Source organism: Dermochelys coriacea, chromosome 3 (assembly GCF_009764565.3).
Source record: "Dermochelys coriacea isolate rDerCor1 chromosome 3, rDerCor1.pri.v4, whole genome shotgun sequence".
NCBI classification, from domain to species: Eukaryota; Metazoa; Chordata; order Testudines; family Dermochelyidae; genus Dermochelys; species Dermochelys coriacea.
The window spans coordinates 13692750-13836928 of NC_050070.1; the positions used below are offsets into that span (position 1 = coordinate 13692750).

The 144179-nt window shown below is 43.2% G+C and overlaps 2 protein-coding genes across 3 annotated transcripts; both read left to right on the plus strand.

Annotated features, from left to right (window-relative positions):
• Window positions 1-7067: 7067 nt before the first annotated feature.
• LOC119853837 (zinc finger protein 107-like) lies at window positions 7068-17215 on the plus strand. 2 transcript variants are annotated; one of them, XM_043510127.1, is made up of 4 exons: window positions 7068-7212; window positions 11291-11941; window positions 13011-15588; window positions 17011-17215. In XM_043510127.1, exons 1-4 carry the CDS (start codon window positions 7170-7172, stop codon window positions 17012-17014), a joined length of 3276 nt encoding a protein of 1091 aa, XP_043366062.1. In that variant the 5' UTR covers window positions 7068-7169; the 3' UTR covers window positions 17015-17215. The 2 variants fall into 2 exon arrangements, with proteins under 2 accessions (XP_043366062.1, XP_043366063.1); XM_043510128.1 differs by having other exon boundaries at window positions 13011-13727.
• A 2450-nt stretch (window positions 17216-19665) lies between these two features.
• CDC5L (cell division cycle 5 like) lies at window positions 19666-67357 on the plus strand. Its single transcript, XM_038397340.1, has 16 exons — window positions 19666-20114; window positions 23394-23497; window positions 24444-24605; window positions 25234-25361; window positions 28675-28774; window positions 29499-29717; window positions 30601-30745; window positions 31235-31423; window positions 33070-33218; window positions 34994-35156; window positions 36856-37020; window positions 39480-39560; window positions 39984-40229; window positions 44279-44476; window positions 63180-63392; window positions 66860-67357. Exons 1-16 carry the CDS (start codon window positions 20070-20072, stop codon window positions 66962-66964), a joined length of 2412 nt encoding a protein of 803 aa, XP_038253268.1. The 5' UTR covers window positions 19666-20069; the 3' UTR covers window positions 66965-67357.
• Window positions 67358-144179: the final 76822 nt, after the last annotated feature.

The window sequence follows — 144179 nt, forward strand, 5'->3', positions numbered from 1 at the left end:
TTTGTAAACTGAGCTGAGGTTTCCCAAGCACTTCAACCAAAATACACTGTTTTAGGTAAAATATGAAACAGATTTGTTAACTGATTAAAAAGATTGATTTTAAGTGATAGGCACAAAAGATCAGAGATTGTTATCATAGAAAATAAAAGGTAAGCGCATAGTCTAAATCTTAAACTCTATTAGACTAGGCAGAATTTGGATCAAGCAGTTTTCTCATGCCACTAGATGTTACAGTTCTTAATACACAGGCTTCCCATTTAAGCCCGGGACCAGTGTCCTCAGTTCAAGTCTGTGCCACTGCACTGTTGTAAGGTGCGCAGTGTAGCCACTTTGTCGCCAAGAGAGAGAGCTCTCCCTGTGACAAAATAAAACCACCCCGAATGAGGGGTGGCAGCTTCGTTGCTGGGATAGCATCTCCTGCTGATGAAGCACTGTCCACACTGGTGCTTTTTGTCATTCAAACTTTTGTCGTTTAGAGCTGTGTTTTTTTTCACACCCCTGAGCAACAAAAATTTGAATGACGAAAGTGCAGTGTAGACATAGCCTTGCTCTTCCCATCGTTCTTGTTGCTTCCAGCGTAGGTGGGGGAGGAGAAAGGCAAAAGCATGATGCCACTGTCACCCATTATATGTCCTTAGTCCATGTGCCTGGAAAACACTAGCCCAGACCCAGACATGTCCTGGTGGGCTTTGCTGAGTCACAGAGTTGAGCAATCCCCTCCTCCTTCCCCCCCCTCCCCCCGCCACATTGTGTGATGCTTGTGCAGCCTTCTTACAGTATTGTAAATCCCTTGTTTACAACTCCCCTACTGATTAATAGTCACTTACCACCCTCCTGGGCAGGGATCACCACCCCTGTTGTCACTGGGGGACTAGCAGTAGAGACTCTCAAACTTACAACATATTTCAGTAACAACCATACAGCAAAATTCATAACTTCGTATACGCTAACGAGATACATATTTTGATAGAACAATGGGTTTCAAGCAGATCATGACTTGTCATATGATATCTTACATGGCATGCTTAGTATGAAATATATCATAATTATATATATGGGGGTTCCAGGGTGCTGCTTTGAGGTACAGAGTGCCAAACCTACACACCACCTTCCCAGATAGCTGGCTTATCAATCCTCTCTCTCCTGGGCTAAGGCACACTCAAAAGTTTAGGACTCCTCACAGAATATGCCCTGACCGCAACATTTTAAAACCTATGATCACAACAGCAACAGCAGGACACAAGCAGGCAGGCAGTGGGTTAGTTAACCAGATCCCTTAGGGTTTTTAGATTCAAATCAATTCTTTGAAATTTGCCTGGAAATATACTGACAGCCAATGTAGACTACAGAGCACTGATGTAATGTAGGGATTTGCATTCTGCACAAGCTTCAGCTTTTGTCTGGTTTCAGCGTGTAGCGGACATGGAGTATGTCACAGCAGTCCAGGTACAAATATGTGATCCAGTGAAGTAGCCAATGTTCTAATATAGTAGGTTTTTTACTGAAACACCCCGCATCCTCTATTAAATGTAAAGTGTATATTTAGCAAGTTGTACGTATGTTCTGTTTGTATTGCTCATCTATCCAGGTTCACAAACTCCCTCTCAAGACAAGGAACTTCCATCCACATCAGTAGGTAAGTTTATACAGTCTTTCATACAGGATATGTCTTCTGTAACTAACAGTAATGCCTTTTAATTCACACCAACAGGTGAGAGGCCCTTTGTGAATTAGAGAATAAATTGGGATCAATGCATGAAATGAAACATGGTTCTCTTGAGTAGCTAACCAGGCAATGTGATGCACAATTACCCTGACTCAGAGACAGTATCTGAATCATTGCTTCCTGATTACCATTCTGGAAGTAGGCCACATCCTACCCACCTGTCTGTTTGAACAAATATAGAAGCTGGATTGAAATCTGGGCCAAATTGTTGTTAAGGATTTCACCGTTAGGGAGGAGATTTAAATCTTTTTCTGGTCTGTGGTTGGTTTAAGCACCAGCTATAGAGATTATGAAGTTTGTAACCTGTACAACCTGAATTGCTCTAGATACTTTTTTTTTATATCTACTCCATAAGCACATTTGTGTTCTTGTTGAAAACACACTAAGAAAAGAAATGCAGAAAACTCTGTTAATGCGGTATCAGTATTGCACAAAGGACTTGATCCAGCTCCCATTCAATTCAGGGATTATGCCAGACCTCAGTGAATGAAGGATCAGGCCTAAAATCACCAGGAAACAAAAAACAAATGCCCTCTGAATTCTGCATTCAGAGCAACATTTTTTATGGTATGCAGTACGTGAAGTATAGGGCCACACAATGAACGATGAGGAGAAAACAAAATACTGAATAACAGTAAGCACTGTCCAGTCTGTGCCCTGAAGAAGTCAGAAAGCTTGTAGAAAAAATAATATGAGACGATGTAATTAAACACTATCATAATGCATATGCATGAGTGAACTTAATTCTGGAATTACCTAACTTTTCAATACTTGGCATTGCAATCTTAATGGTCTTTTTTAACAGTTTGAATCCGTTATTTAGTTGGACAACCATTTTTAGTGGTGAGGAAAGGGTTCATTTCCAAGATGTGAAGGATGGTTACTTTTCCTGCTTTTGACAAACAGATAAACACAAGGGGGTGAAGAGACAAGATAGGAAGGGAAGCAGAAACATGGCTTTTGTTAATGTTCTTGAGATTCTGGGCAGCAGGTCAGTCATAGATAGATATTCTGCTATCATGGCTAGCCTGCCAACCCAGTGCTCTGGGTTCCATCTCATCTCTGGGTCTGCGACATCATCTGATTGCTCTGGTCCCTCTCCTTTATCAGTCTTTCTCAGGTTGGGCAGAACTGGGTAGAGCTGATGGGGTGCCTTGTCTCGTTGTGCTGGTGCTGTGCAATACAACTGACCTCAGGATCAGCTCAGACAGAAAGCTGAGAAAGAGAGAAGGGAAAATAGTGGGGCAGAAAGGAGTACACAAGGGAAAGGGAGACAAAGCAGTATCTCCGGTGTCCCCAGTTGGAGTCTCTGCTCGTGTATCAAGGTCTGGATTTCACAATGATGCTTCGAGATCCCCAAGCAAAGGATGAAGTCACTGGAGTGGAGACACAGGCCTGAAAGCCTTCACACTCTTTCAGGAATTCCCACTGTCAGTTCATCAGTCCTGCGCCAAATGTCTCTTTTTAAGGGCCCAAGAGAGAGATATTGGGTGGAATAATCCATCTTTTCATTATTTTGTTCACCAATTAGGCCTAATTTCCGACATGCCAATTCTGGTTCCCTGATTTCCAGCTCCACACTTTTCTTATTTATAAAGCATGATTTTTAATACATTCCTTGTGTTATGTTGCTAAAAGCCCTTTTGTTTAGACTAACTCACTTTAGTTTTTTCACTTTTACTGATTTTTATAAACAACCTTATATAACAGTCTGATTTGGACGTTTGTGACCTTTTCCCCCATCAACATTTTCTAACATTTGTTATTACAGATGACAAAACCATTTTACAGACTTCCATCCACTTTCCCACAGGTAGGCTCAGAGTTAGGATCACAACTGATGTGGGCCTTCTAAGGCCCCAGTTATTACGACAGTACCCATGTGATATTTGTATGAATATTTTAATTTCATTTATCACATTTAGTTGTCAGAAAACTGATTTGTAGAAAATGTACTTTAAGTAGAGTTTAAAACAATGGATTGTGTACTTTTCTGGAGGGTGGGTTTCATTCATAATTTGAGTAAAATATATAATTGACATGATTTGAGCACAGCTGCTTATTTCCCCTGAATGGTTTGTTTAGTCTTCTGTTGGCTGCAATACTCTAGTCCAGCGGTGGCCAACCTGTGGCTCCAGAGCCACATGCGGCTCTTCAGAAGTTAATATGTGGCTCCTTGTATAGGCACCGACTCCGGGGATGGAGCCACAAGTGCCAACTTTCCAATGTGCCGGGGGGTGCTCACAGCTCAACTCCTGGCTCTGCCATAGGCCCTACCCACACTCCACCCCTTCTCACCCCCACCCCTGAGATGCTGTGCCCTCCCCCCCCCCCGAGCCTCCTGCACACCATGAAACAGCTGATCGGGAGGGAGGGGGAGGCGCTGATCTGCAGGGCTGCCGGTGGGTGGGAGGCACTGGGAGCAGGGCGGGGCGGGGGGGAGCAGATGTGGGGCTGCTGGCGTATTATTGTGGCTCTTTGGCAATGTACATTGGTAAATTCTGGTTCCGCTCAGGCTGGCCACCCCTGCTCTAGATTAATTTCAGTTGTTGGGTTTAGTGTGAGGGTGCTGGGTGGCTTTGGTGGACTGTGATGTACCAGAGGTCACAGTAGATGATCCAGTGGTCCCTCTGGCCTTAAAATCTATTTGCTTTTTCAAATCGTGACATTTCTCTCTCTCCTGGCTACAGGTATAATTCTTTTTATATTATTGATTGAATCTATCACACTGTTTATTTTCCTTTCAGGCATTTATCCCATACCATGTCCACCTTGTGCTTCTTCAGCAACAGTAGTTGACCCAGAAACATCACAAGGTTTAGCTGACAAACATGATGAATTCCAGATCAGGACAGGAAAACATGTGTTGGACCTGTTTTGTGATAACTAAAGGATTACATTCTGAATGGTTCCATGAAGATGATCTGAGAGTTAAAGCAAATTCAGGATTTCACTATCACTGATTCAGGATAACTGGGTCCTATGTCTGCCTCTTGTAGACCTCCTCTGGGACCTTGGGCAAGTCGCAATCTTTGCCTGCCAGAGTTTCCTCTTAAGTAAAATGGGAAGACTATCAGAGATTTCAAAAGTATTATCATTATTAATTATTATTATTATAGCTGCTTTCTTCCTGAACACGGAAATCATATGAAAAACAGTTATAAAAATATTCTCAGCAGTTGCTCAATGGCAGAGGCTCAAAGATGAAGTACTGTAATTCAGCCAGGCCAAATATGTAATTAGACACATCAGATGGCACTAAGTTCCTACCAGTCAGTTTCTGTGTCTTGCTACTTTCAGTGGAAGATACCAAATGCTGTTTATATCCAGAGGCCACTTTCTACATGTCTTCCAGTTTGCAATTTCCTTCCAATTCTTAAGAACCAAAACATTCTGGACTAATAATACCTATAAAAGTCATCTTGATTTTTTTTAAAGCTGCAATCAAAAGCATAAGATACCTATAAAATGCATGAGGCAGGTAATGATATTTCCAGAGCAAGTCACTGGCGTACTGATTTCACCCCCAACTAACGGACCTAATTATTTTTTTAAGGCTTGTTGCATCTGCCACCATATTGAAATTTCATTTTTCAGAAGAGAAATGCACTTTCTGTGAATCTGAACATTTTGATGTGATTTATATTTTAAAAAAAATTGTAGGAGACGTCAAGTCTTGCTACTTTTAGAATCCAACAGCCTCAGCAACGCAGCTACTTGGCTGTTTCTGTATGCAAATATCCATTTGTAGGCATAATCACACGAACAGTGCAGGCAAATTAGGCCTACTCTTGCACTTGATTTTTGAAAACCATACCCTAAGAGCCCCAATAACTACTTCCCAAAAGTCCAAGGCTGCAGCTCGTTTGTATATGAATTTACAAATATTTCATCAGTGCAAATAACTAACATTTGCTTATACTTTCCAGATCAATATATAAAAATTGCTTATGGCTGAGACTACCAGCAAAACAAGCAAAAAATCCCCAAGGCATTCACAGATGTGTTAGGCATAGCTCGCTTAGATTCTAGCTTCTTAGAATCCTAACTCATGGAATAATTATTCTGTTGGTCAAATTCAGGTCTGCATATCTTACTTATATGGAGAAACAAGAGTTAAGACACATTTGGGGCAACATTGTGCAAATTGATGGGTAAAAAGTACTGTTTTACCAAAGTAGTGAAGAAAAAGGCTGCCCCCTTTCCTGGTCCTCCCTATTCCCTACTGTGTCCAGTCTCCTTCTCCAGTGTCCTGCCTCATCTGCCCATTTTATTAGCCTTCCATCTGCTCCCTGCGTCCTAGCCCCTTCCACCTCCTTGTCCCCAACTGTGCCCTGCACCCCACCCCATCTGTCCCGTATCCTGGTCTCTCCCAGGGGTCCTGGCCTACATGCCCACTCCATTGAGACTCCAGTCCCTCTGTATTAGAGGGGTAGCCGTATTAGTCTGTATCCACAAAAATAACGAGGAGTCCGGTGGTACCCACTAAAGCTTATGCCCAAATTAATCTGTTAGTCTTTAAGGTGCCACCAGTCCCTCTGTGATTACTTCCCCCCCCCCCCATTTCCACACATGTATTGCATGGTCACTCCCTCCCCTCAGGCTGGGGACTCACCTACCCTAGTGCAGCTACCCCTACCCCTCCCCTGGGTGCCCTTTAGATCGTTGACCAGAAGGGTTTGCTCAGGGTTTGGGGGGCGGGGGTAGAGTCCAGCTGGGAGGGCATATATAGCCCCGTGGCTTGAGTATGTCAGCACCTTCTTGGAAAGATTTCTAATGCAGGGGTGGGCAAGGCTGCTAGCGCCTTGGGGTGGAGTGGGGACCCCAATGGGTGTCCTTCCAGGAAAGTCTGTTTATGGAGACCCCTACGGCTATAATTGCGGCTCTGTCACCCCAAAAGGGGAAACGTATGGGGGGGGGGGAGCCACAGGGGGCCCCTTTGAAATGCGGTGCTGTTTTCAAGGAGTCACTTAGGTTCCATGAATCTTTTCACCAGACCCTGCCTGGGGAAGGGGGGCTCACCCAGGGGGGGCTGTGGTCAGGTTTAGTGCCCTTATTTTTAACTTTTTCTCCTCCTTGGGGGGATGCCTCGCCCTCCAGACTCCCAAGTATAGGGGGCTCTGCCCCTTGCATCCCCGCTGGGGGCTCTGCCCCCGGGCCGGCCCCTACGTTGAGCCCCTGTTAATGTGCGCAGGGCCGCGCGCCCGGCGGCTCCAGCGGCCGCCGCGTTCTCCAGCAGGGCGCGCGCCCAGGCTGGCCTCTGCCAGCAGGCTCCGGCCCCGCGCCTGCGCACAGGCCACCCAGCCTGGGCCCTCCCCCGCGCCTGCGCCCGCAAAGCTCTCCCTGGCAAGGGGCAGGCTGAGGCGTCGCTCCGATAACGCGCCTGCGCGCGGGACGCTCAGCGCACGCGTCGTGGCGCGTTTCCAAGGCAGTTGTTTGAGCCATGTCGGCGGGGCTGCTGAGTCCGGAGCCGGCAGGGAGCGGCGGTAGGTGCCTGGTGGCCGGGAGCCGCCGGTTTCCGGGCCGGATTTGGAAGCGGGAGGAGTCCGGCTGGCTCCACCTGAGGCGGGGGCCGGGCCGGGTGAGGCGCTGGCTGGCTGAGCTGCGGGGCGCCCCAACCCCCACTGGGACGAGAGGACGAAGGCGGGGGCCCCTGGGCTGCTCCGGGCCTGGCGGGAGGCACGTTCAGAACGAGGCTCCCCTCCGTCCACCGGAGAGTTGGCGGGGAACTCGAGCCAGCGGGGGCCTGCGAGCTCCGCTTGCCCGGCCGGGTGGGGGCGGCGTGGTCCTGCCGCCGGCTGTTCTGCCCGTGCAGTAGCGGTGGAGCCATTTGAGCCACGGCTGCCTGAGCGCCTGGGCGAAGCGAGCGCCGCTGGCAGCTGCGACACCCCAAATCCTGGCGCTTGTAATCGGGAAATGCGGTTTGTAACCTGGAACAAAATCCAGAGAAGCTATTGCGTTAAATTACTTGATTGATTTTTGTCACCTGAAGTCCTACCTAATAAACCTCCACCGACTGCATCCGATGGAGTGAGCTGTAGCTCACGAAATAATAAATTTGTTAGTCTCTAAGGGGTCACAAGTCCTCCTTTTCTTTTTGTAATAAACCTGGGATGTTCTGTCCCAGACAACAGGGGAGTGCTGCCAAATGACCCCCAAAGTCCTGCGGGGGCGACAGTGATGAAGCTGTACGACGTGACAGACTTGGTTCTGCAAGCTAAGGGATCCACTGAAATTTTCGTAGTACTAATTACAGTAACACCTTGCTTAACGAGGTAGTTATATTCCTGAAAAATGCGACTTTAAGTGAAATGATGTTAAGCGAATCCAATTTCCCCATAAGAATTAATGTAAATGGGGGTGGGGCGGGGTGTTAGGTTTCAGGGAAATTTTTTTCACCAGACAAAAGTCTATACGTCGTATACATTTTAAAGAAACCATTTAATACTGGTACACAGCGATGATGATTGTGACCTCTTGGTTGAGGTGAAGTCAGAAGGGTGGGATATTTTCCCAGGGAATGATGAACTAGCACTCGGCTGAGCCCCCAAGGGTGAACACAGTTGTTAATGTAGCCTCACGCTCTCCAAGGCAGCAGGAATGGAGGGAGGGGAGACAGCATGGCAGAGAAAGACAGAGCTGTGTGTGTGTGTGTGTGAGAGAGAGAGAGACTTGCATTGCCCTTTTAAGTACGCTGACTCCAGTCTAAGTGCATTGCCTTTTTAAGTAGATCAACAAGTTGAGACAGCAGCTGCTGCTGGCAAGCTCCCTGACCCCTGTCATGTCCCGCCCCTGCTCTATGGAGATGGGGTAAGTGGAGTGCAGGAGGACACCCTGACATTAGCCCGCCTCTTCTTCTCCCCCCCCCCCCCCCCATGCACAGCAAGCAGGAGGCTCCCCGGAGCAGCTCCAAGGCAGAGGGCAGGAGCAGCACATGGCAATAGGGGGAGGGACAGCTGAACTACCTGGCAATTGATAGCCTGTTGGGCAGCTGCCATGCAGGGAACTTAGGGGAATGGGGAGCTGATAGGGGGGTTGCTGGTCCACCCTGGTTCCAAGTCCCCATCAGCTAGCTCCAATGGGTTGCTCTCCCTGCAAGCAGTGGACAAAGCAGGTGGCTGCCAAACAACGTTATAAGGGAGCATTGCATAACTTTAAATGAGCATGTTCTCTAACTGATTAGCAACGAAACAAGGTTAACTGGGACGACTTTTAAGTGAGGAGTTACTGTACTGTGTCCAGATGTGTTTGCAGTAAGCAGTCCTAACACAGAACAAAGATCAATAACAAATTCATTGTTGATAAGTACAAAGTAACGTACATGGGAAAACATCCCAACTATACATACAAAATGATATCACTCAAGAAAGAGATTGTTGAGTCATTGTGGATAGTTCTCTGAAAACATCCATTCAATGTGCAGCAGCAGTCCAAAAAAAAAAAAGCTAAAAATGTTTGAAACCATTAAGAAAGGGATAAATAAGACCAAAATGATGTAATACCACTATATAAATCTATAGTATATCCACACCTTGAATACTGCATGCAGTTCTGGTGGCCCCATCTCAAAAAAGATGCATTAGAATTTGAAAAAGTACAAAGAAGGGTAACAAAAATTATTAGGGATATGGAACAGCTTCCATAGGAGGAGAGAGTAAAAAGACTGGGAATGTTCATGGAAAAGACTAGGGTGTATGATAGAGGTCTATAAAATCTTGAATGGTGTAAAGAAAGTGAATAGGGAAGTATTATTTACTCCGTCACATAACATAAGAACCAGGAATCTTCTGATGAAATTAAGGGGCTGCAGGTTTAAAACAAACACAAGGAAGTACTTCTTCACAATATGCCTGGGAATGTTGTAAAGGCCAAAAGTATAAGATAATTTCACAGAGGATAGGTCCATCAATGGCTATTAGGGACACTAGATGGGGAAGGTTCTGAGTTACTAGAGAGAATTCTTTCCCAGGTGTCTGGGTGGTGGGTCTTGCCCATATGCTCAGTCTAACTGATTGCTATATTTGGGGTTGGGAAAGAATTTTCCCTCAAGCAAGATTAGCAGAGACCCCCGTGGTGTGGTTTTTTTTTTGCCTTCCTCTGCAGCATGGGTCACTTGTAGGTTTAACTAGTGTAAATAGTGGATTCTCTGTAACTTGAAGTCTTTAAACCATGATTTGAGGACTTCAGTAACCAGCCAGAGGTTAGGTGTCTATTACAGAAGTGAGTTGGTGAGATTCTGTGGTCTGGAATGTGCAGGAGGTCAGACTAGATGATCATGATGGTCCTTCTGACCTTAAAGTCTATGAGATGATGAAGAATGTAACCCCATGCTCTGAGTGTCCCTTAGCCTCTGACTGCCAAGATGCTGGGACTGGGTGACAAGCGATGGCTCACTAGATTAATTGCCCTTGTCTGTTCATTCCCTCTGAAGCACTGGTCACTGTCGGAAGATAGGATACTGGGCTAGATGGACCATTGGTTGGATCCAGTATGGCTATTCTTACATTGTGACAGTACTGTAGCTGAGCATGGTGCTCTGCAGACAAATAGGAACACACAATTCCTGTTCCCTAAAGAGTTAAGAATGTAAGTTAGATAAGATGACCCCTGATCCCTCTTCTCACCTTCCTGTCCCCACCACTCCTCCCCAAAAGGAAATTAAAAAAACAACTGTGTGAGAAAAGACAGAAGTGTGTAGGTGGGATTTTTTTTTTTAGATTTTGTATTTGTAAAAGAACATATGACACAGAGCTCTTCATGTAGATGCTTGTAAAATAGACTTTTTAATTTACAAAAGAAGAAAAATTTCTTTTTTTATATTTATTAAAGCTTATGTTTAATAATTTATTTTTCATATTCTCTCCAGACATTTCTTTAGCAGAGCCAAGACCAGTGAGAGCCTTGGTGGCATGAGGCAGTGTGGCCTACTGGATAGGGCACTGGACGGGCAGTCAGGAGACTTGGATTCTATTCCTGCCTATGTCACTGCCCTCTTGCGTGACTTTGGGCAAATCGCTTTCCCTCTCTGTGCCTATTTTCCTTCCTACCCTTTGTCTATGTTGTACATTTAGATTGTAAACTACCTTTGGGGCAGACGTTCGTAGTATGTGCACGTGTGAGTAAATGAGTACAGTGCCTAGCATAATGGGATCCTGATCTCAGTTGTGGCCTCTACACTCTATTGTAATACAAATAATAGTAATCGTTCTTATGCCTGCTGATGGGGATTGCGTTGTTGAGTGGAGCTGGGAGACGTAGCTGTAACATTGCATACTATGTAGATTACTGGTGTGGACTGCATTGACGCAGCTACAGGGTGGGCTGAGATGTGCTCAGAGATTTGTGTTTTCTGCTGGTGGTTGCTATGCCTGTGAAGCCTTGGTATGGAAACAAGGTGTATTAGAAATGTTGTGGGCAGTAGATTTGGAACTGCCAAGTAACAATGCAATTTTTGGTTATGTAGATGGGCCTCTATCTTGCTCTACACTGAAGAGAATTAGTTGCCTTGGGTTTTTTTGTTTTGTTTTGTTTAAAAGCACTAATACAGTTTTTATTTGTTTTCAGAGTCTGATGTCTTTGAAATTGACCTTCCCATCACAATCTTTGTGCTGAGTGATGATGATTTTCTAGAAAGTGAAGATGAAGAGGAGGCAATTTTGAGTGATGGTGATATTTTGAAGAGTGAAGAAGAAGAGATGGCCACTTCGAATGATGGTGATCTCCCAAAAAAAGGCAAAGAGGAAAAGCAGGTGCCTTCAAGTGGTGGTGATGTTCTAAGGAGTCAGGTGCAGCCCCACTTGAATGAAGATGATGATCTAAAATATCCAGAGGAAGAGCAGGTTACTCTGAGTGTGTTTGAGAAATCAGATTCAGCCCAAATTTCTTTAAGTGATCAATATGCTCCGGGCAGTAGCAAACCCAGCCAAAATGATGTGTCATGCCTGTCAGCTCCCAGAATGGACCCTGGAGAGGTAAATGAATGTGTCAAAAGCAAGGATGACATCGATTGCCAAAAGGTTCCTGTTCCTCTCTCCTGTGGTGACAATAAGGATAAAGATGGTCTGACTATTGAGACAAATAGGCAGCTGATTCCAGGAACAATATTTAAAGATGGAAAAGAACGTGAGACTTCTGCAATCAATTCCTCTGACAGCAATCAAGAGTGCCAGCCAGCACTCCATTGTAAAGAAGCAGAGAGATGTGTTGAGACTGAAGGTGAGAGAGAGAAAAGGACAAGGGCGTAGTCATGAGCTAATGTTAAAAAAAAAAAAAAAAAGAGGTATGGTATTGAGAGAGATTTGGGGAAGAAGTGAGAAAAGAAAGAGGTACAAAACACAGGAGTGGGAAAGGGGGAAGAGAAAGGAAGTACACTGAAGACAACTCGGGACAAAGTTACACCATATTGTATTATAGGAAAGAAAAATTAATTGGTGGAATTTGATATACCCAGTGACTTTTTTTCTGCTACTTGACCACCCCTAGTAGAGGCACGCGCACACAGTACATTTATGAAATAGAAAGATGATTGCCGGTTATAATGGTACACAGCTGTTCTGCTCCTTTAATTTGGAATGGAGGGGTACGATGGTGGCACAGGCATTTTTCCACCCTGGCTAGTAAACTGAGTCGTCAGACTAGTAGGCATTAGGTACATTTTCAAGACCTGTCCACAGAAGTGTTCATTATATGATGGTATGGAGAAACGTGGTACATGATTTACTGGTGTGAATGAAAATGAACTTGGTCTCATTCTCATGCCCAGCACAAAATTTCTGCACAGACTTGGTCCAACCAGCAGTTTGTGCTCACAAGTAAGCCAGGATTAAAATAAGAGGTGTATTGCAGGTTGGGAGTTCTGTCCATATTGTTGGGGGAAGCTTGCCCTGCATCTCCCCTATGTTATTTATACCTCTAGTCAGTGGTCTCGGTCCCTAATTTATCACTTAACTTTGCTCACCAATAAGGATGAGGTAAGGGCTATGAAGATATGGCTGTTGGTGAATACTCTTGGAGAACCAGTAGTTATGTTGTGGTGGTCCACTTCTACTACAGCTGAGTGAAATTATATAAGGAAATAATTTTACCTTTTTTAGCATCAATGAGTGACATTCCCTACTCTGAATACAAATTCTGCTGGCAGTCAGTAATTCTCCAGTTTTATCACTAGAGTGCTCTTTGTTTTCTACATTTAGCCTTTCATAACTTGGATGGGAGTTACTGAGATCATGCCAGGCTGTAGAAGATTACTGGATGACATGTCACATGTATTTTCTTACATTTTTAGGTACTGTCCCTTTAGAGAAGGCAAAGAATAGAACTGATGACAGAACAAGAAAGAGAAATGGCTCTACAAATGAAACTCTGAATTGTGGAATGGATAGCAACTTTGAAGATCTGAATGCTGTAGAAGAAATAGACCAAGTCCAAAGTATTTTTTTTACTTCTATTAATGGTGACTTTTCTACAGCAGGAGAGTTGCTGGAAGATGTAGGGGACTTGGCAATGAATGCTTGTGATAATCCTGGATTAAATATTTCTGAAGAGCTTATTCATCAGTCTGTAATTCATTCTCCCAGGGAGATGGAGAAGCGAGAAGATTGTGATTTTTCTCATGGGATTATAAAACACCCAAATGTAAAGCATCAAGAAGAGACATTCCTCCTAGGTAATGAGCATAACAATGAAGCTGTTTCTATGGGATTTTGTTCTACCTACAAGAATGAGAAGACACTGAATGTGAAATGCAGGTTTTGTAGCTCTGTGTATACAAGTAAAAATATTCTAAAGAAACATGTTCATTCAGCACATCAGGATAAAAAAATTCACAAATGCTGCTTTTGCCAAAGAAGCTTTTTCTTTTCTGTCAATGCTAAACGCCATCTTAAATGTCATAAGAAAATGACCAGGTTGAAAAAGACAAGAAAAGGTAGAAGTATGAACACTGAAAAAGCCAGGAAGGAGAACCCAGCAAAAACACAATCTGCGAATAAAAAAAGGGAAAGTAAGTATGAGAAATTTTTCATCAAAATTGAAAGGGACTGTAAAACTGCAGATGCGCCAGTTACTTTTTCCTGTAAAATTTGTCTCTTTGCTTCACCAGATCCTAAACTTTTTGTTTATCATATGAAGGGACATAAAGGCAGACAGCCTTATCAGTGTCCCCAGTGTGACTATTCTTGTGTTAGCTTGTCCTATATGCTAAATCACATGTACTGGCATGCTGGCTATAGACTGTACAAATGCAGGTTCTGTACATTTTTTTCACTGTATTTTGCAAGCATGGTGAAACACAGTTACATTCATACAGGGGCTAAGCCGTATTCCTGTGAATTCTGCCAGTCATCATTCACAAGCACAAGTGGCTTAAAGAGACACACAAATATACATGTTGCCAAAGAACTGTGCCAAGGGCAGCAACACTTTGGCTTGCCTGTCAAGGGGAAGAGAACTAAAAGTCCTCCAAAGAGTTATACATGTGATCAATGTAACTTAGTATTTTACACTAAAGGACTACTCTGCTTTCATGAGAAATTTCATAGCCAAGTTAAAGGCTGTGATGAGATGTTTGCAAATGAGAGTAATGAATACAATAAAAGCAAAGCATGTACAGATGACAATGATTACCAAAAGGATTGGGTTTCTTCTGGTTCTGACAATAAATGGGATGATCACCTGCTTAATGAGACACATGAAATGCTGGCTTCAGGAGCAGAATTTGAACAGGAGAATGAATTTGAGAGGGATATGAATATATGCTCTGGCAAAAAAATGTGCCAAAGCAGCCAGGGAACCAACAATTTGCCTGTTGTGAGGACTGGATCAGAAACTCTTTTCAGTATTTACAAGAGCGAGCAGTGTGATTTAGTGTTTTGCAAAGAGAAGCATCTGTTTTTTCAGAAGGTCACTCATTCACAAGTTCAAGAATGTAATGAGATTGTTACAAAGGCTCCCAAGGCTGAAGAAAAGGCTAAGTGTATTGATGTACAGCCTCACAAACTGTTCAAGTGTCAACAATGTGATTATGCCACTTACATTTTTAGCAACCTTAAGCTGCATTTTAGAATACACACTGGTGAAAAACCATTTGAGTGTAAAGAGTGCAACAAGATGTTTCGCACCTCCAGCCATTTGCGGAGACATAGTCTTATGCATATAAAGAAAAGTCATGAATGTGACTATTGCCATTATTTGGGCAGCACTTCAGACAATCTTAAACTGCACTGTGAAATACATAAGGGCACCTGCCCTAAAAGGGAAGATCTTAGTTTTTCAAAAGACTTAAAGTGTGTCCGTTCCATATTCAGCTCAGAAAACTTTCAGAAACAAATGGATGTTCATGAGGGCAAAGAAAATGAACATGTTCTACCATCACAAAGTCTTACACAACTTTACAAGTGTGAACAGTGTAATTACATCACTTATGTTTTAAGCAACCTCAAGCTACACACAAAGATTCATACATGTGAAAAACCCCACAGCTGTGACACTTGTCAGAAGAAGTTTCGTACTTCAGGTCATCTAAATCGACACAAGCTTGTGCATTTAAAGATGGAACGCCTCAAGTGTAGGAACTGTGACTATTCAACGGACAAATGGCAATCCCTTAAGTGGCATTTGGCTTCACACTTGGATGAAAAAAACATGGCTGGTAGCAAAGTCAAAGAGCAATCGCTGCTACCTGTCAAAATATACAAGTGTGAAGACTGTGGCTATGCTACTGCCCATAGTGGAAATTTTAAGCAGCATTTGAGAATTCATACAGGTGAAAAGCCATACAAATGTGATCAGTGTGCTCTCGCTTTCCGCACTTCTAGCCACCTGAAGCGCCATTTACTAACTCATTTAAAGTTACACTGCAACAAGTGTGAGTTTTCCACCATAGATAATTGTGCTCTAGAGAAACATGTAAAAACACACAAGGATAAAAAAATGTACAAATGCCAAAAGTGCAATGTAACACTTTCCACCATACATCTCTTAGAGAAACATGAGAAACAGCATTTGAAAACTGGAAAATAAAACTGGAATTTAAAATTCCTGAGTTACAAGCTTGGGTCTAGGAAGTTTTGCAGTAGTTTGAACTTGTACCTTGGCAGAAGAGCACAATTTCTTCCTCCTTTGCCCTGTAACCCACGTATATGAAATGCCTTCACCTGGCACTAGGTAAAATTGACATGGTAATGATTATGGACCAGACTCTTGGGTATTCCCACGGTGTATAGAGTGGAAGTCTGGGGATGGTGTGGAATGCTGACATAAAACACTGCCGTACTGCTATGAGTATTACTTCCACTACTGTGTTAAAGAAGCCTCAGAGCTGTTTCTAAATTATGCTGGCCTATAAAAGTCACAAGGGGCTGTTTAAACTAGCTCAGATTGGAACGTTCAGATAAACTTCTGCTAATGTTCACCTATTTAGTAAGCGCATGTCATACCACTGTCCTGTCAGCAAGGAGAGGGTTTGATGTCAGCGCTCCCAGCAGTGGAGTACAGCCAATGTAGGTCACCCTTACACTAAGATCTTCCCTGTCCCACTTACTTGGGTTTTACAACCAAAATATGCTATGTCTTTCTGAAAAGAATTGAAATCAAATTCTTCTCTATTACAAATCAGTAACCTGTAGATCAAAAATCTAGTTAAAAATTAGTCCTTCTGCAACTACTGATATTGCCACGCCTACCTAATACTATAAGAGGACTGAATCAAGAGGATGACTTACAAAACCACTAGTTAGAATAATTGATTATAGAAACAGAGTGGGCATGTTTCTGTGTGTGTGTATATATAAACGCCCTAGAAGACAGGTTACTATATGGATTCAGCATTGATGAGTGCTGCTGCATCAGTAGCTTTTGAGGCTTAACTCTTGATTTGGACTCTTGAGTAGAAATGTTCTTAAAGTTTTGTATTGCCGTTCTTCAAAGGCCTAATCCTGTAAAATACTGTGCCCCCTCAAAGTACTTTGCAAGATAAGTTACAAACTGTTTGCAAGAAATGAAGTAGGAAGCAGAAGATACAAATAATGGATACCTCCAACCTACCATTTGATGGCTGCTTTCCAAGTGTTCTGTTACATATCAGAAAATCTCCTTCATTAAGAGGATTTGATGGAAAAGCTGTGGATCTATTAAGATTTCTAAAGTTTAAACTGTCTCCTTAAAGGAAACTTTACTAGAGCCGCTTGTTTGCTCATGTTCTTTCTTGTTACAGGTCGTTATCAATGAAATGTTTATTCCAGATGTCTGTCTATGATTGTGGGTCAAACTTTTTGTCTTTATTTTAGATGAAGGAAATGACTTAGTTGATTTAAATACATTTGGCAAAATGCTGGTATATTTTTTCAGAAATATTCAAGTTTATACTTTTCAGTGCTGCTTGTATCTTTTGAAGATTTTTCTGTTAGCCCTATACAAAGGACAAATAACAGAAATATGTAGTATGTATATTTCAGCAATTTGTATTAAACAGTTTGTTTAATGTTTGTAAAATGTTTTCATAGTTTTGATGCACTTTCCTAACAGTAGTTTCAAATGTTAAAATAATTTCCCTTATGTCAAAGGTGGGTAAAATTCAGTGTTTGCTGTTAAAATATTTAATTTTGCCCTTGTAGGGAGATAACAACATTACTATGGTTCCTTCAAATATAAGGAACACCATGGTAATGTTAAAGATGTTAACAGAAAAGATTAATTTACCAATTTTTCAACACTTCGATATACTGCCTCAAAGGAATTTCATTAAATTATGTTATACTGTCTCTTTAAAATTGCATGTGCAAGGTCCACTCAAGCAAAGAGCTAGGTCAATAAAGTATCTAACTACAACTTAGTAGAAAATACAGCAAGTGGGAGAGCCAAGAATGGAATTGGGCTTTTTCTTTCATGCTGTAAGAATAGGTGTTACTTGAGCATCTGCAATGTATGATGCTAAGATTTCCCCAGAACTACTTGCACCAGGGGATTTGTAATGGCAGAACTTTGTGCCTAGCATCTGTTACAATTACTGAAAAGGATTAAGAGACTGGGAAATTAAAAGAAAAACTCTAAAGTAGGGGATTCTTGGTATCCCTTTCTTTAATCTATTTGAAGCCACAAGACAGGAAAGTTGCATTGCAGAACAAATAAAGCTAGAAAACGAGAGCATGAAGTATAGGTACCTAAGGTACATTTGGTCCCCAGATCTTACCTTGTCTTCCTTATTAATATGGAGGTGTAGTATAGAAACTACAGGTTTCCAGCACTAGCTGCTCTCTTGATCTGAGGAGAGGGTGGTGGTCTCTCAGCTGCATCTCCATATTACCAAAGAGTGTGGCTGCAGTGTGCTCCATTTTATGGAATTAGGAGCAGCCCTCAGGCTCCCATCAAATTACTTCTGTAGTCTCTGAATAGGGCACACTTTGGCCTGAAAGAGATTTTAGCTCTTTTTTTTTTCCCCCCCTTCAAAATGTGCCTGGTTTTCTGTTGAGTTTTTCTTATTACCAATGCTTAATGCTGTAGTATTTTGGCTCCTACCAGACTGTGAAAACCTCTATGAAAGATGGCCTATCTCCTATCTTTCCTGATATTTCAATATAACACAGAAGTGCATTATGCTGTAGAGTCTACATTTGAAACATAAAAAGCTTTCTTAATTTGATTTATAATTGAAGCCACAAATTCTGAAGAAAGCAGCAAAAAGTACTTTAAAATGGCAGGTTTCAGAGTAGCAGCTGTGTTAGTCTGTATTCGCAAAAAGAAAAGGAGTACTTGTGGCACCTTAAATAAATTTGTTAGTCTCTAAGGTGCCACAAGTACTCCTTTTCTTTTTAAAAGGGCAAGTTATGTACTATACGAGTGAGGCCCCCTAGTGCTCTATAGGTGTAACTGCACGTGCTCAACTTTTGATCTTACCTAGCTAAACCTTGTTGAAACAGCAGAAGAGTGAATAGCCTCACCAATGGGAAAATGGGGTAATGACAGATTTTTACACTTTAGTCCTGTTTTTGTATGCAGTGCACCACAACTCTTATTGCCTTGCATTTTGCCTTTTCCAGAGTATAGAGTATTATAAAATTCATCTTTGTGAAAAGTAAATGGGTGTAGGTGAATTACATCATTTCATGTAATAAGTTATACTACTTCATTTATCTGTTAATGGAGGCATTTGGCTTAAAAAAAAATTAAAAAATTACAATGAGGTGAAGGCTGTCCTATGTTGTTTCTTGGTATTAGAGCTCAGTGTTCAAGAGGAATCTTAATATATGTTACTTGGAAGTTGGTGTGTGCTATGTAGTAAGAGCAAGGAAAAGATCGTGAATTTATATAAAAATGATGGTCCTTTTTGGAATAAAGTACCCTTGGAAGTCTCTGGAACAAATGAAGTAGATACCTTTACATTTTCTTGCATATAAAAGGCCTTCAGGGTACATGAATGTTGATGTACGTGAAGAAAATGTTCCTGATCCGTGTCACTTGTTTCTTACCAATAAAGATGGTCTTTTGTAAACAACCATTAATCAGCCGAACTTAAATGTAGGGTCTGTTTAGTAACTGATTCTAAAACAGGCTCTATTCAACTCAAGTAATATTTAGAGGACCAAATTTTTGTCTCAGTCAAGCAAATAATCCCATTGATTTCACTAGACCACATACACTCCGCCTCCAGTGCCCCCCTCCCCGCATCATTGGAGGCTCTCTCACGTCCAGGGTCAGACCCAGCCCTACTCCCCCAGTCTCGCTCGTACTGGATCGGGTCTCCTTCCCCGCTCCTGGGTCCCGCAGGTTGTTTCCAGCTGGCAGAAAGAAAAGGAGTACTTGTGGCACCTTAGAGACCACTAACAAATTTATTAGAGCATAAGCTTTCGTGAGCTACAGTGAGCTGTAGCTGATGAAAGCTTATGCTCTAATAAATTTGTTAGTCTCTAAGGTGCCACAAGTACTCCTTTTCTTTTTGCGAATACAGACTAACGGCTGCTACTCTGAATCCAGCTGGCAGGGTTCCGTGCCCGGAGCACCGCCGGGCGCCAGATGGCGCTATGGCAGTGCTTCCCAGGCAGGCCGGCTGCCCCTGAGCAGCCCTGCACACCAGCCCGGCTCGTCCCCTCCCTCCACCTTCACAGCTGCGCACGCGCAGCTTCTATAATTTGACTGGCGGGAGCCTCTCCCCTCTCAATGCGCATGCGTACGGCTCTGACACACGGACTAACTGTGCGTCGGCTCGGAGTTTTGACACATTCCCCGCGCCCTCGTCCGAACTGCGCCTGCGCAGAATCTCAACCGCCCGTAGCGCGGAGAGACTAGTGGTGTCTCTCGTGCGCCGCCATCGTCTCTTTTTTTTCGCAGCCCGCTCGCCTTCGCTGCCAAGATGCCGCGGATTATGATCAAAGGGGGCGTGTGGCGAAACACCGAGGTAGGGGCCGCTTCCGCTCCTGGGGCCCAGCCATAGGGTCGCCCGCTGATCCTCCGCTTGGCAGCGAGAAGGGGTAGCGGAGCGCATGCGCTGCAACGGGGGCTGGAGGGGGTCTTGCGCATGCGCAGAGGGTGTCTCTAGCGTGGTCACACTTTTATGTGCCTCGGGTTCTCTAGACCCCGTCGTCCTCTCCCCCCCCCCCCCCCGCTTAATGCTTGAGGGTCCCCAGTGTGAAGCGCGGGAAGGGCCCTGTGTGCTGGGAGCTGTCCCCTTTGCAATCTGCGGTTCCTAGTATAGCGTGAGCAGGGAGCCCAGATCTACGTGGGCCCTGTGTGCTGGGAGCTGGCCCCTCTGCAGTTTGGGGTTACCAAGTGTGTAGCATCAGCAGAGAGCACAGACCCGCCTGGGCCCTGTGTCCTGGGAGCTGGCTCTGCTGCAGGCTGGGGTTCACAGTGTACAGGATTGCTAGGGGTCTCAGAGCCACATGAGCACCTGTGTGCTGGCAGTGGTCCCCAGTGTGCAGAAATGGGCAGGGGCCCCTTGTGCACTGAGAGCCGGTTCCTCTGCAGGCTTGGGTCGCCAGTGTGCAGTATGAGCACATGTCCACATGTGCCCTGTGTGCTGGGAGCTGTTCTCTCTGCTGAGGTTCAGAGTGTTCCGCATGGCCAGGGGGTCAGAGCCACATGGGTCCCTGTGTGCTGGAAAGTGTTTCTTTCTGTAGAATGCTTTATTTCTCCCTATGAGGAAGGGTGAGGAAAAGTATAGGCTGCTCTACTGTGGTAAGAAGCATTTCTGACAAAGTAATTATATGGTCCTTCAATTAGCTAAAGTTGGGTCATATCCTGACCTAACAAGCACAAACGTTTCCCTCCATCTGGCAAGGCCTTTATTCTCCTACCTTCTCAGACTTCAGAGATATTCTCTCCCCTTTGTCCTTATCCTCTCAAAGGATGATGACCTCAAAAATGGATCTCCTCTGAGGGCTCTACGGAGGCTAGAGTCTTACCAGGTTGACACCAAAGCAAGTGCTTGTATTTGGTGTTGTACTGTGGTGATTGCTTCACAATAAACATATGTGTGGCTACATGATGGTCATGCAAAAAATTACCAGTGATTATTTGTACATCTTATCAATGTTATTGATGTGGTGCTAACTTGTAGCAAATGGACTCTTGCAGCAAGAGATGGAAGTATGATAAATACAGAGAGAAGATTTTTTCATTTAAAAATATATATCTATTCCTCAGTAGTATCCCAAATCAAAACTCAGCAGCCTACGGTTAAAGCCACAATGCACTCTGAAGACTTGTGTACATGAGGAAAAACAACTTTGTGCAGTTAAACTGGCACGGAACATAGTTTAACTGCAAATGTCTATGGTTGGCAATGGATACTCTTCTTGTATAGACTAGGCTATAATGAGCATTTGTGGAGCACTTGGTAGATCACTTATTTGATCACTTTGTGTGCTTTTCTCTACACTGCCACTTAAGTCAGTGTAACTTAGGTTGCTCAGGGGTGTGAAAACAACACCCCGTGAGCGACATAAATTACATCGACTTAAAGAAATGTCTACACCGTGCTATGTTGGAGGGAGATGCTCTCCCGCCAATATAGCTTCCGCCTCTCACGGAGGTGGAGTAATTATCCTGACGGAAGAGCGGTCTCCTGTCACCATTACGCATCTTCACCAGATGCACTACAGCGATGCAGTTGCATCGGTGCAGCTGTGCCAATGTAGTGTAGTAATGTAGTAATGCTTTCTCTTAGAAAAAGATGCCATCTGATCCCAGGAAAACTTCAAAGGGTAACTGAGCTTTTCAGCTTTTGTTCACATCTCTGGTCACAGTACCAGTGCATGCACTTTATGGTTTCCATGCTAGAATAGTCTGCAACAGGTCCATAACTTTCTTTCCATATTCTCCTAAATTTGGGGGTTCTACCTTTATTCTAATAAAAGTGAAATTTAAGGCTTCTGTGGAAGAGGGGAAGTTTGGGTTTGGGGGCATGTAGCTCTTTCTCTTTCATGGGATTGATGCTTCTATAACTTTGTCTTCTGGGACAAAACTGTTCTATCTCAACACAGGTTTGCATTCCAGTCTTGAAGTTATCTTCACTATGTCACCTGCCATCAGGAAGTCATGGTGCACACCTTGTCTTGTGATGTAGTGTCAGCCCTGATGTAGTGTAGTGATGTAGTGTCAGCCCTAATGGACACTTTATTGTGAGGTAACCCTGTGAAAAATGGAGCTGATGTTTACTGAATTCTTGTGGTGAAGATTTCATGACACTTGGAGATCATATCCTCTTTCCTTTGTTTGAAGTCTTCTCAGGATCTGCAGCTGTTTCAGTTGAAACACCTGCAAATGGGATATTTCATATGCCATTGGTTGTTTGGTACAAAAACTTTTAGCATTCCTAAGTAATATATTTGCCATTAAACTGTAAAATTAAGTGTGCCTACAGTTGCCTTGTCACAAAACAAGTGTTCCTAACAACACTTTGTTCACATCATGTGTGCTACATCATGTATTTCATCATGATCACTATCCCCAAACAAAGTTGAGAATAGGAAATGGCTGTTAACCTGCCATATATTGTATTAAATGATTGTACAAGAACAGAAACTTACTTAGGTTTAGGATGCAAATATCAAAAAATAAACAGTTCTAGCTGTGACCAGATCTGCAACCAAGTGCTTGTCTTGATATTGACTTCTTTTTAGGACTTTCAAAGTTTGCTGTTCTTTAACCAGTTGGCTCAATTTCTATTGCAAACTTGAAACTTCCAATTAAAGGAACATCATCAACTTGAAATCTGCTCAATTTAAAAAAAGTTGAAAGTGGTTTTAGGTGCCATATATGTCCCAATTTTCATGCTTTTACAATGTCCTATTGTTAAAAAATATTTTCTCACCACTCTTGTTGTGTGAAGGATCCACACAACCCTGGAAACTTACTGTATAGGAGAAACAATGAAACTGGCCATTCACCAAGTGCTGTCAAATACCCAAAGTAAATGGTAATAATTTTCTTTGGATAACCTTTTTCAGCTAAAGTAATTTTAAACGTCAGCTGTAACATTAATGACATTGGTGAAACAGACCTACATCTTTACTCACCTTCGATGAGAGCAATATTTTGGGGAAAAGAGTGTTACTTTGCCCTTCCCACCTGGCCACCACCCTTATCAAACCCTCTCCTCCATCTCTCCTCACTCATTCATCTCTGCTAAAGTTTTCTAATGACCCATTGTAATAAGAATTATTTTTGTTTTAAGGATGAAATTCTTAAAGCAGCTGTGATGAAATATGGCAAAAACCAGTGGTCTCGTATTGCGTCCTTGTTGCACAGAAAATCAGCAAAACAATGCAAAGCCAGATGGTAAGTAGGGAACACAATAAGTGGGAAAGCGAGATCCATAGTTAGTGTGAATTTAAAGGTTATTATAGAGTTTGTCAGTGGTTCAGGTCCAGGGGAGAGAGAGATGATTCTTATTTGATGTCATCTTCTGCAGATATCAAACTTGTTTTCCTTGAAAGTAACATGAGCAAAAATAGAAAGCCATTCACTTTACGGATGACATCAGTGATGTCACATAAACTGAAGATACAGGATCATTATGAAAATTCAGTTCATAATAATCACGCTGTAGTCTGACTTACATATTTTAACGAGATAATTGTCAGAAAGAAACTGCACAAAGAAAATTCACTTTAAATAAGCTCTTTGTATTAATATAAAGAGGCTTTCAGATCATTCAGTTTAGCCTCCCCTTTTTTTATTTTCCAGTAGTAGATTTGAATATGTACCAAAAAACCCCAAACCCTTAAAATTAACACACATGTACTAACAAATCCATATGAGATTTAGACCCCAATCCTGCAGATACTGAAGCGCACATGCTAAACTTAGTGGAAGCATAATCTAACGGAACTACATGCATACTTAAATTAAGTGTGTGTTTAAGTATTTGCAGTATCGGGGCCTTAATTCTTCTCCACCATTTCTTGTAACCATTTGAAAATGGTATGTAAAACCACATTACTAGTAAAGTCTAGTTTTGTGAATCCTGTCTTGTGGCAAAAAAAAGTGAGGATGAGGAGAGATGGGAAGATCTGTATGACAAATGAGAACAAAACATAAAGCTTTATATGTATAAAAGTGCTACCTATAATGCATATTTTTAAATACCATAGATTAGATAAATCCAGGATGAGATTCTAAATCCTATCATAATGGTGTGTGGAAGCAATATGACTTCCTCACAATTGAATTGTCATGAACTGTCTCAGAAATGCCCTCCTTTAATTTTACGACTGTGTAACAGGTATGAATGGCTGGACCCAAGTATCAAAAAAACAGAATGGTCACGGGAAGAAGAGGAGAAACTATTACACTTGGCCAAGCTAATGCCAACCCAGTGGAGGACCATTGCTCCAATCATTGGAAGAACAGCTGCGCAGTGCTTGGAACACTATGAATTTCTGTTGTAAGTGACTCTATTTTGCTAAACATAAATAGCATGAAAATGTTTGTAGTTTGTTACATAGACATCAGGAAGTTGCTGCTGTGTGGATGTATTCTCTTCTCCCTCCTTGCTGCTGCAGCTGGAAGGGCTTCCAGTTGGCTTGGGCCTTCTGTAGGCTGCTTTGTTGGGCTACCTAGCTTGATGGGAAAGGCTCCTGGTCCCTGGTGGCCTGGAGGAAGGCAGAGAGAGAAATGACTGTCCCATTTCCTGGCAGGGGTTGCTGGCAGGCCTGTCTTGCAGCAGTTCTCTATTATCAATATCTTTCCATGTACAGCTGATAGCCACAACAGGTGAGTTCACTCTTGTCACCCTCATTACTGCTGACTTGTCCACTTTGCATGTTTCATTGCCTCTCTTTCGGTTGTTTTTATTAATTTGTGATGCTTTTGTTCAGATAGCTTAAATATTAGTGTTCAATAATTCATAATTATTCTCTGCAGTTAGTAAATGTCTGTAATATTTACTGTGAGCTACCAGTTTACATTTCTTGGGCTGTTTTGGGGGTTGGGATTTCAGGAGATAGTTGCACATTTTCCCCAGATTCATAAAATGGGTCATATCACCTGAATGTGCTGGTACATCTTTGCAGGGATAAAGCTGCTCAGAGAGACAATGAGGAAGAAACTGCAGATGATCCTCGAAAACTGAAACCAGGAGAAATTGATCCAAATCCAGAAACCAAACCAGCCCGGCCTGATCCTATTGACATGGATGAAGGTAAATTAAGAATATGTTGCATGTATCAGTATTTTTTAACAATTCAGTCTCTTACAGTTCCTTTGGCCTTTGTTTGATTCATCCTGTCTCTTCTGTTCTCTCTGTTTTTTCAGGCTCCTATCTCTGTTCCTAATACAGTCTTTATCTTGTATTCTGCCTCAGGCCCTCTATTTCACTCTCGTCTTTCAGGTTTCCTCTTTCTTTTCTTCAGTTTCATAGAATCATAGAATATCAGGGTTGGAAGGGACCTCAGGAGATCATCTAGTCCACACCCCTGCTCAAAGCAGGACCAATCCCCAATTTTTGCCCCAGATCCCTAAATGGCCCCCTCAAGGATTGAACTCAGAACCCTGGGTTTAGCAGGCCAATGCTCAAATCACTGAGCTATCCCTCTTCCCCAATTTCATATGGTCCCCTTCCTCTTTTGGATCTGCTCCCCTCCTTCTCTTCTGTCTCTTTATCACCTGTTTCCTTGGATGGTTGTTTTTTTTTTTAATTTCACTGCCTGGCTTTCTACTTATAGGTTTCAGAGTAGCAGCCGTGTTAGTCTATATTTGCAAAAAGAAAAGGAGTACTTGTGGCACCTTAGAGACTAACAAATTTATTTGAGCATAAGCTTTCGTGAGCTACAGCTCATTAGCTCACGAAAGCTTATGCTCAAATAAATTTGTTAGTCTCTAAGGTGCCACAAGTACTCCTTTTCTTTTTGCGAATACAGACTAACATGGCTGCTACTCTGAAACTGTAAGGAGAGTGATCACTTAAGATGAGCCATCACCAGCAGCGGGGGGGTGAAGGAGGAAAACCTTTCATGGTGACAAGCAAGGTAGGCTATTTCCAGCAGTTAACAAGAACATCAGAGGAACAGTGGGGGGTGGGGTGGGGGAGAGAAATAACATGGGGAAATAGTTTTACTTTGTGTAATGACTCATCCATTCCCAGTCTCTATTCAAACCTAAGTTAATTGTATCCAGTTTGCAAATTAATTCCAATTCAGCAGTGTCTTGTCGGAGTCTGTTTTTGAAGTTTTTTTGTTGAAGGATGGACTACAAGCCGTCAGGAACAGTATCCCCCATAATGTCACGGCTAACCTGGTGGCTGAACTTTGACTTTGTCCTCACCCATAATTATTTCACATTTGGGGACAATGTATACCTTCAAATCAGCGGCACTGCGATGGGTACCCGCATGGCCCCACAGTATGCCAACATTTTTATGGCTGACTTAGAACAACGCTTCCTCAGCTCTCGTCTCCTAATGCCCCTACTCTGCTTGCACTACATTGATGACATCTTCATTATCTGGACCCATGGAAAAGAAGCCCTTGAGGAATTCCACCAGGATTTCAACAATTTCCATCCCACCATCAACCTCAGCCTGGATCAGTCCACACAAGAGATCTACTTCCTGGACACTACGGTGCTAATAAGCGATGGTCACAAAAACACCACCCTATATCGGAAACCTACTGACCGCTATTCCTACCTACATGCCTCTAGCTTTCATCCAGATCATACCACACGATCCATTGTCTACAGCCAAACTCTACGATATAACCGCATTTGCTCCAACTCCTCAGACAGAGACAAATATCTACAAGATCTCTATCATGCATTCCTACAACTACAATACCCACCTGCTGAAGTGAAGAAACAGATTGACAAAGCCAGAAGAGTACCCAGAAGTCACCTACTACAGGACAGGCCCAACAAAAAAAATAACAGAACGCCACTAGCCATCACCTTCAGCCACCAACTAAAACCTCTCCAACGCATCATCAAGGATCTACAACCTATCCTGAAGGACGACCCATCACTCTCACAGATCTTGGGAGACAGGCCAGTCCTTGCTTACAGACAGCCCCCCAAGCTGAAGCAAATACTCACCAGCAACCACACACCATACATCAGAACCACTAACTCAGGAACCTATCCTTGCAACAAAGCCCGTTGTCAACTCTGTCCACATATCTATTCAGGGGACACCATCATACGTCCTAATCACATCAGCCACACTATCAGAGGCTCGTTCACCTGCGCATCTACCAATGTGATATATGCCATCATGTGCCAGCAATGCCCCTCTGCCATGTACATTGGTCAAACTGGACAGTCTCTACGTAAAAGAATAAATGGATACAAATCAGACGTCAAGAATTATAACATTCAAAAACCAGTTGGAGAACACTTCAATCTCTCTGGTCACTCGATTACAGACCTGAGGGTGGCTATCCTTCAACAAAAAAACTTCAGAAACAGACTCCAACGAGAGACTGCTGAATTGGAATTAATTTGCATACTGGATACAATTAACTTAGGCTTGAATAGAGACTGGGAATGGATGAGTCATTACACAAAGTAAAACTATTTCCCCATATTATTTCTCCCCCCACCCCACCCCCAACTGTTCCTCAGATGTTCTTGTTAACTGCTGGAAATAGCCTACCTTGCTTGTCACCATGAAAGGTTTTCCTCCTTTCCCCCCCCCCCCCCCCCCCCCCGCTGCTGGTGATGGCTCATCTTAAGTGATCACTCTCCTTACAGTGTGTATGATAAAACCCAGTGTTTCGTGTTCTCTGTGTGTGTATATCAATCTCCCCACTGTATTTTCCACCAAATGCATCCGATGAAGTGAGCTGTAGCTCACGAAAGCTTATGCTGAAATAAATTTGTTAGTCTCTAAGGTGCCACAAGTACTCCTTTTCTTTTTGGCTTTCTACTATTTACTGCCTTTCCACTGGCAATGCTCCTCTCTGTGTCTTCACACCAGCTAATGTCTCCTAGATGAATCATTACTGAAATGTACCAGTAAAAATTCTTCTGTGTGTTACACCAATGATATTTGAGACTAACTGTTTAGGAGGGGTAGGAGTCCATGAAGGTGCCCAGGGTGAAGATTGAATAAGGACTGTTCTTGAATAGTAATAGTTTCTCAAGTGTCATGTTCCTGTCATCATAATAATAGGTCAGTCATCATTATTGTGTAGGCCTAAATATAAATGAAATTGTTTTTTATTATTGTGCTCAATCTCCCTTTTACTAGGCATATTCTGATTTCAGTTTAAACAGCCTTGTACATCAGTGAAATATTGCCAACATTATGAATGTTCTTGTGATCTGTTTGGTTCATTTGGTTGGTGGCTTGATCTCTTGTGTTCATTGTAAAGAGAGAATGTAGAGGGCATGGGGAATCCATGCTGACACTCCGATCCTGGCAGCTTTCTAAAGGTTTTCTTCTGATCTTAATATTTACCCCCCAGCTCCCCATTATAATGTGAAAAATTGGTAACCTTCTTTCTCTATACTTTTTGCAGATGAACTTGAAATGCTATCTGAAGCTAGAGCACGTCTGGCTAATACTCAGGGAAAGAAGGCCAAGAGAAAAGCAAGAGAGAAGCAGCTGGAAGAAGCTAGGTAGACACATCCCATTCCTTCCACTTGTCTGCTCTGTTGTCTCTTAAGTTTTTAGTTTCTCCCTCTGTCCCTTTCACATGGAATCCCTTTCCTGAACCGATCTATGAAGCCACTGCTCTCTCCTCTTTTAGCTTCTCCAAGACCCACCTCTATTGAGATGCCAAAAAGAAATGAGCAAGTTGATGATGCTTGAAAGAAAGATGGGATTAGTTGCCACTTTGCTTTATCTAGTTAGAATGCTTTAAAAAATAATAATTTGCAAATGTGTATATAACAGCAGTGTACCGTGTACTCTTCTCCCCTATCCTTAATATGCCGCTCGTCTTCTTGGGCCCCACTCCTGTAAAGACTTGCATGTGCTTACACTGATGCAATAGACTTACTCACATGGACTTCACTGGGACTACATGCAATGTACAAATTAAAGCACTTACTTAAGTCTTTGCAGGATCAGGGGTTTAGATTGTAATCTTTTCAGGGCATCAGGGGCTGTGTCATCGTATCTTTGGATGTGTTTGCACAGCACCTAGCACAATGAGTCTGCAGCCTGACTGGGGCATCTGGTTGCTCCTGGAATATAAACATTTAATAATGTCAGTGCTATTATGGTCCAGCATATTTTATAAATAATATCTCATCCCTAAGTAATATCTGATGTTAGCAGGTGACTATTGTACAGGACGCATTAACTTTGAATTAAGTAGCATTTTCTGTGTTTCCTCAGACGTCTTGCTGCTCTCCAGAAGAGGAGAGAACTTAGAGCTGCGGGTATAGAGATCCAGAAGAAAAGGAAAAAGAAGAGAGGAGTGGATTACAATGCAGAAATCCCATTTGAAAAGAAGCCTGCTCCTGGCTTTTATGATACATTGGAGGAAAACTACCAGGCACTGGATGCGGACTTCAGGAAGCTACGTCAGCAAGACCTGGATGGAGAATTAAGATCGTAAGTTTGTTTTAAATTTTTTGAGTAATTTTTAGTGCTCATGTAACAGAGGCCTGGTATGGGCAAGTGTGTTCCTCACTGGGCATATGCCAGTGCACCTTGTTTCTCACATGCAGGCCGCTTCTCTTCTGTTCTAGGTCTCTTATGATTGCTTGTCTTGGTGAATTTTGTGTCAGTTTAATAATGTGGAAAAATGTTGACTGGACACAAGAATGAGGCTCCCAAACTCTTTTTTTTACTCTTTTGAACCGAAGAATTTCAAGGCTTTAAAGAATTTAAACCATTGCATCACCTAGCTCTGTCATATTTTTACATCAGTAAGATAATTGCATTTTAGTTTTCATCAGAGAAATGACTGATTTTTCTTCCTACAAAACATGGATTTATTAAATTGTTTGTAAAAGCAGCTCTGACATGTGATGGCAATACTTTGTTAGTTTGTTTTATTGCCATTTTGCCACATGTGATTATATTATTATTAGAATCTGCTCAAGTACTTTTTTTTAATTTAACAAAATTGTCTCTGAAAATGTTTGCTGGAGAAGCGACAAACGTCAAATGGAACAGCAGAGCTAGCCAGCATGCTGTTGTTTGTACTTCCACAATTCGCTTCCAGTTACTTCTGCCAACTGTTCCCTATTGAGTGGGGAGATCCAACAATCCATCCAACTTGATTTACTAGCTCTAATCTAATTCATTTTTCTTTTAATATTTCCTAGTTTAGGCATTCCATTGTATACAGCATAAATAGCAGACAGCTGTGAATTACAGAGCTGCAATTCCAGCAAGAGCGTCATGTGATTGTGAACCATGAGGAGTTGCCAGTTTTGCTTTGCTGATCAGTTCTGAGCGTTTTAAATGACTTTCTTGTCCATTGTGACAGGGAGAAGGAAGGAAGAGAGCGCAAAAAAGACAAACAGCATATGAAACGGAAGAAAGAATCTGACTTGCCTTCAGCTATTCTTCAGACCAGTGGAGTGTCAGAGTTTACTAAAAAAAGAAGCAAACTAGTGCTTCCAGCACCTCAGGTAAATTGTCGATCAGATGCAAACTGTTACATCTGTCTGATGTTTGGTGGCCTGTGTGAAATGAGTCTAATGGTCACAGTTCTGTTCCTAGCGCACCACAGTTGTTGCAGAGACCAAGGTTCAAACGGGCATAGAGGGAACTTTTGTCTCGTCCATAGAGCACGTCCATAGAGGTGCTTTTCCTAGGTTAGAGCTGACATACGTTGGCAGCATTGCACTGCCATTGCACATACCGTACCTTTCGACCTCTCAGTCTTACACCTTTTTATCGTCATACATGTCAGACAGGTTGTTTATTTTTTAAAATGCATTGAATAAGCAACTAGCCAGTGCATTAAGTAGGAGTAGAGTATCTGTTTGAGCAGGGTGAGAGGAGAGTATTCTTAAAGTGTTACCTTTTTCCTTTGGTATATAATTCTTGATACCTGCAAGTGTGAACTTTATTCTCCCAAATGTAACTTGTTGTTTGATACTGGTTTCCTTTGAAAGATTTCAGATACAGAACTTGAGGAAGTAGTGAAAGTAGGCCAGGCGAGTGAGATTGCACGTCAAACAGCGGAAGAATCTGGAATTACTAACTCTGCTTCCAGCACCCTTTTGTCTGAATACAATGTCACCAACAACAGCATTGCCCTTAGAACGCCCAAAACTCCAGCGGCACAGGACAGGATCCTGCAGGTAAAGTATAAATGTATAGAGCAAGCTCTGTGTTATACTAGAGCGAGGGTACTCATGCTTTGTCATAGCAAGCCTCCCTAAGCGAAGGAAAAAAAATTATGCCACTCCATAGTTTAGTAAGACAACACAAAGAGGTGAAAATCCTATAGTTTATAAGAATACAAGTAATGAAGTACAAGGGTTTTGATCAATATAGTTATAATAAGAGTCTGAGTATCAAAAGGAGTAATTTGATTTCCTAGAGCACCTTTCGTATTATCTCGCAGTTCTGCTCAAAAAGAGTATAAATCATAGCAGCTAAAATAAAACTTGCAAACATTTTAGGGAATTGTAACACCCATTGACACTGCAACACCCCCTACCATGACCTGAGGGGCCCTGGAATGAAGAGAGCAGGACTCATAGGTGCTAGGGTCACAGGCAGAGAGAATGGATACCTCTTTTAGTGCGAGCAGGGGCAGTGTGGGCTTTGGGTAGGGGGTCTGGGTGCAGGGGGCACATCTTGGCACTCCTAGGTCCACCGGTACCATGAGCACTGTGGAGATATGCTGCTACAGGAAGTCAAGGGTGCTGAGCCAGTAGCTGGGACTGAGGCCAGGGCCAAGGTGGTGCTGCTGTCAGCTAGGACCAACGGATTACTCTCCAGCTGCACCAGCGCTATGTGGGAGGCAGTACGTCACCCAAGGCAGGAACCGTGTGGGGCCCCCGCTTCTCCCAGGAACTGACCCGACCAGCCATCCGTTCCTGCAGCATCTCCCCCCAAGTGATTAGGTACTTCAACGTGGGGTGGAAGTGACCATCTGCCTCAAACCTGACATATAAGGCACTTTTGGAGGCAAGGTACTAGAATAGAGGGATTATCATTGTGTTGTAGTTAGAGTTCTTGTGTGACTCTGTTTAGTCCACTGTGTTAACCTTTAGAGTTGTCTGATTTCTTTAAGACGAAAGGACAAAATCTTTGTGAGAAGAAAATGTTCTTGACTCATTTCAGGCATATACCAAGATTTTCAAAAGTGACTAAGGCCTGGTCTACCCTAAGAAGTTAAGTCGACCTAACTACATCGCATCAGACTGTGAAAAATTTCACCCCCTGTGCAACATAATTAGGCTGAACTAAGCCCTGGTGTAGATACTTCTAGGTCAATGGGAGAATTCTTCCTTCAGCGTAGCTACTGCCTTTTGGAGAAGTGGATTTATTACATCTAGACATGGCCTTATGATCTTGATGATTTTTGGATGAACTTGGACACCTTAAAAGACTCTGATTTTTCAGAGCGCGGGAGAACAGGACTTTCTGAAAATCAGAGCCTTTAAAGTGTCTTTAATTACATGTTAGAGATCACTGATAACTTTTGAAAATCTTAGTGGTGATATCTACCCAGATGGAAGAAAATTGAAATATTAAGCAACTCCCTCATTGTAGCAACTAAGGAAGATTAAAATACTCAGCTGTGTTGCAAGATATGTAAGAAGCCAGTGTATTCTTATTAAAATTAGGAAATTTTTAGCAATTTCAACAGAATACTTTGACATTTAAATGACTGTTCAGCATTCATACCTATTTTTTAACACTAGGTCTATTAAACTCGCACAACAGAGGTTGATTTTGGAAATCCTGGTAACGTGCTCTGTATATTGTCACACAGGAAGCCCAGAACTTGATGGCTTTGACGAACGTAGACACCCCCCTGAAAGGTGGTCTTAATACCCCCCTCCATGAGAGTGACTTCTCTGGAGTGACACCCCAGAGACAAGTTGTTCAGACTCCGAATACAGTGCTTTCCACACCCTTCAGGTAAAGCAAACTATTCAGAGATGGTGGGTTGAGTGGAAGTTCTTAACATATTTTAAATAATAGGATTTGATTATTGGCCTACAGCAAATGCTAGCTTGATTTTTTTAGCCCTTTATTATACCACTTTCTTTTTCTTCTTATCATCTTTGTCAAGTTGAGTCTCACATCTTTTAGTACAGTGTCTAGCACAATGGGGTACCGGTCCATGGGCCTGGCATAGGGCTCCTGGCTGCTATGGCAATACAAATTAACTGGTATATTTAAAATGGACAGTGGCATTCTATAATGTCTGATCCTAACATTTCCAAAGTATCGCATCTGAGTGTCAGCAGTTGAGAGACACTTGATTAAAACTTCTGTGAACCTTTGAAAAGCCGAGGTGAATATTTTATAGGCCGTGTTTATGTGTGTGTGTGTCTATGTAATATAATTCTTGTACAGCCAATCCAAACATTGTGGAATTGTTAGTTTGACTCTTACAGTAGGTCCCGAATAAACATATATCCCACAAATGCCATATTCCGTAAAACTGGAAAATTCCATAGACTCGGTATATTTTGTGGCTGAAGTTTTTCAACTCAAGTTTTAATTTTACTTCCGTTCATTGTACTCGAGTAAGCAAAGGCAAATGAAGTAAATAGGTATACTTGTGGCAACTTTTCAAAAATAACCTCAGTCTGTTCCCTAAAATTTTTTATCCAGAAGCCGCAATTGGATCCACTCAGGCAGGTCTTTATTTTATACAGAGTCCTGTTGAAGTCAGCGCAGCTTAACACAAGTGCAAAGGTCAGCTTGTGCTGATCCAGTTGCCAGGGGGTGGGTGGGTGGGTGTGTGTGTGTGTGTGTGTGTGAGTGAGTAATCTAATTTTGCATTCAAGTTTTTCATTCACTGAAGATCAGATCTGCACGTGCAAATAGGGTTGTTTTCTAGCCACCTAACTTTCATGCATTGTGGGTGTTCATATCCAAAATCTTGGATGGAAAATGTGTGTTATGTTAGAAACAGTATTCTACGTCTCTTTTATTTAAAAGAAGCAGTATAACAAAGCAGAACCTTCATGTTAAGAGTTTTAAGATGGGTTAGATGTTTTTATTATTTATTCTCTCAACAGAGCAAGTTTAAACATCTAAGAGCCTTTTTAACTGAAATGTTTCCTGTACTTCAGTGTTACTCTGTGCTAATCTGTGAAATTTGTAACATTTTGCTGTGACTAACCCATGCAGAATACATGGGGGCTTTAGTTGTAACAATACTTCTGAAAAATCTAAGTTAAAAAATATGTTACTTTAATAAATTCAAGCCTGTAATAATTTTTTTGGCACCTATGGAAAGCTGTGTTTTTCATGCAGCCAGACAAAGCTTTCTCTGGGCTAAATAAAATCAATAGGCTAAGTTAAATGGGCTTTGCCATTCTGACATGTGAAGTGTTTTAAGAAATCCCTATCCTTTCAAGCCAAAAAGAGCTGCAGTATCTTTCTAAATACATTTATGTAAGGCTATAGCATTTTTAACATCTTAGCATTGTATCTTAAATACGGTGCTTTGGATCAGTAATAGATTTTCTCTGTGTGTGCATGCGCGTTCTCCATTATTGTTTGTTCTATGAAAGAAACCGCTTTTATTAAGCTAACATCACAGATTGCATTGTCTTACAAAAAGTTCTGAAAATTGGCTCAATTTAGCTGTATCTTACTATGTAAAAAAGCATTCAAACTTTTTCAGAGCTGATGCCCTTTGATTAAAAGTTCAAATGTGCCTTTACTTAACTCTGTAGGACTCCATCTCATGGAGCAGAAGGTTTGACCCCTCGTGGTGGAATAACTCCTAAACCAGTGGTTGGAGCAACTCCAGGTAGGACTCCCCTGCGAGATAAATTGAACATCAATCCAGAAGAGGGAATGGCAGATTACAATGATCCGTCTTATGCAAAACAACTGGTAAGTAGTACATCTGAGGAAGAGAAGAATGTTCTTTTAACTTCCTGGGATTTGAAATTCATGTTGATCTCCAGTACAGAACTTGTATTACCAGTTACATATAAATATTCCTTCATGACCTAATAAAATTACATCTCTGCATTTTCATCACATCAAGAATACACTTTAAAAGCAAAAATCTCACCACACATGAAAAAGAAAAACAGCTTTGAGTATGCCCAGTCAAAGAGCTCCAACACTCCACCACATAAAGACATTTGGATATAACTAGACCTCAGTCTCACTTGTGTCTTTGAAGTGGAACAGGAAATACTTAGTCCCAAGAAAAGATTCGTTTATCCTGTAATCCCATTCCACCCTCAGATCCCTCATATTTTGGCCGCCAATTCTAGATACAGGACTTTCTCATCAGTGTATCCCGTTGACAAAATTGAAGTAGAGCGGTTTTAAGGTTTACCCATTAGGAGCTGTAGCCCTTGAGATGCCCAATAATGTAGCAATCTGGTCCAGATTCTTTCATCACCTTTGTCAACAGATGTTTCCATTCCTGGATATTCTGCCAGATGAATCTTGCCAAATAGATGTGGTGTAAGAGGGCACAGAATTATATAGGAATTGCCTTGGGAGCTCCTTTTATGTGGCAAATTCTGCAGCCTGTACTGTGGTTTTGGATATCTCCCGGTGTTTCTTTTTCAGGCTAACAAAGGATTTCCAGTCCAAAGTGCTTGGCATGTTCTTTTGAAGGAAATAGCTCTTTTAGTCCAGAATCAGAAGTTTTCTCTTAGCTTAAAGGACAAATCTATTTGGAGGTCTTTGCAAGTGTCTCAGTGCCATCTCATCCTTTAGAAGGGTAAGCTTGGCTCTTGACTTCGGAAGTTCAACAAGAGACTTCAGCTTCCGAACAGTTTTCTGAGATGCTTGTGCTTTTGCCATTACCCTACTGGCATAATTGCCATATCTGTGAGCCACTGCATTGAAATTCTAGAGTAGTGATATATCTGAAGAGAAATGTTCCCGTTAGACAGCTCTCCACAGATAGCCCTATATCCAGGCTGTGCAACAACTCTCTAGATGGGTAACTTCATAAAGTGCAAAAAGAAAAGGAGTACTTGTGGCACCTTAGAGACTAACAAATTTATTAGAGCATAAGCTTCGTGAGCTACAGCTCACTTCATCAGCTTATGCTCTAATAAATTTGTTAGTCTCTAAGGTGCCACAAGTACTCCTTTTCTTTTTGCGAATACAGACTAACACGGCTGCTACTCTGAAACCATTCATAAAGTGCATGTCATCTTGAACTTCTAGTGTCATGTTGAAACTGACAGTGAGAAAAGAGGAGCCATTCCTGTGCTATACTCGTACACTAAATAGCTGTTTCTCTGGATACCTTTCCTTGCATCTTTCACAAGCTGTTTTCAGGGAAGCTGCACATCTTCCTTCCACAGGCCTCAGGAGAGTGTATTCGTAGAGCATGAATTCTGGAGTCATTGTCTTTTTTATAATGTGGATTAATAACCTTGCTTTTAAGTTTTTACTTATATTTTCTGTTAAGTTGACTGCATAGCTAGCTAAAATCACCAGATGAAGTCTGTGTACTTTTTCTCTGTATTTATTAGTACCCTAGGAAAATGGAAAATCTACCAGATAATATAAACGTCTGTGCATTCAGAATGATTAAAACTTGATTAACTTTCAACAGGAAAGAGAGTCTCGTGAGCATCTGCGACTAGGGCTTATGGGTCTTCCTGCCCCAAAGAATGACTTTGAGATTGTTTTACCGGAAAATGCAGAGAAGGAACTTGAGGAACATGAAACAGATGATTCCTATATAGAAGATGCTGCTGATGTGGATGCTCGCAAACAGGTGGGAGTATGTTGTGAAATTAGTAAAAGTTCTCTACTCTGTATGTTATTTCCTGTAGCTCAAGGTACATACTTAATTAAAGCAATGGGTTATATGAGGAAAATCAGAAAAAACTTGCATGTTACCTGCGTTAGGGTAACGTTAAAATATTTAAAGGAACACACTCAAGATAAAAATCACACTTCTGTTGAAAATTTTTTTAATTTACTAGTATCATAAGTCACACCTAATCTTAACACAAGGAAAGAGATAATAAATATAAATTTTTCCTGAAGTATTTTTTTTCGTAGTCACAGTTTTAGGTCCCGATTCTGTAAAGACTTAAACGTGCTTAACTTTATGCACATCAATTAAATTAAAAACTGTCTATTCAGGTTTTCTTTCAGAATCTAATGAGATAACCACAGAATATCATGTGAAATATAGTAAGGATGTGCGCCTTTATTGGGCACCTTGTTTTTATTTATTGTTTTTTCTAAGCTCTTTGGAGTATTAATTTTAGGAACATAATCAGAAATTTACTTTCAGTGTGTACCTTTAAAACAGTATTTTAATAATTCTCTTTGCCCTTCACTAAATGTTGGCAAGTGAACAAAAGATGGAAACGAAGCCTGAATCTTTATTCATGTGTGACGAACGTTTTCCATGTTTTTTAATGCTAGGCTGTCCCACTGAAATCAAGTGTATACAATTCATATTCCATTCCATAAGGTGCTATAGCCTATTAATATTACATTCTGCGTACTCCTCCTTAATGTAAAAATGATCACAAGGAAATGAGGATTGATATTCAAAATATAGTTGGGTGCAAAATTCCCACTTGCCTACTGCTTTACAACTTCAAAGAGCTACACAAGTAACAGTCAGGAATCTGGTGGCACCTTAAAGACTAACAGATTTATTTGGGCATAAGCTTTTGTGGGTAAAACACCACTTCTTCAGATGCATGGAGTGAAAATTATAGATGCAGGCATTATATAATGATACATGAAGAGAAGGGAGTTACCTCACAAGTGGAGAACCAGTGTTGACAGGGCCAGTTCGGTCAGGGTGGATGTAGTCCACTCCCAATAATAGATGAGGAGGTGTCAATTCCTGAAGAGGCAAAGCTGCTTTAGTCCCTATGCAAGCCCAAATTAATGGTGTTAAATTTGCAAATGAATTTTAGTTCTGCTGTTTCTGTTAATCTTTAAGGTGCCACCAGACTCCTTGTGGTTTTTGTGGGTACGGACTAACACGGCTACCCCCTGGTACTTAACACAAGTAACAGTCACAACTCTCCGTGAGAAGCAGGTGTTCAGATACAGTGGTGGTGAATGTGGTGTAAATGCTGGGATAAATAGCACTATGTTCATTTTGTAGGTGAGGAAACAGAGTCCAGGGTCAGGTGCACTGCCCAAGACCTGGTGCTTGGAGGCATTGTGCTTTTAAAGAAACAATACTTCTATTGGCACTGGAGGGAAGGTGCTCGGAGGAGACAGCTCTTATACTTTTGGAAAGGTGTTGCTAATGCTTTTCGCCTGCATGCATGCACATCCCTCCTCAGGCTAGTGTTTGCAGGAGAAGGGGACATTATTATTCAATAATAATGAATAAATGGCCATTGGTCCCCAAGGCAGCAGGCAAGGCCTGCTATCCTCCTCAACTTTTCTAGTATCCTGCAGCCACCTGCACAAGTACATTAAGCAAAGTCGCTTTGTTGTCTTTTGTTCCTCTTGCACATCCATGTGGGGCCAGCTGGTGTCCTGTTTTAAGAGGCAAGGTAGTGGCAGAGCTGGGATTAAAATTTAGGAGATCTTGGCTACCAATCCTGAGCTTTTAGACAGTGCTACCTCTCCATTTTATTTGTACCCTGTGTGTTGGAAAGTGTGAGAATCCCCCTATTATTTTCTTAAACTTCCAATATTGAAATTCAGGTGGAGGCTTAGTTCCCTGATTTACTAGAAGGGAGAAGTGGGGGCCTGCCAGCGGAATGAAAGGAAGTGGTAAGGAGCCTACCCTGGATGAGCCAGGACCACGTGGGATTGTGGAGCAGGTGTCTCATGAGGTTGAAACCAAAGGGCAGGAGGAATTTCTAAAGAACAAAGAGTATGGAAAAGGATGTCCCCATGGGAGAATATTAAGGTTGGGTAAAGCTTCATTGGGGTATCTTTTCTAAGGGCCTGATCCAAAGTCCAGGAAAACCAATGAGAGTCTTTCCATTGAATTCTGTGAGCTTTGTCTGAGGCCCTAATTCTGTCTAGTACAGAGGATGGGAGGTAAGCTGTCAGTTGGCCATAATACGCTCTCCTCCATTCTCTTACAGTCTCTTGCTGTAGCCTTTATTCCTACCAAAAAGCCCCACAACTAATAATACCACCTCTACTGAAGTAGTCTAGTGGCATTCATCTTTCTTGTATGACTGGGAAGCATCAGACTGTATTGTGGTGGTTGGACTAACATTTGAAATATCTGTTTAGGCTATTAGAGATGCAGAGCGTGTAAAGGAGCTAAAGCGGATGCACAAAGCTGTTCAGAAGGATCTGCCAAGGCCCGCAGAAGTAAGTAAGAGAAGTTTCTTCATGATGGTGTAAGATCAAAATGGCATTTAAAGGAAAAATTGGAAAAAAGGAGACATTTATAATAGTTGTTTGGCTTGCTTTTAAACAATAGCTACTGTGAGGCATAATACAACTAAGCTGGATCATGAAAGAATAAAATCATTCCTTCAGTATGCTAACTTCATCATCTTGGGGCCAATTTCTGCCTTCATATGGATGTAATCAGTGGGTGTTACATACACATAACTGAAAACAAAATTTGGTTTTTAGATTATTGTGCTGGTACAAAGTTCTTTAATCATCTGTTACATACAGCTCAGTTTTAAATACCAATATTATAGTGTGTGCATTATACAAATATATTTTGGATAACATGACATTAATAACGCATAATGTTTCTGAACATATTTTATTTCTGGCTAGGTAAATGAAACGATTCTGAGACCTTTGAATGTAGAGCCTCCTCTAACAGACTTGCAGAAAAGTGAAGAGCTAATAAAGAAAGAGATGATCACCATGCTTCATTTTGATCTTCTGCATCACCCATATGGAGAGCAGCCTGGGGGTAAAAAGGGGAAAGGCCCAGGATTTGGAACGAACAGTGCGGAGCATATTACGTACCTTGAACAAAATTCTTATGAGAAGCACTCCAAAGAGGAACTCAAGAAGGTAAGAGTCTTTCCATTGAAAGTGTGTGTCACAGGATTACTGACATATGTGCTTCAGGTACTATGATCCTTGTCATCTTGCAAGGAAAACAAGCTCAAGCCTGGATTAAATTTAGTGGGAGACCTCCAAGCAACATGTAGGTGCTACAGGAAGTGTTACTGATGATGCAGCAGGTGGCACTCTCCCCTGGGGGTTATAACTGAGGCAGTGCTCCAGCATGGTGTTGGGAGGCAGTGTGCGGTTGGAGGTGCTGTCCTTGGGATGAAACGTAGAACTGTGGTCCTGATCACCTGTCTTTTAGTAAGAATAGGAGCTCTATAGGCACTCCTGTTGCCAAATTACATCTTGATAACAGTCCGTTCCATGAAATTAAATGACCCCGAAGTTTGAATTGGATCTGATATTATTCACTTCCCATCTGCTAGTGGCTGTGTAGTGTTCCTGTGCGCTGTTAGATAACTGTGTTTCTTTTTGTCACTGCTGAGGTGGAAGCAAATCTATGTATTATAAAAATAATAATAATACATAACACTCTGTATGACACTTTACATATTCAAAACACTGTACAGACATGAACTAAAGTTCACAAAATTCCTGAGAGCATTACCCATTTTGCACATGGGAAGACATGAGACTGAAAGATGAAGTGAATTTCCCAAGCTGTGCAGTGAGTCAGTGGCAGAGCCAGGATTAGAATTTGGAGCCTTCTGACTCATGCCGACCTCACCGTCTTCCAGTATCCATTGCCTATGTCACAGGGTGTTTAGTTTGTTTTGTAACATTTGGAAAGTGCTTAGAGATCCTCACGTGAAAGAGGCTATAGAAGATTGAACTATCATTTGGAAAATAATAATAAAGCATTTTTGATCCCCTTTCCCATCTAGTCACTCATCTTCTAAATAGACTCTAGCTGTAGCCAGCTATAGGCCTACAGCATTTAATTTATCCATTGCCAAGTCTGCTGCTCTACATCAATATGATCCTCAGTTATAGCAACTGAACTTAAACCATAGCTGGCTGGACATGGCTATGAAGGCAGAATTGGCTACAAATGGAACAAAGCAGCAGGCCTCAGAGCTCCATTCTCACTTGCATTGTATGCCCAAAGTTATATATCAAGATCTCTGGTTCTGGTAGTTCATTTATTAAGTAGCTACAGATGTTTCACTTCACAGCCAAGTGACTGACTGACAGGTCAGAAGTAAAGCAGTGAAGTTGGCTCCTTGAGGGGGTATCTACTGTGAATGTGTCAGTAACTTTTAAATAAGGTTATGTCTACACTAGCACTTCTGTCGGTAAAACTTATGTCACTCAGGGCTGTGGAAAAAACACACCCCTGACCGACATAAGTTATACCGACAGAAGCAACGGTGTGGCCAGCACTGTGTTGGTGGGAGACACTCTCCCACGACATAACTACTGCCACTTGTTGGGGGTAGTTTAATTATGCTGCTTTCTCCCATCAGTATAGAGCAGCTACACAGGAGACAATCTGTTTATGGCAATCAAAATGGATGAAAAGGACAACTGCTGTACTACTGTGTATAAGCCTTGTTCATTGGTAGATTCTGTACAAAATCTGTCTAGATTCTATGACCATGCATCACTGTGGTATTTTAGCACTTGTTTCCAAGTAACCAGGGATCTATCTTTAAAGATGTATAAATATGAAATACCTTTCCCTGCCCATATCTGACCCATCATTCAAGAGCTATACTTTGTCCAACTCCAACAATGCTGAACAGAATGCACTTCCAATTTGTTATTAAATTAAAAATTACACTTGAAGATTTCTTCATAGTAGAAATTAAGTAGATGCAAAATATAGTTCACATAGTTCGCCACTCTGCCAATATCCGTTTGTTTCCTAGGCTACATTATCTTAGCTCTTTGTCCAGAATCTTTTTAAGTATAACGAGTTGAGGCTGCTATCACTTCCCTTAGAGAATATTCCACAATTTAATAGAGCTCCTGGTCTGGAAATTTTCCATATATTCACTAGACATTTTCTTAACTTTAGACAGAATTTGTTTCCCATTCTGTCCGGCTTAATCTCTCTGCACATGTGAGCAGTATCCTCTGTACATCCAAATTGCACTTTCACATGGAGGTATGATGGACAGTAAGAATGGTCCCTTGTGAGGTGGTGATCCTCAAGATCCTGATAGTTTTTCTGATTTTTTTTTTTTTTTCACTTCCTCCTCCAGAAGGTACCGCATTTTTTCAGTGATTGCCCTTCCCTGGAAAGGGCTACTAATGATACTCAACGTGATATCTGAGCTAATAAAGCTGGGAAAGCCAAGTAGCTTTCACAGCCACATAGGCTAATTCTTCAAGGGGTGAAAATTGATACTAGCAAAAACATTACCCTTTGTGGGATTTAGCTACATTAATAGCACTAGGGCTACTCCTTTTCTTTCTTTCTGAGCTACAGGCTTGTGTGGTTAATTAGCTATTTGTTAGATTCACCAGATAAGATGATTTCAGAGTACCCAAGTAGCCTTCTTGATGGTGTGTTGCTATAAAGTATAGTTGAAGTTCAGTGATTTATCTAGTGAATCACTACATTTGAAAACTCAGAGTTTGCCTTTTACATCTGTGTGTAATATTATAAGAAAGAAGATGTAGTTATGACTCTGTCAATAGTATGTGTCACATGGCGGTTTTTGTTTCCCTTATGTGTTTGTTATGTATACCAGACCTGATACTAATGCCAGCGGTTGGTTTTACCACTCTGTTACACCAGCTTTCTGTCAGTGTAAAGACATTTGAAGTCAAAGGATTTACACTGGTATAACAGATCAATGAATTGAGCTCCAGATCTTTGATAGTCTTGGCGCCTTAGGGTTCTGTCTTTTGTGCAGGGGGTTCCTGTCCCACAGTAAATGCTATCAAATTATGTTGAGTTACTTGTTGAGAGCTTTTCCTGAAACTGGAGTGCTGGAGCTCTGGATTTCTTACTTTCTCGTAATGTTCTGTTTTAATATTTACTTCGAAATAGGCCAAGATTTTCAAAATGACTAGTGAGTTTAGTGCCACAGTTTTGTCACGTCCAACTTGATATGCCTTAAAGGGGTCTAATTGTCCGAAGACAGGTACTTGGCACTTTCTGAAAATCAGTCCCTTGTAAGATGTCTCAAGGTGCACACCACAGAATTAAAGTACCCCAGTTTACTAGTCACTCTCTTGAAAACCTTGGCAGTAATCTTTATTTCTCAAACTTCGTGTTGTCACAAGAACAGTCACACCACTCTGTGGGTGTGAGAAGAGCTCTTGAAATCTACTTGTCAGTTTGATCTTAATGTCTAAATGACTCTTGTTGGTGTAATTTCAACAGACTGGGACTTGTGCCGTAGGTCTCTTTTGGAGGCATATGCGCTCCAGATGGATTGTCTCATGTTTTTGATTGTGGGGGAGCAGCATGAGTCCTTTCCTCTTCTCTGTTCCTTCCTCATTGTTAAGATGCTTCATAAACTGGATTGGAAATGGTAGAACATTCAAATCCTTCTACAAGGTCAAGTTGTATCTTCTTCAGCTGTAATCAAAGTAGTCTTTCTTGCATTGTAGCCCTATTGTATGGAGCACAGATCATCCATTCCGGCTAGAATAGATTTTCTAAGCTGTGCTAAGGAGAGCAAGAAAAAGAAACTAGAAGGTGATGGTGTTTTACATTCCTTAGTCATGTGCTGAAGCAGCTGTTCTTTCTCCCTCTCTTAAGATATTAACTTTTAACTCTTTTTTTTCCCCCCTGTTGCATCAGTGCTAGTCACCTCAACCTGTCTCTGCTTTATTAGATACCTCAGATTGTTGGGTTTGGTCAAATTACGTGAAATGAGGAATAGCTGCAGTGTAAGTAGCCCCATTGCCTAGGTTTCATTTATAATTTAACACATTTGTGTTGAATTTCATATTTAGCTTAATCTAAAGTGGGCTTTTTGTATGGAGAGAGAAATTGCCCCTGAAAATGCACTCTAAAGGATTGAAAACAATAAGAGGAGTTTTCTTGTCGTCTGTACTTTGTGATTGTAATTTCTCATCGTTTTCAACAGGCCCAGGATCTACTGGCACAAGAGATGGAAGTGGTAAAGCAAGGAATGGGGCATGGAGAGCTCTCAAGTGAGGCTTATAACCAGGTGTGGGAAGAATGTTATAGCCAGGTGTTATACCTACCAGGACAGAACCGCTACACACGAGCTAACTTGGCCAGCAAAAAAGACAGAATAGAATCACTTGAAAAAAGGCTTGAGGTGAGTATCATTTTTCCGCTTTTTCACTTGATGTTTTCTTTAATGCCAGCTTTCATTGTTTTGACTGATTTACAGATGACTAGATCATTGATTCAGCTATCACAGATGGGATTGCAGGGAAAAGAGCATCAAGGAGCTCTCCTGGAGTATCAAAAGATGCTCTGCTGTCCTCTTTTCTCCCCTAATAGTAGAGGATGGATTTATAAAACCTCTAGCTTCAGGTTCACTTCCACAAGTTTTTTTAGCATTAACTCTTATAAGCCTGGTTATTCTCTTGTTATCCCTGTAAACATCCAATCCCTCTTTGAGGCCAAGAGCTTCACAAGATTCAGTGACAGCCTGGGGCAAAGGAGGAAAGAGAGTGGATCCCAATGACTACAGTCCATTTAAACAGGAATCTTCAGACTTTTTTATGCATATTGGGTCCTCTGGACCTGGTATGTAGGTTAGGTTTTATGTGCAAGTGTAAAATAAAAATGAAACACCTCTTCAGCAAGTTCAGCATAAAATAAAGGAGAGAGGAAAAAAAACAGTTCAATGAAAATAATTTGATTGGATTTCAATATTTCCCTGGCGTGTCTGGAGCCTGAATATCACAGCATTGTGCTAGAGCAGGGGTGGGCAAACTTTTTGGCCTGAGGGCCACATCGGGTTTCGGAAATTGCATGGAGGGCTGGTTAAGGGAGGCTGGTACCAAGAAAGCAGCATGCAAGGTAGGTCAGAAGGCTGGATTTGAACTTTGCAAGGTTGACTCAGTGAATTTAAGTAAGTGTGCCTTGCGTCTGTGTGTAGTGTGCAAACCAAGAAACTAATCCCAAGGACAGTTCTGCTTCAGTAAGAGGTAGATGTTTGGGCTGCAAATTGTTCAGCTCCAGGTAACTCTTACTATTTACTTACTATTTAGGCCTGGTCTCCACTAAAACATTAGGTCGACCCTGCTACATCGCTCAGGGGTGTGAAAAATCCATGCTTCTGAACAATGTAGTTAAGCCAACCTAACCCCCGGTTTAGACAGCACTAGGTCAACTGAAGAATTCTTATTTCAACCTAGCTACCGCCTCTCGGGGAGGTGGATTACTTAAGCCGGGTGGGAGAATCCCTTCCATTGGCGTAGGTAGTGTCCACACTGAAGCACTACAGCAGTGCAGCTGAGTTGTGCTGCAGTAGTATTTCAAGTGTAGACAATCCCTTAATTCCCTTCATGTCCCATTAATACATGAATGTTGGTTATGTTCAGTGTCTTCCAGCAGAGTGCACTATTGCTCTGCATAATGCTTTATGCTGTGATGCAATGACAGTAAAGAATTTTTTGTTTATAAAAGGTATATCTTAGTTCAGGAGCACCCAGCCTTTGTGGTGACAAGGGCTGTGTTGGCATCTTGCCTGGAGCCTGAGGACTGTATCTGATTTATGTAATAAATCTTTGGAATTAAAATTAAGTATTACACACACAAAACTACAACTTTAAGGTAAAGTCAAACACTGAAAAGTTAGGAAGTGCTAGAATAAAGGATGCCTGTTCTAACTTAGTTCGGCCCCTGGTGCCTATGCATGCATTACAATACAGTCTTTAATTACATGATTACTTATTTATTTTTCTGCATGCTCATCAGGATGGATGGTGTTCACTTAATGAACAGCCATTCAATATTTTTTTCTCCTTGTTGATCAATGTGTAGCCCCATGCTTTATTTACTACATGCTATTCAAACCCTGCTCTGAAGACAGACGTATTGTTTTCATCATGTGCTTTTCTGAGGTGCTATAGTATCTGAGTGCAAAACAAATATTTATTAATTTATGTTCACAACACCCCTATGAGATGAGCGGCTGCTATTATCCCCATTTGTAAAATGGGACTGAAGTCTAGAGATTAAGGGCAAAAGTCTCAGCTAATTTGGGGGCCCAGTTTGAAATGACTAGGACCTGATTTTTATTTTTGAGTACTTAGCATTATATAGTACTTCACATGTTGAAAGTACAGCTCTCATTGCTTCAATTGCAGCTGTGAGTGTTCAGCACTTTGCAAATCAGACCTCAGGGTCTCAAGTCATGCACCCGGAAAATGAGTAATACACAACTAGTGACCACTTGTGAAAAGTATGATTTAAGTGACAGGAACTCTGTGGCAGAGGCAGGGATAAAATCCAGTTCTCCAGGGCAGCATTCAGCTACCTTAACCATAAGACCATCCTATCGATTCCTGCAATCCTGTCTCATTCCCGATGTTCCTTCTAAATTCTGCAACAACAGATGAGGCAGGGGCCCTACTGACAACCGCCTCCTTCACTATGCAACCCTGATTCATCCCCAGAGCAGGTTCCAGAACGAGGCAGGGGCCCGTGGAAAAAAAATAGTATGTGATTATATAATTAAGAACTGTATTATAATGCATACGCACAAGGAGTTGAATTAAGGCACAGGAAACCTTAGTTCCAGCATTTCCTAATTTTTGAGTGCTTGACTTTGCAACCTTTTAACATCTTTTTGTGTGTGTAATTTCCTAGTCTTTCAAAAAAAACAAAAACAAAAAAACCCCAAATCCTCAAATTCCATTATGTGGCATTATACTGACCTCTTGATGTGTCGTCCCAGGGTTGGACCTTTAAATCCACCTCACTGATCTCCATCGCTTGTTCCTAGTAACTCATAACAGTAGGTGGTTATCCTTTATATGAACTAGCTTTAGAGGGGGATGGGACACTTTGCCAGTGAGTTTCACAGATTATTGGTGAGACTCAGGAATCTTGGGTTCCATTCCAGGTTCTGGAGGGGAGTGTACTCTAGTGGGCACTCACTCTTCTGCCCCATCATCTCTAACCCATCCATGTCTCAGTCCTGTCTTTTCCTCACCCATAACTCCTTTTTCTGAGTCCCATTCTCCTTAACCAGTCCGTCTTCACTCCTCAGGCTTCTCATCCCAGGCTCCTTACCCAGCAAGTCCTTGTCTTTCCCCAGTCCCACTCTGTGCCCAGTCGTTCCCTGTTGTCACCCGCCCCCAACTGCTTTGTTCTTTTCAGTCTCCTTACCAAGTCAGTCCCAGTTTCATTTCCCCCCTTCTGGTTCTTCATCTGGATCTGTGTCTCTTACATTGCTACCGTCCAGCTTGTTTCCTGACCCCGCTGGCTCCCAGTCACAATTTCACTCCGGTTTCCAGTCACAAAGTCACTCCCTGAGCTCCTTGTCCAATCTGAGTGACACTCCTTTTCCCTACCTTGCAGATCCTTGTCTAACTAGGGCCAATCTTCTCTCACCTAGTCCAATCTCAGACCTCTACCCCCATCCTGCCACTTCCCTGAAACTTATTGGCTCCTACCTTCACCCTCTCCACCTGTTTTTTCCTCCCTGGCTCCCATTATCCCTGCCCAGTCAGTCCTAGTCTTCAACCCCCCAGCTTCTTGTCCCAATCTATTCCTCTCCATCCCCATGCAGGTCTGGTTCTTGTCCCCTCTGTATTCATATTAGGCAGCTTCCTCTAGTCTGCCTGAGTCCAGAGGTAGGGAGCATTGACAGCACAGGAGAGACAGTTTCCCTGCTCTTAGTTCAGGTTCCAAACCCAGATGCAGATCCACCATGGCCTGCAACACAGATCGGCAATTGCAGAGAGAGTCTTGCTCAGCCTCAGACTGGGGCATGTTCCATGCAGATGGAAGTCTCAACAGAGAATGTGGGAACTGGTGGGTTTTTTCAAAGGTTTATAACTTGGCCAAATTTGGATGGATTTTAACAGGTATGGCAAAAGGCACATCCCTGACACAAAGGCCAACTCCCTGCCAAATCTCAAGTCTCAGCTCCAAAGCATGGAGGTGCTAGAGCTTTGTGAAGAAAACCTTGCCAGAATTTTTTAACAGGGGCAAAACAACATATTTTTCCCTTGCCTCGTTTTCTGAAATGGCAGAAATTTTACAACAAAAATTCAGCCTGAGGCAGAGACCCACCGTGGAAAATATCAGACCGAGCAGTTTACATTTTTCAAAAGATATAATCAACTGAAAACAGAGTCTTATAATGGGACATGTCAGGAAACCTGTATAGGTGGAGTTACCAGCCTCGCTTTTAATACAGCAAAATATTTGCTAGTACTTTTCTCTTCCTTGAGAGATGAGTAAACATTGTATGTTGTTTGAGTTTGCCAGCAGCAAAAACTGTAGATGGTCAGCTTTTGGGGCTGCCATTAAACCCTAGGATTGAACTAAAAACTCACGCAAAGAAAATGTAGGCGTAGCAGTACTGGCTAGAGGCAGCTGTACGTTAGGTGGTGATTGTGTGACATTTCCATCTGGGCCTGTTAATACACCACAGTTCTAATATAACAAAGCCCAGTTATTCCTAGCTCTGTCTTCGCTGCACAGAAATTACCAGTTAGATTTGTGGTGTGGATAAATAGTCATCTTCTTATAATCTGCCTGGTTCCACTGCCTGCCTGATGGAGTGACAATAGTCAAGTGTATTTTGAGGTGACATTTACCTCTGTGAAATTGATTGTGCAATTACCAACAGCAGATTGTGCCATTGGTGATTTAACTCTGCAGGAGGAGCAGGTTAATTATGGAAAGCCTTTTGCTTATGCCTGGATACATATCTTGCTGTTCAGCAATAATGAGAAATAAGAAGAACTGCCTGATGATGATGATAGTTTGAATGCTGGAATGTTTGGTTTAATAATACTTTTCACTTCAGTGATGTGAAACTTTAGTCTGGGGATTTTAGAGCAGTTGACAAGCATTAACGAAGAAAGCCTCTCAACATCCCTTTGAGGTAAATAAGTACTACTTGCATGTTATAAATGGGGAAAACGAGGCACACAGACATTAATAGACCAAGGTGTCACTTGAAGTCAGCAACAGCATTTGAGACTCCTGATCCACAGTCCTGCTCTTTTTCACTATAAGGTTACTCGCCCTCCCTCCCTTCTTTCTAGAATATTGGTATATTGGCTAGTGGCACCAGGAACTGGAATTTTCTGATATGACAGGTACGTGACACTGGTATTCGGCAAGCAGTACAGACAAAATAATACCACACCTTGTCCCCCTCCTTTTTTAAGCAGAATATTTTTGGACTTAATGCATCGATTGTAACTTTCTGGTGAAAAGTATACCACTTCAGGTGCAATGAGAGATGGCAGGAGCATCTTTTTAACAAGTTAGCTTCTTTCCTCCTTAGTTCAGAACTAAGTTACTCTTTCTGTCAGCATTACTTTGTCTTGGAAGAAAGAGTTCATAATGCTGGCTTGCAGCACATAAATATTTTATTTCCATTGTGGTAGTTATGTCATCATTTCAATTAATTGCTAAATTATATAAATGTTATTCAAAGTCTGTAGGGGAGGAAACTCTTGTTGCATTGTATCCACAAAGTACAGTAAGTTATACTTTCCACACAATCAGAATTGCAATGTATCTTTTGCTGAGTAAGCACAATGCCCTGAGGCTACATTAGCTAGTTCTTTGTTGGTTGTTCCTTTGAACTTGGTAGGAATGAGAGAGATGGTAACTTTCCGGACCAGGCGGACATTTCTGCTCCTCTACGCAGCCAAGTTTGACTGAATTCAGTTTCACTGGAAAACTCTAGTTTCACTTTATGGATTACGCGCTATGCTCTGTGCTAGTGGATGCTTCAATTACTCTTATTTTATTGGACATACACAAAATACTATCTCTGGTTTGTCTTCCCTAAAGCTTAAAACTTCAAGTGGGTTTTCAGATCTGGTATTGTTATGTTGGTTAGGGTAGAAAGGGGAAAAGGACACTTTTTAAATAGGAATGACCCTTCATTGTCCAAGTACAAATAGGGAAAAATTACACGATCTTTCAATCTCATCTGGTTTATCAGGTGGCTAAAATATGGTGATACCCAAGAGGGAAAGGCTGAGAAATAGCTAATAGTGTGGTAACAGCCATAAACGCTTGTACTCAAATGTTTGTCTTAGGTATCACTGCAACAGGTATAGAGTTGCCTAGGTGTGCAGAGTGTCTGCATACCTGTAGAGAATGAAATCTACTGAGGTATAGTTGGGGGGCAGAAAATCACACCTCTCTTCAGGCCACAGGTTCATTAAAGGCCTGAGCCTCCAGATATCTTGTCTATACACCTAGTTACCTATCAGGCAAACTAAGGAAGAACTGGCACATTTTCCATGTTCTCTGATGATGGTTATGCATTGACAATAATATTTAACATGATAGCTGCTGAAGGCATATGCCAATCATGGGTATCCCAAATGGTTAGACTAATCCCAGAGGTACCATCTCTCCCAGTAATATAAACACATTTTCAAGAAAAAGGAACCATAGCTGAATGGACAAACATCTTGTACTAATATATCTGAAATGTTTGCCATATAGGCTGGATAGGAGCCTGGCTCCTCTTTCTCTTGCCCTTCCAGGAACGGAACAAAGCAAACACCCTCAACATAGGTGGAGAGGAGGCAATAAAGGGGTCAGAAGAAGTGATAATGTTCCTCAGCAGCAGATACACCCACAATAAGAAGATATTTTCTCTTGGGAGGGAGGAGACTCTTGTGGTTAGAGGCAGGAGTCCTGCGTTTTGGGTCCAGTGCTGCCAAAAATTCACTTCATGGCTTTGAGCAAGTCACTTAACTTCTCCATGCCTCAGTTTTTCAGTCTTTAAAATGGGCATAACACCTACCTGGCAGGAGTATTATACAACTCCATGTTTGCAAAGTATTCGCAGAGCTCTGGCTGGAAGTTGCTACAGAACAGCCAAGTTTTATTAATCCTGTTTATAATACATTCAGTGTAACATCCTTTCCATTCAAAATGTGAACATGTGAAACCTGGAGCACTGAGTAGTTATGGAACTCAGCTTCCTTTTATGCTACAAGCAAGGACGTTGGTAAATTGGAGAGGGTTGAGAGAAGAACCACAGGAATGATTAAAGGATTGGAAAATGTGCCTTCTCAAGGAGCACAAACTAGTTAGCTTAGCAAAGAGAAGGTTAAGGAGTGACTTGATCAGTCTGTAAGTACCTACATGGGAAACTCTTTAATGGGCTCTTTAATCTAGCGGACAAAGGTATAAGACGAGCCCATGGCTAGGCGTTGAAGCTAGACAAATTCAGACTGGAAATAAGGTGTATATTTTAACAGAGAGGATAACTAACCATTGGAACAATGACAGGTTTCAGAGTAGCAGCCGTGTTAGTCTGTATTCGCAAAAAGAAAAGGAGTACTTGTGGCACCTTAGAGACTAACAAATTTATTAGAGCATAAGCTTTCATGAGCTACAGCTCACTTCATCGGATGCAGCCGATGAAGTGAGCTGTAGCTCACGAAAGCTTATGCTCTCATAAATTTGTTAGTCTCTAAGGTGCCACAAGTACTCCTTTTCTTTTTTCATTGGAACAATGTTTCAAGGGTTGTGGTGGATTGGTCATTAGCAATTTTAAAATCAAGATTGGATGTTTTTCTAAAAGATCTGTTCTAGTTCACACAGGAATTATTTCAGGGAAGTTCTATGGTCTGTGTTATGCAGGAAGTCAGATAGATGATCACAGTGCTCCCTTCTGGCCTTAGAATCTATCTGAGCTTTCCCAGGAGTCTAGAATAAAATCAGTTGCCCTCCACATTCAGATGAAGTCACAGATTTGAGACTTGGTTTTGTTTTTGCCATTCCCCGTAGCTTCTGCCTTGCAATCACAAGGTCCCCACTCCACAAGCATGTTCTGGGTTAGGATGTCTGTTAAAGAACTGATCAAAACTGGACCATGGAGTCTGCCTATGAGGGAGAAATTTGGTTTTATTTAGAAGTGAGCAGTTCTCTATGACTTTAACCTTTGGGACACTGGTGTTAGACAAATGAGTTTGTTGGAAACTAGCTAAGAATATTGTCCCTTGAGGGAGAATGACTTGCAATAGCACCTGCAAAGTGCTTTTACAAACTCCATGCACTACGTGAACTTTAATTAATCCTCAGCACCTTTGTGAGGAAGATACTACCTTATATATTATGAAGGGGCAAATGAGTTCACAGAGAGGTGGTTTTGCAGGGATCACACAGTGGATCACTGGCAGAGCAAGGAATGTAGATGTCCTGAATTTCCATCTTCTAATTAGTCCACTAGGCCATAGCCATATTGCCTGTCACGCATTTAAGGGTTAATATTTTGAGAGGCTATAATGTGTGAATGGTTTGAGAATTGCTCTATATTGCACCAGACTTTTACCCAGTTGGTGGACTCATTTGTGTCAGTGCTCAGCAAGGGCATTGTCAAGAATCCAAATAGAACTGGAAGTTGGCAGTCAAAAAAATATAAAATGTGAGGTAAAATGGCTAGCAGTTACAGGTTGCTTAATCAGCTACTATTAGTGAGCTGGGGACTCTTTGCTCAAACCATTGCAGCTGGTATGGTTTTGGTAAACAGAACTTACATATTTGAAAAGGTGATTTGTAGTAGGAATCTGTGATTAGGAATTCAGATAACCCTTCTTAGCACTGACATAGCTCTCTATCATTAAAGGATTTCACGAACACTAGCCATTAAACATTAGCGTATTTTTTAGTCTGTCAAAAATCAGAATGATCAATGGTTTGAGGCCACCTATTTGCCTCAATTCTTCAGATGCAAGAAGTGGGTTTTTTACCCATGAAAGTTTATGCCCAAATAAATGTGTTAGTCTTTAAGGTGCCACCAGACTCCTTGTTGTTTTCATGTTCAGAAAGAATGGTTTGATTTCTGTTTGTTTGGCAGACCAGTGCGCTGTAGCATATGTACTGTGTTCTGGCAGAGTGGTGAAATTTTTCTTTCCAGTCAGAGTAGTGCTGTTCTCTAGAAAAGTGTTGACTGTGAATTTGAATGCCAAAGCATGGAGTCCCCAGACACCTTTTGTTTGTCCTGAAAGGCTCATAAACAGATGTTGCCTACAGCAGGGGTTCTCAACCTTTTTTTTTTCCTGAGGCTCTCCCTCAACATGGTAGAAAAACTCCAGGGCCCAGCCAGTGGGCGGCGAACTCGGGGCTCTGGACCAGCAGGGGGAACCCTTGGGCATAGGCGTAGTTTGACTTCTATTTTGGGGGGCGAGGACCAGGGCCAGCGGGGCTATGGCCAGCTCTGCACAGCAGGCTCCAGGCAGGGAGTGCCACCTCCGCAGGCCACCCACCTGTCTGGGGCTGTGTGCTGGCGGTTACTCCCTGAGGGCTCTCCTGGGCCTGGAGCCACCTCGGCAGCTCTGATCGACTGCGTGAGCAGTCAAAGGGGGCTGGGAGCTGAGGAGCAGCCACAACCCCAGGCACCAGCAGCAGATGGGGTGGGGAGCTCAGGGTTTCAGCCCTGCACTGCTCCTGGTTTCAGCAGGAGGAGGAGGGGAGCTTGGGGTTTCAGCCCTGCGCCATTCCCAACAGCAGCGGGGAAGTGGGGAGCTCAGAGTTTCAGCCCCATGCTGCTCCCAGCTGGGCGGGAGGGGGGCGGGGAGCTCAGGGTTTCATCCCTGTGCCGCTCCTGGCTGCAGTCGGGGAGGGGCGGGGGAGAGCTCAGGGCTTCAGCCCTGCTCCACTCCCAGCTTCAGCCCAGTGAGGGGGCGCCGGGGCTCGGCGAACCAGGTTTCAGTGGCGGGGCTCCATGGACCTTGCAGACCTCCAGGAGGCCACACCCCTGATTGAGAACCGCTGGCCTACAGTATGGTATTGAGCTGTGGGTAGAATGAGAGAATTTAAATACTAAAGAGGGGAAAGACTTCAAGAAAGTTTAAAAAAGAGAGAGAGAATCCAAGGCAACACCTCTTTATTAAAATCACACTTCTCTAGGTTTATTTATATTGGGATCAATCATTATGATGGGTCGGGTTATTCAGTGTACTGCAATTATAGCAGGTAATTTCCAAATAGGGATGTTAAAAGGAGATGTGAGCTAAATGAATCTAGTGTTTATAAAGATTAACTTAGATCTGGCTCCTACAAATTTTCTCTGTTTATAAAATAAATCCAGTATTTAGCCAATTGGATCACCATTTTCAGAGAAAGTTATGAGCATGTGTGTTGGTAACAGCCAGGGCACCATATTGTTAAGGGTGTAACATTATATAAATCTCTTGTATTGGCTTTATTTTTAAAAAAAATCCTATCAAAATGTATTATGAAACTTGAAGGAGCCTCATAACAATCCACACCTCCAGCAACATATTTCACTCATAGACTGCTGTTGAGTTATTAGTTGTGATCTTGTAGAAGACTGTCTCCTGAACAATTTAGCCAAGTGTTAATAAACAGTAGTGGCATGTAATCTATATAATAAAGTGAAAAATAGTGGTTCACCCGTACACCTCCTGATTGTTGGATTAAATAGGAACATAAAATGTTAGGTGGCCTTTTCTCATTTGAGTTATGCACATCTGGTCTGTTTTCAGTTCTGGGATATAATTATATACAGTAATAATACAAGTAATATCTCACTTGATTGAATTTTTATTGAGTAATTTTTCTATGAAAAATCAAGATGCCTGAGTAAATCAGGTTTAAATCTCACTTTACATAATTTTTGAGAGATGTCAAACTCAATGCCTTTATTGAATACAGTACAGGTGAGTCGCATCATACACGCATTTAACTTGCACAAATTCAACTATATGCGCCCGGCAAAAAAAAAGAAAAATAACAAGATACCTGTAAATAGTGCGGGCGATTCTGCCCACCATTCCACTCAATGAGCATATGCCCCAGAGTGAGTGTGAGATGGGAGATGTGAATCTGCTGTTCCCTCAGTCAGTCTCAGTTCCCACGTGCTTCTCATAGTGAGCATCTCGCCGCTCTAAGTGTGATTCTAGTGTTTAAAGATACTGTACGTATTTTTCGTAAAACATGGCCCCTAAACGCAAGCTAACTACTTCATCTGGTGCTCAACTGAAGAAACAGTGATCTGTTCCAATGCTGGAGGAAAAACTGGCTGTGTTGGACTTATTGAGAGACGATATGTCGGTCTCCAACGTGGTGCATAAATATGGCCACACTGAATCTAGCATCCATGACATCAAGATTCGAGAGAGAGAAATTTGTCTAGCCGTGGCATCAAGTGCTCAAATAACTGCTAAGGTGACGAGCCAGGTGTGTGATAAGACTTTAGTGAAGACTGAAAAAGCATTAAACTTATGGCTGGAAGACATGAACTGTAAACTATCGATGGCAACACGTTGCGAGACAAGGCTCTTAGCCTCTATGCGCTGTTCAAGCCTCCCGCCGAAGAGGGACAGCCTTATGATGAGAAGGAATTCAAAGCCAGCCAAGGTTGGTTTAACAGTTTTAGGAACCTCTTCAACCTCCAAAATGTGCAGACTACCAGTGAAGCTGCATCTGCCAATGAAGAGGCAGCAAAAGCCAACCCCGAACAATTAAAGAAAATCATAGAAGACAAGTTTTTAATGCTGACGAGACTGGGCTCTTCTGGAAAAAAATGCCCAACTGCACTTACACTTCGAAATCAGAAAGACAAGCCCCTGGCTTCAAAGCAGCTAAAGATCATGTGACTGTGTTGTTTTGTGGCAATGCGGCTAGTCATTTAATAAAGCCAGGCTTGCTCTACAGGGCTGCAAATCCCCATGCCCTAAAAGGCAAGAACAAAAATCTCCTGCCTGTGTTCTGGCAATCAAATAAAAAGGCTTGGGTGACGGCGGCATTATTTCTGGATTGGTTCCACAAGTGTTTCATTCTGGAGGTCAAACGTTACCTCGAAGAGAAAGGACTTGACTTTAAAGTGTTGCTGATCGTAGACAATGCTCCTGACCACCCTGCGGCACTCCGGTTTGTGCATAATGACGCTGAAGTCGTCTTTTCCCCCCCCCCCATAACACCTCCAACCTCTCGACCAAGGCGTGATTCGCTGTTTCAAGGCTACATACACGAGGCTTGTGTTCTCACAGATACATAACGCTATGGATGCTGATCTCAGTCTTAATCTGATGGAGTGTTGGAAGCCCTTCAACATTGCCGATTGCATCACTTACATTAAACAGGCAGTGGATGCAATCAAGCCTGAAACAGTCAATGCATGTTGGCAAAACCTATGGAAAGAATGTGTGAATGATTTTAAGGGTTTCCCGACCATTGACAAAGAAGTGAAATGCATTGTTCAGGTGGCCAGGCAAGTGGGTGGTGATGGCTTCATCAACATCCGTTAGGAAGAAATTGAATAATTAATTGAGAGCCATAGAGAAACATTGACTAACGAAGAGTTAGAGGAACTGATAAAATTGTCTACAGAAGACGAAGATGATGGTGATGAACAGGAAGAGCCAGCAAGTTGGAATCTTCATAAATTTTCTGAAGTGTTCTAAATGAATGATTTAATTTCTGAATATGATCCCTCTATGGAACGAAGCCTCAAAATCTCACATAATATTATGGACAATTTGAGACCATATAAAGAAATGTTTGAGCAGCTCAAGAGACAACAGCGACAGTTGCCAATCACCATGTTTTTCAAGGAAAAACAACCAGCAGCAGATGAGCCTACGCAATCAACTTCTTGAGCTGAACCAGAGCCAACCACTTTGTCTACAACTCGCTTTCCGTCACCAAAGCTCTCCGTCACCTCTGTCTCCTGGATTGACATCAAGCCCTGACGACCCCTGTAATTACCCCCTGTAATTAAAAGTACAGTACTGTAAAATATTTTGCATATGTACTCTTTATATACTGTACATTATACATTTATACATATTACTGTACAGGGTTGTATACACAAAACCATGTACAGTATACTGTACTTTATGGGCAATTTAAGGGATTTTCAAGGGTAATTTTGACTTTATGCTATTTTCGCCTTCCGTGCTGACTTTAGAACCTAACCCCCGTGTAAGATGCGACTCCACTGTACACAGGTAGTACCCTGATCCTTGCATCCAAGCTACATTAAGAAATGTTCCTCTTTAGTATAATAGTGAAGTGCTAAGTTTATAGTGTGTTGAACCATATGGACTGATAGTGTTGATTAGATGAGTTTGTGCTAAAGTTGATTAGTTAACTTTTGAAGATGGTAGCCTTTACTGTCTGACCAGGAAGGCTATTTAAAACCATTATTACAGTAGACCTTAGAGCAGTGGTGGGCAACCTGCGGCACGTGGCCCGCACGCAGCCTGTCAGGGTAATCTGCTGGCGAGACAGTTTGTTTACATTGACTATCCACAGGCACGGCTGCCCGCAGCTCCCAGTGGCCGCGGTTTGCTGTTCCCATCCAATGGGAGCTGTGGAAGGTGGTGGCCAGCCTGCACCGTTTCCCACAGCTCCCATTGGCCAGGAATGGCGAACTCTGGCTACTGGGAGCTGCGGGTGGCAGTGCCTGCGGATGGTCAATGTAAACAAATTGTCTCGCAGCCCGCCAGTGGATTACCCTGACGGGCCGTAGGTTGTCCACCACTGCCCTAGAGTCTTCAGCTGAGATTAGGGCCCCACTATGCTAGCAAGGTAGTGAGAGATGGGCCCTACCCCAAGAGCTTCCAATCTGAATAGGCAAAACAGACAAAAAGATGCTTGAAGGAAAGATGATGAGGAACTAAGGCCTGGAGCTATTGGCGAGTTGCCTAAGGTCACACACGGAGTGTGTGGAGGAGGTAAGAAATGAATCCAGAACTCCTCAGTCCCAGTCCTGTACCTTAACCACAAGACTATCCTTCCCCTCATCCTTGCACAGCGTACGTCCAGTCAAGAAATCCTTGGACTCTGCTTTGTTTTGTTAAAGTGGGAATTGGCACAGAAATCTAAGGTTGCATAATCCTCCCTCTTTCCCAATCACTTCATGAAGTTTTCATATATTGGACTGAAACTTTCCATACTTGGCCTTTGCTCAAAACTGATTTATTGCAGAAAAAAATAACAGTCATTTGTGAATACGAGGAGTGTGGAAGAAAAAAACACTTTATTTTAAAAAATAAATTCTTGTGACCTTTCGTTTGGTCTACAGCTGAAACAAGTGACTGCTGACACTGGTCCCAGCAGCAGAGGACCCTGAGATGCTGGAGGTCTTGGTCCACGTGGGTCTGTTTGAAATATCGGTGTAATTTAACTCATGTTCCAGTGGTACGGGGTTATAAACTGCTTCATACTGGTAGATTCTAAAAGATATGCTCTAGGAGTTATTTTGGGGAAGTTCTATGGCTTGTGATATACAGGAGATTAGATGATCACAATGGTCCCTTCTGGCCTTGGAATCTATTAATCTAGGAATATATGATTGCAGCCCTGTCTGGAGCACATAGCAATTTTCCCTCCTCCTACTTTACAGGAAATCTCCATTCCCCTAACTTCCCTAACACTTACTAATTCTAGATACCTTCCTATTCCCTACCTTTGTCACACAGAACTGACCCTTGTCTCTCCTTCCCTGAACCATGCACTAGGAGTTTGGGGTAGAGGGAAAAGTTGCATATTGATATTTAGTGATTGCAGCTGAAGGCCTCCCTGATAATTGCTTTTGTATGTGGCTCCAGGTTTGCTATCAAAGGATCCACTGCACATCTGTAGAGAGAAATATAGTACACAGGGGCTGGAAAGGGAAGGTTCCTGTGTCTTTTTAAGATATACAAAGGTCTTGCCCTGATCCAATGATATTGCATCACTTTGCCCATGTCTGTGCACATTGTTCTGTTCCAGGATAGAGGGTGCATCAGGCATCATGACAAAAATTGGCCCAGAAGCAGTAGGAAATAAGTAACTAAACAGAGAAATTCTTTAAGTGTTTTTAATTTTCCTGTTATTTTCACGAGGAAAACAGTTGTCAGACTTTACTGAAATCCATTCGTCAGCTTTAAGGAAAAAATGCATTTAAATACACCTCTCCTTAACAGCTTTGAATTGTAGCCAGGTATCTGAGTCTTAACACATTTTATGAAGCTTGAACTAAAATTATATGCAGTTCTTGGCATTAATGCAGCAGTCAGCAATTTTTAATACACAGAATTTGTTACAAAATGTTGAGAGACACACACCCCCTCGCCCCTGACCCATCCACCGGGTCCTTAAATCTTTCAGTTTGAGTGAAAGAGGGAAAGGTGAGGAATGCTCCAGTTTCTTGGTTACAGGCTAGGAAGGAAGGAATATATGTTTCTGTTTTTAAACATTTAGGAGGCACCAGATATTACAGTGAGTGTGTGTGGGGGAGTGTCTATGATTACCTAAATAAGCAGGAAGCAATGCAGAAAAGCATGCGGTAAATGGCAGCTTGAGAATCTATACGTAGGTGAGAATGAGAATCTGTATCCAGAAGGAAGTAGAGACTATGAATTCAATTCTGATCTTCTGAAGATCTCAAAGTATTGGATTATGGGTGACTGAGATCTAACTTGTATTTTCAGTAAGAATCTCATTTGAATCCCTTTTTTTATTTTGTACCCTGGGCCCTTTGTCAACTTCAGCCTTTATCAAGTGTTAGAATTAGGAGGATTTGTTTGTGTGGGGTCAGCCTATGTCATTGCTGGGACTGTGGTCTTCAGCATTTTAGTGGGAAGTTGTATAAAGCACAGATTATACACTTGGTCCTGCTATACAATCCTCCTCTTTTATAGTGAAGTCATTTCCAACCTCTTCCTGTGAGCAACTTCATTGTAAGTGGAGGTTGGCTTTTGTGCACTGCAGTACAATGAAACAATGTAGTACTCTCTTCTCCTTTGCTATAAGTAGAGTGTCATTATATCGGAGTTCTCTGCCTACCTATGCATCTATCCATGCTGTGGCATCCAAGCATAAATTATTCCAGACTTGTTTTTCAGTAGTAGTAATCAGAAAAATGATCCATTTATTATGTCGCTGTATTTGTTGATGAAGTAACAATATATTTAACCATCTGCACATAGTTTTTTAGTCATAAAGTAACCTCAGGAAGATTAGGGACTCATTTATTTATTTATGTGATTTTTTTTCTTTAGATCTTTACAAATGTTGAGAAAGGAGCACCTCTTCATATACTCTTGATCAGAGGTTTTCAAACCGGGGGGTGTGCCCGCTAGGGTGGGTGGGCAAGTGTTGATGCCAGGCAGCTTGGGGAGGGAGCCCCTGCTATCCCCGACTCACCTCAGTGGGTCACCAAGCCTGTGGGTCAGTGTCAGCATCTGCAGTGGCTGTGCTGATTTCTGCTCCCAGCATCCTCCGTGCCCAGCGCAGGCTCCACCCCCAGAGACCATCGTACATGAGGAGGGGCAGGTATTGTGTCTATTTTTGTCTGGATTGGGGGAGGAGAGTGCAACTAAAAATTGTAACTCAAAGTGGGGGCTCAGCTGAAAAAGTTTGAAAACTGCTGCTCTTGATACCCTGAACATACATGGGAAAAAGCCACAGTCCAGTTCAGTCTAACCCCTACCAGCAAGCCAGGCAGCTCAGAAGTGCAAATCTCTCTCCCTTGTCCCATTAACAGTTTCCCACCCTTATAATCCCCTTGTTTTTCTGTATTTTGCCAATTAAAATACTGGTATGTTAAAGGCTCTAATTCTCACGTTTGGTTCTAGAGTAAATCTCATTAATAAGCTGAGTTCTACAGGAGTTGGCATTAATATCTGCTTTGTCCTAACATAGATCATGTGACTATAATGGTTGTGATTGATTGGTGTGGATGTGTCTATTTGACACACTACGGAAAGCTTAGAAAAATGGTCCTTGCCCAGTGTGCTTACAGTCTTCCTACACAGTAAACTGCATCATGCACTGGGAGAACAGAGGGTAGACTTAGCACAAAGCAATGCAGTGTTCTGCATTTTTGTTAATCAGGGTTAATCGTGACTTTGTGATATTTACCAACACAGCACTTGATTTCTAAAAGAAAATAGACCACACTGACTACTGCTGCTTGAGTTGGGAACTTGTAATTTAGCATTTACAGATCTCATTGCCAGCTTAAAAGAAGCATTTATTCCCATCTCCTGCACTGTTTGATACACCGTTAGTACTGGGAAGCCAAATTTTGAGAAGATGGACTTTTATTCTTTATTAAATTTAGAATCGTTTGCACAACGCTTTCTGCAAAAAAACGTATTCCATGAAAATAGCCTAAAACAAGTAAATCCATATGTCTGTAAATAGAGATGTGAAATGCTAAACCTCTCCCAGACTCTGTTCAGTGATATTTCATAGTGCTAATAGATTGCTGATTCAACACAGAGCATTTCTTTGATACTGTCAGTTGGAGCTGGACTAGGAGTGTAAGCACTAACAAACCTTCAAAACTTTGACAGTCCAATTAAAATTGCCCAGATAAGCAAGGTGCCTCTCTCTCTTTCTCTCTCAGCACTATCTATGGCTGGCTGACACATATCTCACAATACATGACAGGTTATGATGCCTTTCATTTCCAGTGGTAAAAGTTGTCATTACTGTGCTTGCTCCTCTGCATTTATAATGTCCTAGGTGGCAGGTGTTTGGATTTCATCTTTTTCATTAGCATTTGTCATTTGAAAACCCTAATTCTGAACTGTGGCTACCATCCGAATAGCTTAGAGGCCTGGGCAGGACTCTCTTGGGGCAAGGTGTTACCATGGAGCAATGTAAAGTGCTCACTGCAAGACCCTAGGAATAAGAATCCAATTCTGGTAACTTGCAGGCCTCTACCATGGTGCAGATTTGTTTCTCTCATTTTAGTGCATCATTGAGCCACAACTGGAGTGGGGGGTGCTGTGGTGCATGCTGTTAAAATATAAAATTTCGTTAGAATAGCTTTAAAGTCCAGCTTGGGCAGGGGATTAGGCAGGATATCTTTCCACTAAACAAAGAGGAAATGAAAGCGTAGGGAAAATGGGTATAAACAGTCTCTTCTCTGCTGCTTTGATATATTTAGGGTTACAATATTTTTAACTCTTTCTCCCCATTTACATTTCTCATGACCCAGAGCCCTGCTGTTGGCACTCACCAAAATGATGCTTCAAAGAGAAATCACCACTTCTTTCTAATGTACCAGTGGCCCCATGTGTTGGTACCACCCTTTTAGTATCCCCCCGCCCTTTATTTGCTGCATGTGGTCCTGGATTGCGAATTAGGAGATTTGAGTCCTATTCCTGCTCTGCCACTGACCTGCTGTGTGATCTTGGACAAATCATTTTCTCTCTCTTTTCTTATTTGTAAATAGGGGATAATGTTACTTTCCCACTTTTCTACACTGCTTTGAGATCCACAGATGAGAAGCACTGCAGCAGGGTGGTGGTGTTATTGCAAAGGCAACTGTGGTTTTTTTAACTGTGCTTTTATTACAGAAATACGAACTGGGAGTTGCTCTAAGGCTCCTCATTCAGTTTTTTTTAATGCAAAAGAGCAAGTTAAATGGGACATAGTGGGGGTAGGGAGGTAAGGGGAGCCAGATTGAAGGTTTTGGCTGCCTTTGCAGGTAAAGTATGTAATATTTTAAAAGAGGAAAATATTAATCTCTTGTATTTTATTTTCTATAGCAGGGGTAGGGATTTCTCTCCCATCTATTCCCTTGGGAGTTGGTATGTAGCCATGATACACATGTACAGTGGCCTTGCTGCCCACTCAGCACAGTGCTTTTAATAATCTTTGTCTAAAGCTGTACTCTGATAGACTGTAATGATGCTTCTGTTTTCTAGGGGTTGTTACAGTAGGAAAATCTGCTCCTTGCTTTGAGGTTTTAGTACAATTATGTCTCATCTGTCTTGGGTTGTTGCACTATAGAAGGTACTTATCCTACAGTGCACTTCAGAAATAAAAAGATTTAGCATTGTTCTGCATGAATAATGCACACACTGGTTTCTTCTCTACAGATAAACAGAGGTCACATGACAACAGAAGCTAAGAGGGCTGCCAAGATGGAAAAAAAGATGAAGATTTTGCTTGGTGGTTACCAGTCTCGGGCAATGGGACTCATGAAACAGTTAAATGATTTGTGGGACCAGATTGAACAGGCTTACCTGGAGTTACGTACTTTTGAGGAGTTAAAGAAACATGAAGACGCTGCTATTCCCAGGAGACTGGAGGTAGGATTCCTAAACACCACTTCAGTGGATCGTCTAGGAGCACAGAAACAGAGAACCGTTTGTTTAACAGTGTTAAATTTGCATGGGCTGCTGCTGCTCGTTGGCTACATTAAGTTTTTAATACTGCATTTTTTTAAATTAATGTCAAGTTCTTTTCTTCTGCGTAACTATTCAGGTTCTTACACTGTTTCCCATCACTGTAGTATCTGAGATCCTGTGCCATGTTAAAGCTGAGGCTGATCTTTTTATTGTTGCTTCTTCCTACCCTTGTTTGTTTTATTGTGTTTTGGTTTTTTAATCTCATACAACACAAACTGTTTGATTTAGCAGAAGTTATGTTACCTAGTTATTTTTAGTTGACTTCTAATATATTGAGATGGATCCATTGCTGAAGTCAATGGGATTTATGACCGTTTACGCAAGCTGTAGATAGGCCTGTTATCTCTTCATATGTTAGTCTTAACAAAGAGTATTAAGGCTATGGTCATCTTTAAATAAGAAAAAGTAGTAGAGGAACCATATCAGGATGGGCATATAACTGTGTAGTATGCCTGCTTTCCTCACCTATTTCTACACAATGAAAAAGGTCCAGTTTGGATAAGGTTGTTTTCACATGAAAAGGCATGCTTACTACAAGCAGCATAACTTTAGAAGTTTGAAAAGAGGATATTTTTATAAGAGGTTGAAGACACTTGACCTTCACATTTGTGTGTCATTTAAAAGCACCAAGGCCACGTAGATATCTGGAATGTAGATACATTAATTTGCCTCTGTAAATGAGTATGATAACGCTGTATTGGGATTTTTTTCAATGTTGACATCCAGCATCACCGGTCTGTTTCAAAAACTAAACTATTGAATGACTTAAATTGATAGTGTATATAATGCATTGTTTTCAAATTAATCATCTGATTTCTTATGCATATAACTGGAAAAATAGGAAATAGGGATAAGAAGATATGGGCTTCATATAGGATCTGAGATGGTCAAGGTGACTACAGAACAGCAGCTGTATTCTCTTCTCCCTCTTGTATTTAAAAAAAAAAAATACAGCTAGGTTTAATTCCAAGTGCTTATGGTAGGAGAAGATATATGAAGTGGGAAGAAGCCACTTTCATTTTCAGATACCAAGCCGTGTGTGCAGTGTTGGCAATTAGAAAGACCTTGTTTTTATTTTACAACAAAGCAAACTATCTGGAAGTCATTCAGGGGAAGGAAATGTGGAACAGCACCCATACATCACCCTTCTATGCAGTTACTTTTCTATAGCATGCTTTAAAAACCTGGTGCTGATTGTTCACTAATTGTCCCCATTTTGTTAAGTATCATCAGCAGTCTCACTTAAGGCAATTTATGAGAACTGGATGTATTTACATACCTACGTAGGGAATTTCATGTAAGAAACTGAAAACTCCCTGCACTTTTTCCCATATTATTTTATCCAAAATCTTTGGAGTACACTGCCTTGCCGTCCTAAATGCATCACTGTTTTATTGAACAGTGTATGCCCTGTGGTTCAAAAGTATCACTTATTTTTCTGCTGCTCCTAACTGGCCAGATTTTGATTTCTAAGAGACATTGTTACATATATTAGTAGGTCAGGTGACTAGTGCTCTGTGTACCCCTCCTTGAATGAATCTGCTCTGAACCCAAAGCTGGTCATAGTCATTCAGTAGTGAATACTCTAGTGCATGGGTTCTCACAACAAAATTTTTGGTGGCCTCAGAGTCCAGCCACCAACTCTTGCTGGTGGCTCCTCTGACAAACCCATCTCTCTGTCCCTGCCTCCCATGGCCCTTCATCGAGAGCCCTCCCCAGGGAAGGTGGGTCAGGGACTCACTGGCAACCTATGGAGTCCCAGCCTCCACATGCCCTGACGAACGAACACTGCAGCCGCCTCCACTGGCAAGATCTGCCTCCGATGCCAAGCATATTGGCCCCACTCGTCTCCAAGGAGGCTGCACCATGCAGGGCGCTGATCCCTGCTGGCGGTGCCACTGTAAACACCAAGGCAGCACATCTCACTGTCCTTGGTAACAGCTATTCAGGAGCAACAGCTGGGCACTGCAGGGAGGGGCTGCTGCTTTGCTCCCCACTCTCAGTCCCTGCCGCTGCTTTAGAAGCTGTCGTGGCTGCAAAAAAATCCACTAGTGGCCACATTTTAGAAACACTGCTCTAGGCAGTAGCATGTGCTAGAGTTTGCAGCAGCTCCGCTCTTATTGTGGACTGCAGTGTACACAAGCAAATAGGAAATGGCAGCCATAAGACATTATAGCCAGGATCTTAATCAGGTAAACCAATGTAGTATGCCAATAGGTTGGGAGCCACTGGTATTAAATTATCATTTGAGTTGGAAACTAATTAATAGTGCACACAGGAAAATTGTGAAGAGTTTTTGTTAATCAGAATAAGAATGGCTGGTCTTTAAAATTGTGTCATTAGGTTAATACAAGAGCTAGTCAGTCAGGAATCTGCTATTTTGTCAAAGCCAAAACATATCAGTTTTGATGAAGCTTTAGAGAGAGACGGGCAATCTCTATAGCTTAGTGGTTCTGGCACAGGTCTGGGATGCAGAAGACCTTGCTGTGCCTGTTTCAAAGCTGTTTTTCACCCCAGGGCTGGTCTACACTGAAAATTTACATCAGCGTTGTTACGTCTCTCAGGTGTGTGGAAAAAATCCACGCCCTTGAGGGATGTAGCTATGCTGATCTAACTCCCAATATAGACCCTACCCTTAGGTCAATAGAAGAATTCTTCTGCCCACCTATCTACTGCCTTTTGGGGAGGTGGATTAATTACAGCAATGGGAGAAGCCCTCCAGTCACTAGTGAGTGCCTCCACTGAAGGGCTACAGCATCGTAGCATTTTAAGTGTACACGTAGCCTGATCACTCTGAACTTGCTCCAGTGCGGAGTGAAAGCAAACTTTGTTACCTTGAAAGTTGCCGCAAAATAAAATTGTCGGCATCCTCCGGTCGGCTCTAGTTATAACTGGCAAAAGCAATAAAATGAAATCCTTTTTCACGCAATGTAACTGAACTGTGGAACTCCTTTGGCACAGGATGTCATTGAGGCCAAAAACTTGGCAAGAGTTAAAAAGCTAAAAATAACTAATACAAACAGTTTTTGGAAGAGACATTAAATCTAAGACATGGGATTTTAAACTAATTTAACCAGGGATTAGGAAGAGACCTAATGTGGGGAGCACATCTTCCCATACCTGCGTAAGGCTTCTTGCATTCCGCTGCAGCAGCTGGGACTGGCCACTCTGAGACAGGACACTGGACTAGATGGACCACAGCTCTGATCCAGGATAGCAATTCCTGTGTTTCTAAACCAATCAAATAGCATTTCTATCTCAGACAACACTCTTTGGTCTCAAGGAAAAATACAACCCATGCTAACTCAGTGTGATATAGTGTAAATTGTGGACAACTAACCAGTTGTTACATTTTCTTTTCCTATTAGTGTCTAAAAGAAGACGTGCAGCGGCAGCAAGAGCGAGAGAAGGAGCTCCAGCAGAGATTCGCAGACTTTATGCTGGATAAGGAGACTTTTCAATCAAAATATTGAAGCACAAAATTACTTGGTTGTTTGATGTCACATTTTTCAAATGCACGGATACTTCTCCTGCATCTTGCCATCCATGTGTCAGAAATCAAGCGTAGGTAAATTTGCAACTCTTTGCATTTTGTGTTTTTTGTAAATGGACTGTCATTGTACCAAATGTTCTAGGTGTGAACGGCTTGGTTCAATATTCGAGATTTGGATTTAAACGTCCAGGACTTTGATATTAAAAGAAAAAATCACACTGGGATTTTTTTAGCCATGTTGTTGTTTGCTAGGGTTATTGCTGATTCATGCTCCTAGTGTCTTCCCGTTCTTAAGATCTACCAAACATATACCTGCAGTATATGTGCTTGTGAATAATGTCTCTTGAATAAACCTGGAATGTAAAGAAATATATAAAAAGATATGTTTGTCTCTTACTTGGAATGGAATCTTGAAGAAAAGAAAAGGAAATATCTGTTTCATGCTAATGAGAAAGCCTTTCTTTTACTTTACTGTCAAACAATTAAGAGCTATGTTATCGGTAAGGGCATATGTGTAGTATAACTAGGGGACATATACATAGGATTGGAAGGGATCTCCTGGGTTATCCAGTCCAGTTCCCTGCTATTGCAGGCAAGCCAGCTAAAACTAAAGACTCCCAATTATTTTATGCATATGTCACTCAATGCTCTTTTTTAACATCTGGCTATCCAGTGATCATATTGATACATAAAAGGATTGAAGAAATAAGGTTAGCTTTACCTTTCCCACTGAGGAATAGGGTATTTTTTTTCAAAAGCACTCAGCATTAGCCTAGCTGCTCCCATCAACACCAATGGGAATTTTACCTCTGAATTCAGGGGGAATGGAATTAGGCCAGCTCTGAGCACTTCTGAAATTCCTACTGTAATAGTATCTCTCCTCTTGGTTTAGCTGACAATTAATTTATTGGATGAGATCCTAACCCACATTTTGGCCCCATAAACTGGGTGAAAAGGCTGGAGTAGTATAAAGGGGTACTAAAAGCACTTGATCCAGCTAGGGAAAAACCTGACGAAGGCAACCACAGGCTGCCTTGTAAGGCCCCTTCACAAGCCCAGCTATAGATTGTATGTTGAGGGCAGGAGGGTATAACTGGGCCTTGGTCACAGCACACAATGCTATGGAGAATCCTGGACAGTACTATTGAAACCACCTTAGCCCTCCTCCTCCTGGGCTGCGAGTTTTGTACTGCACCTCTTAGATGCTCAGCACAGAATTGCACCCTCTGTTTTTGCGCTACCAACCTTCTGACCGTAACACTCTCCCTATAAATCATAAGGGTGGGACTTGTGTTCCTAACACACCAAGCAACTTCTCAGAATCCCATCCCAAATCTTTTTCTCTTTGTTGTTCTGGCTAATCTGAGACAATAAAGATTTGGGTTTTACTATAATGTATATGCCTGTGGGTTTTTAAGTGTTACTTTCATATTGTTTTCTAACATTTTTTAACTACATCCCTTGTTCCTTTCCCCTTTTTTTTCTGCTTCAGATAATCTCATCAAAAAAAGCTATCCGATTAGACAGAACCTATTTTCCATAAACCCATGTTGATTGGCATTAATTATATTATCCTCCTTTAATTCTTTATTAATCAAATTCCTGTAAAAGGTGCTCCATCATCTCACCTGAGATCTGTATCAGAGTGAGAGGCCTGTAATTACTCAGGTCCTCGTGTTTACCTTTTAAATATTTGCACAACATTACCTTTCTTCCAACTTCTGGAACTTCCCTGGTGTTCCAAGACTTATTGAACATCAACATCAACAGTCCAGGGAGCCCCTCAGCCAGCTCTTTTAAAAGTCTTGGATGCCAGTTATCTATACCTGCTGATTTAAAAACAGTTGTTTGCTCTTTTATTCATGTACTCCACAAACAGCTGACTTTTTTTAAATTTAATTGATAGCACTGAAAAACCTCATTAGACTGCTGAGAGATCATGCAGGGTCTCAGTGCTAATGAGTATATAGTAGAACTTCAGAATTACAAACACCTTGGAATGGGGGTTGTTCATAACACTGAAATGTTTGTAACTGAACAAAACATGATGGTTGTTCTTTCAAAAGTTTACAACTGAACATTGACTTAATACAGCTTTGAAACTTTACTATGCAGAAGAAAAATGCTGCTTTTAACCATCTTAATTTAAATGAAACGAGCACAGAAACAGTTTCCGAACCTTGTCAAATCTTTCTTTAAACTTTCCCTTAATTTTTTTAGTCATTTACATTTAACATAGTGCTGTACTGTATGTGCTTTTTTTATTCTGTTTTGTTTCTGCTGCTGCCTGTGATTGCCTCCTTCCATTTCCAGATGAGATGTGTGGTTGACTGGTCAGTTCATAACTCTGAGGTTCTATTGTAATTTTAAATCCTACGTTTACTTGATTACAGCATGCCCATTACATTGCAGTCCTTATGGGAAGAACCTTGGAGGGCAGCATGAAGATCTTAGGTATGCAGATTTCTGTTTAAAGCATCAGCAGTGGCCATCATTTTCACTGCTGGATTGGGCAATTTGGAAAGGCATCGATAGTCTGTATCTGACTCCACTGATTATTGATGAGAGGATTAGCAGCCCTTCAAAATCTTTCTTTCTTCAATAACAGATTCATTAGAGTGAGGATCTCATCATAAGTATTAACACAGCTCAAATTATTTTCTTTACTTTTGTGTGTGTGTGTTTTGTTTTTAACTGCATCAGAGAAAGTGTCTTTAAAGAATAAAGAAAATAAGGATCAATCTTGCATTTTGGTTATTTTAACCTTGGTGTATATATAAAAGGAAAATCTTGTAATGCGTATCGTGTGTTATACAGCAGTTCTTGTGGTTGTATAGTAGCTGGAGATTTTAACAAAACCCCTTTTAGGTTTACCACAACCACAGTTGGGATTCTTCCCTTTCTTGTTGAGGAAAGCAACAGAGTCTTTGAGGTTTCCTGCATTTCTTCTTGACAGTTCCATGCCAAGTAGGTACTCGAACCTTCTGCCTCTGACCATATGCTCTGTGATGGCAAGTTAAAGGACAGAGTCATCATGAAAAGTCACATTTCTCTCTGAAATGTGTGTACCTGCTGTAGTTATTCATACCTGAGGTTACTGCATTTGAAAGAAGTTTGCAGAAATCTTATTGTTTGCTTCCTGTCTTGACAGCACTTTGTGTATAGTTATTTTCACTGTTTTCCCTGTCTTTAGTCAGTTTCTGCCTTGTAGAAAAGATTCTTATTAAAGATCAATAAGGAAGCAGAAAAACACTTTCCTAACTCCAGCTGTGGTCTCTTTACACTGCTCCAGCCCTTCTATCCAGTACAGAGGGACCACAAAAGCCCCATATCTAGCCAGGGGAGGATTCCCCTAGCACAGGCACTGCAAAAGATGCTTCCTCAGAACATCATTGCAAGCCCTGTTGAAGGGCGTGTGCTGGAGGTGAGAGGGGAATGTCTAGGGCAGGGCTCCTACATGTAGCATGAGTGGAGATTCTGGGCAGTGCTGTGACCCATAGAATAGCCAGTGGAGGCTGCTGATATGTAGACCTTGTCTACAGTGGGAGTTATTTCGGAATAGTTATTCCTCATTAACTATTCCTTATTAACTCCATTGTGTGAATGCTCTTATTCTGGAGCAGACTGCTTTGCTCTGAATTAGCATAAATCTGGAATAAGAATGTCTGCACATGGGAATTAATCAGAAATAATTTATTTGCTTTAAATTCGTGCCCTGCCTTCTTCCTGATTAATTTTCATGTGTAGACAAGCCCTCAGTGTAGACAGACCACCGGAAGCCTTCCCAGTCCCCGGAGCAGCCCAGGATCAGGAAGGTTCAAAGGCGTCTTAAAGCCACCATAAGTCCATGTCCTTCTGGGCTGTGCATTCAAGAGAATCTCGCCCTTAGTTTTGTGTTTTGTCCTTAAAAGGAACCTCAAACTGGAATTTAAAAAAAAAGGAAGTTGATAGCAGCCCTTGAAGAAGGTAGATAATGCACATGAGTCCCTGACAGTCAGGGTCCTTACATTAAAGTACTTAAGTTCTGCAGTGTCAAGTGTGAGCAGAAAATTGGGCCCAGATCCACAAAGGGGCTTGGATGTCGCACCACTGCGTGTCATGGCACATAATTTTTGAAAAAAATCACAGGAACGTGACTGTGATCCCAACAAGCCTGAGATAGGTGTCTAGGCACTGGACAGGGAGAGCTAGGTGCCTTAGACTGTGATCCCACAAAGCCACCACTCTAGGCAGGGGGCTGCTTAAGCTAGCCGTTAGGAGACTCTGCCCAGAGGGATGTGTGCTAAGCCCCACATCTCTCTTGGAATCATAGAACCACAGGGTTAGATGGGACCACAAAGGTCATGTAGCCTAACCTGCTGCCAAGATGCAGGATTTGTTGTGTCTAAACCATCCAAGACTGATGGCCATCCAGCCTCTTTTTGAAATCTTCCAGTAAAGGAGATTCCATGACTTCTCTAGGCAGTTTGTTCCATTGTCCTACTGTTCTTACAGTTAGGAAGCATATCCTGAGATTTAATATAAATATCATATATTGTAGTTTGAATCCATTGCCTCTTGTCCTGCCCTCTGTGACAAGAGAAACAACTTTTCTCCACCTTTTCTATGGCAGCCTTTCAAGTATTTGAAGACTGCTATAAGGTCTCCCCTTAATGTCTTTTCCAAACTAAACATACACAGTTCCTTCAGTCTTTGCTCATATGGCTTGCATTCCATGCCTTTGTTCATCTTTGTCGCTCACCGCTGGATTTATTCCAGTTTCTCTACATTCTTTCTATACATCGGTGACCAGAATTGGACACAGTGCTCCAGCTGAGACCTAACCAGTGCTGAGTGGAGTGGTACTATCATCTCCTGTGACTTGCATGCTATGCCCCGTTAATGCAACCTAAAATTGCATTTCCTTTTTGTGTGTGTGTGTGTGTGTGTGTGTGTGTGCGCGCACGCGCAACAGCATCACATTGTTGACTCATGTTGAGGTTCCCAGATCTCTTTCAGAAGTGCTGCTGCCAAGCCAGTTATCCCTCATTCTGTATTTGTGCATTTGGTTTTTCTTCCCTAAGTTAGCACCTTACATTTGTCTTTAGTGAATTTCATTTTGTTGTCTATAGCCCAGTTCTCCAATTTATCAAGATCCCTCTGAATTTTAGCTCTATTCTTCAAAGTGTTTGCAACCCCCTGTAGCTTTGTATCACCTGCAGATTTGATCAGTATGCTTTTATTCCTACATCCAGGTCATTAATAAAGATGTTAAATAACACCATCTCCAGAGCAGATCCCTGCAGAACCCCACTAGAGACCTCCCTGCAATCTGACATTCCATTAATAGTTACTCTGAGGTTTTTTAACCATTTATATATCTACTTAATTGTAGTTCTGCCAACCCCGCATTTATCCAGCTTACTTATCAGAATGTCATGTGGGACTGTGTCAAAAGCCTTGCTGAAGTCCAGGTATATGGTATCGACTGCATTCCCTACCCACCAAATCAGTTACCCTGTCAAAAAAGGAAATCAAGCTGGTTTGGCATGATTTGATTTTAATAAATCCATGCTGGCTGCTAGTGATAATAGAATCATAGAACTGGAAGGGACCTCAAGAGGTCATCTAGTCCTTTCCCCTGCACTCAAGGCAGGACTAAATATTATCTAGACCATCCCTGACAGGTGTTTGTCCAATCTGCTCTTAAAAATCCCCAATGATGGAGATTCCACCATCTCCCTAGGCAATTTATTCCAGTGTTTAACCACTCTGACAGTTAGGAAGTTTTTCTTAATGTTCAACCTAAACCGCCCTGGCTGCAATTTAAGCTCATTGCTTCTTATCCTATCCTCAGAGGTTAAGAACAATAATTTTTCTCCCTCCTCCTTGTAACAATCTCTTATGTACTTGAAAACTGTTATCATGTCCCCTCTCAGTCTTCTCTTCTCCAGACTAAACAAACCCAATGTTTTCAATCTTCCCTCATTGGTCATGTTTTCTAGACCTTTAATAATAATTTTTGCTCTTCTCTGGACTTTCTCCAGATGGTCCACATCTTTCCTGAAAAGTGGTGCCCAGAACTGGACACAATACTCAGCTGAGGCCTAATCAGTGCGGAGTAGAGCAGAAGAATTGCTTCTCGTGCTTTCCTTACCACACTCCTGCTAACACATCCCAGAATGATGTTTGCTTTTTTTGCAACAGCGTTACACTGTTGAATCATATTTAGCCTGTGATCCACTATGACCCCCAGATCCCTTTCCACAGTACTCCTGCCTAGGCTGTCATTTCCCATTTTGTATGTGTGCAACTGATTGTTCCTTCTTAAGTGGAGTACTTTGCATTTGTCCTTATTGAATTTCATCCTATTTACTTCAGACCATTTCTCCAATTTGTCCAGATCACCCCTTGAACTCCTGGTTCATATCCTCCCTCCTTTTGAGAGGCAGAAGGGATTTGACCAGGGATCTGTCCCCTCTCTGGTGAATGTTCTAACCACTAGGCTAATTAAACAATTTAATTGGGTCAGTGAAATTAAAGTGGAACAACTTCAATAGGAGAGAGTGAGGGAGCCCCATATCAGATTATTCAATGGTGTAGTGATTTTCTTTTCATCCTTTGGAATCAGACTTGGTATTTTTGTACAGGATCAGTCCTCAGCTGAGGCCTACTCCAAAGCCCATTGAAGTTTGTTGAGAGACTGCCATTCACTTCATTAGGCTTTGGATCAGGCACCTGGTGAAGTTAATGGGGAACTGTGTTGATTTACACCAGCTGAGGATCAGGATCCTGCAGATGACCACATTAAACAAGACGACGGGGGAGATTTTCAAAGGCACAAAGGGTAGTTAGGTTGCCACTGAAAATCAAAAGGGATCAAGTCATAGAATAGCCGGGTTAGAAGGGACCTCAGGAGGTCATCTAGTCCAACCCCCTGCTAAAAGCAGACCAATCCCCAATTTTTGCCCCAGATCCCTAAATGGCCCCCTCAAGGGTTGAGTTCACAACCCTGGGTTTAGCAGGCCAGTGCTCAAACCACTGAGCTATCCATCCTCCCCTCAGTCCTTCATATTCTATGAAGCAAGTCCCTAACTCCCATCAGTGCCTGGACAAATCTATCTTCTCCACAGTGAACATTGCATTTAGCCACACAGTGTCCATCATTTTGACAAATTACAAGTTATTAGCAGTCTAGCAGCTGTAAGTGAAGCCTAGAACATTGAGGCCAAAATTTGCGTTGGTACCATAATCAATATTTCATCACCAATTTGGCTGGAATGGTGGCTGTTGAGGGTGTTCAGCACCTTTGAAAATGTGGCCCCTTTTCAAAGGTGTCTTAAAATGTGGCCTAAACATGGATTTTTATGCTTTATATTTCTTTGTCTACAAATCCTACAGCAATAACTTACTCTAGTGTGCAAATGTTGGCTTGATTTTTACTCCCCAAGACAGCACGGTTGCTGAGCAGGATGGCATTATTACAGCCTGGACTTACTCTCCCTCACACTCATCTCCAAAATCCAATGCTTGGAGTTATCCCCCATGCTGTGAGTTCAAAGCAGCACCTGTATAGCAAGTAGGATTTAAAAGTGCAGTATCAAATAGCATTTTCCCCATTGTCTTAGTTTTGTGAAATGCTGGCTGAAAAATAGCCAGGTATTAATTCTAAAAGCAAAAGCAGTTCATGGTCCCTGTAAATGATTCCAGATTCCCCCCTTCCATCATTCTAATGTTGTGACTTGCAAAGCTATTTATTAGCAACTTTGGGACTGGTCCTGTTCTAAGTGAAATAAATGGCATAGCTCATATGGACTGTATAGAGAGCATAAGATACTGGTTTAAGAAAGCACTGAAGCATGTGCTTAATTTTAAGCACGAGAAAATCAGTCCCTCTTCAGCAAAGTCCTGATTCAGTAATGCACTGAAGCACTGCTTAAGTCCCTTGAAGTTGATGGAACAACTCCATGTGTTTAGAGTTAAGCGTGTGCTTAAGTGCTTTGCTGAACGGAGTCCTTAGTGACTTGAAAATATTTAAAAAAAGATGAGTAGCGGTGCATAGCACAGTCACGTCACACTAATGCTGAGGTAGCCTTTCCTCCAGACCCATATTCTTATAATTAATTTTGTGGATGGCTCATAATACTTACCAGTGCCTCATCCATGATAGTAAAATGCATAACAGGTGTGAGAAATGATCACTTGACTCTCGAGCTTCATATTTGAACTCAAGGTTGCCTTTTGTCTTCCTTTCTTTCCTTTGTTTGGCACAGGATTTGTTAGGGGCTGTCGTTGGGCCAGGGTTGGGCTTCTCAAGAAATCTCCCTTTCAAGTTAAAGTCAAAGGTTTTCCACATCTTGGATTAGACCGGACTTGCCTCATTAGATCATTTTAATGTTTACAGGTTGTAACAGTGGTTCTGATGTATTCAAATTACTTAAAGATTTCTCAAAGGAAACTCAAGTACCTCTTTTAAGATCATTTATGTACATTGATAGCATTTATGAATTGTGATGCATGGAAATGGAGACTATATTTCTTATTTAGTCAGTTCATATGTCAGATCCCTTGCCAAGTATATGCTACAGGTGAATGTTGCTTGGGATTGGACAAAAAATGCTCTTAAAAAAACAAAAAACATGTGGGGTCCATTTTGTGAAATCATCATGCCTGTAACATTTTAAACCATTGTAAGCATGGAAACCTTGGCTCCATTGAAATCAATGGCAAAATTTCACCCTGTTTATATCCGATTAGTCTTTCTGTAAAGAGAGGGAAAAGATAGATAGTCACTTATATTTAATAGTTTCATAAGCCAGGCCAACAGCTCACCAAATTAAAAGGAATTCTTTTAACTTGATCTCCTGCAAGATCTTGTGCCAGAACTAACTCCATTAAAGAGAAATAAATCTCCTGCCCGCACATCAGATGCAAAGGCACCGACTGAATTGTTTGTTTCACTAAATAGTTAGCTAACTCTTCCACTGATGCACAGGGTCTTAGTAAAACTCATCATTATAATTTTGAACCACCATGCAAGCACTGTACATGTAACCTGATTAGCATAGTGTAATTATCACAGGATGTTGGCAAGACTACCACCATAGCTATATCTTTAGAAAGACTAGATAGCTATAAACATGATTGATGATCATATATTTATGTTAGTGAAGAGTGATTTCAAACCAAAGGGCATATAAAGACTGCAGGTAAAGCCAGGAAGGTATCCCTGTCGCCTTCCAGCTTCCCTAAATCAAACACAGCCAAACCAACATATAAGACAAAGACCAGGTGTGTACAGCCTTAGGGTACATCCTCACAGCAAAACAAAAACCCACAGTAGCAAGTCTCAGAGCTCAGGTCAACTGAGTCGGGCATTTTGGGCTTGGGTTGGGGCCCGGACTCCAAGACTCTTCCCCCATCACCACGTTTCAGGGCCCAGACTTCAACCCAAGCCCAAATCTCTACACTGCTTTTTAGTTACACAGCATGAGCCCAAGTCAGTTGCCCTGGGCTCTGAGACTAGCTTCTGTGCAGTGGTGTTTTTTTTTGTTTGTTTGTTTTGCTGTGCAGACGTACCCTAAGGCTGTACACACCTGGTCTTTGTATTGTATGCTGGTTTGGCTGTGTTTGATTTAGGGAAGCATCCGAAGTCTAAACGCCAAAGATTTTCATTACCCTTTGCCTGGCACTTTAATAGTATTCTTAGCTGAAAAGAGAAAATGCCAGATGTTCATTTTTTAAGTTGAGGAGGAAACTGAGACAAGTTGGGAGCAGTTTGCATGATGGCAAAGGAGGAGCGACATTATTTCATGTCCCACCGCTCTAAAAAATTGATCCTGCTGTGCTTCAGAATTCTTAACAAAACAAACCATTGGCATGTGGCAGCCACCTAAATGTTCCATGTGTTCTTGTACTCAATGCTTTTTTTGCCTCTGTCTTCACGAACAAGGTCAGCTCCCAGACTGCTGCACTGGGCAGCACACCATGGGGAGGAGGTGACCAGTCCTCTGTGGAGAAAGAAGTGGTTTGGGACCATTTAGAAAAGCTGGACGAGCACAAGTCCATGGGGCCGGATGCGCTGCATCCGAGAGTGCTAAAGGAGTTGACGGATGTGATTGCAGAGCCATTGGCCATTATCTTTGAAAACTCATGGCAATCGGGGGAGGTCCCGGACAACTGGAAAAAGGCTAATGTAGTGCCCATCTTTAAAAAAAAAAAAAAAGGGAAGAAGGAGGATCCTGGGAACTACAGGCCAGTCAGCCTCACCTCAGTCCTTGGAAAAATCATGGAGCAGGTCCTCAAGGAATCAATTCTGAAGCACTTAGAGGAGAGGAAGGTGATCAGGAACGTCAACATGGATTCACCAATGGCAAGTCATGCCTGACCAACCTGATTGCCTTCTATGATGAGATAACTGGCTCTGTGGATATTGGGAAAGCGGGATTGGTCATGCTTTGAGCAGGGGGTTGGACTAGATGACCTCCTGAGGTCCCTTCCAACCCAGATATTGTATGATATGATTCTTTCATTGCTGAGATCACCAAGGGAGAGGAAAATTGTGGGGCGAGCCTGGCAGAGAGAATTGAGAGAGGAAAGACCAATGACAGTTCATAAATATACAGAGACAATGATCCTGCAGCTTAAGAAAGGTCTCCCTTCTGCCTGCTTTGCAGTTATGCCCAAATAAACACATGGGGCTGCATCTTCCTCTGGTGTAAATCAGCATTGACTCCAGTGGAGCTGTTCTGATGTACATCAGATTAGGCTCTGGCCCATGGGAAGAGAATAAATGAAGAGGAGGCATGAGTAGCGAACCACTGAGATTCACAGCACCTGTTTATTGTCTTGTGAAACACTTAGCTTGCTAATGAGCACATGGTATAATTGCTTGCTTAGAGCATGTTTGCTCCAGGAACGGCACAATGATACATGGATATTGTCCCACTCATGGAGGAAACTAAAGCCAACACCAGCCTGTTTTGCTTACGCTGCGCACACGAACTAAAAGAATGAGCTCACCTGAGCTGGAAAGCAGTTTTAAAAAAAACGGACTGCTAACTTATGCAGGGTGTTACCATATTGATGCAGTAACGTATATTGTCAACACTTCTAGCCCAACACATCTAGCACATCTGATACATAAGCTGATATAGTTTAAGTGGTTGAAGCCCTGGAGGATGATCAGTCCATCTCCAGGAGATGCCTTCAGGTGAGTTGCTGAGGGGTTGTTTACTGCATGTGTCTCAATGTCATGTTGGCTCTTCCAACAGAAGCTTTCAGTCCTTCCTTGGCTGATATACATGCGTAAAGTGTAGCCAGTGCTTCCCCCACCTGCTAGCTTGCTCCTTGAAGGCTGACTGAATGTTCAGCTCTCTGTGCTTTGTCCCAGTTCCAGTGCAGATGGGGCCTGCTTCACACAGCTGTTCTCTCTTACAGGCAGGATGGTCCAGTGCTTCAGTTGGTAGCCTGGGCCTCATGTGGCCCAGGTTCAAATCCGCCCTGTGTGAACTTACAGAGCCAAATTCACAAAAATACTTATGAGCCTCAGTCCAGTGTATAGCTGCCACAGATGTTCTGAAAACCACCACACAACTGCCACCTCATCCTTTCGAGGCCGAGGTTTCTGCCCATGGGCGTGTGCAAACCTGCCTAAGTCCTGCTTACACTTGAGCTGCTTGGAGCACTAGCCCAAGCAATGGCCCTGAAGTGGCATGCTCAGTGTCCCCCTGTGGGCATGCTCAGAGCAGACCTACAGGGAGGGCCCTGCAGAAGAGGGGGTGAGCATTACCCTGCAGCCCACTGGTTAGGGCACTGAGGTGGGAAACTCTGCTTTGAATGCCCCCTTCGCCTGATTCAGAGCAGGGAGTTAGACCCAAGTTTCCTACCTCTCAGGTGAGTACTGTAACTACCAGGCTAGTGGGGGTTTGGAGGCAGGTCTCGCCTCTTGGAACTGTTCCACTTTATATAAATAATGAATACGTATTGGTGCCTTTCCCACATCCCAGGCTCTAGAGTCAAACTCTCCCTTTTGCTGGCCCAATGAGCATTTCATTATTTATAGGAAGTGGAACAGCTTCAGCAGGAGAAATTGAGGGTGACCCATCGCAGCACACTGTTTGGTAGGGGGAACAGCTGGAGGAGCTAGGTTCAAGGCTCTGCTCCAAAGCAGGCAGAGCAAGGATTTGAATTTGGGTCTCCTACACAACAGGCAAGTGCCCTAACCAGTGGGCTATTGGCTATAATGAGGTGTGGGTCTCTCTGTCTCTGGTATATCAGGAGAAAGGGCTAAGCGGCTGTAGGCACTCAACTCCAGCAGAGCTCTTCCGCTTTATTTGCCAATTAGAGTCATTACAGCCAGGGGACTAGACCTTGGGGCTTCCAAGTCCTAGGTGAGTGCCCTCACCACCAGGCTATAGTGTCATTCTCTGGCCCTATCACTCATTCATTATTTGTCCAACGGGCAACAGCTTCAATAGGCGAGATTGAGGGAGTCCCACCTCTGAATGTCTCCTAGTTCAGTGGTTAGAGCACTTCCTTGAGAGGTGGAAGACCCTTGTTCTAAATCCTTTCTTCCCATCAGGCAAAGGGGGGAACTGAACTTGGGTCTCCCACATTCCAGGGGGGACTCTAACTCCTGGGCTGAAAGTTGTAAGGGGGGTTGCTGCTCCACCACTGCCCCCATGCCTTGTTTTGTGTGGAATGTGACAGGAGCTTCATTCTCCCAGGAAATGATGTAAGTGCCTAAGCCACCCGATGCCAGGAGAGGGGGGTCTGACTTTGCATCCCAGATAGAAAAATGCACCAAGAGAAGTGAGGAAGTGGGGAGGGGGGCCGAGTCCTCGCTCCTCCCCCCTGAACGTTGCAAGCCACCTGATTGCCGCGGGCAGGAGGGAAGGGGGAGGAGCGAGGAGACGGCGTGCCTCCCCCTGCCTCCCGCAATCAGCTGGCTTGGGACATTCAGGAGGGAGGGGGAACCTGCGCGCTGTATCCTCGCTCTTTTTCCCCCTCCCTCCTGAACGCCGCAAACCAGCTGATTGCGGGAGGGAGGGGGGAGGAGTGAGGACGCGGCCTACTGAATAAAGGGGAAGGAGTGGGGGGGGGGAGAAGAGGCGGGTTAAGGGTGAGGGCTTGGGGGAAGGGGTGGAGTGGGCGGGCCAAGGGTTGAGCCCCCCCCGCCCCTGGTTTTTGCAGAGTAGGGGAAACTGCTGCTGTGCAACCTGCTTCTCCTAGCCTACAGCACCTTCAGCCTCCTTGCCTGCCTCTGTCTCCAGTGCCAGTGGGCTGTGCCTGTGTGAGGTAAAGCGGGGGCACCTCCCAATTATAGTACTGTACTGTATAGCAAAAAAAAAAATTTGCCTGGAACCTAACACCCCTCCCTCCCCCTTTACATTCATTCTTATGGGGAAATCGGATTCGCTTAACATCGTTTCACTTAAAGTCACATTTTTCAGGAACATAACTACAATGTTAAGTGAGGAGTTATGGTACTCATAAGGTCCCCTATATTGTAGTATTCTAAGGGCCAGACTTTCCAACATATTTCAGTGCCAAAAAAATGCAGGGAGGCACTTAGTGGGATTTTCAAAAATGTCGGAGCAGCTTAGCACCTACCTCCCATTGATTTCAATGGGTGTTGGGCCCCTCACCTGTTTTGGTAATTTTGAAAAAGCCACTAGGCACCTCTCTGCATCTTTAGGTTCTAAATACATTTGGAAATCTGGATCAAAGTGCCTCACAATGGATTTTACCTTTGCAGCACCCTTTGAGGTAGGAAGTCTTTACACCTATTTTATAGATGGGAAACTGAGGCACAGGGTAGATGAGGTGATTTGCTCAACGAAGTCGGGGGGGGGGGGCTGGTATCTCAAGTCCCAAGCTAGTACCTGGTCCACAAGACCATCCGTCAGGCTTTCCCCCCATGGTTGGCCAGCCAGGGTGAAGTGACAGAAGGGGCCATGCCACACAAGGGGAGGGTAGAGGCACAACAGTAGAAGTCAGCTGGAGCAAATCCAAAGAAGAGCTTCAAAAAACTAGGGCAGTTTTGAACTGAATCCTATAGAGCCTAATACTATTTGACAGCCAGTCAAACCTAGTCAGTAACACGTCTGAACACCAGCTGAGTGGAAAGAGACACACAAGTCCTATCCCATGAGTTGGTATAGAAAATGAGGGCTGCTTCTGCCAGATCTGCTACAAGAGATGAAAATGGATTGCATAGGCTGGGTGGCCTTTCTCCTCCGTAGGTCAGCCAGCCACATGGCCAAGAGCTATTGCACCCTATGCAGTGCTTGTGTGAAAGACAGAGCCGGATCAGTTGTATTTGTCACTAACTCTTTTAACCTGTTGGCAGGGCGCTATGTACCCTGGCTGTTGCAGTTTCCCAAGGCAACCTGCAGTGATGCTCAAACTGCTTATTACGGAAACCAGCATTATGGCTTGGCCCTCTCTCCTCCTCCCGTTTCCTCCCATCATTTGGATTTTCTATGGCTTTGGGAGCGAAAGTCCCCAACAACTACACAAGCAGTTTGGAGCCTGTCACTTCTCACAGCTGGAAGCAGTTTGCTCATGTATTTTGAGGGCAGCTTGGCACCATGCGCCTGAGTGTCTTAGGAGGATGTTCAAGGAAAGAACAGCTAAGCAGGCGCTGTAATGAAACACATGCACATGTACCTGTGAAAAAATAACCTGACAACTGAGATGCAATCCAGCAAAAGGAAGGAAACTGTAACTTAAGGCTGCCACTGATCGCCTGCTTCAGCTCTGATGTCACAACAACCGGCTTCATAGAGGCATCTTCTGTCTGCAACTGAAGTACTCAATGTTTTTTTTGCCTCAGTCTTCACAGACAGCATCAGCTCCCAAACTGCTACACTGGGCAGCACAGTATGGGAAGGAGTTGCCCTCAGTGGTGAAAGAACAGATTAAGGAATATTTAGAAAAGCTGGACATGCACAAGTCCATTGGTTCGGATCTAATGCATCTGAGGGTGCTGAGGGAGTTGGCTGATGTGATTGTAGAGCCATTGGCCATTATCTCTGAAAACACGTGGCGATCGGGGGAGGTCCCAGAGGATTGGAAAAAGGCAAATATAGTGCCCATCTTTAAAAAAAGGGAAGGAGGAGGATCCTGGGAACTACAGGCCAGTCAGCCTCACCTCAGTCCCTGGAAAAATCATGGAGCAGGTCCTCAAGGAATCAATTCTGAAGCACTTAGAGGAGAAGGTGGTGATGAGGAACAGTCAACATGGATTCACCAAGGGCAAGTCATGCCTCACCAACCTGATTGCCTTCTATGATGAGATAACTGGCTCTGTGGCTATTGGGAAAGTGATGGACATGATATATCTTGACTTCAGCAAAGCTTTTGATACGGTCTCCCACAGTATTCTTGTCAGCAAGTTAAAGAAGTAGGGATTGTATGAATGGACTATAAGATAGATAGAAAGCTGGCTAGATTGTCAGGCTCAATGGGTAGTAATCAATGGCTCGATGTCTAGCTGGCAGCTTGTATCAAGCAGAGTGCCCCCGGGGTCAGTCCTGGCGCTGGTTTTGTTCAACATCTTCATTAATGATCTGGATGATGGGAGGGATTGCACCCTCAGCAAGTTCGTGGATGACACTAAGCTGGGGAGAAAGGTAGGTACGCTGGAGGGTAGGGATAGGGTCCAGAGTGACCTGGCCAAATGGGCGGATTGAGCCAAAAGAAATCTGATGAGGTTCACCAAGGACAAGTGTAGAGTCCTGCCCTTAGGACAGTAGAATCCTCTGCACTGCTTCAGGCTGGGGACCGACTGGCTAAGCGGCAGTTCTGCAGAAAAGGACCTGGAGATTAAAGTAGACGAGAAGCTGGATATGAGTCAACAGTGTGCCTTGTTGCCAAGAAGGCTGCATTAGTAGGAGCATTGCCAGCAGCTCAAAGGAAGTGATTATTCCCCTCTATTCGACACTGTTGATGCCACATCTGGAGTATTGCGTCCAGTTTTGGGCCCCCCACTACAGAAGGGATGTGGACAAATTGGGGAGAGTTCAGTGGAGGGCAATGAAAATGATCAGGAGGATGGGGCATATGACTTATGAGGAGAGGTTGAGGGAACTGGATTTATTTAGTCTGCAGAAGAGAAGAGTGAGGGGGGATTTGATTGTAGCCTTCAACTACCTGAAGGGGGGGGTTCCAAAGAGGATGGAGCTAGACTGCTCTCAGTGGTGGCAGATGACAGAACAAGGACCAATGGTCTCAAGTTGCAGTGGGGGAGGTCTAGGTTGGATATTAGGAAACACTATTTCACTAAGAGGGCGGTAAAGCACTGGAATGGGTTACTTAGGGAGGTGGTGGAATCTCCTTCCTTTGAGGTTTTTAAGGTCAGGCTTGACAAAGCCCTGGCTGGGATGATTTAGTTGGGGTTGGTCCTGCTTTGAGCAGGGGGTTGAACTAGATGACCTCCTGAGGTCTCTTCTAATCGTAATCTTTTACGATTCTGTGAATAGGTGATCAAAATCCATATGGGTGACAGTCACCTGGCAATAGTGGCAAGAATCCCGGAGACACTGGGAAATCTGACAACCAATGACTACAAGACAAAATAGGTCTTCTCCCGCTTGAATGTTCTGGACAGAGCACTAAGTTTGTTAAAGCATGAAGTGTCCTAATACCAGTGATGCTACTGACAGCCTTACCTACTTACTCGCTCGTCTTACTGAATTGTTCTCCCACATCCTGCTTCACTCATGACTCTCGTCTCCTCTCATCCTGCCCCGCTCGCACGCCTTTCCAGTGCTGAGCCATGAAGCCAGACCCACTCTGCATTCAAATCCCTCCTGAAGACCCACTTCCACCACAGAGCCTAGAAGAAATGTACCAACAAGAGCATTTTCTCACTTAATTTTATTCTTCTAGCATTTGCTGAGTAATTGTATGATCAGCAAACACTCATTACCACTGACATGCCTCTACCAATCCCCACTCAACAGCTTTGTTAACTGCCATCCTTTCTGTTGCATCAGGCCTGATGTTTACACTGTAAATCCTTCAGGGCAGGGGCCACTTCTATTGGCAGCCAACATCATTTTTGCCCCTGTAAAATAATAATGTCAAGTTTGCCCCCAAGAGCAGAATAGAACATAAGCACGGCCATACTGTGTCAGACCACTGGTTCATCTAGTCCAGTAGCCTGGCTTCCACCAATGGCCAGTGCCAGGTGCTTCAGTGAGAATGAACAGAATAGGCAATTTTTGAGTGAGCCATCCAGCCCCTGTTGTCCATTCCCAGGTTCTGGCAATCAAAAGCTAGGGACACTCAGAGCATGAGGTTGCATCCCTGACCATCTTGGCTAATAGCCATTGCTGAACCTAACCTCCCTGAACTTACCTACTTTTTTGACTACAGGATACAATCTTCTGTTAGAGGGGCCCTCACATATTACATGTCTACTATGCTTAAGCTTAGCTGAAAGGATCCCCAGGTCCTTTACTATCCACACGGTTATACAAGATACATATGAGAATCAACTTTTCATCCAGCCACTATACAGGTAGAACACAGTTGCTGGAAAATGCACAGCAACACGAGGCAACCGTTTAGGGCAAGAAGATGACTACAGGGCCAGATTGTGAGCTGGTGTAAATTGGCATAACTCCATTAGCTTCAGAGGAGCTATGCCATTTTACACCAGCTAATCTGGCCCTCGGGATCCAGATGGAACTACTGGGCAAGTTAGCTAGACACATTGTAAAAAGCCTGGTTAGAATTTGGCCATGTTGTGGTGGAAATCACCCGTCACACACACGTCAATAACATAGCTGGGACCTACGTTGTACGTCTCAGCTGAAAAAACTCCAGTAACACAGTGCATTGGTACAGAGAGGAGAGCGGCCTCTAGTGACTAACTGACAGTGTGCCTAACCAGGTTTTCCTTTGCGGTCTCCCATCAAAACATTGGCCAGGCTGGACCCTGTGAGATCTAAGAAGATCACAGTGGACGGTGGTATGGCCGCCTTACAGTACTAGGATGTAGACTAGCATGATTAATTCATGATCCCTCCTCTCACAAAAGATGGCCTTTTACTGCAGCAAGGTGGGTAGAACTGTTGAACCAAAGCACTACAGTAATTTATTTTGATAACACAGTTTCAAGGTTTGAAACCGTTTCAAACATGTCTACTTTGCATTTAAAATGTTAGTTTTGCTGCCAATGTTATCAGCATATGCCCTACCTGAGCCTTTGATTGATTGGTCCCCTGAATCCCTGTTCATAAAATGTTCCAGGACTCGGAGTTGATTAAACAAAGTCATGCCAGCATGTATGTGTGTGTGTGTGTGTGTGTGTGTGTGTAGTGGTGGAAGGAGGCGAGGGGATTACATATTCACTCAATATTTTTCTGAGAGCCCAGTATTTGCAGAGTACTCCTGGCAGGCTGAGCTGCAATAATGCTGGTCCTTCATCATTCCATTCTGTAGCACTGTACAGCATGTATCATAAGAAGCATAAAAAGAATAGTGCTATACTATGGTACTTACATGGCTGCCATCTCTATGGCATATGAGCACATCACAGTATTTACTGTATCCTTGCAACACATCTGTAAGGTAGGTGTAAATTTTTAACAGTGATCATAATTCACCATTGGAACACCTTACCAAGGGTTGTGGTGGAGATGCCATCATTGGCAATTTTTAAGTCAAGACTAGATGTTTTACTGAAGGACATGCTTCAGTCTAGAAATTCCTTGGGGGAAGTTCTATGGCCTGTGTTCTACAGGACGTCAGACTAGATGATCACATGGTCCTTTCTGGCTCAGGAATCTATGACTCACCCCTCTTGTACTATGAGATTAAGGCCTAGTTCCTTAAAGGTATTTAGGCACCTAACTCTAATCAATAGGAGCTAGGTGCCTAAATATCTTCTAGATTCTGGACCTAACAGACTTGCCCAAGGTTACATAGGGAGTCTGTGGTAAAGCAGGGAATTCAACGTGGGTATCCCAAGTTCCATATTAATGCCCTAACCACTGGACCAACCTTCCTCAGTGGAGTCAACACTTCCTAGGAGAGTCACCTGGGTGTACTGAAGGACTACCTGCATCTTCTAGTTGTGTTCCATTTACTACTGTTGCGGCCTTCCTCTTTGTTTTTCTGACATTCAGAAAACTTAACCAAGGAGTCACAGGAGTCCAGCATTCCCTGCGCCTGTGGGAAAATACCTTAAACTCTGCTTACAGAGAACACAAATGAACACTGCAGTTGTGGGTCTTTTTCTAGCGTCGGCGCCATGAAACATTTTGAAAAACCAGAAGAGTGGAAGCCCAGGATGTTGAGAGGGAAGTGCTTAGATTCATGCTGTTTAGCACAGAAAATGGATGAGGTTTTCAACAGCACCTTAGTGCTGGGGAGCACAACTGACATTCGGACTAGGGAGCCAGGTGCCTAAATACCTTTGAAGATCCAAGCCTTAAGTGTTATTAAAAATCCCACCCACTATGTTTAGCAATACTTTAGAGGTTCCAAGCAAAGATCTCTGTCTTCCAAACCAGTTCATGACACAGAATATTTGGAAAGCCACTATGTTGCATGATGAACTATGCATGTGACTGGAGAGTGTCTGGGAAGGCATCTATTTTTCACTGTCCACTGAAATTATGGGTGAGCTACATTCTCTGGCCTACAAGACAAAAGGGCAAACCCAACCCACACAAAATAACAGGGGCCTGACTGGCCCTTTGATGAACTATGCTATCCAAGATATGTCTACTAAACAGGACTTGTATGGCCACTGGATGAGCCTGGTATATCCCACTGTCCTATTAGTAAGGAGAAATGCAAGGCAGGGTATGTAATTAGTGATATAAGATAATTGCACACTTTGGTCATGTAGTAAAGAAAGCTGCAGGGTTCTCTGAGGCTTATAATGCAGCCACTGGCCATGCTGAAGCCTGAAGGACTGCCAAGGAGGGATTCCTTGTGTTTAGAAGGTGCCCACACTAGGGGCAAAGTGATGCTCACGCTTTTGATGTGGCTGTCACTGTCAGCATCCTAGTTCACTTCCTTTGGAGGGGGAGGCAAGAGAGAGAGACTTTACGTATAAAACCAGTTTCTAGCTGGTCAAAAAAGGACACTGGCAGCTCTGGTCAGCACTGCTGACTGGGCCATTAGAAGATTGGGCCAAAAGAAATCTAATCCTAGACAAATTGGAAGATTGGGCCAAAAGAAATCTAATGAGGTTCAATAAGGATAAGTGCAGGGTCCTGCACTTAGGATGGAAGAATCCAATGCACCGCTACAGACTAGGGACCGAATGGCTCGGCAGCAGTTCTGCGGAAAAGGACCTAGGGGTGACAGTGGACGAGAAGCTGGATATGAGTCAGCAGTGTGCCCTTGTTGCCAAGAAGGCCAATGGCATTTTGGTATGTATAAGTAGGGGCATAGCGAGCAGATCGAGGGACGTGATCGTTCCCCTCTATTCGACACTGGTGAGGCCTCATCTGGAGTACTGTGTCCAGTTTTGGGCCCCACACTACAAGAAGGATGTGGATAAATTGGAAAGAGTACAGCGAAGGGCAACAAAAATGATTAGGGGTCTAGAGCACATGACTTACGAGGAGAGGCTGAGGGAGCTGGGATTGTTTAGTCTGCAGAAGAGAAGAATGAGGGGGGATTTGATAGCTGCTTTCAACTACCTGAAAGGGGGTTTCAAAGAGGATGGCTCTAGACTGTTCTCAATGGTAGCAGATGACAGAACGAGGAGTAATGGTCTCAAGTTGCAATGGGGGAGGTTTAGATTGGATATTAGGAAAAACTTTTTCACTAAGAGGGTGGTGAAACACTGGAATGCGTTACCTAGGGAGGTGGTAGAATCTCCTTCCTTAGAGGTTTTTAAGGTCAGGCTTGACAAAGCCCTGGCTAGGATGATTTAACTGGGACTTGGTCCTGCTTTGAGCAGGGGGTTGGACTAGATGACCTTCTGGGGTCCCTTCCAACCCTGATATTCTATGATTCTATGATTCTATGATTCTAAGTCCAGTCTCACGGCACAGCAGGGGCCAGGGCTAAGGCAGGCTCCCCACCTGTTCTGGAGCCATGCAGCTCCCAGAAGCAGTGGCATGTCCTCACTCTGGCTCCTCGGTGTAGGGGCAACCAGGGGTCTCCGTGTGCTGCCCCCACCCAAACGCCAGTGCTGCAGCTCCCATTGCCGGGAACCACAGCCAATGGGAGCAGCGGGGGTGGCGCCTGCAGATGGGACAGTATGTAGAACTGCCTAACTATCTCTGCATAGGAGCCAGAGGGGGGACATGCCATTGCTTCTGGGAGCTGCTTGAGGTAAGCGCCGCCCAGAGCCTGCACCCCTGACCCCCTCCCACATCCCAACCCCCTGCCCCAGCCCTGATCCCCCTCCTGCCCTCTGAACCCCTCGGTCCCAGCCCGGAGCACCCTCCTACACCCCAAACCCCTCAACCCCGAGCAAGGACCCCCAGCCGGAGCTTTCACACCCGCCACATCCCAATCCACTGCCTCAGCCTGGAGCCCCCTCCCACACCCTGAACTCCTAATTTCTGGCCCCATCCCTCATCCCCTCCCGCACCCCAACCCCCTGAGCCAGCTCAGTGAAAATGAGCAAGTGAGTGAGAGTGGCGAGAGTAAGCGATCGGGGGTGGGGAAATGAGTGAGCGGGCAGGGCCTCAGAGAAGAAGCAGGGCCTCGGAGGAGGAATGGGGTGGAGGCAGGGCAAGGGTGTTCAGTTTTGTGCGAATAGAAAGTTGCCAACCCTATAGCTATCATCAGGAGAGGGGAGAAGAGAGGGAGTGTATATACCACATTAATAGGAAATGTTCTGATACTGCTATATGTTGCCTACAAACATTTTCCATAGGTGGAGGAGGAGGAGGGAACATCTCCAAAGTACAGTACCGGTGTAATATACAGAAAATTCCATGAAGGGCCTATGCAATGTAGTCAATCATATTCCCTCTCCACCTCTGAAGTTGCAACTTTATCTCACTCTGTAGACAATGGATCGACAGTATGCCGACATTTTTATGGCTGACTTAGAACAACGCTTCCTCAGCTCTCGTCCCCTAATGCCCCTACTCTACTTGTGCTACACTGATGACATCTTCATCATCTGGACCCATGGAAAAGAAGCCCTTGAGGAATTCCACCAGGATTTCAACAATTTCCATTCCACCATCAACCTCAGCCTGGACCAGTCCACACAAGAGATCCACTTCCTGGACACTATATGGTGCTAATAAGCGATGGTCACATAAACACCACCCTATATCAGAAACCTACTGACTGATATGCCTACCTACATGCCTCTAGCTTTCATCCAGATCACACCATACGATCCATTGTTTACAGCCAAGCTCTACGATATAACCGCATTTGTTCCAACCCCTCAGAGAGACAAACACCTGCAAGATCTCTATCATGCATTCTTACAACTACAATACCCACCTGCTGAAGTGAAGAAACAGATTGACAGAGCCAGAAGAGTACCCAGAAGTCACCTACTACAGGACAGGCCCAACAAAGAAAATAACAGAATGCCACTAGCCACAACCTTCAGCCCCCAACTAAAACCTCTCCAACGCATCATCAAGGATCTACAACCTATCCTGAAGGACGACCCATCACTCTCACAGATCTTTGGAGACAGGCCAGTCCTTGCTTACAGACAGCCCCCCAACCTGAAGCAAATACTCACCAGCAACCACACACCACACAACAGAACCACTAACGCAGGAACCTATCCTTGCAACAAAGCCCGTTGCCAACTCTGTCCACATAGCTATTCAGGGGACACCATCATACGGCCTAATCACATCAGCCACACTATCAGAGACTCATTCACCTGCGCATCTACCAATGTGATATATGCCATCATGTGCGAGCAATGCCCCTCTGCCATGTTCATTGGTCAAGCTGAAAAGTCTCTACGTAAAAGAATAAATGGACACAAATCAGACGTCAAGAATTATAACATTCAAAAACCAGTCGGAGAACACTTCAATCTCTCTGGTCACACGATTACAGACCTGAGAGTGGCTATCCTTCAACAAAAAAACTTCAAAATAGACTCCAATGAGAGACTGCTGAACTGGAATTAATTTGCAAACTGGATACAATTAATTTAGGCTTGAATAGAGACTGGGAGTGGATGGGTCATTACATAAAGTAAAACTATTTCCCCATGTTATTTCTCCCCCCACCCCACCCCCCACTGTTCCTCAGATGTTCTTGTTAACTGCTGGAAATGGCTCACGTTGATTATCACCACAAAAGGTTTTCCTCCTTTTCCCTCTCCTTCCTGCTGGTAATAGCTCATCTTAAGTGATCACTCTCCTTAGAGTGTGTATGATAAAACCCATTGTTTCATGTTCTCTGTGTGTGTATATACATCTCCCCACTGTATTTTCCACCGAATGCATCTGATGAAGTGAGCTGTAGCTCACGAAAGCTTATGCTCAAATAAATTTGTTAGTCTCTAAGGTGCCACAAGTTCTCCTTTTTCTTTTTTGCGAATACAGACTAACACGGCTGCTACTCTGAAACAGCTAGAGAGGTAACTGTCTGTCCGATATGAAGTTTCCCTGTGTGATGATGAGCCTGGAACATAGGAGTTGCCACACTGGATCAAGGTACTTGTCTGTCTAGCTCAGCATCCTGTCTCTCGGAACAGTCAGCACAAGGGGAAACCATAAACTGCAGCGAGCAGTTATTGGATAATCTGCTTCCAGAGATGTTTCAGCAATGAGAGACTGCCAGAAGCTAGAGGATGAAGGCAGGTTGTCTCCCCTAGGAGCTCAGAGTCTGAGAGACAGACATATTAGGAGAGTGGCCATGTGCTGCTAAATGCCTAGTTATTGGTTTAGTTATGGTTTTCACTTCGTGATTCAAATGACTTCAATGAGACTACACATGTGCTTAAAGTTACACATGTAGTAAAGTGCTTTGCTGAATCGGGCTCAGTGAATGACTGAATTTACAAGTATAATTATAAGAAAAAATGTATTCACATCATTAGCATAACAACACAACTTAGCATTCCCGTTCCATTTCTAAAATTAAATAGTGTTACTGGCTAGTTGATATTTAACATTGGTCCACCCAATGTTGGTGCACAGTTCAATTAGTTGCTGTTTGTACATTTCAGTTATTCTTAAAATTAACAAGTTTTTATAAGGTTAGAGGAAACTAATTTTTGTATTTGCTTATTTATGGCATGAATAAATACAGATTTAGAGATGCTAGTGTGCAAATTTATTGTCTTATATGACAGGGATAAATCATGCGTCCAAATTGTGCATCAAAGTCATGAAATGGGCTACAAATGCAATAAAAAATAAGGTATTCAAGATTTTAACAAATGGGTGGGGAGGAGGGGGAAACATGCTCCTCGCCTTGCGCACCATTTGGTCTAGGGCTGGCCCTGAGGAAACTTAAGTGGGAAATTAACATCTCAGGCAGTCCTAGGACAAAGGAGGGTTAGTAGGTTACAAATTGTTGTAGTGAGCCATAAAACCAGTGTCTCTGTTGAGTCCATGTTTTTTATTGTTCTAGTCCTCACCTTAATGATACTATTTTTAAGTCCATCTATATATTTAAATATAGTCAAGAGGAAGAACAAGTGTAATGGGAATGAATTCTGGTTTCAAATTCTGCCACTTTAAAGCAAAACAAATCACATGATGGCAAGATTTAATCTGGGCTTTTCAAGAGAGTGCAATGGGATTTGGGGGTATAATTTCATTAGGATTTAGGGTGCCTAACTCCTTTTGACTCCTTAAAAACTCCAGTCTTATTTGCTAATAAATATGCACCAAATAATCATCCGGCCATCTACAGAGCTGGTTTGTTCATGGAGAATTATTTGATGAGAAAAGGCCAAAAATTCACAGTGGGTGGGACTATTAGTAGCACTTAAATGAGTCAACTGTATCTGTGCTCCTAAATTGGGTAGATGCTGCTGAAATGCCCCATTCCACGCGTGATTTACAATGAAGCACGTGTTATGACTTGGTTTTGGTAGGGCACAGAGAGTATGAAGCATGTTGAGGGAATGGCAGCTACAAGGCATGAAGAAAGCTCTTGGATTCATCATGAGGCTCTTGCCTGGAAGCCACTGTTTCTTCCCTTCATTGGCACCTGGCCGTGGCAGTCCTCAAGATTTATTTTATTCTCATTCAAAATGTTCTGTTAGGCCTTTTCCAGTAGAGTCATTCGCAGACCAGAAAACAGATAAAGTGTTTTCCTTTACGTGGATACAGCTATCCTCATCATCAACATATCTTACTGTAAATGGCATCTTTTCACTGTGACTAATGTTGGGAATGCAGTCATAGAATCATAGAATATCAGGGTTGGAAGGGACCCCAGAAGGTCATCTAGTCCAACCCCCTGCTCAAAGCAGGACCAAGTCCCAGTTAAATCATCCTAGCCAGGGCTTTGTCAAGCCTGACCTTAAAAACCTCTAAGGAAGGAGATTCTACCACCTCCCTAGGTAACGCATTCCAGTGTTTCACCACCCTCTTAGTGAAAAAGTTTTTCCTAATATCCAATCTAAACCTCCCCCATTGCAACTTGAGACCATTACTCCTCGTTCTGTCATCTGCTACCATTGAGAACAGTCTAGAGCCATCCTCTTTGAAACCCCCTTTCAGGTAGTTGAAAGCAGCTATCAAATCATAGAATCATAGAATCATAGAATATCAGGGTTGGAAGGGACCCCAGAAGGTCATCTAGTCCAACCCCCTGCTCAAAGCAGGACCAAGTCCCAGTTAAATCATCCCAGCTAGGGCTTTGTCAAGCCTGACCTTAAAAACCTCTAAGGAAGGAGATTCTACCACCTCCCTAGGTAACGCATTCCAGTGTTTCACCACCCTCTTAGTGAAAAAGTTTTTCCTAATATCCAATCTAAACCTCCCCCATTGCAACTTGAGACCATTACTCCTCGTTCTGTCATCTGCTACCATTGAGAACAGTCTAGAGCCATCCTCTTTGAAACCCCCTTTCAGGTAGTTGAAAGCAGCTATCAAATCCCCCCTCATTCTTCTCTTCTCCAGACTAAACAATCCCAGCTCCCTCAGCCTCTCCTCATAAGTCATGTGCTCTAGACCCCTAATCATTTTCGTTGCCCTTCGTTGTACTCTTTCCAATTTATCCACATCCTTCCTGTAGTGTGGGGCCCAAAACTGGACACAGTACTCCAGATGAGGCCTCACCAGTGTCGAATAGAGGGGAACGATCACGTCCCTCGATCTGCTCGCTATGCCCCTACTTATACAACCCAAAATGCCATTGGCCTTCTTGGCAACAAGGGCACACTGCTGACTCATATCCAGCTTCTCGTCCACTGTCACCCCTAGGTCCTTTTCCGCAGAACTGCTGCCGAGCCATTCGGTCCCTAGTCTGTAGCGGTGCATTGGATTCTTCCATCCTAAGTGCAGGACCCTGCATTTATCCTTATTGAACCTCATTAGATTTCTTTTGGCCCAATCCTCCAATTTGTCTAGGTCCTTCTGTATCCTATCCCTCCCCTCCAGCGTATCTACCACTCCTCCCAGTTTAGTATCATCCGCAAATTTGCTGAGAGTGCAATCCACACCATCCTCCAGATCATTTATGAAGATATTGAACAAAACGGGCCCCAGGACCGACCCCTGGGGCACTCCACTTGACACCGGCTGCCAACTAGACATGGAGCCATTGATCACTACCCGTTGAGCCCGACAATCTAGCCAGCTTTCTACCCACCTTATAGTGCATTCATCCAGCCCATACTTCCTTAACTTGCTGACAAGAATGCTGTGGGAGACCGTGTCAAAAGCTTTGCTAAAGTCAAGAAACAATACATCCACTGCTTTCCCTTCATCCACAGAACCAGTAATCTCATCATAAAAGGCGATTAGATTAGTCAGGCATGACCTTCCCTTGGTGAATCCATGCTGACTGTTCCTGATCACTTTCCTCTCCTCTAAGTGCTTCAGGATTGATTCTTTGAGGACCTGCTCCATGATTTTTCCAGGGACTGAGGTGAGGCTGACCGGCCTGTAGTTCCCAGGATCCTCCTCCTTCCCTTTTTTAAAGATGGGCACTACATTAGCCTTTTTCCAGTCATCCGGGACTTCCCCCGTTCGCCACGAGTTTTCAAAGATAATGGCTAAGGGCTCTGCAATCACAGCCGCCAATTCCTTCAGCACTCTCGGATGCAATTCGTCCGGCCCCATGGACTTGTGCACGTCCAGCTTTTCTAAATAGTCCCTAACCACCTCTATCTCTACAGAGGGCTGGCCATCTCTTCCCCATTTTGTGTTGCCCAGCACAGCAAATCCCCCCTCATTCTTCTCTTCTGCAGACTAAACAATCCCAGCTCCCTCAGCCTCTCCTCATAAGTCATGTGCTCTAGACCCCTAATCATTTTTGTTGCCCTTCGCTGTACTCTTTCCAATTTATCCACATCCTTCTTGTAGTGTGGGGCCCAAAACTGGACACAGTACTCCAGATGAGGCCTCACCAGTGTCGAATAGAGGGGAACGATCACGTCCCTCGATCTGCTCGCTATGCCCCTACTTATACATCCCAAAATGCCATTGGCCTTCTTGGCAACAAGGGCACACTGCTGACTCATATCCAGCTTCTCCTCCACTGTCACCCCTAGGTCCTTTTCCGCAGAACTGCTGCCGAGCCATTCGGTCCCTAGTCTGTAGCGGTGCATTGGATTCTTCCATCCTAAGTGCAGGACCCTGCACTTATCCTTATTGAACCTCATTAGATTTCTTTTGGCCCAATCTTCCAATTTGTCTAGGTCCTTCTGTATCCTATCCCTCCCCTCCAGCGTATCTACCACTCCTCCCAGTTTAGTATCATCCGCAAATTTGCTGAGAGTGCAATCCACACCATCCTCCAGATCATTTATGAAGATATTGAACAAAACGGGCCCCAGGACCGACCCCTGGGGCACTCCACTTGACACCGGCTGCCAACTAGACATGGAGCCATTGATCACTACCCGTTGAGCCCGACAATCTAGCCAGCTTTCTACCCACCTTATAGTGCATTCATCCAGCCCATACTTCCTTAACTTGCTGACAAGAATGCTGTGGGAGACCGTGTCAAAAGCTTTGCTAAAGTCAAGAAACAATACATCCACTGCTTTCCCTTCATCCACAGAACCAGTAATCTCATCATAAAAGGCGATTAGATTAGTCAGGCATGACCTTCCCTTGGTGAATCCATGCTGACTGTTCCTGATCACTTTCCTCTCCTCTAAGTGCTTCAGGATTGATTCTTTGAGGACCTGCTCCATGATTTTTCCAGGGACTGAGGTGAGGCTGACCGGCCTGTAGTTCCCAGGATCCTCCTTCTTCCCTTTTTTAAAGATGGGCACTACATTAGCCTTTTTCCAGTCATCCGGGACTTCCCCCGTTCGCCACGAGTTTTCAAAGATAATGGCCAAGGGCTCTGCAATCACAGCCGCCAATTCCCTCAGCACTCTCGGATGCAATTCGTCCGGCCCCATGGACTTGTGCACGTCCAGCTTTTCTAAATAGTCCCTAACCACCTCTATCTCTACAGAGGGCTGGCCATCTCTTCCCCATTTTGTGATGCCCAGCACAGCAGTCTGGGAGCTGACCTTGTTAGTGAAAACAGAGGCAAAAAAAGCATTGAGTACATTAGCTTTTTCCACATCCTCTGTCACTAGCTTGCCTCCCTCATTCAGTAAGGGGCCCACACTTTTCTTGGCTTTCTTCTTGTTGCCAACATACCTGAAGAAACCCTTCTTGTTACTCTTGACATCTCTTGCTAGCTGCAGCTCCAGGTGCGATTTGGCCCTCCTGATATCTTTCCTACATGCCCGAGCAATATTTTTATACTCTTCCCTGGTCATATGTCCAACCTTCCACTTCTTGTAAGCTTCTTTTTATGTTTAAGATCCGCTAGGATTTCACCATTAAGCCAAGCTGGTCGCCTGCCATATTTACTATTCTTTCGACTCATCGGGATGGTTTGTCCCTGTAACCTCAACAGGGATTCCTTGAAATACAGCCAGCTCTCCTGGACTCCCTTCCCTTTCATGTTAGTCCCCCAGGGGATCCTGGCCATCTGTTCCCTGAGGGAGTCAAAGTCTGCTTTCCTGAAGTCCAGGGTCCGTATCCTGCTGCTTACCTTTCTTCCCTGCGTCAGGATCCTGAACTCAACCAACTCATGGTCACTGCCTCCCAGATTCCCATCCACTTTTGCTTCCCCCACTAATTCTACCCGGTTTGTGAGCAGCAGGTCAAGAAAAGCGCTCCCCCTAGTTGGCTCCCCTAGCACTTGCACCAGGAAATTGTCCCCTACGCTTTCCAAAAACTTCCTGGATTGTCTATGCACCGCTGTATTGCTCTCCCAGCAGATATCAGGAAAATTAAAGTCACCCATGAGAATCAGGGCATGCGATCTAGTAGCTTCCGTGAGTTGCCGGAAGAAAGCCTCATCCACCTCATCCCCCTGGTCCGGTGGTCTATAGCAGACTCCCACCATGACATCACTCTTGTTGCACACACTTCTAAACTTAATCCAGAGACACTCAGGTTTTTCCACAGTTTCGTACCGGAGCTCTGAGCAGTCATACTGCTCCCTTACATACAGTGCTACTCCCCCACCTTTTCTGCCCTGCCTGTCCTTCCTGAACAGTTTATAACCATCCATGACTGTACTCCAGTCATGTGAGTTATCCCACCAAGTCTCTGTTATTCCAATCACGTCATAATTCCTTGACATCACCAGGACCTCCAGTTCTCCCTGCTTGTTTCCAAGGCTTTGTGCATTTGTATATAAGCACTTGAGATAATCTGTTGATCGCCCCTCATTCCCAGTATGAGGCAGGATCCCTCCCCTCACAGACATTCCTGCCTGTGCTTCCTCCCGGTATCCCGCTTTCCCACTTACCTCAGTCCATTATTATGGCATTGTACTTCACTTTGCCGAGCTGCATCAATATGTTATCAAGCACCATAAGGTCAATCAATTCATTTTTAATTGTTTTGCTGCAGTAATGGCCCATAGCTTCTTTACGAACTACTCAGCATAGGTGCTCATGCATGACATTGTCGTATTTCCCTAGGAGCTCTTCCAAACTGAAGAAATTACCGTTATGTTCAGTGAACAACTTATCTGATGAGCCCCGGAAAGCCAAATTATTCTTTGCAAGGAAGAGGGTAATTGCAATCAGACACTCGAGCAAAATCCTCCAATGCTGGGTTTCTACATTAATAATACGCTGGATTTCTGTGTCTATGCATTTATTCAGCTTGAGCCTGGACTCGACCATTTGGAGTAGGCCATAAAATAGCTAAGTGACTTTTCATGTTGCTTCAGAACATCAGCTAAGTTATGCCAGTAATTGTACCTGAAAAGCGCAGGCAATGATTTGGCATTCTTGTCAAATATTTTGCAACAAAAACAGAACACTGTCAGTTGATTTTGAGCAAACTAGCCAATGCTGATTCAGTTTCTCACCATTCTCAAGTACCTCTTTCACAGCACGACTTTGAGAAGAGTTGCTTCTGCTCATTTACTGGAAACATCATTGTGACGGGTTTCCCCCCAGGATGCCACTTGGAACTGGGGTACCACTGAGCCTGCCTGACCCACCTGCCTGGGTTCCCTTTACACTGTACTGTTGAGGCAAACCAACCAAGCCCTCCCTCAGGCTTTAGACTGCACTTTATCAGCACACACACAGGTAGGGATGCACCCAGCATCACCTATATACACACAGATGCTGAGATCAGCTCTGAATGGGAAGGCTCAGCTAAGGAACTGCCCAGCACTCAAGTGCACTCTCCCTCAGGAGTGTAAACCCAAAATTGTACCGTCTTGTGCTGCACAGAGAACTGTGCAGCGCAAGCGCATGAAATTCGGCCCCTCCCTCAATGTGGCGGAAGATATGCACAGCTTTTGCCCCCCAGTTATGAATTCCACAAACTGATTTTAGAGAAAACAAAAATAAGTTTATTAACCACAAGGATAGATTTTAAGTGATTATAATGGATAGCAAACAGAACAAAGCAGATTACCTAGCAAATAAAACAAAATTCAATCTAAACTTAAGATACTAAAGTAGCAACATTTAAGGTGAGAAAATGTTTTAGGCAGATTGCAGTAAAAAGCCAGCTGCACTTGCCTGCAGTTTAAAACTTCAGATATTTCATTCACAGGCTAGACAACCTTCCAGCCTGGGCTCAGTCCTTCTCCCCTCATTCTGTCTTTGTTTCTTAGATGTTTACAGCAGTCATCTTTGGGGGAGATTCAGTGAATAACGAGCTAAGATTATGTCACTCCCCTGCCTTAAATAGGTTTTACATATGGCGGGACTCCTTTGTCTTCCAGTGTGATTCCCACCCCCATCCCAGTCTGTGGAAAAGTACTAGTATTATCATGGAGTCCAGTATCAGGTGACTTGATCACATGACCCTGCAGCCATAACTCAAAGGCTGTTTGCAGCATCCCCAGAAAGACTTTCTAGGAAAGTCCTCTCCGTGAGAGATTAGCAACTTCTAAGACCTGTTCTTCCTAATGGCCCTTTCCAGCCAGCAATCTAGACTGATTGCATTCTGTCTAGCGGGCGTTCCCCACAAATAAACACATTTGTAATAGATGCATAGACAATATTCCTAACTTCAGATACAAAAATGATACATGCATACAAATAGGATAATCATATTTAGTAAATTATAATCTTTCCAATGATATCTCTCATGCCTTATCTTGAACAAAATACATCATAATTATGCCATACTCATCATAATAATATTACTATGAAGAATATGGGGCATAATGCCACAATCATAGCCTTGATTTTGCCCAGACTGTTCAAAATTGTACGATCAATATTGGCAGAGTTTAGGATCGTCGGCCATATCATCACTCTCCTTTATGCTGCCAGGGCAACTGTCCAATTCTCCATCACTTTTCTCACATTTTCATTCCTTATCTTGAGGTAATCTGCTAATTCCTTAGTAGTAGGACTTCCAGCATTTACGCTTCGCTCAATTTTGTCTGTACTGGGACAATTGCTAAAGCCCAGTCTATGTTGATATTTTCCCATAAAATTTTCCCCTTGCTGCAAACTAGATTTCAACTGAGCCTTTTGTTTCCCATACTGAGCTCCTGAAGGCTTCTTTGGGGGCATCTTTTATTTTCTACAGGGGAAAAACAGATAGTATTAGGGAAAACAAAAGTCTATGTTCTGCAGTCTTAGAAAGTCACCAAACATTACATGTTAAGCATGGTAAAAGAAGTAACAATATTTCTTTTATATTGCTTTATAGATAGGGATTTGATAGATATCTCAGGCATCTCATTAAATATGTCCTTTATTAGTCACTACTTTCACTCTTGAACTCTTAAAACACAAGTACATTTTCACAATTAAACAATAAAACAAGGTTCACAATATCATAGCTGGGCTCTCACTTAACTTCATTTGGTTCTTATATCTCACTGACTGACTGGCGACGCTACACCCCTTATATACCTGCGAGGGCATGGCTGACAGCATGCTAGGAGGTTCAAGCAAAATGTATGTAACACAGACAGACCCCGTTTGTCAGCAGGTGGGACTGAACCTGAGACCTAAGGAGTTAAATACATGAGCCTCTACTGCATGAGCTAAAAGCCATCTGGCCATCAGGTAAGGCTGTAGAGCAGACTCATTAATCTCTGAGTGGTCTCAGTGCCACTAGATGGGACAGAGCACCACACCCAGAAGGTGTGTGGGTTACATGTAGTTCTCAGAAAGTCTGGAAGGTTCTATGAGATTCTACAAAGGTCCAGAACATTCTAGGAAGTTAGTGAAAAAATGAATCCACATACAAAATACCTGAAACTTTTTTCTTCATTCTCTTTTCCCTTTTGTTGCTTACAACAAAAACAACTCCCCGAGCCAAGGGCCCCCCAAGCCCGGCACCCCAAGCGGTTGCCTGGGTTGCCTACCCCTAAATCCAGCCCTGGGTTTCCTGCAACATGTGTGAACCAATTATGCCTAACAATCTGTTCCACCATGTATTTAACTGCGATGCTTGGGTAACTTTTTCCAGACTTGAAGAAGAGCTCTGTTTCACTCAAAAGCTCATCTCTTCGATGAACAGAAGTTGATTCAATAAAAGATATTACCTCACCCACCTTGTCTCACTCATATCCTGGGACCAAAATGGCTACAAAAACATGGCAAGCAATATATTTTGGTCACGCATTTGGCAAAACCAAAGAAGATTAATTACCACAGCCAGATGTTCTGTTATAAGGAAAGAAAAAAAAAATTAATGAGTCATAACACCAGCGACCATTGCGGAGCCAGAGAGTGTATCCTGTTTGCCATTTTTCTAGCCACAACCTAGAATAAAAGATGTGATTTTTGCAAAATTGTCTGCTGCTATCTTTAGTACCTTTGCTCTGTTTATACAGCAAGGAAAATAATGATCTGGCATGTCCTTTAATGATATACAGACGTGGTTCACATGAAGGATCTCAGATTTAACGGCAAGGAAATGGAGTGTTACTGAATATGGCAGAGGCAGTGGAGGAGGTTCTGTATACATTGCGGTCATATGACTTGGTTGCAACTCTGTAACCCTTAAATATATCAGAACTCAAAACTAAGGGAAAGCCTGTGGCTCTAACTGCGCAAAGCACTTAAGTACGTGCTTTGCTTTAAGTACGTGAATAGTCCTATTGACTTCATTGGGACCTTCAGCATGTGCTCAAGTGCTTTGCTGAATTGGGACCTAGCTGCTCCATGGGTAAGAACTCTGCTTATTCCAGAAATGGCGAGTGACTGGGCCATTTTCCATATTAATATTAACCTGTTGCTTTTTGTCTGAGAGGCAGCATGTCTAGAGACTTGAGTATGGGGCTGGGAGCCAGCAATGCCTCAATTCTAAGCCAGCCTCTGATGTTGATTTGCTGGGTGGCTTTGAAAAAGCCACTTCACTTCTCTGTGATTTAGCTGCCCAAGCCACAAACTGAGGTTGGTAGTACTTACCTGCCCCCAGAGAGCTGTTGTGAGGGTTAAAGTTTTGAAAAGCAGTTGCCTACAGTTTGACGCCTGAGTCAATATTTAGAAGTCTAAATCAGTGGCTTGATTTCTAAATGTATGGCCAGTCCATCAGTGCCTGCTGGCTTCTATGGGAGCTGCTGGGTGCGCAGTGCTTTTGAAAATCAAACCATTTATTTTGGAGATTACCCACTTTGGAAAATCATGATATAAATTGTTTAGGGAAAGATTTGCAAGGCATCCCAGGGATTTAGGTGCACAAGTACCATCAAAGGCAGCGAAACTGTGCTCCCCAGTCCCTTAGAGGCTTTCAGAAAATCTCCTTCATGATTGGAAATGGCTTGACCTAAAATTTTGGGGCTGGATTCTGATCTCAGTGACGCCCGAGGAAATCCAGAATAATACATGGGACAGGATGGCTGTGTCCACTTAGGAATTCCATTTTGGTTTGCATGTCATTTAGGATGGTAACTTTTCTTGTGGATTAGAGCAGCCATTTTGTAGCAAAGACTCAACACTAAGGATGTGTCTACCCAGCAGCTGGAGAAGTAATTTCCAGTTCAGGCAGAGGTACACACACATTAGCTTTGCTTGAGCTAGCATGTTAAAAATAGCAGTGTGGCCACTTCAGGGAGAGCAGTAGGAAGGGCTAGTCGCCCAAGTACATAGTGAGGGTCTCAGATGGGATTGTGCTCAGCATGCTGCCATGACCACATTGATATTTTTAGTGTGTTAGCCTGAGGAAAGCTAGCATGGGTGTGTTTACCCTATCTGGAAATTACACCTCTGGTTGCAGTGTGGATGTACCCTCAATGAGGTGTGTGTGTGTGTGTGTGTGTGTGTGTAAAACCTTTCAGCAAGTAATTTCTGTCTCATAGGGCAGAAGGAGAATATTAAATGGTTTTGATCAATATCTTCACTAATGATCTGGAGGATGGTGTGGATTGCACCCTCAGCAAGTTTGCAGATGACACTACACTGGGAGGAGTGGTAGATACGCTGGACAGTAGGAATAGGATACAGAGGGACCTAGACAAATTAGAGGATGGGCCAAAAGAAATTTGATGAGGGTCAACAAGGACAAGTGCAAAGCCCTGAATTTAGGAGAGAAGAATCCCATGCACCGCTACAGACTAGGGACCGAATGGCTAGGCAGCAGTTCTGCAGACAAGGACCTAAGGGTTACAGTGGACAAGAAGCTGGATATGAGTCAACTGTGTGCCCTTGTTGCCAAGAAGGCTAACGACATTTTGGGTTGTATAAGTAGGAACACTGTCAGCAGATCGAGGGACGTGGTCTGCAGAAGAGAAGAGTGAGGGGGGATTTGATAGCAGCCTTCAACTGCTGAAAGGGGGTTCCAATGAGGATGGAGCTCCGCTGTTCTCAGTGGTGGCAGATGACAGAACAAGGAGTAATGGTCTCAAGTTGCAGTGGGGGAGGTCTAGGTTGGATATTAGGAAAAACTTTTTCACTAGGAGAGTGGTGAAGCACTGGAATGGGTTACCTCGAGAGATGGTGGAATCTCCTTCCTTTGAAGTTTTTAAGGTCAGGCTTGACAAAGCCCTGGCTGGGATGATTTAGTTGGGGATTGGTCCTGCTTTGAGCAGGGGGTTGGACTAGATGACCTTCTGAGGTCCTGTCCAACTCTGATATTCTATGATAAACAGGTTCTTAATTTATATGTTGTTGGGGTAACATTTCCAGCAAGCTACACGTTTATACACCTAGGTGCATGCTTGCCAGTAACTATGTGTTTTACTTCTCATTATAATCCAATACAGAGATTTTTGCCATCTCTACTGGTTTAAAATGTGCCAATTTATTTCCAGCCACATGCTGGCAAACTTGTTCTATTCTAAACAAAGACCCCTGGTGCCAGACATGCCAAACCAGCGAAAAAAAAAATGCAGAAATTGGGCTTGTTTTTGACTTAATTGACTTGTGAGTTGCTTATTGGCTAGTTTTTCGCTAGTAGCTTGTTTGGCTTGTAGTAGCTTGTTGCTTTTTTCTTTTGATCAGCTTCCGGCAAGCGGGGGTAAAGTGGGAAGTGTGTCGGGGTGCACAGCGGGCCCACCACAGTCTCAGACTGCACGCCAGGGGGATCTAGTCACATAGAGTGTTGGGGTTCTTAGGAATTGGCTTGTTTTGGCCTTGTTTTGAAATGGGATTAGCTTGATTTTTGGCTTATTGTGAAAATTGGGGTGCTTATGTACCACATGAAAGTTGGCAACTGTGCCCTGTGCTGATGCAATTGCTTGAAGGATTTTCCTCAGCATGATGCTTTGGAACCACCAAAGTGCTGTACTCTGTATACAAAATATAGAAATTAGCTCTGAAATAGGCTCAGAAATGAAACAGAATCTCTGAGTATAGCGAGGCCTTTTCAGAGAAGATTTTCCCCTCTCCAGACCAGCTAGCTAGAAAGAATCACGTCTGTTCCAGGAAGTTATCAATGTCAGCAGATGCCTCTGGCAGGGCTGAAGCTCCAAAACCCTCCTCCTCTCAGGACAAAGACCCTAGCCCCACCACTCCATTGCAGGGCTGAAGCCCCAAGCCCCAGTAGGTGCACCCAGCTCTCCAACTTCTGAAGATTATCGTATGCAGATCAGGGGGTCAGTAAGTTTGGCCACTCCTGGTATAAAACCACCTAGCTCTTATACATCACTGTTCACCAGTAGCTCTAAAAGCACTGTATAAAGGAGGTACATCTCATTAACCCCATTCTACAGATGGGGAAGCTGAGGCAAAGAAAGATTAAGTGACTTGCTCATCATCATCCAGCAGGCCAGTGGCAGATCTAATAAATAAATAAAATAAATACATAAATAATCATAATATAATAATAGTAAATTATTTGTATTAGTGTAGCACCTAGGAGCCCTAATCATGGACCAGGACCCCACTGTGCTAGGTGTTCTACAGACCCGGAACAAAAGTTGGGCCCTGGCCCAACTAGCTTTCAATCTAAGTATAAGTCAAAAGGTGGATATAGACAGCTGGAGTACAAGTGAACAATATTGGTCAGCATGACGGGCAGTGGTCCCAGGCCAGTGCTATATCTAGTAGGCCACTGTGGAAGATTAGCTGATGAGTGACAGATTAGTGATGGCTAGTGATTATGCTAGCTGGAGTATGCAATTCATAGATTTTAAGACCAGAGGGGACATTACAATTATCTAGTCTGACTTTCTACATAACACAGGCCATAGAATTTCACCCAGTGATTCATGCAGTGCAGGTTATTATTCTTCTGAACTAGCTAAGTGGATTCTATCAAGTCCAATAACTTGTGGTTTAACTAGAGCACATTTCAGAAAGCCATCCAGTTGCTATTTACAGCCTCCAAGTGAGGATGACTTTACCGCCTCCTTTGATAATCTGTTCCAGTGGATAATTAATTGTCCACCTATTCCCCGTGTGAATAGATCTACTTTCCAACTTCTAGCCACTAGATTTCACTCTGACTCAGGGCATATTTGCATCACATTCTGACACTCCCACCCTGTAGCTTCAGCCAAAAGGTGTTTATTCCTTGTCTGTTTCCTTCAAGAGCTTTTTCCACAATAGCCCTTCCTACATCTATGAGATCAGAAACAGAAACCAAACTCAAAGAAGTATGTGAGACACGTTGAAATTTCACCCCACTACACACACTTGCTATCTTCCTCCTTAGGAATGGGGAGCCATTGGTTATCTTTTGCCTCCCCTAATCAGCCCCTGGCAGATCCAGGGGGAACAACACTAGTTATGGTGCTAAGGGTGAACACAGCAGTTCTCCTATTATTAATTTATTGAGCATTTCAAATTCAGTGAGAACGATTCTGGTACATCGTCCATCGCACACGCGCAAATGAACTGAAAGATCTTTCCTTTGACCTGAGGATTCACATATAATCACTTCATTTCAGTTTCTTCCTATAGTTTACATGAACTATAGAGTGGATAAAAGCTATGACTGAGTCTGAACCAAACCTGGACCAATATATAGCTTCTGGAGGAAACCATGTCAGAATTAAGTGATTTTGCTTGGTTTCCAGCCAAAACTAAACCAAACGTGGAATGAGTTCCACTGTGAAATTTTGCTTTGTTTCAACCCTGAAGAGTAAACTGAAACTGAAGGTCAACCCATCACCGGATGAATCTGAAAAAGAATATTCACAAGCCCCTGTGAAGTAGCTCTAGTTAACAGCCCCATCTGAGCTAACTTGTTGCAGGGATTTGTACCCATCTCTCTTCCAGTCTGTAAATGAACAGGCCAAAGTGACAGGAACGTTTGCATACAGTGACCTGCATGATTTCTAAGGTCTTGGCTTTGCTTAAGAGGCCACATACAATTACATCAATCATTTGGGTGCTGCCCCTCATACCAAGTACTCCATTGTGGCCCCATCTGCCTGATATGTGCCCCATTTAGTGCCAGCATTCCATGGGTGCCTCACTGTTAATGCGCCATATGCCTGACAACAAAGACAATGGGAGGACAGACAACTGGACCCCATGCGATATCTGTAAATGGAAGTCAAAGTATTAACATCCCCACATAGAGCTACCACTAGAGGGAAGTCACATGGCTATCAACCCCATGCCTGTACATTTAGCTCTCTGCCTATCTATCCAACTGTCTGGCCATTGGTTTGCCTATCTGTCTACATCAGTGGTCCCCAGACCGTGAGGCATGCCCGCAGAGGAACATTTTTGGGGGGGCATGCAGTGGGACCAGGAACAGTCCCCATGGGGGGGCAGAAAGGGAGTGTCACTCTTCCAGCCCTGCTCCACCCCAGATCAGCTCTGCCCCATTTAGCACCCAGTCCTGCTCCACCATCACTCCCTCTCCACCCGCAGATCAGCTCTGCCCCCCCCCCCCCCGATCAGCTCTGACCCCAACCACAGCTCCACACTGCTGCCTGCTGTGCCCCCAGCCTGGCTCTGCCCTCATTTCCTTGCCGCCCCCCCAGCCCCAGCTCTGCCTTCAGCCCAAGCTCCACTGCTGAGGAAGCCTTGGCTGGGCAATAGTGAAGGGGGAGAGAGGGGACGTGCCCAGATTCCGTTACTGATTGGGGGGGGAGGTGAGCACCACCAATCGACGTACTTATATTGTGCCCATCCCTGCCGTACCTGGATGCATCTCTCCCACTAAAGTCACTAGCTTTGTATAGCTCATATTTTCTACCTCTTGTATTTTTATTTTCTCCTCCTTCCCCAGATACTTCCTGCCTTTCACGCCCTCTGCTTTGTGTAATCAGGCTCCCTGGGGGCCTAGCAATCTTGGAGTTCCCCTATATATATCATTTTATTTCACTTATTTTTAGAAGACAGTTTGACCACAAGGCAGCATTTTCCAAACACCCACCAACAAAAGAGCAAAATGCAAGGAGACGAACTTATGCCCACACAACTGTTCATGGCAACGGAGAGTCCATTTCACTGCAGTGGCTACACAGGCCTTTCAAGCTGTCATCTGAGTAAACGTTAGTTATACTGCACATCGTATTGCCTAATGAGAAAATGATTCTAAATTGCCCCTAGGGATGGTTGTGATTAAACTATTTGCCTCCACTTCCTTTACTGAATTAAAACAAAAGAAAACAGAAAATCTGGAAAGCAGTCCTAATAATGACAGGTTTCAGAGTAGCAGCCGTGTTAGTCTGTATTCGCAAAAAGAAAAGGAGTATTTGTGGCACCTTAGAGACTAACAAATTTATGGTTTCTGAATTCCTTGAGATTTTTGCTTTTGCTACTAAACCCGTTGATTGGCTATATTTTAATGCTGCAATTTGAAGCCAAATCTGTGATGAGATGGGGATGCTTTCTTAGGGGATATATCAAGCTGGAATTGTTGTGTTGTCAACCAGACCAAATTCCTGGTCCACTTTAATTGTATGCATACCCACGGGTGCCATTAAAGTTTCCCCTTCCATTGATGAGCTTCGTCAGGGCATCAGATGTCTATTTCTTAAAAAGAACTGCATTTCATAGACACAAATATATGGAGTTTTATTCAGACTCTTTATTTAAACTCTAATTCTTTTGAATTTTGTATGAATAAAGAAGGCCAAGTCGTTGAAATTTATCCATTTTTACTGTTGACCATTTTCCAATGCGAGAAAACAACATGTAATTTATGCTTCTTTTGGACTTTTTTAACTTATCAAGGGTAAAACAGGGTTCCATTGAATTTGTGTGTGCATGTGTTCCTGATTGTCTATGAATATAAACTGATGAGTGACTGTGAATATGTTTTTATATGTGGGTGTCTACAGTTGCCTGAGTGCATATATGCGAACTATGTGGGGCCAGTTCCTCCTCTGTGTAGTGGTGTAGCTCAATTTAAATTAATCTAAATGATAACAGAATGTTAATGTTCAGCGAGAGTTTACTTTATGCACAGAAAAGCAAGGAAATGCGAAGTTAAAGTTGCATGTGCAACCTTAATTCCATTCCCTCTGGTGTGCATGCCTCATGAAAGAGTTATTAATCACTGGTTTCAGAGTAGCAGCCGTGTTAGTCTGTATTCGCAAAAAGAAAAGGAGTACTTGTGGCACCTTAGAGACTAACAAATTTATTAGAGCATAAGCTTTCGTGAGCTACAGCTCACTAGCTCACGAAAGCTTATGCTCTAATAAATTTGTTAGTCTCTAAGGTGCCACAAGTACTCCTTTTCTTTTTATTAATCACTGAATCACATACTAGACCTTAAATAGCACAATGTATTACAAAAATATTTCTGCACCTTTAGATATGGTATGGCTGTGCAATAGTGTTGTGTTCTGCTGTATTAACTATTATGTTTATGCCAGATAGACATGAAAGCCCAGGAAAGGCATTAATGACAACATACAGAGTAAATTCATTTATGTAAAACAAGTTGCACAAAGAGAGTCCATAAAAGCAGCTTATATTATGTACAAGATGCCTTATACATAAGATAAGTGAATAAATAAAGAGGCAAAGGATTACTGAGCACCATACAATACCAATAATAAATGAAACGCGGGCTTCTGTGGGTGCAGGGTGCTCACCTTCAGAGATCTCCAGCTAACTGCACTCTAATGCATAATAGACCCTGACCTCCCTTCAGCTCATTGCTTTAAAAGTGCTGCTGCTGTTGTTAAAATTTACTGCGCATGCATAAAGTGTGGTTTTCAAAGTCTCCTAAGCTAGTCTAATCATAACATGCTTTTCACTGGAGCTTTCAAAAGCACTTCTTCTCAGCAAGGGCTATTTCTCTGTCAAACAACAGCTTCCTACACCCACCCATTTCAGTACCAAAGCTTTTCAAAATGTGGAGCAAGAATTTTTTCCTCTGTTTTTGAACATCTTGACTTAGGTGTGGAACACATCAGCCCAGCAAGGGAAATTTTTGGATAGTTATAAGCAACTCAGAGCAGGGCTTTAGAATAGAATGCTTAGGCAACATTTAACCTGAGCTGTCACTAGCTATCAAGGCATTGAACAGTGGTCGCCACTGAAATCGCAACATTCTAGTATCTGGCATCCTGTGATATTTCTCTGAATTTAGAATAAGAAATGACTTACTAGTCTAATTAATACTTAGATCTGCCTCAGTGAAAGGGACTGGACCAGGAATGGCAGAGGCTTCCTAAAAGCGAGGGGAGTCACCAACACCCGAACCGTGGCTCTGCCCCCATGCTGCCCTTCCCCAAAACCCTGCCCGCACCGCACCCCACCTGTTCCCCCAAGGCCCTGCCCTCGGGCCACCCCTTCTCCCTGAGCCCCCACCTTCACACCGCTCCTTCCCCCAAGGCCCTGCTACTGTGCCATCTCTTCCCCCCCAAGACTGCCCGCACACCCGATCTTCTCTACCTCCTCCCTCTCCCCCCACTCGCTTGCCCTTATGGCCGGTAAAAAGGCACCCCTGTGTTAGGATATAGCTATTCAGGCCTGTCTGTAAAGGCCTATACTCTAAGAATTTAAGTGTATTCCTATCACTTGGCTAGTTCTAGAGGTATAAAAGAAAGAATCAAAATCACTGTCTGCCGGCGTAAGGCCTTCTTGACAGTCTGAGGCCCTGTTCTTAGGCTAAGGCCTTTGGCTAAGCAGCAGGGGCAGCCCTAAGCTGGGAAGCGACCGGTCACCTCCTCACGTTCCAACCTAGTCCCATTGAAATCAGGTGCTATTGGGCCGCTAGGATACAATCCTGTCCTGATAATGCTCATCGCCTCCAGAGAAAGGGAAGGGCCTAGAAAATGTAAAAGGAAACTTAGCTTGATAGCATCCTGTCTGGCAAGAACTCACTTATCAATAGCTGGGATGTGAAATCCTCACTTCTGTATTGTTTTGTCATTATAGTTCCCACTTCGCTATCGTTTATTTTCATGGTCTCTGTCTGGTTCTGTGAGTGTTTCTGTCTGCTGTATAATTAATTTTGCTGGGTGTAAACTAATTAAGGTGGTGGGATATAATTGGTTACATAATCATGTTACAATATGTTAGGATTGGTTAGTTAAATTTCAGGAAAATGATTGCAAAAAAGAAAAGGAGGACTTGTGGCACCTTAGAGACTAACAAATTTATTTGAGCATAAGCTTTCGTGAGCTACAGCTCACTTCATCGGATGCATTCGGTGGAAAAGGAAAACGATTGGTTACGGTATAGCTAAGCAGAACTCAAGTTTTACTATATAGTCTGCAGTCAATCAGGAAGTGGGGGGGATGGGAACAGGGAATGGGGGGTTGGGAAATTGGAATCATGTTTTGCTGGGGGGGGAATGGGAACTGGGACACAGGTAAGGCTCTGTGGTGTCAGAGCTGGGAAGAGGGACACTAAGGAAGGAAAGTGGAATCATGCTTGCTGGAAGTTCACCCCAATAAACATCGAATTGTTTGCACCTTTGGACTTTGGGCATTGTTGCTCTCTGTTCACGTGAGCAGGACCAGGGAAGTAAGTGGGTGAAGGAATAAGCCCCCTAACACCCTGAACTGGACTAAGTGCCCTATCCCTACATTACTATAATTCTATGACTTGTATCTATTCAGTTGAAATCTGTCTTTTCTTATCATAATTTATATTTTGGTAGCACCTAGAGGCCCCAATGTTCTTACTCTATGCATTTTACAAACATAACTAGAACTGGTCAATAAATAGAAAAACCATTGTGAACATTTTCAGAGATTTTGACATCATCTTCATTCAATGGGTTCTAGTCACTCAAAACATTTGCAAATATTTTTATCTCAAATTTTTGATATAAATATTTTCATTTAAATGTTTTGTTTGCACAGTTTGGGCTTTTTCAGTTTTCCTCAGTCAGGTCAACACTACAAAATTTTGTTGGCATAACTCTGTCATTCAGGACTGTGAAAAAAAAAACCCACTCCTTAGCTGACTAGCTACACCGGCAAAAATCCAAGTGTGGAGGCAGCTATGCCGACAGAAGAGTGCTTCTGTCACCACAGTTGATGGCGTTCAGCATTACTATGCTGACAGAAAAACTCCTTCTGTCAGTATATCCTGCATCTACACTAACAGGACACTGCTGGTACAGCAATTCTGGTAAAGCTGTGTAGACAAGCTCTGTTTCTCCCCTCTTTTTTTCCCATTCCCACCATCTCTTTTTTCCTCCTTCTACTTTGCCACTTGGAAAAGGGTTAGGGAAACAAGAAAAAGCGAAGGGGGGAAGTGAAAAATGATAGAAGTGAAATATAAAAACAAACAAAACAACATTTTTTTTTTGCTTTCTAGCTTCATTCAAAAATAAACAAACAAAATCAGAAAATGAAAAAAATACATTTAAAGAAAATTTCTTATTAAAAAAGCGCGATTTTCAACCAGATCTACATAAGAAACAGTTCGTGCCACAAAGTGAGCTGAGAGTGGTAGGAAAAAATCCTGTCTTGCTGAGCACTCTGTGTCCCTCTTTCCCATGACATACTTGGTTAAAGTGGGATGTGATCAAGCTTATTTGCTTATACATGCCAGACTGTCCACTGGAGTAAATCAATATAGTTCCACTGACTTCCACCAGCTGAGGATCTGGCCTTGTGTGTTTATATGTATAAGTGTGCCAAGAGAGAGAGAGACTGTTCTGTGTATATTTTACAGTTACAAAACTGTCCTTTAAATCTTCTGGTCCCTCAGTGGCAGGACTGCATTTTAAAGTGACCCACATTTAAGTCCTAAGGCAGAGTCTTTGTACTTTTTTTCCCTCCTCTAACTGGAGGGTTATGTGTTTCTTAGCTACTGGTCAGACTGGTAGCGCCTGCCAAAAAGCTTTCAGAGAATTTCCTCACAATGTAACAAATTTATGAGTCATCTGAAAAACTGGGAAATGATTCAACCAGCTGTCTTTCATTGACTCAAAGATTTTTACAACACCTTTGTGCCTCATCTTTGATTTGAGCCAGCAGAATGGTTTATTGTAACATCAAATAGTCTTATGTTCACTTGAAGGAAACTTCCTACTACAAAAAAGCTGTAAAACCAGTCCACCACTAAAGGAACAATGCACAGAGCTACTGTATTTTTTCACGATGAATTAATGAATTTTGTTGTTAACTTCCATCGATTAACACTGCAAAGCAGACTATTAATGCTACCAGTTGCTTGGTGGCTTTGAGTATATTTATCAAGTATGGCAGTGATCAAGCTAATGATTTTGTAAGGTTTCTGAGTACGCCCAATGTGAACTAGATAGTTCCAGGAACCTGAGCAGACTCCGACTGAGCTGAGTGCTCATGAGGTCAATAAAATTGAGTGTTGCCAATTCTCTCATGAGATCTCATGCGTTAAAAACTCCAGGCTCCTGGATTTATGCTATTAAATGAGAATCTCAGCTTTCATTTTAAATAAAAGAAGCTTCTAACCCTCATACTTGCAGAGAAAAGCTTGAGAACATGACCCAAGTGTATCCTAAAGATTCAGAAACCAGAAGGCAAACAAAAGAACCTGAAATGTATTACTGTTTAAAAAAAACCCTCATGATTTTAAAGCCAATCTTTGAGGCTCAACTCATGGTTTTTGAGTGTTTGGGGTTGGCAATACTGCATGAGACCTGAACTCTCATGTGCTTACTAAACATTTACAGTGGCTAATTGGAAAATTTTAAGAAAAACAGAGGTGGTTCAAATGTAGCCCACAGAATTCTAAAATGTTGCCTGCAGTCCCCAGTCATCTGCATTACAGGTGCAACTTTTCAGTCTGCAGAGAATCAGGATCATGGCAAAGTAAATGGAGAACAGTGTTGGAGCAATGACACAGCCCTGCTTGACACCTGTGCGAATGATGAATGGTTCGGTCTCTGAGCCATTACACAAAATGGTTGCAGTCATCCCATCATAGAATAGTCTGATGATGGAAATGAATTTCTGTGGACAGCCAAACCTACACAGCACCTTCCATAGGGCATCATGATTGATAGAGTCAAAGGCCTTGGTTAGGTCAATGAGCAGTTTGTGGTGTTGTTCTCTGCACTTTTCCTGAATCTGTCATGCCAAAAAGATCATGTTGGTTGTGCTGCAGGATGGCCTGAAGCCATACTGTGATTCGGGGAGGAGTTCCTCAGCAAGGGGTAGGAGACAGTTTAGTCGGATCCGGGCAAAGATCTTTCCTGCAAAAGAGAGGAGGGAAATACCTCTGTAGTTCCTGCTCAAAGATTTGTCCCCTTTCTTGAATATTGTAACAGTGTTGGTGTTTTTGAAGTCAGGTGGAGTTTCTTCACAGGTCCAGATTTTTCCAAGGAGTTGGCAAAGTTTGTGCTGGAGCATTGTTCCGCCAGCTTTAAAAACCTCAGTTGGGATACCGTCTGGATCTGGTGCCTTGTGATTTTTTGTCTAGGTGATGGCACATTGGACTTCCTCAGAAGATGTGGGATCAGCAAGGTGTTCCATTGCTAGGCATTGTGAAATGAACTCAATGGTGTCTTCAGAGACCGTGGAGTTGCGGTTTAGCAGGCTCTCAAAATGCTCCTTCCAGCATTGTTTAATGACTGCACTGTCCTTGAGGAGAGTGGGAACATAAGGCAGTTGGGCCTTTGGAACTTGGCCCATATATAACTTTTGTTGCTTGAAAGAAGCTTCTCATGTCATCCTGTTCTATGAAACCCTGGATCTCAGAGGCCTTCTCTTGCCACCACTTGTTTTTGATGTCATGTAGCTTCCTTTGGACTTTGGCTTTGAGCAGATAGACCTCATGTTTTCATTGGTTAGAGGAATCATTTTGCCAATTACAGAATGCATTTCTTTTCTGTTGAATTAATGCTAGGATTTCCTTGTTGTTTTCGTCAACTTAGTCTTGGTGCCAATGAATGGAATATCCTATAGTTTCAGCACATGCATTGTGAATGGTGTTTTTAAGTTGATCCCAGTGCTCTTGAATATCAATGATGTTGTCAGGCAAGTTAGAGAGTTTCTCAGACAGGTGTTGCTGGAATGTCTCACAACTAAGTTGGTTTTGAAGGGCTTTGAGGTTGTATCGCTTTCACTTAATCTTTGGTAGTTTGTGGTGTGGTGCAGCGAGCTGCAGGTACATGATTGATCTTACTAATTGATGGTCTGGCCAACAGTGATCTGTACCTCTCATGGCTCGTGTTATGTGGACATCAGTGTAATCTTGAGCTCTGACTATAACATAAGTCAAGGAGGTGCCAGTGTTTGGACCCAGGATATTTCCAGATGATCTTAAATTTGTTGCTCTGCCTAAAGATGGCATTTGTGATGAGCAGGTCATGCTCCACGCATTGGCTGAGGAGGAGAATACCATTGGGGTTTACATTTCCCACCCCTTCTTTGCCTATTGTGCCACTCCAGAGTTGGGAGTCTCGACCAACTCTGGTATTGAAATCTCCCAGAAGGATGAGTTTGTCTGCCTTAGGTGTGGCTGTAAGGACTGCTATAAAACTGCTCCTTGTCTTCCTCATCATCGAGTGTTGGAGCGTACACGCTGATGACCATGGAATATTGGTTGTTGCTGAGCTTGAGCTGAAGTGTCATGAGACGGTCGTTGATACCCACAGGAAGCTCTAAAAGCTTACTGGCGATCTTATTTTTGATGGCAAGGCCAATCCTGTGAATGCGTCTCTCTTCAGGTGGCTTTCCTTTCCAAAAGAAGGTGTAGCCACCTCCATCCTCTTTTAATTGGCCCTCATCGGCCTGGCGGGTCTCACTAAGGGCTGAAATATCAATGTTGAGTCTTGCCAGTTCTCTGGCAATTATGACAGGTTTCAGAGTAGCAGCCGTGTTAGTCTGTATTCGCAAAAAGAAAAGGAGTACTTGTGCCACCTTAGAGACTAACAAATTTATTAGAGCATAAGCTTTCGTGAGCTACAGCTCACTTCATCGGATGCATTTGATGAAATGCATTTGATGAAGTGAGCTGTAAGTCACGAAAGCTTATGCTCTAATAAATTTGTTAGTCTCTAAGGTGACACACGTACTCCTTTTCTTTTTGGCAATTATGACAATTCTTCTTTCTGAGCATTCACCGTGCTGAGGGTCCATAAGGGTGCGGACATTCCAGGTGGTGAAATTCATTGTCTTATCTCTCTTATTTCGGCCGCAAAGTTGAGTGATCCCACTGGATACAGCCATCCAGTCAGAAGAGTGTGAGACAGCCTGTTTGGGGCACCTTTTATAGCTCCCACCCTATTGGGATGAACAGAGGGGATCCTGAAAAGACCTGCTCAGCCACAGGTGCTAGAATTTTCTTGGCAAGCAAACACAAAATGGGTGTGAACATAGTCAAAATAAATTTGTTTGCAATTTGAAGTATTTACTCAATTATATTAGTACATTACATTACTAATGTCTAACTATATGGGAACAATAAGGGATCACATATAGGAGACCCAGAAACCCAGGAGACACATAAAATCCCAACCAATGAGGCTGTCTTTTTGCCACATTCTACCCCAGAATTTTCCTGTCCTCCTCCACCCCGTCTGGCAGAGCGCTCCAAGCGATTGCACTCTGAGCTCAGCTGCCATTGTTTGTAACAAAGTGTAAAAAATATTTAAGTTCATTGGAGCTAGCAAATGTTCTAGGTCTTAACCTAACAAAGCACTTCTAACACATAAAACAGGCTCTCGCTTGCTTGCCCTTTGGGGTTTTGTTGCTTATCAGGATATGTGGAATCACATTAAGATGTGTTCCCTTGTTCACCATAAAATATTCATGAATTATAAAAATAGCTTGATAATAAACTCCAGAATACTACTTAAATATGCCCACGCAGACTGGGGGGGGGGATATGTGGTTAGTGTTGTGAAGGATAGATGCTGGCAACTGATCAGAGGATCCTGCTAATAATGTTAATTAGATCCTGGAAGCATGCTTCATGCATTCTAAGGTTGGAGCATTACTGCCAGTGATGATACTTGCAAGACCAACATCAGAAAAAATCTTCTGTAATGAGGCTTCTTAAAATTCCATAAATCACACAGAAGCAATTTGTTTCCTGCAGAATTACAAAAAAGAAATTTGCAGCTGGAATGCCTTCCAGCTGAGGATTGCCAGTAGATAACAAATGTGCTTCCTAAAGCAATTAGGGATGAATAATTAAATGCTGAGAGGCAGTGTGGTCTAGTAGATAAGGGACTAGAGTGGAAATCATAAGACTGGGATTCTATTTCTGGTTCTGCCGCATGACCCTAGGTAGGCCATTTCACTTCTCTCCCTTGTCTATCTAGAGAGAAGTTTTCTGGGGTAAAGACTGTCTCTTACTATGTGTTTGTACAGCCCCTAGTGCAATGGTGATTGCAGTCTTTGTTGGGGTCTCTAGGAGCTACAAATAACAATAAAGTACAGACTAGCAGGGTAAAAGAAATAATGGACACAGCCATTTTTGAAATTGGTTGGGGCAAGGTCTTGTCATTCTGAGTTGGCATGTTCTGTGCTCTCCAGGCCACATTCAGGCTCACATCTCTTTTACTCTCAGTTGGACTTGGATCAAAGCTCTGCAGGAAACAGCAAGTCTTCGTCTAATCAGTTTGACCCAATAAGATATAGACTGCATTTAGACCTTAAGAGAGGCCAGGAACCCATCAGAATCTCCATGGGCAGTTCTTTTTAAGACCCAATAGAAAATGTTAACTTATTGGCTATTGGTTTCAGAGTAGCAGCCGTGTTAGTCTGTATTCGCAAAAAGAAAAGGAGTACTTGTGGCACCTTAGAGACTAACAAATTTATTAGAGCATAAGCTTTCGTAATGCATCCGATGAAGTGAGCTGTAGCTCACGAAAGCTTATGCTCTAATAAATTTGTTAGTCTCTAAGGTGCCACAAGTACTCCTTTTCTTATTGGCTATTATTATTGTATTGTGGTAACACCAGGAGCCTCAGTGATGGACCCAAACCCCCTTGTGCTAGGGGTTGTACAAACACAGAACAAAGCAATGGTCCTTGCCCCAAAAAGTTTACAATCTATGTGACATTCTCCTAGTTAACCACCTTGAAACCTATTGCATTTGGCAGCTTGTAAATCAGGAGCTCCCCAACTCAGTTTTCTAAACATTTCTTAATGGTGAGATCTATTTTGGATAAAAGTGAGCTCAGCTGTTTTCTTACACTGCATAATAATCTCCCTCAGGGAAGTGATGGAAGAGACATTTCTTGAGTCACTGGACTGGACAGAGCTCTGGAGAACACTCTGTCAGGAACAATACTTCAGTGGTAGGTGGCTGGGCAAGCCGGATTTGAAACCCTGTGAATCTCAGATGTTTGAAGATGAGTTTTACTATGGAGCTGGATGGGGAAATATGTAATGTGAGGAGGGCACATGTGTTTCTGTTTATGCCCTCTACTGGATGCCATGTAGACGTTGCTCATAGTGCGTATGTCACTTTCTGTTGGCTAAAAGAAAAGGAGTACTTGTGGCACCTTAGAGACTAACAAATTTATTAGAGCATAAGCTTTCGTGAGCTTGTTGGCTGGCTCACTGAAGATTTAATCTGCAGTACTACTACAGCAAAAGGTGATTCTTTAACTAAAGTTTAGGGGCACCTGCTTTTAGAGTGTAGACTCCAGAGTTCTGTTCTCTGCTGAGGACCAGGAATCTCACACAGGGATCAATCCTCGAATGGCCCCAGCAGGAGGATCTAATAAGTCTTTCCTAGCTCTAAAATCAATGATCGTTGTACACGAGGCAGAACTTTCTCTGGAGACCAGGTCTGAGACTGGGGAATGAACTCCCCCAGGAACTAAGGACCATCACAAACCTCACCACTTTCCACGCCAAGTGCAAGGCATATTTCTTTGACCTTGCCTTCTCTAACAAACACATCACAACAGGTACATTTATAAAAAACAAAACCCTGCCAAAACAAGAGACACTCCACAGCACATGCTTCTCCCTCTGGGGAGAGGATGAGAAAACAAACAACATGTGACAGATGTGTAGTCATGCTGCTAAAATCACTGTCGGAAAGTGCCTGGATACTAGCGATGAGTGTGGTATAAGAAACTATACAGAACAGGACATCAGGTCTCCTGTGGAAATCTCACAGTGAATACACACAACCAGCTCAAGATCCTCTGACTGATCAAACTATCCTCTCATAATCATATAGGTGAAGGGACATGTTTGGAACTAGGGGTGCCGCATCACCTGGCTTGAAGTGATTTCTATTATATACAAGTTTGACAGTTTGGTTCAATCGTGCTCAGCATCCCACTATAAAATTGTTCCAGCATCCCTGGTACCTTGGTATCTCCAGACTGTGGTTTCCACTTCAGGGCAGACTGTTCGATAACAGGGAAGTTAATCCAACTGTGACTCTAACTCCTTAGGCACATGAGCTAATCGCACTGCTTATTAATTTTTGCCAGCCTTAATATAGAATTTGAATAGCCTCCTTGGAAACCCCATTCCCTCTGAACACCACGTAAGCAGACACCTGTGATATTAGGCCCCTTTCATCTTCATAACAATAGGAAAGTGCTAGCAGACACTTTTGGGCACCAGACTGTTTCCTGGCGGGAACTGTTTGGAAGTGATACCACCTGGAGCCATTAGACTGGAGAAGCCATGTTGTAGATAGCCACAATGAAGCTGGAGTTTGTGAATTAACCCTGCATCAGAGTGAGATTGTAGAGAGCAGAAGATCCAGACACAACGAAAGCATAAAACATGGAGGCAGTGGCTGAGTCAGACAGTAGGAGCGACCATTGAGGGCTGCCCTGCAGAGAACAGAATACTTCAGTGCATACACCATTTGCTTTACAAGACAAGACTGATAACAGAAAATGGGGGGTATTAAACATGCAATCTAAGAATTTGGTTCAGGCACAGAAGAGTTGGAAGGAGGAATTTAAAGAAATTACTATGACAGGTAAAGAGGATGCTTAGAAAATAAAACTGTTAGCTGATTAGAAAAACAAGGAGCGAGAGAAGTGAAACTGCACAGAAATTCCCCAAGCTCAACCACACCTTGGAAGCAATAGCAGGCTGTTTTAATACTCCCTGTACTCCCAGGAAGAATGAAATAGTGGAATATCATCATTTCCTTACTCAGGATCAAGCAGCTTGGGAGGACATAGATAAATAAAGCACTGATTTAAAAGTGCTAGCAGCTGCAATTTTGGAAAAATTCATTGATAAAAGATGAGATGGTGTTTGGGATATGAGAGTCACAAGTATGAGAGCTGTTGCTGAGGGAAGCTGACCGGACTTTGAGGAAAAGCTTGGAGACATGCAGGGCTGCAGAGCTACTCAAAGAGAGGACTGGAACCCTGGAAATGCAGTCAGCAAAAACGGTCCACGTGATACATAAGAAACAGAAATCAAAACCAGATACAACATTAGTAGATGACAGTGGTATAGAAACATGCAAGTACTGTGGGAGAAAACATGTAAGACAGAAAAAGAGGTGTCTGGCTTATGAGGGAAAATGCCATATCTGTGACAAATTTAGTCACTTTGCAGTGAAATGTTTGTCCAGAAAGAAGAAAAACAACGGTACACACAGTAACTGAAGAGAGCAACAGAGAGTATGAGGACATTATGTGAGTGACCAAACAGTGGGTAAACACAGTGCAATCATGTTACTTATGAAGAAAACGATACAATTTCAATTTAGATTGTGGCATAAGTTGTAACATTATCCCAACCAGTCTGTTGAACCCAGACACACCTTGGAAGAGACTAACCAGCTGTTAACAACGTATAACCATACCACTTTAAAGCCCATGGGGAAATGTACAATTAAATTAAGAAATCCAAGCAACAAAAAGAAATACAGACTGGACTTTGTGGTCATAGATGATGAGATAGCAGTACCACTTCTGAGCAGCAAGGCCACCCATGTCACGAACCTGATAAAAGTACAATTCCAGAACATAATGCAGGTGGATAGCGGAGTGACTGAAGATTCCTTGGATGATATTACCTGGGATCAGACGATAATACAGAGAAAGTATAGGAATGTATTTCAGGGAGATGGATGGCTGGACAGTGTTTATAAAATAGAGATTGACACCAGCACCAGTGAAGCCAGTTAAATTGCCAAAAAGAAAAGTACCCATTGCATTACTACAGCCACTGAAATATGAACTGCAGAGCCTGGAGAATCACAGAATTATACAGCCTGTAGAGAAGAGCACAAACTGGATAAGCAGTGTTCATAGATACTAAGGTCAGACGGGATCATTCTGATCATCTAGTCCGACCTCCTGCACAACACAGGCCACAGAATCTCACCCACCCACTCCTACGAAAAACCTCACCTATGTCTGAGCTATTGAAGTCCTCAAATCATGGTTTAAAGACTTCAAGGAGCAGAGAATCCTCCCTCAAGTGACCCGTGCCCCATGCTACAGAGGAAGGCGAAAAACCTCCAGGGCCTCTTCCAATCTGCCCTGGAGAAAAATTCCTTCCCAACCCCAAATATGGCATCAGCTAAACCCTGAGCATATGGGCAAGATTCACCGTTCACCAAGTGTTGTGGTGGTAAGAAAGCTATCCAGAAAACTAAGAATATGCATAGACCCAAAGACATTAAACAAACTTTTGAAATGGAGCCATTTCCTTCTGCCTAGAATTGAGGACATACTACTGGATCTGTCTAAAATGAGACTTTTAACAGTATGCAATGTAAAAAATGGATTCTGGCACATCAAACTGGATGAAGAATCCAGTTATGTGAAGATTAAGGATGCCAGTGGGAGTCAGTCACTAGAAAACTATTACAGAGCAGAGTGACCCAAGAATTGGAGGGACTGACCAGAATCTGGACAATAGCAGAAGATGTACTGATAGTTCGGGAGGACTACAATCCAGAACAAGCATGAGATCATGAGTACAAAGTACTACAATTTTTACAGAGATGCAGAGAAAAGAGGATTAAATTTAACATAGACAAGCTCAGGTTGAGAGTAACCTAGGTGCCACACATTGGACATTTGTTGACTTCCAAAGGCCTGAAAGTAGATTCAGAAAAAGTGAGGGCAATTAGATAAATGCCAAGACCCAACAACATCAAAGGAATCCAAAGATTCCTGAGAATAGTTTATTATTTAGCAAGGTTTTGCAACCATCTGTCTGAGAGCTGCTGAAACAGCTGACACATTGAGACACCTTATAGGAATGGATGGATCGACAGGAGCAAGCATTCCGGAATGTAAAAGAGATAATTGGGAAAGCTCCCATTTTGAAATATTACAACACAGAGGAACCCCGGATGCTGCACTGTGATGCATCTGAGTCAGATCTAAGGGCTATCATGCTGCAAGGGGAACAACTTGTTAAGTTTGCAAGCAGAGCATTGTCTGTGACAGAGAAGGGCTATGCTCAAATTGAAAAGGAGTTGTTAGCAATACTGTTTGGAATGGAAAAGTTTGACCAATTCACTTATAGCTGCAAAGTGGACGTACAATCTGACAATAAATCTCTCAAAAGAATTTAGAGAAAGTCATTACTCAGTGCAACAAAGCACGTACAGCAGATGATGATACAACTGCAGAGGTATGATGTACAGATCAAGTACTGCCCAGGCAGAGACTTGATGTTGGCAGACACCTTGAGCAATTCATACCTGCCACAATCCAGCAAAGAGGGATCTATAGAGGCTGATGTGGAGACAATAAATATGGTACAGTACTTATCTATCTCAGAAGAAAGGCTGAGAGAGATACAGAGCAAGTCAGAATGCCACAGACATTGAAACTCATGATCCTACAAGGATGGCCAGCCACAAAAGACCAAGTACCTAAAGAGGTATCATTCTTTCAGATAAGGGATGAATTGTGTGAACAGAATGGCATTATATATCCATGAGAAAAAACAATTATTTCAGCATCTTTTAAGAATGAGATTATGCAAAAAGTTCATTCATTACACCTCGGAATTGAGGGTTGCTTAAAGTATGCCAAGGAGACTATATACTGGCCAGGAATGAAGGAATGATTACAGACATTCATGGAAAAGTTTGATGTATGCATATCCTGGGAAGACTGTCAACTGAAAGAAACCCTGTGGCAACATGAAGTTCCAGAAAAAACGTGGGCAAAGGTGGGAAGTGGATTTGTTTACCATTCGAGGCAAAGGATACATGATCATTGTAGACTATTTTTCTAATTTCTGGGAGATAGACAATTTACCAGATGTAGGATCCAGAACAGTCATATAGAAGATAAACCACACTTTGCATGTATGGGATACCAGATACCATGTGTTCCAATAATAGACCACATTTTTTTCCCCGGAGAGTTACAGAATTTCAAGAAGGACTGGGATTTTGATCACATAACATCTTCACCAGGGTATCCTCAAAACAGTGGCAAAGTGGAACCAGAAGTAAAAACTGCTAAGAAACTGTTGAAAAAAACTAAAACTGCAGATGCTAATTTATACTCAGCACTACTAAATCATAGGAGTACTCCCTCACAAGGCCTAAATTCTAGTACAGCCCAACAATTGATGAGCCAGAGAATAAAGACACTCTTGCCAGGTTTCAGAGTAGCAGCCGTGTTAGTCTGTATTCACAAAAAGAAAAGGAGGACTTGTGGCACCTTAGAGACTAACAAATTTATTTGAGCATAAGCTTTCGTGAGCTACAGCTCACTTCATTGGATGCATCCGATGAAGTGAGCTGTAGCTCACGAAAGCTTATGCTCAAATAAATTCGTTAGTCTCTAAAGTGCCACAAGTCCTCCTTTTCTTCTTGCCAGGTTGTTAGAGCCTGTGTACTCAGGTGCTTCACTTGGCAAACTACAGAAAAAACAACAAAAAAAGACAAGCATTTTACTACAACAGATACATGAGAGATCTGCCAGATCTGGAGCCAGGTGACAAAGTGCATATATAACCATTAACAAAAAAGAATAAGTTCTGGCAAAAAGCTACAGTGGTACAACCAGGAAACATATCAAGTGCAAATGTCATATATCAAGTGCAAACGGACATGGACACATAGTGAGGCAAAACCATAGGCATCTCAGGAATATAAAGGAAACCAGTAAGGACAGTATGGACAGCACACATCTTACAGTTCTACAGCAGGAGACTCCAAAGTTAGAGTTGATAGAAGTAGAAAATGTCAAAGGGGGAGAGTCCATGAGGTAATTCTTCAGTGAAGTCATCCTTTGTAACTCTTCCCTGGGTGGGAGTTTCCCCTTCTGCATTGTCCTGTAAACAGGATTCTACCTACTGTATTGAGAATCAAGAGGTTTCCTCTGGACATGTTGCTTTTTAATGGGTATAAACTGACCTCTCTCCCCGCTCAGGGATGTAGCCATTTTTATGGGCAAAACTCACCAATGATTGATGACTCTTGTTATCATGGGGTCTGTCCCAACCACATGAGAGTTATGTTACACACATATAAAGATATTATCCTAACATGAGAAATTCAGAGATTAGCATATGAGTATTAGTCATCCATTCACCAGCATTTAAGAAAGTCCAAAAATGACATATATTACTGCAATTTTAACCATTTAATTATAATAACGTTCCACCAGCATTAAGCCTGACATATTGTCAGTTGATTCTCAGACCTAGAGCTGGCCCAAGCCTTCAGCCCTTCTTCACAGGGGTCTAGAAGAGCCCATATAAACCCTTCTTTTAAGGAATTTTAAATAAACGATATCAGAAAATACTATAAAATACAGATAATCTCAAAAAGATCAAATTCAAAGTTTCCTTTTAAAAAATAGTAGGGTGTACTACTGCCACTACAGTTCTTGGTCTATTATTTCCTAAATGCCTCTTAGGAAGTTTTATGTTATGTGTTTTAAATAGAGACTGGGACAAGGAATGGTGGGTTGTTTGACACAGATTATTCTTGTTACTGGAAGACAAATAATAAGAGAAAAGAGTCTGTGGGAAATAGAAACTGCTGGTGTTAAAAGATTCCAATAACAAAAATCAACCAGACTCTTTGATTAGGACAAATTTTTGAACAGGTAGCAAGCCACAGGTCTGAGAGGAGTGATATGTCTCCCACCACAGCAGGTAACTACTGGTGTCATTCAAGTTGGATGTGGAATTAGAGGTACTGTATTCTCCTAGGCTGTGGTTGACAAGAACTGCATCATTAAACCATGAGGTTTAGAGGAGTGTTGGTGAATATGTATGTGAGGGAGATATCAACAGGTTTCTGAAATGTAATGTGGCTTTAAGGTACCTACCCTGTTTTCAGCTGATTCAAGATATAATGGAGATTTTATAGAACTGGAAGCTTCACCCTAAACTCAACTCTAACTCAACCTAAACATTTTCTATTATTTAGAAAAAGTTTAGATAAGTTTCTCTCCCCATCCACCCCATTATAAATCAATGAGCCTAGAGCATATGCTTGAAGTTAAGCACATATTTAAGTATTTTGCTGAATCAGGACCATAATGAACAAGAGTTTGACAAAGTTTCTCTTTTAATTAGCTTCCAGGAAATGCACATTTGTTTTTAGTAGAAGTCTAATGAAGATAGATTTGTTTAAGATGTCAGTTGATAGAACCAGAAACCAAGACAGCTCAACAAAACAAAAGCCCGGGTAACAACAAAACCCACCCGATGCTGATTATTCTTCCAACAGTACTGGTGTAATGCCTTTAAACTTTCATTAACCTTACTCTCACATTGGAGGTGATTATTTTCCTAAATGTCTGATGTTGAATGATATATGTGCACCTGTGTGATAGCAGCTGGATAGCTATAATTTTACCGAGCTGGAAGAAACATGGAAAATCACCTGTACTCAACTATTTTATTTCTTTTATGACTTCAGTATGAATCCCATTCCTTAAAAGCTACTGGTTAAGCTTACATTTGTCATGGGAAATGTGGGTGTTTTATCATACCAGCTGTTAAAAGTCTCCTACAACTCTGCACACTGCCTTAGGAGTCCTTGCTTTTATCACTGCTCAAACTTTCAAGCGGTACCCAGAACAAAGGAAAGAACAGCTGGGAAGATTTAAAAACAGCAATGTCTGCCATTTCACCCAGGTTCAAGCACAATAATTAATAAAGCTCTTTTTTCCTCCTCCATTCAAAATTTAAATGCATAATCACTTTTGAATAGATGAACATGACTTCTTTGTATTGTTGACATTGGCACTTTCCTTTGTATTCCAGGAACTGCATACCCTTGATCCAAAAATGCAATTAATTATTGTTATTATTAATAGAGGCCAACCTAAATGCCAACCTGGTAGAGGCCCCATTGAGTTAGGTGCTGTACTATATAAAGAATATGTGAATCTGCCAATATCTTGCTCAGCTAAGAAAGAAAGAGTCACAAACCTATAAAGTTAACATACAAATAGCTACATACATGGACAGACCAACGATCCATCCAGTCTTCTATCCTGACAGTGGCCAATGCCTGATGCTTGCAAGGAAGCCAAGCAGAAGAACAACACCAAGCTTGATAATGCCCTTAGTATTGCAATAATGCAGTGAGAGAAAATTGTTTCCTGTTCCCATCTGTTATCAGTTTATGCTTTGAAGTATGAGAACTGGACTGATAATCTTTGTAATTTTATCATGATTAGTGTAATTAAAGATGCTGGGGTAGGTTTTCACCACACAAATGGCATAGAAAGCCAATGGGAGTTAGGAGCCATTTTTGCCTTTGAAAATCTATCCTGCTATCCTTCATCACATAAATGACTTTTCCACTTTTTGAAACTTACAAAGCTTTCTGCTTTAACAATATCCTGTGGCAGGGCATTCCATAGGTTATCCTCATGTTGAGTTCAAAAGCAATAGTAAAATAGTACTCTGGTGTGATACCTCCAGCTCCAGTGTGCACATACCCTTAAGTGATTAAATCCCATTGAAAATTAATATATACTTTATACACACACACACACACTTTCTCTCCTTCCTTCTCTCTCTGTCCCCCCATCACAAACATAGGGAGTGCGTTTGTGCCTTTTGCCATAACTTGCCTTCACACCGTGTGCACTGGGTAGATACCTACCTGCCACACTCCATCTCAAAGCGTAGTTATTAAAAGTACTTTGGATTCCTTTGCATTCAGACACTATGGGCCAGGCTGGGCCCTTACTCACAGGTAGCAGCACCATACATCCCAGCTACTCCACTGCGGCTAGTCATGGTGTACAGTAAACAGGGGATCACAATCCTTTGAGGTAAGGATTAGAAAGCACCTTGAGACTTCCAGAGGAAAAGCACATACAGAGGAGCCAGGTATTTTTATTATTCTGATTGGTGCTGAGCACCTTAAAATGCTCAATACCTTGCAGCATTAAGCCTGTGGTGTCTCTCACGATGGAGAAGAGACAGGCCTCAGCTGTTGTCAATATAAAGGGGATTCTTTACTGAAGCTTCTGAGCACAGACAAGGAGCCTGTCATTCTCCCTGGCTCTTAGCTCATACTGCTTAATATCAGTACTGAGCGTCTCCCTGGCTCAGACAGTCATGGAATAGACTGCCAACTGCTACATGCGCTGAGAAATATAAGATAATACGATCACTTAAAAACTACCTCATTTGTTTCCAAAGCATATTGATGGGCCTAATTCTGCTCTCCTCGCACTGCGTTAACTCCATTAGCTTCAATGGCCGTACTCCCGATTTATGTTCAAGCATTTTGGCTTTGAAACAGAGCCTCTGTCCCTCAAGGCATTAGTGGCTTGATAGACTAACAGTGCCACTGAAAGGAAAAAATAAGGAGCACATGAACAACTCGGATTCCAGCCGAAGAATTTTCCAAGATGGTGATAGCAGCACTTCCAAGAGGCAGCATTTAAAAATCATCATTAACAAAACCAAGTTCTTTAAACAGTCACCCCCAGGCACTTGGGCCTACATTAAAATAGACTTACAGAAACATTCATAGACTTAAAATAAAACTCATTTTTAGAATGCCACCAAAATTGTCTCCAGTGTTCACTCTGGCTTCGCTAACAGTCTAGTCCTTAAATTACTCACCAGGAAAGGAAATGGGGGGGGGGGAAGGGGTGTTAAGCTAAAAGGAGCCCGTGTATGAAACAAGGCTAGAAGAACTCTGCCAAAATGCAGCCTGCCAGAGGTGGGTGGCCTGCAGTTGATACAGTGTATATTCCATATTGTCATCATGATTACAGTAGCAGCTAGAGCAGGGATACTCAGATCTCAGTGGTTCAGGAGCCAAATTAGCAATCGACATTACCCAAAAGAGCCACCGTCATGTGAATTCATTGTTTCATTTACTATAGTACAATATGTTCATATTTAAACAGTGTGACAAGGGAAATATTTAGTTTTTATCTACATAAAATTCTCACAGCAAAATGACTGACCCAGTATTATTATTTTATCAACAACAATTGGTTAATAACATAGTAAAAGCCTCCTGATTGGTGAATAACTTTGATTGATTAATAAGTAAACCACACAGACCTTTAATATCACATGCTGCAAAGAGCCGCAGGAGACACATTAAAGAGCCACTTGTGGCTCCTGAGCATCAGTCTGAGTATTACTGAGCTAGAAGCTCTAATCAAGATCAAGGCCCCGCTGTGCACGGTGCTGTGCCCGGATGGCCCCTGCTCCTGAAGAGTTTACAAACTAAATGGGCAAGACAAAGGGTGGGAGTGAGGGACATTACAGATGGGGAACTGCCACACAGCAAGATCAAATGATTTGCCGAAGATCACACAGGAAGTCAGTGGCAGAGCTGCACATTGACCTCATATCTCCTGAGTCCCAATCTAGTGCCTTAACAACAAGACCATTCTTCCTCTATCTAATGTAACTGTCCATCATATTTCTAATGTGACTGCCTCCTGGATATCCAGGTGCCTATCCCAAGAACCCTGTCTGAGTTTAAATGTCAAATGTTGCACTTCTGGAGTCCACCCTGTCCTTCTTGCTGCCAGTGAAATACTGGTGTCTCCAATATGTCTCATATCAACAAGAGAAGAATGGCTGAAGGAATGCATTAGCTGGTAACTGCCACTTTGAGGCTCATATTATTAACTATTAACATACTGATCACAAATGCTTGGTGGCAGATGTGAATACTCCTTGGCCTAGATTTATGGGTGTATGAATCCTTTCTGGCAATCAGCTTTGTGACACACAGTACGCACTGCATTCAGAACAAAGAGCCAAATCCTGGTTCAGCTGAAGTGAATGGGAGTTTTGCCACTAACTTCAGTGGAATCAGGATTTGGATCTGGCCCAGTCTGTTTGGGCCTCACATACAAAATAACTCACTAATGCACATTCAAAAAGCAAGAGTTTCATTAGCCAGACTGAGGTAGGAAGAATGGGAGAGAGAAAGAGTTGGAGTGCTAAAAAAAAAAAATGTAGGACTAAATTCTGCCCTCACTCTATCTCTCTTTCTGTAGCTATGAGGACATTTTATTTTTTTTTAAATACCATAGCAGTGAGACAGGGCTTGCGCTATGGCGCTAAAATAAGCAGTGTGGACACTGCAATTCGGGCTCCGAAACCTACCCCTCTAGTCTCCTGGCTTCAGAACCTGAGTTCCAGCCCCAACCCGAACATCCACTCAGCTGTTCTGAGTGCTGTGTCTACAGACTCAGGCTCTGGGAATCGCTGCCAAGGGTTTAAAAATACAATGTAGAAAGATCTGCTGTTATTACTAAGGGGACGGCCTTGGTACATTGCACAAGGTGTAAGCCAGCTTGGAACTTGGCCCCATGAACTAGCAGAGAGACTGGCTGACTCTGGGGATTGGTAATACCATAGCTCAGTTCACCCCAAGGCTACCAGTTCAAATCCAAGGTGAGTCAGTAATGATCAAAAGTTGTTTCTGTCTAACGTTGGTGTGAAATGAGGTGGTATTTTCTGTCTGGCTCCCAATGCACACTTGTCCAAACAACATAAAAATAACACCAAATCTAGCATTAATTGGCAATATTGTTGTAATTTGAAGTAAACGTGCCAAAATAGTGTGAGAAATGTTCCATGTTGCAGCATTTCTGGCCCAGCAGAAATCAGGAAGAAGCAGAAACCTTACAAGACAGCTCTTCCGGGGAGATTTCCAGTACCATTCTGCAGGCCCAAGACACTTGGATAAACATCCAGATCTGACCTGCCCACCCTCCTGCAACTGGCTCATCACTAGTATAGCGTGTCATTTTTAGAGGGCACATGGCACATTAGGGTACTAACATTTGGCAGGGAGGGAATAAGGCCCTAAATGAGGATCCCAACTAATGAGTGAGGCTTCTGTTTGGATTAAAGAGCTAGCATGTGAATGGCTGGGCTTGGAAGTGCCTGACATATTACCTCAGGAGCACAACAGCGCCAGGAACGACACCATTCCCGGATACGCACATGGAAGTGGAGCAGCCTCCTTTTATGTTGCGGTGCTTCTTGTCACCCTTTAGCAGGTGCTGGGACTGGTGCTGCTTATGTTAAGGAGGCCATAGTGTGTGGAGTTGGCTCTAACACGCTGAGCAGGACAATGGGGGTCATGACGCCAAGGATCTCCTCCTGACCTGGCTTAGGGTGAAATCCTGGCTCCACTGAAGCCAATGGGAAAACTCCCATTAACTTCAATGGGGCCAAGATGTCATCCTTGGGCAAATCACCTGATCACTTGGTGCCTCAGTTTCCTTTGTCAGTTAAACGGTGGTCTGTCTCTCTCTCTCTCTCTCTCTCGCTCTCTCAAAGGGGTTTCTGAGAGTGTAATTAACTAACAACTATAAAAGCATATTGAGATCCTCAGGTGTGGAGCACAGCAAGGTATGATTATTACAAGTGACTTCACAACCCTGACAGACCCTTAATTCCTCTCTTCTCCACTCTTGGCTGCTGGGTGTTTCTTGCTCCAAGCACACCGCTCCTTCCCCTGGCAGCGAGCGAGCGAGAGAGAGAGCAATGTGGAAATCCCAGCCCTTGACTGATTACACAAGGCAAGTGAGATGCCAAGAACATCGTCACCAAAGTGCTAGCCAAGTACCTGGCTGCAGCGCAGATGATTGCATCCTGCAGATAGCTCTGTCAGTTGATGAGCACATTCCCCTCAGAGATAGGATGTCTGACCATGCAAGCTAATGGGCTCATGATTCTTTCCTGTGCGGAGCTGGAGCAGATGTTTAAAGATCATCCTCTGGCACCAGGAAAGTGTCTATGAAGCCCTGGCTGTGAGTTTTCTTGGCACGCTTGCGTTTCCGATGAACTGTGTGTTGTTTTTTTCCTGCAAGAGATTATTTTCTGTCTGTCTGCAAGCACTTACAATGTCAGTCCATAGCTCACATGTCATGGAGCTCTCCCTAGTATACCAAGGGCCCTCGTGTGCTGCTGAGACAAAGCGCACTCCCTTCTCCAGAGGGCCTGTGAAGACCTACATGGTGCCCCGTTCAGTGAGATGTTAGTAATTTGCAAGCCAGCAGCACCTTCCTCTTCCGCTCGCAAAGCACTTTACAAACATTAATGGATTGTACATGAGGCCCACAAGTATCTCAGCTGACAATAATACTGATTGACATATATTTTTATTCCTGGAAGCTGTATCATACAATAAGACAATAGTAATGGTCCCAAACTCTGCAGTCATGCCATTGTAAGCTGCAGTGTTACAGATGGTCACTGCAATAACTAGGCCTTTGTGAACTCAGCATACTCTAAGTTTGGGCTCCCCGTGAGCTAGTGGGGTCAGCTGAATGCTCAGTTTATTTTGGGATGCAGCGAGGGCAACCACAGAAAGACGAGGAGGCAGCAGAGGAAGGAGGATGGTCTTGTGGCACTAAACTGGGACACAGACACTCTCTGTTCAATTCAATCTCCTGCCCCTGGCTTCACGTGTGACTTTAGTCAAGTACACAGGGGGCCAGAGTGGCAAAAGAACTCAGCACCCACCATTCACCCAATGTAAGCTTGAAAATACGGTGACTTATTTTGGTCCCTAAACAGGAGCTGAGCACTTTTGAAAATGTGGCCCTTAATCTCTCGATGGCTCAGTTCCCCCATCTGGAAAATGGGGATAGTCCTTCCTGTAACCTTTTTCTGACTGGTCTATTTTGAATGTAAGCTCTTTGGGGCAAGGCCTGTCTCTTACTATGTGCATGATCGATGCCTAACACTTTGGGGCCCCTCAGCTTCTGTGCATTACATAAAACATAATAAACAACTTCCCCTTAGAAGCCAAGTGTAGTAGTGACACTCAGAGGAAGTAATAGCTCTTGCCTGGGATTTTTTTTTAAATTGCTGATGAAGATGCTTGGAAAATTCCTACAGAGATTAGCAGAAGAGTATATCCCAGCTATGGAACCTATACACTTGCTAATCAGTTCTACAGGACCTTAGAATAGTTTCTATAGAATCCCACTACATTTCTATAGAACCCTATTGCTTTCAGCCATGGGATGTTTTTTTTAACAAGGCAGCCAAATCCCGGTCCCACTGACATCAGCAGGTGTTTTTCCATTGACCTCAATGAGATCAGCATTTGGGCTTTGATTCAGCAAGGTACTCATGTATGTTGACTTTAAGCATGTGGGTCATCCTATTGCCAAATAGGGGCCTCTGTCCTTGGGGCCTGATCCAAAGTCAAAGGGGTCAGGTGGATTTCAGTGCTAGGTGGAATAATCCCTGTCAATCTCTTATTTATTGTCATGTACTCCTTGTACATGGGAGGTTGCAGGGCAGCTGCTAGCAGGTCAGGCTTCCGCACCAGATTTGGACTGGCCACAGAGCTTTCATTATGGAGAGAGACACAAGAGACGGGTTCTCTTTCAGATACTTGAACGCACTGCCAGAGATGTCTGTTAGCAGCTCAGGTAAGAGCTGTTACAGACAGCACCACCTGGTGGCTGAACGTTTTACTACCGTTTATACATCCCATCGCACCTGACAGGGGCGTTGTGGTGAGCTTTAGCCAAAGTTTGTAAAACACTTTGAGACTTTCAGATGAAAAAGGCTATTCCAGTTCAAATTATTAATGTAGGCAGCTAACTGCCTTTGATTTTACTGCTCACTAAGGGCCTGACCCAAAGCTCACTGGAAGCAATGGAAAGTGCCTAACTATCACTGAAGGGAGTTAGGAGCCTTAATACCTTTACAAATCTGATCTTTAAATTAATTTCTATGAGCTTTGGCTCAAGACCTTAGTGGCTTAGCATGGAGACATTTAACCCTCACTTTCTACACAGTTGTTTGCACCTGGTGCAGAGATAAAAAAGGAAACAGACACAGATCAATAGCACATTTTAGGGCATGACAGAGAAGTGGTACCAGGTAATGAAGAAATAAGGATATTCTACCAACACAGAATGCAACATACCAGGGAGAACCCAACCATATCTCCCCCAATTTACTGATTGTCCACTCTGCATGCCGGCTTTTAATCAAAACGGGGGCCCTATACAGCTGCCACTGAAGTCAATGCAAGTTTTGCCATGGGAATCAATAGGAGCAAGATTGAGCCCAAAGTGGTTGAGTCCCAAAGGAGAAATATCCATTGTGACCTGTAAGCAGTTGTTTTCAGTTTGTGTTAGTAGACTTCAGCACGCGATTGATCTCCCCTACTGCTCTTGATTTTGTTTTTAACCATGGGGCTATAATACTTTATCTTTTTGTAGCCTGGGTATACTTTAGGTTGAATTCATTAATGTTTATAAATTGCTTTAATATCTGCAGCTGGGTAAGTGCTAAGTATTATTATTACTAAAATACAGATAACTTTGCTTCTCTCTCATGCAAATCAGCTTAAAATGTGACTCTGAAATGAACAGCTATGAGGTTAACAATAGGCCCAACCACACACTAAACTGCAACACTTATCATATCACAACATTGCCCTTATTAATTACACGCTCTGCTGTGGTTTTTGGACTGAAATCAGCTACACTTAAGATACGGGCACCCGGTCAGCTCCAAGAAATGTTTGTAACTGTACAACACATATGTTAATCATGAAATTAAACAGATGGCCCATTCACTCATCAGTGAAAGTCCACCAGGGGCTGTAAGAAAGAAGGAGATTTCCTATGCAACATAACAATTTGGATATCAGAAGGTTTAGAGTTACAAGTTTTTCTTTATCCCCCACCTGAAACTTTTAAGGGGTAACTTCAGGGAATTTCATCCGATCTTCAGATACTAATCTTGTTTTATGCTGGTTTGATCTGTCTGTTAAGAATTGGCAGCCAGCACTGTGGAATATATGTAAGTGTACACCGCATGGCAGATGGACAATCCGCGTTCAGTGATTTGGAGATGTTTGGCGCCCACAAATCTTCTGTGTCTCGAGAATTCCTTGCACATGACGAGCTCATAAAAAGCTAAACTCTGCACTCACTGTATCATTCCACTGCCAGCTCTGGTTTGAAATCTGGACTCATGGGCCACATACTCCACTGGTGTAAACTCGTGTAGCTCCACTGAAGTCAAAGCTTTTAGGGTTAAATCTGAATTCAATCTTATTGCAGGCCTCTGAATGTAAATCTCGTCTAGGACCTGATTCTGTCCCTTTACTGCCTTACTCCATAAGTAGTCTCCACTACTATCAATGAGTGCTACTTAAAGTAAGCAAGTTGGGGGAGGCACAAATTTGGCCAATGGTAAAGATTAAACCCAATTTATTTCTGAAATTTGTATCCTTGCTCACACGTACTCATGAAAGGAATTATTATTATTATTTATTATTTGTATTATGGTAGCACCTAGTGATGTCAACTAAAATGAGGGCCCCATTGTACAGACACACATTAAAGATGACACCTGCACAGAAGAACTTACAACGTAAAAAGTCCAAAAGAAAAAGGGTGGGGGAAAGGAAGGGTTATTATTAGAGCCGGTCAGAAATTCTGTGATTGAATGTCTCTCCTTCAGAACGCTGCTTCATTGAAATCGCAACATTTCGTGCAATTGGATAAACTTGCAATAGATTCCAGGCTGGGGGGGGTCTCTTTCCTTTTTGGGGGTTTCCTAGCGCTTTTTTGGGCTTAGGTGCTTTATAACTTCAGGGGAGATTTTTCAATAGCCACAGATAGGAGTTAGGTGCCCAATGTAAATTTAATGTCAATGGGATTTGGGCACCTATCTGCCCTTTGTGCCTTTGAAAATCTCCCACTTACGCTATAACAGCACCTAGCTTCTAAGGTGAGGGAGAGATGCACCAACTGTAATGGCATCACCCATTCAAGAAAAGCAACCCTTCCCCCCCCACACTCCTCCTTTTACCATTTTTCGCCTTGTAATATCTACAATGACCATGGCACAGGGCATTTCTTGGGGATTAATGACCAGATGGGGTTAATGATCTTCAGCTGCAGTCTGAGCCATCAGCTTCTCCCAGGTGGTCAGCCTCTATCCCTGCATCTCAAATATTGCTGCTGAGCTCTTTCATACAGTAGAAAGGTCTAAGAGCTAGGAACCCCTGAAAAAGCCATCAGACGCTTCCCTAAATGGACAAGCTCACAAGCCCTGAAGGAAGAATAATTGACAAAAAGAGGCCCAGCAACAGAGTCAGGATGTATTCCCCTAGGTTCCGACAGGGGTGCTTATGGGAGTGTTTTAGGTAACCATTCAAATACATTACTACTGTGCCTTTAAGATTTGACTGCCTGAGTGACCCATTAACCAAACGCTCAGATACTCTGGTGATGGGCACCCTAAAATAGAGAGATAGAATGATTTCTTGTTGATAGAACAAGCTGTGAGTGATCACTACTGGCTGAATGGGGAGATGTATGTTCAGTACTGTAGCGGCAAGTAACAATCCCATGTGCCTTTGTCAACATTATGAACTCTACACTGTTTCTCAGAGCATGATAAAGGCACAACTTTAACCTCTCCCACCCGTGCTAAAGCAGCAGTGCCATTGTCGTTAACTTGGAGTAACAACATCTCTCTCACCAGCTGCTCTGTATATGACTGCGTGTGAATACTTGGGGCTGCATTCATAGCATTAATCTCAACTAGGTGGAGAGATCACTGCAGGCTATGTGTTTAATGTGACTCCATCAGAATTTCTGACATTCACTATTTTTTTAAAATGAAATGAGAAGTAGGGCCCAAATAGCCATTTCTGGACACTCCTTCCCTTCAACAAAGTCCTTCCATTGAAGCGTTCACACTAAGTGGCACCTTACCCTTCCATCTGGTATTGCAAGCTCAGCACCATGGAGGAGGAGCTGAGGGAAAGGGCTGCATTTTCTGAAGGGGTCTGAAAAATCTACAGGGCTCCAGTCAAGAACAGGGCCCCAAAAAAATGGAAGGGAAAAGAGTTATGAATTACCTGCACCTTCAGTAAAAAGAAAAGGAGGACTTGCGCCACCTGAGAGACTAACACATTTATTTGAGCATAAGCTTTCGTGAGCTACAGCTCACTTCATTGGATGCATTCAGTGGAAAATACAGTGGGGAGATTTATATACACACACAGATATAAATCTCCCCACTGTATTTTCCACCAAATGCATCCGATGAAGTGAGCTGTAGCTCACGAAAGCTTATGCTCAGATAAATGTGTTAGTCTCTAAGGTGCCACGAGTCCTCCTGTTCTTTTTGCGGATACAGACCGACACGGCTACTACTCCGAAACCTGCACCTTCAGTGCAGCTGCCACAGGGGATGAGTTTCAGCAAAAGTTGCTTCTCCTGCAGTCCCACGGGAGAGGGGGACTCAGGGAATGTCCCCCACCAAAAGCAGGGCTGCAGAGCAGATGAAGCACAGGGCAAGGCCATACAATCACGAGGTGCCTGTGCTTTAAACTAGCCATAGCCACAATCTGACCACCATAAAAGCACCAGCCACTTCTCCTGGGCTTCTGGATTCAAAGAAAATATTGGTGACTATTGCAGTGGCACAGCAGAGACCTCCGATGATAATGCCAAAGCTGCTGGACAATGGGAAGGGGAGACTTCATTCATTGTTAACAGTCTAGACTATAAACTTGTTAAGATTTATAATTCACACACAGATGGGCCTAAACCAAAGGTCAGGTCCCAGGAGAGTTTGGGCCTGGAGTTTCAGTTTGGGCCTGTCTCTGTGCTTACAGCCATGAGGTTTTGACAGAGATGCGCCCCCACCGGAGAGCACGGCTGGAGCCAAGGCAACACAGCTGCAAAGGGGAGGAATAAATGTGCAAGTCATAAAGCTGAAGGGGCTCTGCAAACCATTAGGTAATTAACTACAGTGAAAAATCTGAGCAACCGGCTGCTGCTCCCAGTCGATGGCTGCGCTCCCTTTGGAGCCTGATTGGATAAAGTATTTTTATTAACTTCATATTTTGCCTCTAATTTTCCTCTCTTCCCTTTCATATCCCTGGGCCCGAGCTCTACCGCTCTTGTGGTGATGTTTATTGGCAGTGGCAGGTTGCAACACCCCTGCAGGCTTCCCACAGACAAACCCCAGAGTGCAGACCACGAACCCAAGCAACTTCAGACACTGCCCTTGCTGTGAAATTGCTCAGGCACTTTCCTCCTGTTTTTCCTTTCAGCCCCCCCTGCTCTCCACTCCGGGGGAAGAGGCAGCAGTCCCTGCACAGCAATTGCTTTTGCCAGGCATTGTCAAACCCAGCTACTTAACGCTCGCAGAGGCTGTGGTTCAGGATAGGAAACAAATCCCCTTGCACAGCAGCAGCTTCTGCACATCACAGGATGGACACAGAACTAAAAGAGGGAGGGAGCATGGTTTAATGGTGAGCGCTCTGTTCCAGGCTCTGCCATTGACTCACTGCATAACCTTGGGAAGGTCACTTAGGCCAATGCTGTCCTAGATCTATAAGTAAGCATTCTGATTTCATACCAACTGTGATGAGATTCATAGGAGCTCATGACCTCTAAAAATCAGGCTACTGGTTCTAAATATTGATTCTGGCGCTTAACTTCAGGCATCTACCTTTGCAAATGTTAGCCTTTGACTGCTCTGGGCCTCAGTTTCCCCATCTGTAAACTGGGGATACTTCCTGTCTCACAAGGGAAGCCACTATGCTTTTTTAACTACAGGCCAGATCCTGAGCTCCCCCCGCCCTTTGCCCAAACTGCCACTGATGTCAATCAGAGCTTGGGTCTATTTGGAGCTTTGCTCCTCATCTTACAGGATGCGACTCCTGGTACTTGTGAAATTCTTTGAGATCCTCCAATGAAAGGTGCTAGAAGAGTGCCAACTGCCATTAGCATGTGATGGCCTTCAGATACCATGGTTCATAGGTGTATTATTACAACTAGCACTTGAGAGAGGCAAGATGGACTAGTGGTATAGGCATGGGCCAGAGAGTTAAAAAGATATAGGTTCAATACCAGGCTCAGTTAGAGAGATGCTATGTAACCTTGAGCAAATCACTTAATTTTCCTATCCCCTGCCTGTAAGATACGGATGATAATACTTCCTTTTCTATGTAGATTGTAAGCTTCTCGGGGCAGAGACTATCTCACAATGTGCATCAGAACTGGATCCTGATCTTGGTTGGAGTAGACTGAAAAGAACTGCCCTGGGTATCTAGGATCAGCTACTGGTCTGGGTTTACTGTAGGGAGAGACTTTAGGTGGAGATGTTCAAAAGCATTAAGTGGCAGTTGTTAGGCATCCATTAACTTTCAATGGGAATTAGGCACCTAATTTCATTTGTGCCTTTGAAATTGCTCCCCCTTGATCTCAAATGGAAAGTATTTAACCCTGCCTGGTTGCTTGTTCTGCCCCAAAGTACAATAAACTCAGTTTGGTTTCTAAGCAGCTGAATCGACTAAATTGTCTTGTTATTCACTATGCTCACATGAGTGGCTGGTTAATAACAATTGGCTACAACCCCAGCCTCCTTTTATAAAGTATTGGGGGGAGGGGCAGGGGCGATTGCCTGGGTCTCTGGATGCTAGAAGGAAAATAAAGAAGCAATGAAACCCAGGGAGAAGCCAATTTAAAAAAATGGAATGAGTCTGTTGAACTAGCATTAGTGACCATTTTCAGTGACACTCCAGTTGTCTGTAATAAAAGAGGGGACTGGCTCGGTCACTGGAAGATTTATTTCAGGCCCCTTTTCTTATTGGAAGGAAGCACAAAAGATGCTTTGTTTCCTGGACAGGGAAGCAGGGCTCCTCAGGCTAGAGTCACTTCCAGCCTGCTGCCTGCACGGGAAGCTTGAGGCACTTCCCCATGTGGGATCCATTTCAGCCTGCAAACTTTACACTAAGTGTCATAGCAACACCAGGATTCCACTGTCTCTGCCCTACGCGTCCTCGCTGGGTGGGCTAGCACCATTGTCGACTTGCTGTCGGCCAGCATAGACCCAGCAATGCTCCGTGCCACTGTGCTGACAACCATGAAGAGGCAGAGGCTGCTCGGGTTGTATTTCAGCTCTCAAAGCTGGGTGGCCTTGGTTTTGGACTTCGCCCACCGCAGCACCAAGCCAATGATGTGCCAGCAGCAATCGCTGCTTCAGTGGTGGTGGAGGAAGCAGGACAAGGATGAGGAAGGAGAGGATGACCCTGAGCCACTGTTACTACAGGAGCAGCGGCACGCTGTGCAGTGCCCTTTATGGGCTTGGGAAACCAATGCTAATTGGTGGGAAAGGACTGCTCTGCAGACTTGGGATGCCCAGCAGTGGTGAGAGAATTTCAGGATGGCGAAGGCAAGTCTTGGTGACATATGTGCTGAATTGGCCCAGTGTGTTCCCCTGTAGCTGCTGAGAAGCACATCGCCACTGCCATCTGGTAGCTGGCCACTCCCATAATTCAGCACAGGGAGATCAACCATCGGGGTCATTGTCATGCAGGTGTGTGATTAGGGTGACCAGATGTCCCGATTTTATAGGGACAGTCCCGATTTTGGGTCTTTTTCTTATAGTCAGGCTCCTATTACCCCCCGCCCCGATTTTTTACACTTGCTGTCTGGTCACCCTATGTGTGATGCCATGTGTAAGGGGCTGTTGTACCATGTTATCAAGCTTGGCAGTTCTCAAAAGATCGATGGCTTTGCATGCATGAGATCCCCAAACTGTATTGGGGCAACTGATGGGAACTTTATGCTTATTATTTGCCTCCTCACCAGTGCCCAGAATTTATAAACAGAAAGGGGTATTTTCCCATGGCACTCCAAGGCTGGTTGACCACCATACCAAACAAACACAGAGTGAGCTAGAAAGGTCCCCAATGTTAGGTTCTTTTGGAACTCAGCTCTATTTACCTTAATGAATAAAGGACAGTTTACCCCCTAGGATCACTGTGGGCATTAATGGTGTGAAGATTGCATTGTTATCCTGGGAGACTCAGTTTATGGTCTGCTTTCCTGGCTAATTAAGTACTTTCATCCGAGGATCCCAATGCACCTCAACAAGATTGGTTAACACTATTACGCCCATTTTACGGATTAGAAAACAGACACAGATACAAACGTGCCCAAGGTCAGATGCTGATGCAGTTGCAGAGTTAGGGCTAAAGTTCACGTCTGCCACTCTAAGCACTAGATCACATTACCTTCATTAAACAGAGAACTTCCTGCTTCATTTCCTGGCCGGAACTATAAAAAGAACAGCTTCTCCCCTTGCACACGAGCATTGCCAGTTCTGGTCTCGGACGGAAACCAGGAATGAAATGTATCCAAAGGTCCAGAGATGGGGATGGCAATATTTATTTCTGAACCATTCACCCATCCCTAGCTTTACTGTTCAAGTGACAGTCACTGCAGTGAGCCTCACTTGTCTTTTGGTACTAACCTTTAGCAAAAGAGAAAAGGCAGCTCTATGGCAGAAGACAGCCAATGAAGCAAAGGCTGAGTGAGGAGTTTGGTGAACCAAAGAAATGCTTCAGAAGCTGGTGGCTCAACATTGGCCCATGCCAAACCCAAGGTTTGCATCTTTGAGTTTGGATGGCTGAGCATTGCTGTGTGCTGCTTTTTATGTCAAGACACCACTATCTCAGGATGATCTTAGTCCAGAGGAGGCCACATCTCCTGATTCCTTCCTTGGAGCAGAGTGGCAGAATAGTGCTAAATGGAACAAGGCTTCAGGACCCCATGCCCAGGGGAGAAGGCAGCTATTCACATCTGTATAGGGTCACCTGACACCTGAACTCCATCACCAAAGAGCCACAGGCTCAATTGAACTGACACTGCCAAACAAAACTTACTTTCCCTCTTAGTACTTCTCCAGTGGATTCCTTCTCTATCGATATCCCCACCACGGTTGCTTAGGCCCATAGTCTGTTGGTGATTTTGGACTCCTCTTTCTCCTTTTCTCCACACAACCAGGCTGTAACCAAATCCTGCTGTTTCTTCCTCCTTAACATCTCTGGGGCCCATCCTTCACTCTTCCATTCACACAGTCAAATCTCTTGTTCAGGGCCCCATTATATCCTGCCATCATCCCCCTGCCTGGTCTTCCAAACACACACTTTGCCTCCCTTCAGTCCATATAAAATGTAGCCACTAAACTCACCTTCCTTTCCCATTGGTTTAATCTTTAAATCCCTCCCTGGGCTCCCAGTCTCCTATCCCACCAGATTTAAGCTCCTCATCAGCACCTCCCTACATATCCTCCCTTGCCGAGCTTCATGTTTCTCCGTCCCCTCCATTCTGCCATCATTCCCAAACATATCCACCCATCCATCAGCGTCTCACACAATCACATCTCTGTCTTCTTCCACATAGTCCCCTCCACATGATACACCTACCTTAGCTCATTCATGTGCTCCAATCCATCCACATTTAAGTCTCTCAAAAACCCACTCCTGCCAAGTTGCATACAATGAATCGAGTGGAGATCTATTAAAAAAACCTCCTATACATTGGTCCTGTTCCCCTAGCCTCTGTGTATCCTTAGATTGTAAACTCCTTGGGGCAGGGACCATCCCTTCTTGAATATCTGGAAAGTACCTATGCATGTGGGCACTACCATAAACAAATGAAGAAAATAATGCCATGATGAGCTTTGTGATCACCAAGCTTTGCATCTAGAATAGAAACCTCCCTGGGCTGCCCCTCACCCCCACTAAGCGAAACCAGGAGATCTTAGGCATTGAACATCTGGCGGTGCAGTGGGGCGAAGGCAGGTTTCCTGCCTGCCCTGGTCCCGCGCTGCTCCCAAAAGTGGCTGGCATGTCCCTGGGGATGTGGGGCCAGGCAGCTCTGTGCACTGCCCCCACCCCCAGCGCCCACTCCTCAGCTCCCATTGGCAGGGAGCTGTGGCCAATGGGCAGGGGCGGCAGGTTTGTATAATTTTTGGTGGTGCCCAGAATTGGTCCAAGTCCTGCCTCCCACCCACACCCACCTTGTAAGCCAATATATATAGTGAGGACTGTGGGGTGGGGCTGGGGATGAGGGGTTCACAGTGCAGGAGGGGGCTCACGGCTGGGGCAATGGCTCTGGCTGGGGGTGCGGGCTCTGGGATGGGGCGGGGCCGGGGATGAGGAGTTTGGGGTGTAGGCTGGCTGCCGCAGGGCTGGGGCCAGAAAGGAGAACTCACCCCAGCTCTCTCCCCCTCAGCAGCACACTCACCTCGCACCACTGTCACTGCACGTGCTCCTAGGGCCCCTCCCAGGTCCAGGAAGCCCATATAACTCGCCACCTCTGCCAGTGGGAGCTGTGGGGGTGGTGCTTGCAGGCATGGGCAACATGTGGAGCCCTCTGTCTCCCCCCTCAGAGCCCACATGGATATGCCAGCTGGTTCTGGGAGCAGCATGGGGCCTCAGAGAAGGAGCAGGGCCTTGGGGAAGGGGCGTGGCAGGGCAAGGGTGTTTGGGTTTGTGCGATTAGATAGTTGGCAACCCTACTTGCCTATGTCACCAGCCAGTGCCGCAACCCTGACTGAGGTGTGCTCTCAACAAGAAGAGTCAAGCTCACCTCTGCGGAAGACAGAGCTTTCTCCGGGGGCAGTCCAAGACCGTGAAATGACTAAGGACCATCACAAACCTCACTCTCTTTTGTTCCAAGGCCACGGTGCATTTCTTTGACCTCGCTTTCTCTAACATAAACACGTAGCAGCATGACAATGCTTACATGAACTAGGTACCTTTTCGTTCATGTTTGCAGCATCCATACGGGACGGTTATAGGGCACTTTAGTGCGTGCCTGCAATTCACATCCCTGTCATCTGTAGTGCAGGGCCGCGTAGACGAGTCCTTAGAGTCTTGGGAGCATGGAAGTGGAACCACAAGTACCTTTTATTGGGGGGAAAGGGGAAAAAAGGCAAAAAATAAATGATCCCCACTGATACATTTACATACAATACAATGAGCCAACCCAACCAGTGTGTCAGGACTCCCGTCAATCCTGCAGCCCCAAAGGTGTAACTGGCCAGCCGATTGAGGTGAAGGATTCCTACTCAGATACCAGTCCCCATCCACCTGAAACTCCACTCAGAGGTTCAGCCAGACTCCATTGTCATCCAGCGGTCTGCTCCAGTCCAGAGAAGTGTCTGCACTACCAGCTCCCGCTCCCCGATGCAGCTCAATTTCATGATATTAGCTCTGCCATTGCCTGTCCAGTCAACCTCATTGCAGTCAGCTATGCACCACTGCCACTGGTCCACTCATGCCCTGCAGCCATAAGACTCTGTGGAACAGCCCCACCTGGTGACTCCTTTCATACTTCAATCCCATCTTCATCTTTTCAGTATTCTCACCACTGGCCAATTCAATGTAGTAATTCCTAGAGATGGGGTCCCTTTGAAGTCAAGCTTGGTGCAGCATATTTACCAATCCTTTCTATGACTGCGAAATCCAGGACAGGATTTAGGGGGACCTTGTGTGGTGACACTAAGCAGCCCAGGCTGTTTAATTAATTTATTCATGAATTGGAGAGCCAGAAGGAACTGCATTGCCCTGTCTGTGTCTCGTGGCCTGAATGCAGACTTCCCCTTCATGATCATTACAAACGAATACTGTCTTCTCCATAAGGGACAAAGTACTGGATTCTTACGGCCACTAAAAAGTGGGTTAGCAAAGAACAAAGGACAGTTTTTTAGTATGCACTCTTGGTCAGTGCCAGCAAATGATACAAGTGAGGTCTTCTCCCACTCACTCATCATATTAATAAACTAGTGTTAATGAGCGATCTGTGTGTCCAAGCCTTGCCTATACAACAGCTCCAAAAGAACCATTTTGTCCACAGGGTTTTGTTATGTGTGCTGTAGTAGTTAACAGACAGTTTGTATTTCAACTAATATACCTATTTTTAGGGATTTTTTTCTCATTGTAGAAATTAAATAAACCAGTTTTTAAAAAGATATGTGGAAAAACTAATTCTATCATGTGCAGCCCTAAAAACACCCCAATATGGGTCATCGGCAAAGTTTGAACCACAGACCTTTAAATCCCTACTACAGACCTCTACCACTTGAACTAAAGGAGTAATTATTAGCATCTCTATGGACCTCCCACTAGAAGGGAATATGACACATACACTTTGATTGTGGGTTATGCAACTATTTGCTAGACAGCAATAGAATGCTGGGACTCACTACACCTAGTTTTGATGCTTGTCTCTGGGAGTATGATCTAGTGGTTAGAGAAGGGCTCGTTAGAGACAGTATAATCAAGAACATAAATATGGCACTTGCATTCTGAAAGGTAGGGTGATTAAGACTTGGGTTCTATTCACAGCTCTATGCAAAGTGACCTTGTGAAACCTCTTAATTACCTTTTATCTGTAAAATAGCTTGAGTGCCTTCTGTGGTCAGAGGAGGCCTTGCTCAGTAATAAGATTTGTAAAGGACACAGCAATATTAATAACAGCCTGTGGAGGAGGTGAAACTTGTCTCAATCTCCTGGCTCCCAGTTCAGTGCATTTCCTCCTGAGCGATAGATTATTTGAACAGGGAATCTCTTTCTCAACAGCACCAGATTTGAGGGTGCAGTGAAGCAGGCGCCTGATTCAGTTGAACTGCAGGACATCTCACAAAATCCCATACACTTCAGAGCTCTGCCTGTGAGTAAAGTATTCACATGTAAACATTTGCAGAAAAAGCCCTAAAGCTGTCAAGACATCTAAGCTGCAAGCCAGGGATTTTAAAAGGGAAAAAGCTGCCTGTTTTCTCAGAGTGTAAACTACTGTGTTCTAAGTCTCCTGCAAGTGATCAGAAAACCATCTGTCTCTTTGCTGTATTATGAGTCATTGTCAGTTTCCAAGAAGTTGTTTTTGTCAGCTTCCAAGAAGCTGTTGTTTTTTTAAAACATCTATAAAGGTCCAATTTCCAAGCATGCTGCCTAAACTGAGCCTGCAGAATAGGGCCTTTTGCACCTGAGGGCTCATTGGATTCAAGCATATGGGAGGACTCAGGGCCCAATTCTAAGAGGTGCTGAGCACTTGCTGTGGGAACTGCAGAGTTCTATTAATTAACTCTACTGGTGCACCGGTAGAGTTTGTAGCAAAACTTAAACATACAGATTTCAGAAATATTTTGTAAAATCTCCTACTCCCCAACCTCAAATCTATTACCATGTAGAAAGAGAACAGACAAAAGCAGGAAAAAGACCTTTCAAGTAAACCAGTCGAAAAACTTTGGCTCTTGATTTCCCCTGTGCTAAACTTGTTCATGAAAAATCAAGACTAGGAGCCCCCATAAAATCTCTGGGGCTCTGTGAAGGTGCAAGGTCCTGATGCTCATTGGAGGGACTGGGGCCAAGGAGTGCTCTCTTTTACTCTGTTTCCCTCTTGTTTTATTTGGCTTTCATCTCTCTCTCCTTCTCTTTCTCTCATGCATTGTCTAGCTTTGCATCTGGTTCCCCTTTGCCTCCTCACCCCTTCCCTTTGTTTACTTTTGTAAGCAGACTGTTGTTTTTAATTCAATTCCCTTTGGGCTTTGTTTGGTTTTTCAGTTGTAGTCTTCTCTCCAACTGTCCCAATCTTTCCTTTTACCTTCCACCTATTAATGCTGTGACC

Excerpts from the sequence above, each read along its gene's own strand:
- CDC5L (XM_038397340.1), top strand. The coding sequence starts at position 20,070 with ATGCCGCGGATTATGATCAAAGGGGGCGTGTGGCGAAACACCGAG. Across the intron at positions 33,219-34,993 it reads GTGCTTTCCACACCCTTCAG|GACTCCATCTCATGGAGCAG; the intron begins GTAAAGCAAACT and ends TTAACTCTGTAG. Across the intron at positions 40,230-44,278 it reads CCAAAGAGGAACTCAAGAAG|GCCCAGGATCTACTGGCACA; the intron begins GTAAGAGTCTTT and ends CGTTTTCAACAG.
- LOC119853837 (XM_043510127.1), top strand. The coding sequence starts at position 7,170 with ATGTCGGCGGGGCTGCTGAGTCCGGAGCCGGCAGGGAGCGGCG. Across the intron at positions 7,213-11,290 it reads GGAGCCGGCAGGGAGCGGCG|AGTCTGATGTCTTTGAAATT; the intron begins GTAGGTGCCTGG and ends ATTTGTTTTCAG. Across the intron at positions 11,942-13,010 it reads GAGATGTGTTGAGACTGAAG|GTACTGTCCCTTTAGAGAAG; the intron begins GTGAGAGAGAGA and ends TTACATTTTTAG.